Source organism: Heteronotia binoei, chromosome 12 (assembly GCF_032191835.1).
Source record: "Heteronotia binoei isolate CCM8104 ecotype False Entrance Well chromosome 12, APGP_CSIRO_Hbin_v1, whole genome shotgun sequence".
Classification (NCBI taxonomy): Eukaryota; Metazoa; Chordata; class Lepidosauria; order Squamata; family Gekkonidae; genus Heteronotia; species Heteronotia binoei.
Genome location: NC_083234.1, coordinates 63,732,910 through 63,877,088, shown reverse-complemented (window position 1 = coordinate 63,877,088; position 144,179 = coordinate 63,732,910). Strand labels below are relative to the sequence as shown.

Here is a 144,179-nt window from a genome sequence, read left to right as displayed (position 1 = left end):
ATTTTCAAAAGCTCTTGACTGCCAAAACTCAAAAATCCCACTCTGTGGCTGATGCCATGGCTTTACATTGGCGAGGGCTTCTAGTTCAATGCACAAGTGTGGTGTTCATTGTGCTTTCTGGAGCTGCAGTTAAATCCAGCTGAAGAATTAAGCCAAACCAGTTTATTGTAGTGGTTAAGTGTGCGGACTCTTATCTGGGAGAACTGGGTTTGATTCCCCACTCCTCCACTTGCTGATGCATAGAATGGCTTTGGGTCAGTCATAGCTCTTGCAGAGGTTGTCCTTGAAAGGGCAGTTTCTGGGAGAGGTCTCTCAGCCCCATCCACCTCACGGGGTGTCTGTTGTGGGGGAGGAAGACTCTGAGACTCTGAGATTTGGAGTGGAGGAGGGTAGGATATAAATCCAATATCATCATCATCATCTTCATCTTCTTCTTCTTCTAAATGATCCCATACTGGAGTGAAGTTCAAAACAAGTGAGAGAGGAGTGCTTCTGCTGGGCCGTGGAATCAACCATGAGGAGTGTGCCAATGCAGGTCTGCAGACGGGAGTGCCTTTTTAATGCTGTCTTGTTAAAATGCAGAAAACTAGGGTAACAGGTCTAATAGCTCAGGTCTCATCCTGACCTAGATGGCCCAGGCTAGTCCAATCTCATCATATCATAAAAGCTAAGCAGGGTCAGCCCTGGTTACTGCTTGAATGGGGGACCACCAAGGAAGTCCAGGGTTGCTATGCAGAGACAGGCCATGGCAAACCACCTGTGTCCATCTCTTGCCTTGAAAACCCTATGGAGTTGCACATAAATCAGCTGTGACTTGGCATCACTCTACACACAGAGAGAACCTAATCTTATCAGCTCTTGGAAGTTTGGCAGAGTTGACCATGGTCAGTACTTGGAGAGGAGACCAGCAAGAAGACTGGGGTTGCTCTGCAGAGGGAAGCAATGGCAAACCACCCCTGCTTATCTCTTGCCTTGAAAACCCCATGAGATGGAACTTCATGGGGTTGCCAGGAATTGGCTGCGACTTGACAATACCCTTTACCAGGTTAATTTTTGTAGGAAAAGCCTGGCAGGAGCTCATTTGCATATTTGGCCACACCCCTTGACACCAAGTCAGCTAGGACTGTGTTCCTGTACATTCCTACTAAAAAAAGCCCTGCTCTTTATCATTCCTTTTCGAGGAACGTTCTTGTTTCAGGAAGTTATTTCAAACATGGATCCTTGACCTACAGTCTACAGCTGCCATCCCTGAAGATTTTATGCACAAAACCTGAACTTGCCATCCTTCCAAGGCCCATTTTATTTTGAGTTAAGCATGCCGCATGCTCATATTGCACATTTTAAGTCAATTTGCAGCTCTTTAATAGTGACCCATAATTGCTCTTGGTGCATGTTCAGATCAATCTGGGCTGATGGGAATGGGAGTTTCCTCCGTTCAGAAGACTGTGAAAACTACCACTCCCATCAACCCTGGCAGGAAGTCATGCTGGGACAAACTAGGAGAAAAATCTGTAGGAAAGGGAAGCCAGTCAGCTGCAGAGTCTTGTGAGCAAAAATTCTACTTTGTGAGCTACTGGTATTAAAGTTTGAGTGACTGGCATTAAAGTTGTGAGCTCCTGCAAAAATTATTGTGCTCTGGGGTCATTCTTCCGGAGCTAAGACAAAAATATGTGAGCTGGAGGCTAAAAATCTGTGAGCTAGCTCACGCTAACTCTGCTTAGAGGGAACACTGGTCATAACCTGCCCTCTCTTTAAATGGTCATCCTCTGGAGTAGGTTATCCTCTGATCATTAAAAAGGTTTGTGATTTGAGAAGAGGGACAGGAAGCCAGGTAAGGCACACTCCTGGATTCTCAGTGAATTTTCATAAACTAATTCTAGCACTGGGTCATGCATAGTTTACCAGGGCTTCCAGTCCATTTGTTTAATTTGGCCCCTATACATTATCAATGTACACTGAAAAAAACATTTTTAAATGATCGTGATGTAACTGCACTTACAATTGCATGAGGGTTTTTCTGTGTGTAATGTTTTATTGAAGGCACACATGCACTTTTCTGCACACTGATAAATATCATACACACACACATGCACACAAACCTGGATAAAACAGTACACACAATGCTTTCAAAACCACTTCTCCCCATGGTTTCTTATAATTCATTAGTATGTATGTGCTCATAGGTAATGTCAGTACCAAAAGTTGTAACAAACTGCAAATGAATAGTGCGTGGATATTTAGACTTTTGAAAGATTCACTGGCTTAGGAGAATACTGGTAGTTCTGTGAGAATAGAACCTAGCACTTGGGGAGTCTAATGCTGTAAGTTTCCTTCCTGCACCTCTGTTATACAGCTATTTGGCCTGCTGCACCAAACATACAGGCCCTAGGCCTCTCCTCTTTCCCCTCTGGCAGAGGGCATGGGGAAACACTTAAAAGCCTGATCAGAATCATGCCTCTGCCATTACCTGATTTTTTGGGGTGGAGAATACTCCTGGGATCTCCATTTGTGGATCGTAAATCTGAGCCTTCACTGAAGAGTCAGTGCAGTGCAGTGAGGAGAGTATTGCACTAGGATCCAGCTGACGCAGGTTCAGATCTACACTCTGCCATGAAAGTTTGCTGAGGCAACTTTGGGCCAGTCTCAGTCTAATTTACAGGATTATTGTGAAGATAAAATGGTGGAGGGAAGAACCAGGTGTGTTGCTCTCCCCTCCCTTAAGGAAGCACAGAACAAAACACACAGAGAGAATTAAACCAGAGCGATGGATGGCTTCAAATTTAAAGAACATAAGAACATAAGAGAAGCCATGTTGGATCAGGCCAATGGCCCATCCAGTCCAACACTCTGTGTCACACAGTGGCAAAAAAAATTATAAAAATACACACACACACACACACACACACTGTGGCTAATAGCCACTGATGGACCTCTGCTCCATATTTTTATCTAAACCCCTCTTGAAGGTGGCCATGCTTGTGGCCGCCACCACCTCCTGTGGCAGTGAATTCCACATGTTAATCACCCTTTGGGTGAAGAAGTACTTCCTTTTATCCGTTTTAACCTGTCTGCTCAGCAATTTCATCGAATGCCCACGAGTTCTTGTATTGTGAGAAAGGGAGAAAAGTACCTCTTTCTCTACTTTCTCCATCCCATGCATTATCTTATAAACCTCTATCATGTCACCCCGCAGTCGACGTTTCTCCAAGCTAAAGAGTCCCAAGCGTTTCAACCTTTCTTCATAGGGAAAGTGTTCCAGCCCTTTAATCATTCTAGTTGCCCTTTTCTGGACTTTCTCCAATGCTATAATATCCCCTTTTAGGTGCGGTGACCAGAACTGCACACAGTACTCCAAATGAGACCGCACCATCGATTTGTTTTCAATTCCCTTCCTAATAATTCCCAGCATGGCGTTGGCCTTTTTTATTGCAAACGCATACTGTCTTGACATTTTCAGTAAGTTATCTACCACGACCCCAAGATCTTTCTCTTGGCCCCAATGTGCATTACTTTGCTCTTGGCCACACTGAACTGCATCTGCCACGTTGACACCCACTCACCCAGCCTCAACAGGTCCCTTTGGAGTTCCTCACAATCCTCTCTGGTTCTCACCACCCTGAACAATTTAGTGTCATCCGCAAACTTGGCCACTTCACTGCTCACTCCCAAATTTACCTCAGAAGGTTCTTGAGATGATAAAATGGAGAGCGGAGTAGCATGTATACTGCCCTGAGCTTAATGGAGGAAGGGGTGCGAAGGAGAGATAGGAATGAAGAAACAATAAGAGAATTGGTGGCTAAACATCAGCTTCTCCAGAAGATTAGCTATGGTGGTGTGTTTTTGAAAGGAAATGCTGCCAATCCTGGAAACGAAACAGCAGCCTTATGTTTCAGGTTCACATTAGTTGCTCTGATTGATTCAGAGGGAGGGGGACAGAAGGAGAATTACAAGGCCTGTATGTATAAACGGAGCCTCTAAAGGACTTGGCATAATTCATTGTGAAAAAAATGAGCTCCCGACCAAGTGTAACTTGGCAAAAGACCTTTCCAAAAACAAGTTTAGAAAGCTGTAGATTTTTGCCAGCTGGGCATATTCTGGCCTAAAGGAGAGAAAGGAAAAAAGAAGTGGTGGGAAAGGGAGAGTTCACACAGACTTGACGTATGAAAAGAGCTTCTCTGAAGCTGTAAGGTGGAAAGCAGGTGGTTCGATGCAGAGGTCATTGGCACTTTCCATTGGCTTGCTGCGTCTTGCTTTTTTTAGGGGGGGGCATGGACACTCATGAGACTGCCTTACACAGAGCAGACCATGGGTCCATGATTGCCTGCTCAGACCGGCAGTGGCTCTCCAGGGTCTTTCACATCATCTACTGCCTGTTCCTTTTCATCTGAGATGCCAGGGACTGAACCTGAAACTTTCCGCATACAAAACAGAGACCGATTCCCCACTAGCCTTATGTCGCTCTCACTCTCCTCTTCTCCGCAGGGCTTGTCAGATTTCACACTATCTGCCCCAGGGCTGCAACTCACTCTGCCTTTTTTGCGCAGCAAACAAGATCCTCTAAAAAACAGTTTCTGCTTGCCGCATGAAAAAGGCAAAGCTAGTTGCAGCCCCGGGGCAGATAGGGTGAAATCCAATGGAAGCCCTGCAGAGAAGAGGAGCGTGAGAGCGGCATAAGGCTAGTGGGAAATCTGTCAGAGGTTCTTACCCTGAGCAACAGCTGTTCCCATTTCTCTTTTGGTAGGGTCAGAGTGTGCTTGTTTTTGTTCTTCCTGTTCACTTACTACAAGGATTGGGCTTCCTTTCTTTCGAAATAGACTTAGGCAAGGAAGCCTGTCATGCACTTCTCACTTGTCAAGAGCACTGATTATGATAGCGTCAAAACAGGAACTGGGAACTAGGATGAACCATCCTTCCAGGGTGATCTTACCATCCTTGTAAACCAGGGGGCTTCATGGTCCCCCAGAACTTGCTAGCCCTCTGTTTTTCTTCATAATTGTTCATCAGATACCTTCCTCTACTTCTGAAAAAAGCCCTTCTTGCTGCTCTCAACCCCGATCCCTTTTCTTGCTACTTCCCACTTGTGTTTCCCCCCGGACCTAGGGTTGCCAATCCCCAGGTGGGGGCAGGGAATCCCCTGGTTTGGAGGCCCTCCCCCCGCTTCAGGGTCGTCAGAAAGCGGGGGGGGGGGGAGGGAAATGTCTGCTGGGAACTCTGTTATTCCCTATGGAGATTTATTCCCATAGAAAATCATGGAGAATTGATCTGCGGATATCCGGGACTCTGGGGGGGGCTGTTTTTTGGGGTAGAGGCACCAAATTTTCAGTATAGCATCTAGTGCCTCTCCCCAAAATACCCCCCAAGTTTCAAAAAGATTGGACCAGGGGGTCCAATTCTATGAGCCCCAAAAGAAGGTGCCCCTATCCTTCATTATTTCCTATGGAAGGAAGGAATTGAAAAGGTGTGCCGTCCCTTTAAATGTGATGGCTAGAACTCCCTTTGGAGTTCAGTTATGCTTGTCACAGCCTTGATCTTGGCTCCACCCTAATGTCTCCTGGCTCCACCCCCAAAGTCCCCAGATATTTCTTGAATTGGACTTGGCAACCCTACCCTGACCCCTTTTTTGGAGTGTAGCCTACAATCCTCTCCTCAGTATCTCTTATCTTGGCTTACCTGGCCAGGGAGCAATAATGTCAGCAATGCTTTGGCTTTTATTGGGAGAAAGTCACACAGAGGTGGGGTGGTGTGTGCTAGTGTGAAGAGCTGGTTATCAAAGAGCTCCCTAGGACAGGTTCGGCAGCATCCCAATCTATGAAACCTAGGAAATGGGTCCTGTGAAAATCTGTTTTTTCCAAGAATCCTGGACACTGCTGTTTTATGATCCCAGATGCCAGAGAGGAAAAGATTAATCTTGAGCTGTTACCCTGGAGGGCTACTGGGGGTAGCAGTAACCAGAGTGAAGTGGTCTCTACAATGTTGGTAGAGCTGCAGCATCCATAAGGCTTGAACCCAGAACTCAGTGACAATGGCAACAGGTTGTCACTGACACCTGGATCCTAGCCTGGCCAGTAGCCCAGCCATCATTGCAGGGACTACTGGGCTCAACTTTCTCCAGTCTCCTTTTGAAGTGAAAACAGCTTGGGTGATCGTCTGAGCCAAAGAAGGTCTTCCGGGAGGAATGGTGCTCAATCTGCTGTGTTCACACACCCTAAATAATGCACTTTCAATGCACTTTCAAACTGGATTTTACTGTGTGAACTGGCAAAATCCAATTGGAAAGTGCATTGAAAGTGGATTGAAGGTGTACTATTTAGGGTATGTGACCACAGCCAAAGGGGGCAAATTCATTTTCCAAACCAGGTGAGGGAGAATTCCAGTGACTTCACTAGAACAGCTCCAGCCTGGCTTCTTTGTTATGGACCCATCTCTCTGTTCAAGAAGCATTTTATCCTTGGGTCTCGAAAGCTGCGATCGCACACACTAAATAGTGCACTTTCAATGCACTTTCAACGCACTTTCCGGCTGGATTTTACTGAGTGAACTGACAAAACCCAGTTGGAAAGTGCATTGAAAGTGGATTGAAAGTGCACTATTTAGTATGTGTTATTGTAGCCCTACTCTCTCTCTCTCTGTCTTTTTAAACGGCCCAGACAGCAGTGGCTTGATCTCCCAGTAGCCCTGATCCTGGACCTTCCAGAACATGACATCACCGCTCGGAGGAGTGCTAGACGTTATAATGAAGTGCAAACAATACTTTGGATTTTATTGGGGGAAAGTCACACAGAGGAGGGGCAGGGTGTGCCAATGTGAAGAGCTGGTTCTCAAAGAGCTCCTCAATCCTCCCTGGGCCTGCAGAACTCTGAAAGTTTCCAATGCGACTGGAAAGAAAAGCCAACAATTGGTGGGGGGGGGGGGAGAGAAAAGAAAAGCAGCGGTTCTCTTTTTTGCTTTCCAGGGACTCATTTCGCATGGCCTATTTCCACAGCACAGTTTCCATTTTTAGAACAGAGCTGGATTTTCCGCCTTCAGCCTGATTGTTGCTGCTCACTGTGACCCGCTGTTTCCAATCTATCGCTTCTGTCTGAACTGGATCTGCCCAAGGTCTTTTTTGGTCAGGCCCTGGAAATGACAGTAAAACGGAAGGCCTGTGTTGTCCACCTGGGGGAAAAGCACCCCAGCAAGAGACGCAGCCGACCTGCTTCCATCTTTTGATTGGATTTCCGCTTGCAAACCATGCAAGACACTCCGTTTGGCCAATCGCTTTGCATGCTGCTGGGTTGTTGAATGCAAAACTGAGAGCACCCTGCAGACCCTGTTGGCTTTGTGTATTCATTTTCTCATAGGCAAATTGCCATAGATTTGATGGCAGGCATTGGATGAAGCCTCGGATTTCTAGCCTGGGGTGAATTTTCCAGGGTTGGTTTTTTTGTGTTTTTTTTTTGAGATCCAATTAGTTATGCTGACTTGATTCTGCTAAACGGAGTACATCTCTAGATCTGAGGTGCTTCTGGCTTCATTTCCAGTGGAACTTCTCCCCAGAATATGACATCCAAGTTGTCCATATCACAGATAGAAGTCACATTCATATTTATTTTAATAATATATTTTTCATTATTTTTTTTTTTTAGCAATCAGCTATGATGATAATTAAATGGAACAGGACTGAACCAAAATGTTTGCCTCAATGGCAAGGCCTGTCCTCTGTTGTGGTGATCTTTGGGGATCATATAAGCAGAGGGGGAAATGCTCTCCTTCAGAACTGCAGGTGCCAGATTAAAGAAGTTATCTATGGCATGGACATTGCATGAACCATTCTCCTCTGGGGCCTTGGGTCAGCCATAGCTTTCACAAGAGTTGTCCTTGAAAGGGCAACTGCTGTAAGAGCTCTCTTAGCCCCACCTACCTCACAGGGTGTCTGTTGTGGGGGGAGGGGAGGTAAAGGAGATTGTGACCGCTCTCTGAGATTCAGAGTATAGCTTCTTCTTCTTCCTCTTCCTCTACTTCCTCTTCCTCCTCCTCTTCTTCTTCTCAACAGTGTTTCCAAGAGAGGGGAAGGCTCACGCAGCACAACATGACTACCTCCTTCTGCTTCAAATGAAGCAAACTGTGGGGGAATGCATATTTTGCCAAGGAGAGGGGAAGAGGTTATGATGTCACCGTGAAAAGTCAGGCTCCTTCCCCCAGGTGTTTCTGAAATTCTCCTCTGAATATCTACCTGGGTTTTGAAGTTAAGAACAACCTAGGGTTGCCAGGTCCTACCTGGCTTCCAGTGGGGGATCCTTCTTGTGCATTCTTTGTGCACCCTAGTATGACCATTCCACTTTGGGGAAAATATCAGATTGTTCTAGGGTTCTTACCTTCTGCTGTGGGTGGGGGTTCCCCTGATTTTGGGGGCTCCAGTCTGCCACCACAGAACTGGCTGGTGGGGGGAGCCCTGTCCCCAAAGAGTGCTGGTGTGCTGCAACGTGCCTGGTGCAAATGACATCACCCAGAAGTGATATTATGGAGGCCCAGGTGGCAGCCATTGCCAGATCTGCATTCTATCATTTTAGGCAGATAAGACAGTTGGCTCCATACCTGGAATGCAGCGACTTGGCTACAGTAATCCCTGCAATGGTCACCTCGAGAATAGACTACTGTAACGCCCTCTACATGGGGCTGCCCTTGACTCAGACCCGGAAGCTGCAACTGGTGCAGAACATTGCGGCCAGGTTGGTATTGGAGCTGCCTTTACAGGTGCACATCCAACCTGCACTGGAGACGCTGCACTGGTTGCCTGTAGTGTTCCGAGCCCGGTTCAAAGTGCTGGTTATGACCTTTAAAGCCCTATATGGCTTGGGACCTGTCTACCTTCGGGATCGCCTTTCCCCACATGAGCCCCAGAGAGCACTATGATCAAGCTCATTAAATCTGTTAACGATCCCCAGGCTAAAGGATGCCCGTTTGACCACTACAAGGGCAAGAGCCTTCTCCATGGCTACGCCTGCCTTCTGGAATGCCCTCCCTGAGGAGACTAGGGCCCTGCGGGACTTGTCACAGTTCCGCAGGGCAGGTAAGACATATCTGTTCAGGCAGGCTTTTAATAACTAAATGGAGGTACTTTTAACATCTATGGGGTGTGTGTACTGTCTACCCCACAATATCATCGCAAATTAATTCAAAACAGACGACGCCATCTGAACTGTATTTAAACTGTTTTAATATTTTAATGTTTTAGTAATGTTTTATTGTTATAATGTGAATCTGTCATCGAATTGTGACTCTTGTTAGCCGCCCTGAGCCTGTTTGGGGAGGGCGGGATACAAGTGCAATAAATAAATTAAATTAATTAAATAAATAAATAAATAAATAAATAAATAAATAAATAAATAAATAAATAAATAAATAAAATTATTGTGCCAGTCACATTGCTGGGGGGACACTCTATCACTAGGGAAAAACCTCTATGGAGGAGGAGGAGGTGGTTGGATTTATACCCCACCCTTCACTCAGAGTCTCACAGTGGTTTACAATCTCTTTGCCTTCCTCTCCCCACAACAGACACCTGATAAGGTAGGTGGGGTGAGAGAGCTGATCTTGAGAGAAGAGCTCTCCATGAACTGTGGCTTGCCTAAGGTCACCAAGGAGTGAAGAGCTAGAAAACACCTCCATGGTTCCTCCACTCTCTGTTTCTGTTCCCTTATTAGTCTTATTTATCCACTTTAAATAGTTTTATGCCACCTTTCCACCCTATCAGGCTTCACCAAACAGCCAACGTAAAAACATTTAAATTAAAGTATAGTTAAAATGTAACATTCAATTGAAAACACATAAACAACTCTAGAAGGAAGGCCAATTACTGTTATTGGGGGTCTGCCAGATGAAAAAAAAGTTTTCACCTGCTGGGAAGGAGACAGATGATCTCTGGGGATGGAGTTCCAGAGGTTTAGTACCATGATGGAGAAGGTTCATTCTCAAGTTGCCACCTGCCTAGCCTCAGACGGCTGGGCAATTGACACAGGGCCCCTGCGGATGGCTGGAGTAAGCAGGTGGGTTCAAATGGGAAAAGGAAGTCCTTAAGATATGTTGGTCCCAGGTTGCATAGGCTCCAAAGATTGTTATCAGTGCCTTGAATTGATACCAGAAGCAAACTGGAAGCCAGTTTTCAGGGTGGCCTCAGTGATGTGCAAGGACTCCCTCCTCACCCAAGGCTGCTCCAGCAGCTCCTACAAATTCCTGCAGCTTCCTTTCTAGTCTCATAAGGTCTTCGGGCCTGCAAAGGCCTCCTGCCCTGGCACTGCCTCTGTTGCCTTGGTGACTAGCCAAGTGTCCATGATGATGGTGATGAGACTGATTATGGGGGCCGTAAAGGCATCTAGAATGTCCTGAGGCAGCCTTTCAAGAGCTGGCTAATTGTCCCTGTTGTTCCTGCCATCCTTCAGTGCATCTCGCCATGCTTCTGGTGGGTGTGGTACCGCTATCTGTGGGAGGAGCTTTCCCACCTGACAGTCTCCACACCTAGGAATCCTCCATTTTTATTTCCAGATTTTGTAAAGTTCTGTGCAGGTGCCGTTTGCTGAAGTATTCAGCTTCTTTGCATCCTTTTAGCACATTGGTCAATCATGGGGAAACCTTGATGTTATTCTATCTATGATTATATCAAGATTGTGTGTGTGTGTTCTTCCAAGGCTCAGCAATGCATGTACCTAATGGTGTAACATCACACAAAAAAGAATCTTCATGCAATTTGTGTGTATGGTCTCATCAAGATGCGGTGGGTTTTTTTTTGCAGTGTTTGATCTGTGCACTGATCGTGTAGGTATGCAAATAAACTGTAGGATCTAAAAACTGCAGCAAATTGCATGATATTATACCATAAATTCTTCTGGTTTGAATTAAAGGGGGAAAGGACACAGTGCAAAGAAAGAGAAATTTTGGGGAGGGGGGTGGGTCAGGGAAATGTACCTTAAACACTATTTTCTATTGGGAGGTGGTAGAAATGAATGACAAGAATTCGGCAAAGCTTAGGGTTGCCAGGTCTGTGTTGGAAAATACCTGGAGACTGGGGGGGTGGATCTGGCAGAAGGCAGGGTTTGGGGAGGGAGGGGCTTCAGTATGGTCCAATGCCATAGAGTCCACCGTTCAGAGCAGCCATTTTCTCCAGGAGAGCTGATCTCTGCCAGCTGGAAATCAATTGTAAAAGCAGGAGATATCCAGGGGCCCACCTGGAGGCTGGCAACCATAGTGCATCTCTAAAATAAAGTTCTAGCAGAACTTCATAAAGGGGACTTGACTAAAATGACTTCTCAGCAGCAGAATGATGAACTGTGTTTTTTCCCCTCAACGTGTTTGACTCCAACCCAGTTTGGCCAACCTCCCAAGAAGTTACGTGGGGTCTTTGACAGCTGAAGGCCATCAGCCATGTCCATGAATCTTTCTACTGGTCTGGGTTATGTCAGATAAACTTTGAATCCTTTATAAACACACAGTTGCTTTGAGCCGAATGTTTAGGTAAGTAGCACCAAGCACTGCATTAAGTAATGGTTATATTTAGCCGGCCACATTTTTGGAAAAGCCATGTTTCTAAACATAAGAATCAACATGCTCCTAATAACTCACTGCTGGAAATGAGACAATCAGTTTAGCTTCGTATGAATAAGCAGCTAGCTTCTATAATTCAGAGTTAGTCATTCCGTGCTCATGTCTCAATGCTTAATCTCATGTAATTCCTGTTAATTATGTATAATTAGAGCCAGATCCATGATCTCTCTCTGCTGGAGATACCCCCATTAGCAGGAGATGGCAGATGTGGTGAGTTCTACGTTCGCCTTAGGTTGCTTTTCAGGAATAGAAGAGGCTTTCACAAAGAAGCCATTCAGCTTCTTCAAGCAAAGAGAGAGACTGACTTTCTGCCCTGTACCACTTAAAGATGATTTTGAATTTCTTTTCCCTGCTATTCCGACCACAAAACCCCCATTTCAATTTTGCTCCTTTCTTGTGTAAACTGAGCTTGTGTTTCTTTACTTTCACACCATTCCCTTTTTCCTCACACTGATTTTTTCCCCTGCAAAATGTACACAACAGGATTTGTGCATGAATAAATCCTTATATATTTGATCAAGAGCCATCAATGTGATGCACAGGGGTGCTATGACATCCACCAATGTCTTTCCGGCCCCCCACTTGCCATTTTCCCATAGCATCTCTTCCCTAAAGCAATGAGTGAATCAGAGTGGTTTTATTTTATCTGATCCTCCCTCATACTCTTGGTGAACTATGGCCAGACTATATGAGACACTGAGAGATCTGTGAACCGATCTTCCTAGCTTTATCTTTCTAATTCTGCCTGTTTTATTTATTTTTTTAAAAAACCAAAAGACTCTTTTTGGAAGGGCTGCCTTTCTTGCTATCTCTCCTGTCTTCTGCAGACTAGCTAATTTCTAATGGACAGTAGGAGTTAGGCCAACCAAGCCAATAGAGAAGACTCTCTCTTTGTCTCTGCCTCTCTTTCTCTCCTTTCACTTTGCAAGTTGATTTCCACCAGTGTTCATAGCCAGAGTTAAAAGGAAAATGGATGAGCCAAGAGAGAGTGACGGTTTTCTTCCTCTTTTAGGGTTAAGCATGGCTTTTTTTGTAGGAAAAGTCCAGCAGAAGCTCATTTGAATATTAGGCCACACCCCTGACACCACCATCATTCCACACAGGGCTTTTGTGTACAAAAAGCCCAGCAGAAACTTATTTGCATATTAGGCCACACCCCCTGGCATCAAGCCAGCCGGAATTACATTCCTGCTTTAAAAAAAGTTCTGAGGCTAAGGAGAGTGTGTGGGGTGGCATTGGTTTCAGTCAGCAAAACTGCATAAAACAAAATAAGCCAGGGGGTCTCCCTTTTGAATATTATCCCATTATTGCTTTTCAAAGATTTTTGCCTTTTGGCCCATGTTGGAAATGGTTTAAGGAAGATTAAGTGAGGGGTGGGGGGAAGCAAATGAACAAGCAGTGTGCCACAGCACAAAATCAAGGCAGGACAATCCCTCAAAATTATTTTTCCAGCTGAACACCAGAAAATAATTTCTTGAGGAAAAGACCAGGAGGAAATGGAGCTGCCTTAGGAATGAACTATGTTCCCCAGACAGCATTGAGATCGGGATCTCAAAATCTTTTGGTTGTCCCCGGGCCAAAGGAAGCCCGCTTGAAGATCACAAGGGACCGGGCCTTCTCTGTAATGGCTCCATTTTGGTGGAACCAGCTGCCGGAGGAGGTAAGGGCCCTGCGGGATCTCACCCAATTCCGCAGGGCCTGTAAGACAGTCCTCTTCCGGCTGGCCCACAACTAACGGCCCTGTATACCGACTACTGAATACTGTATACTGTATACTGAACTTGTATCTGAAGCTGAATAGAGTGTAGCTCCACAACCGCTGTCTGTTTTAATGATGTATAGTTATAACAAATGTTGATTTTAATTATATATTATGAAATGTTAATTTTAAAGTGTAATTTTATATTTTTATGTTAGTTTTATATATGTTGTAAGCTGCCCTGAGCCACTCGATGGGAAGGGCGGGATATAAATCCCAGATAAATAAATAAAAATAAATAAAATAAACTAGATGAGAACATACATGAACACACAAACATGGAACTGCCTTATACTGAATCAGACTATCAAGGTCAGTATTGGTTATTCAGATGGGCAGCATCTCAGGCAGAGGTCTTTTACCTACAACCTTGTCCTTTGAACTGGAGATGCCAGGGATTGAACCTGGGACCTGCTGTGTGCTAAACAGAGGCTCTACCATTGAGCTACAGCCCCTCCCCAAGTTGGAGGTCTGTGCCTGGAGCACCCATTTTGATAAATTAAAGAAGAGCTATGGGAAGGGGGGGGGGTTTGGATTGGGACTGTGGTGCTGGGATTTATCTCTTTCTCCCTGCACCCTTCGTCCTGTGTTAAAGCACCAGCAAAGCATGGCCCCAGGGCCGGCCCTAGAATGTCTGGCAGCCTAGGCAAGGTTAACTTCTGGCACTCCCCTGTACTGATAATGTCACTGAGTCACATGGGTGGATGCCCAATTCAGTGCTCCCAGAAGGCTGGTGTCTTAGGCAGTTGCCTAGTTTGCCTAGTGGCAAGGCCGACCCGGAATGTCCAAATCGTGTATCCTTCAGGGATAGGTAGAGGATATTTCCTATTTTTCTTATTCCAAATCAAAGTTCCTTCTTTTCCAGCTTGTTCAGGGACACTGGGTAGAGTCAGCCCTCCCCCCCCAACCCTTTGTGCTGGTTTCATGCAGAGAATGCCTTTTGAAATCTGATCCAAGGCTGTCCATCATTATGCCTTGTAAACAGGGCATTTCATTTACATTCATCACCAAAACAGATCCTGGTGGGGAGCTGTGTTAGTCTGAAACAATAGAACAAAGTTGGAGACTATTAGCACCTTTAAGACTAACAAAGTTTTATTCAGAATGTGAGCTTTCATGTGTGTGCACACTTCATCAGACAAGGAAATGGGGTACAGTGAGCAGAGTGACATATAGCTGGTGGGCAGTGGTTGAGCATGCAAAGTAGTACTATTTCTGAATAAAACTTTGTTGGTCTTAAAGGTGCTACTGGACTTCAACTTTGTTCATGGGAAAATCAGAAGCTGATATTAGTCCAAGCGGTTTAATCAAACACACACCCCCCCCAAAGGCATGTAGAATAGGCAAAGTTGTCAGGTGGCTCACACTTTTTAGCTTTCATGTTGCAGGATCTGTATTCTTGCTGCACTGCTCCACTTTGCCTTTGAATTACCTCCCTGTTAGCTGCAATTAAGGGGTGCTTCTCTTTTGCACCATGGCTCACCAGTTGTAATCTCTGGGTTGCAAACTAGTCCCTTAAACCTGAGTTCGATCCCTGGCGGAAGCTGCATTTTCAGGTAGCTGGCTCGAGGTTGACTCAGCCTTCCATCCTTGGTAAAATGAGTTCCCAGCTTGCTGGGGGGAAAGTATAGATGACTGGGGAAGGCAATGGCAAACCACCCTGTAAAAAGTTCGCCTTGAAAACGTTGTGAAAGCAACGTCAGCCCAGAGTTGGAAACGACTGGTGCTTGCACAGGGGACCTTTCCTTTCCTGTATGGTTTCGAGGCAAGAGACCAACAGAGGTGGTTTGCCACTGCCTCCCTCTGTGTAGCAACCCTGGACTTCCCTGGTGGCCTCCCATCCAACCACTAACCAAGGCCAACCCTGTTTAGCTTCACAGATCTGATGAGATTGTACTAGCCTTGGCCATTGCTGGCAGAGTTTTTAAAAGGAAGTGCTAGAGGCCTCTTCAGCACACAAGAATGGTGCAATCTTGTCTCAGTTGCCACTCTGGCAGATAATTTTAAAAAGGCAAAGGTAGTCCCCTGTGCAAGCACCAGGCATTTCTGACTCTGGAGTGATGTCGCATCGTGACGTTTTCATGGCAGACTTTTTACTGGGTGGTTTGCCATTGGGTGTTTTCGCACTTACCTTTTACTGGCGCGACGACCCTCCTCACGCCGGCGGATCTGCAGTGATTTCGCACTAGAAGCGCCGGCGCAGCCCATTGCGCCGGCTACTTCCGTCGCTAAGCCAGCGCAAACGGAAACCGCCAAGAAGCAGGAAAACGTTTGCGCTGGCTTAGCGACGGAAGTAGCCGGCGCAATGGGCTGCGCCGGCGCTTCTAGTGCGAAATCACTGCAGATCCGGCGGCGTGAGGAGGGTCGTCGCGCCAGTAAAACGTAAGTGCGAAAACACCCATTGCCTTCCCCAGTCATCTACCCTTTCTCCCCAGCAAGCTGGGTACTCATTTTACCGACCTCAGAAGGATGGAAGACTGAGTCGACCTTGAGCCAGCTACCAGAACCTAGCTTCTGCTGGGATCGAACTCAGGTCATGAGCAGAGGGCTCTGACTGCAGTACTGCAGCTTTACCACTCTGTGCTACTGGGCTGCTTTATTGATGATTTATTAGAGCACAAATAGCACTGAAAAACACATGCATGAGAAACGCTGGATGCAAGGAAACAGGCAATGGCATGACAAAGATTTGCAGGTTCAGTTTGCACAGAAGAGCCATGAAATCAAAAAGGGTTTTGGGGAGGGGGATAGAAACTGCAGGAAAAGGGCAACTGGAAATCATCCCCCACAAAAAGGAGGTGGAAGAGGAGATTGGATTTATACCCTGCCCTTCACTTGAAGTCTCAGAGCATCTTACCAGCTCCTTTCTCTTCCCCTCCCCACAACAGACACCCTGTGAGGTAGGTAGGGCTGAGAGAGCTCGAACAGAAACTGTACTTGAGAGAACAGCTCTGACAGAGTTGTGACTGACCCAATGTCACTCCCGCAGTTGCAGATAAGATTCTGCACACTTCACCACCACACCAAACTGGGTCTAAATTCTAGCTGAGCAAGTGTGGCAGGAACTTATAGGAAAAGATGGAATCAGCTCCCACTCTTGCTGTGTCAGAAGTCACTGTCCAGTCCTCTCAGCCTCGAAGACTCTCACACCATTCCAAGATACTTGGCTTTTTCTAAGCGCCAAAGGATGGCTCAGAGCCCACAGGCTTTTGGCAGCAAGCAGCAGTTCTCGCAGAGCCTCTTTGAGCTGGGGTGAGCCATTTCAAGCTGTTCTTCATTTTAAAAAATCCACTCTGGCCGCCACTGTTCATTTGATTAATCTGCCCTAATGAAGTCCCTTGCATCTCATGATCTGAAAAAGCGCAAGTTAGCTGACCTCACCAGTTCCTCTGGGTTCCCAGACTGTGCTGAAATTTCTCCGCCATTTTAAGCACATCAGAGAAAAGAGCATGATGGAAGCAAGAACTTGTCCAATGAATGTCCTGGCTGGTCCAGGGCCTTGGATTCAACTCTATGCCTGATGTCAAGAAATCCACAAGTTAAATGATGCTATGTGTACAGAACAGTACTTGCAGACTGCATAACTGACGTGTAAAACATGCATAACAGAAACAGTAATCTGTCCAGATCTCATGAAAAAACCATTCACATAACTTATCTTCAGATCCTTTTTGAACTGGAGATGCCAGAGACTGAAACTGTGACTGATTCCCCACTCGCCTTGTTCTGGTCTCCTTGCTTCTTTTCCTGCCGGCACTTCTGCTGGATTTTGCACAAGCTGCCCCGGGGCAGTGAGTTGCCCCACCTCTTTTCAAGTTCTCTCTGGCAGGCAGGATCCTCTGAAAACTGGTTTCTGCCTACCGCAGGGGGAAAGAGGCAGGGCAACTTTCTGCTCCAGGGCAGCTTATGCAAAATCCAGTAGAAGCGCCGCGAGAAAAGGAGCAATGAGACCAGAACAAGGTGAGTGGGGAATCAATCTGTGACTTCCACAAGCAAGATCTGTGCTCTCCCATTGAGCCCCAGCTTCACCCTTTCTATTAAGCACATGTGAGCACTTTTAATGATGGGAACACTCCCATGAACACATGGAAGATTGAGAACAACTGTTGAAGGACTTGGTGTTGCATTACTAGATAATCCTGACGGGCAGGGGTGGAATTCTAGCAGAAGTCCTTTGCATAAGGCCACACACCCTGGATATAGCCAATCCTCCAAGAACTTACAAGGCTCTTTTTTGGAAGCTCTTGGAGGATTGGCTTCATCAGGGGTAGGCTTCCCAATCCCCAGGTCCCAGCGGGGGATCCCCTGGTTTTACAGGCTTCCCCCCTCCCCCAGCCAGCTGGCCGGCGGGGGAAGCTCCACCCCCACAGCCATTATGCACCTCCATGAACGAGTCCCATAGGGAATGATGAGGAATTGATCTGTGAGTATCAGGGGCTCTGGGGGGGGGCTGTTTTTTGAGCTATAGGTTCCAAATTTTCAGTATAGTATCTAGTGCCTCTCCCCAAAATACCTTCTAAGTTTCAAAAGAATTGGACCAGGGGGTCCAATTCTATGAGCCCCAAAAGAAGGTGCCCCTATCCTTCATGATTTCCTATGGAAGGAAGGCATTTTAAAAAGGTGTGCTGTCCCTTTAAATGTGATGGCCAGAACTCCCTTGGAGTTCAATTATGCTTGTCACATCCTGGCTCCTGGGTCCGCCCCAATGTCTCCTGGGTCCGCCCCAATGTCTCCTGGCTCCACCCCCAAAGTCTCCTGGCTCCACCCCCAAAGTCCCCAGATATTTCTTGAATTGGACTTGGCAACCCTAATCAGGGGTGTGTGGCCTGATATGCAAAGGAGCTCCTGCTAGAATTCCTCCCCAGCTGACTGGTAATGCCATTACCAATGACACACCATGAGGGTTATTTTAAAAAAAGCAAACGACTGAATAGGTGGGGCCTAGAGGAGATTTCTGTGCAAGAATTTCCTCCCCTCTGCTGTTTCTCAATCCTAGTCTGAATGAGAGTGAAGCATCAAGAAACAAGGAAGGGGCCTCCATAGCAGCTGATCGCTTATCTCTCCCTGGGCGGTCTCCATAGTGTGCTGAATGGCTGGGGATACATTCTGGAGGGAAGAGAATGTGGGTGGAATGATGCCTTTCTTCCAAAGTCACGATCTGGCTAATTTATAATGCATTGTGTGATTCTGGGACTTCAACAAGGAATCTCTGGTACACAGCCAAATGAATGAACTGAGAAAGTCTCTACTTAAGCATCAGTGCTTTTTTTCAGGCACAGAACAGGGGTGTGCAACATCAACCCTCCTAGGTTTCACCTTTCCCTATTTATAAAATAAATAATTGTCCTTTTGTGTCCCTAATTTTAGAGGGAGGGCTGTAAGAAATTGTTCAAGTTGCTTCAATTTTCATTCTTCATGGTTTAGCTGTCTCTCCTCCCAACTCATAGTAGATTCTCAGACAGCAGAATGGATCCGTCTTGTCTCTGCTGTGCAGGCGCATAAATACCTACATGTGAATGCTAAGGCCCAAATCCCAGCTGAGGTTGGCACGGTGTCATCTGTTGGAGATTCTTTCCTTCCAGGAGTTATGCTTGTCCTTCATTAGTATTGCAACTTTTCTCTGTTGTTGCTAGGGTTCTCAATTCCCAGTTGGGGGCAGGGATCCCCTGGTTTGGAGGTCCTCCCCCTGCATCAGGGTTATCAGAAAAAGGGTGGGGAATGTCTACTGAGCATTTCATTATACCTTAGGGAGATTGGTCCCCATAGAGTATGGTCCTCATAAAGTATAATTGAAAATTGATCTGTGCATATCTGGGGCTCCGGGAAAGCTGTTTTTTGAACTAGAGGCACCAAATTTTCAGCTTAGCATCTGGTGCCTCTCCTCAGAAACCTCCCAACATTGCAAAAAGATTGGAAGGTGCTCCCATTTTCCAATATTTCCAATAAAGGGAAGGCATTTAAAAGGAGCATGGTCCCTCTAAATATGATGGCCAGAACTCCCTTTGTAGTTCAGTTGTGCTTGTCACACCCTTGCTCCTGGCTCCACCCCCAAAGTCTCCTGGCTCCGCCCCCAAAGTCCCCAGATATTTCTTGAGTCAGACCTGGCAACTCTAGTTGTTGCATTCGCTTGGTGAAATGGCTTTGCAGAGCAAATTCACAGAGACCTTTCTATGGCAAGGTGCAGGAAGCGTTATAAGATTCCTGCACATCTTTAAAATTGAAATTGACTGACTGTATTCTGGACCGGGTGTAGGAGGAGTTGTAAGATGACATTGTTCTTGCACATTTTTGAAAACTGAGTGATTGTATTTAGTATTCATCTGGGTATTCAGCACAAACAGTCTCTCTGTGAACCTGATGATCCCGTTCAGATAGCATGGCTACTATCCAGTGATAGACCTTGATCTTTATACATTTGTCCACCCTCTTTCAAATACACCCAGGGCTTTTTTTTTGACCAGGAACCCACAGGAATGCAGTTCCGGCTGGTTTGGTGTCAGTGGGTGTGGCCTATATGCAAATGAGCTCTTGCTGGGCTTTTCCCACAAAAAGCCCTGTGTGAACCAATGGTGATGTCAGGGGTTGTGGCCTAATATGCAAATGAGTTCCTGCTGGACTTTTTCTACCAAAAAAAGCCCTGCGTACACCTACACTAACTGAAAGGGGGTTGGAAGCATTGTAAAATGCCATCATTCCTGCCTGTCACTGAAAACCAAGACTGAATGATTCTGGACTGGGTATTCTGCAAAGGGAGAGGCATTCTCCCTGTGAAGCCGAAGATCCCATTCAGATCCTATGCCTACTATCCAGTGAGAGGCCTTGCTCTTTATACGTGTTCATCTCTCTTTTAAGTCCATCTTTGCTAACTGCCAGCACCACATTTGGTATCAGTAAATTCCACAGATCAAGCTACTCAATGTGTGAAGACTCCCCAGCCCTCTTAAATCTATGGCCCACCAATTTCATAGATGACCCCAGATTCTAGGACAATGATGTTTTTCAATTAGATCCAAAAGAACCACCCCTTGTAAAGTAAACCACAGCATGTGGTAACCAAGCATCTTTAACAGTGGAAGGGGAGGGTCCTTGCAGATACTCTACTATCGTAGCAAACAATGTATATGCAAATACTTCACACAGATTTCACTTAGAGTAGCCATCTACAGAAGACCAAAGAAGGTGACGAGCCCTCAAGTAAGAGGGCAAAAAATCTGAGAGGGGCAAACTTTGCATATCTTTGTTTGTTTATTTTATTACGTTAAATTTCTATCCCACCCTCTCCGCAAGTGGGCTCAGGGCCGGGCGGCTAACAATCAGTTCTATAATACAATTTAAAATCAATAAAATACAATTTAAAACATTTTGTGGTGCTATAAAACTTTAATATTTATGTTCATAAACACAAATTTCGTACAGTTATCCTAGTTTAAACAGGAATACTATTCACCATAGCACCAGCTCTGTCTACTATCCAGATGCTAAGTGTTGGTAGGGAGCATTTCTAAGCCCTTGCTTTCCCTTTTTTTTATAGCTCACCTCCCTTTAATTCACTTCAAACAGCCCAGTTAGCTTTAGCAGCTTTTTGGCAAGCTGTAGGTAGCTCCAGGAACTCAACGGCTGGTCAGGAATCAAGCCTTTTCAATCTCTTTCACTGATTTTCTTGGATAGAAACAGAAGCGAGACGTTACAGAGGGCAGGTCTCAAAAATGGGACATGGAGGATTAAACTTTAAAGAAAAGAGGACAGGCCAAAAAAAAGTCTGTCCTCTAAAAAAGTGGACATCTGGTCAGTGGCCATCTTAATTGGAGTCCACTGAGGCTGTGTGAAGTGGTCACACAGTAACTTTTTGCTTCTAGGTGGGGCTTGGAGTTCTCCTGGATTTATAACTGGTCTCCAGACTACAGAGAGGTCAGTTTTAGGGCTGCATAGCTCCTGGGCAGGGTGGAGGTTCTCCTGCTTTGGAAGTCCCCAACCCACGGGCCCACAGTGGATCCCCTCCTGACATCACTGGTGCGATGACATCACTCGCAAGTGACATTGCACCAGCAACATCATGCACTGGCCACTCCAGGAGCTTCTGAGAAAACTCTATTGTTTTCCCGGATGCTCCAGCAATTTGGTACCAAAGAGTTTTCCTCCCAAATTGATAGAGTGTCTGGGAAAACCATAGAGTTTTCCCGGAAGCTCCTATAGTGGTCAGAATGTGATGTCACCGGCACAATGATGTCACTTGTGAGTGACGTTATTGCACTGTGTGTGCATAGTGTGCACAAAAAAAGTCCCCCACTGGAGGCTGCAGGGAACTTGGGCAACCCTAGTCAGTTCCCTTGGAGGCAGTATTGCCAATGCTGGGTTGGGAAATTCCTGCAGATTTGGGAGTGGAGTGTAGGGAGGGCAGAGTTTGGGGACTGGAAAGACTTCAGCAGGGTGTAATGCCATAAAGTTCATTCTCCAAAGCATCCATTTTGTCTGGGGAGCTGATCTCTGTAGTGTGGATATGAGGTGTAATTCTGGGAGATCTCCAGGCCCCATTTGGAAGTTGTCTAAGCAAACTAAGGGATGATGGAGTATAGGTATAGAGTAGTGAAAACCCAGCCAAAGCAATATATACAAGACAGCTACTACACCCATGGCGGACTGGAAATGTTGTTGTCTACAGGATAAATTTACAAGGCAGTGCTTCCAGAAGAAAAGGAAGTTCTGCAACTGAGAGTGACTTTGAAGATTACGAAAAAGTACTACATTCCGGAGAGTGCATCATCACTGGGTCCTTATGGGTGACATCTTGTCTGTGAATTTTGAACAAGAATTTTGAGACTTGTTTCTCAAGGCAGTGAGAGTTGACTTCTTTGTCTATGGAACTGTAAATGAACTGAATGTACCCTTAAAGTTTAATGTCACTGTGTTGTTGAACCTTGTGATATTATGCTGTTGTTGTGTATAGGTATGGAATGAGATGAAATTGTCATTAATTTATTGAAGCTGAACATAATGTAAAAATTATGCAGGAATAGATATTGTTACATTATCGTGCTGCTGAATAAGAGAGATTTGAAAATTTTACACGGAGGTGCATATTGTGATTTTCACCCATTTGGAAGTTGGCAGTCTTACCAAAAGAAAATGGCTACTTTGGGTGAAATCCTTCCCTACTCTCCCCCCTCCATAGTAGCCTTCCCAAGCCTCCCGCCCTGGCGGGAGAATACTGGATTTTCAGCCTCTTTTCCCGCTTTCCATAACTCTGGAAGCGGGGGGAGGAGGGGGGGAATGGCGCCAAGGAGCATTTGCGTCGTCCGGGGAGGAGGTGCTGAGCCTGGCAAGGGAAATCTTGAGAAGGGAGGCTGGCTCGCCAGCGAGCGGGTGGAGGTGGCTGCCGAACGCAGGCGGGTCTTGACGGACTCCAATGCCCGATGCTTCTCCTCCTCCCTTCCCTTCCCACCCAGCCCCGTTGCAGCAGCCGTTCTTCCTTTTCGCAAGCTGCTTCCCGCGCCCAGTCAGCTGGCTGGGGGGGGGGGGGAGGAGAGAAGCCCCGCCTGCAAAGGACCATGTGCCTTTGCACCTCCGGAGGCTTGATTTCAAGGCTCCACTTTGGGATGGTGTGACTGCTGCTGTAAAGAAGCTGGCAGCAACTCGTGAGTAGAAAGGCCAGTCCCTCGCTTCAGTTGCCAGAAAGGGGGGGGGGGGAGGGAGGAGGAGAGGGAAACGTCTTCATTATTCCCTATGTGGAGATCAATTCTCATAGGGTATAATGGGGAATTAATCTGGAGGTTTTGGGGGCTCTGGGGGAGCTGTTTTTTGAGGTAGAGGCACCAAATTTTCAATATAGTATCTAGTGCCTCTCCCCAAAGTACCCTCCAAGTTTCAAAACGATTGGACCAGGGGGTCCAATTCTATGAGCCCCAAAAGAAGGTGCCCCTATTCTTTGTTATTTCCTATAGAAGGAAGACATTTTAAAAAGTGTGCTGTCCCTTTAAATGTGATGGCCAGAACTCTCTTGGAGTTCAATTATGCTTGTCACACCCTTGTTCTTGGCTCCGCCCCAATGTCTCCTGGCTCCACCCCCAAAGTCTCCTGGCTCCTCCCCCAAAGTCCCCAGATATTTCTTGAATTGGACTTGGCAACCCTACTCCATAGGCCTAGCTCCCAAATTTCTAGGAATTTCCACAGCCAGCTTGGGAAGTTCTTTACCAGCATCAGGCTTACATTAGGCCACCCTGAGCCATATTCATGATACATTCTGGAACTGGTTGGAGCTCTAACCTGCTTTTAAAAGGCTGAATGCATTGCAGCTAAAAAAGAAAATCTAAAATTTGCTATATTCATGTGGGCAGCCGTGTTGGTCTGAAGCAACAGAACGAAGTTTGAGTCCAGCAGCATCATTGAGACCAACGAAGCGCACAAAAGCTTATACCCAGAATTAAACTTTGTTGGTCTTAAAGGTACCACTGGACTCAAAATCTGTTCTAAAATCTGTGATGCTTTTGGAGACTCCATACGAGAGCCATGATTACACAGAACATTATGTACCCTTGCACTGTTTGCGTTCTCACACCAAACCATCTGCTGTCTGCGTGCAGTTCTCAACTTCTCGCACTAACATCTGTATTTGTGCAGTATTTTAACCCTTTCATGCCAAACCGCATGTATTTGTGGGAGCAAAACACACCCATATGGAAGTCCCAGCTGTTGACAAGCTTAGTTTTGGTTGAAGCTTTTTAGGTTGACTGCAGCTGCAATCCTAAACACTCTTACTATAGACAGGGCCGGCCCTGCCACTAGACAAATGAGGCCATTGCTCAGGGTGCTGGGACTTCTGGGGGTGCTAAATTGAGCACCCCCTTACATGACTTGGTGACATTATCATTGCGGGGGGGGGGGGGGGTTAGCCTTGCCTAGGGTGCCAGACAGTAGGGCCGGCCCTGACTAGAAGAAGAAGAAGAAAACCGCAGATTTATAACCCGCCCTTCTCTCTGAATCAGAGTCTCAGAGTGTCTTACAATCTCCTTCTCCCACAACAGACACCCTGTGAGGTGGGTGGGGCTGAGAGTTCTCCCAGAAGCTGCCCTTTCAAGGACAATGCATAAAAGAGTTATGGCTGACCCAAGGCCATTCCAGCAGCTGCAAGTGGAGGAGTGGAGAATCAAACCCGGTTCTCCCAGATAAGAGTCGGTTCACTTAACCACTACTCCGAACTGCCTCTCAAACTTACACCAAACTTACTCTGATTGTGCTCAGTGAGACTGGCTGCTCAGTAAACCTGCCACTCCTCTCTTGTCTTTCTTTTAAAGAAAGGATTTCAAAAATGCTCAAAGAAACATATGTGCAGGACGATCATTTCCCAGATGTCAAGCACACCTCCCATTCCTGACCATTTGGTTTTGATTTAATTCACAATAAATATTAAAATTCAGTGTCATCTGGTGCTGGTGGGGGAAAAAAATAGCCTGGGGTAGAAGAGGCCGGACTTTTATTGTCTTCCCATTGTGGAAAGCTGCTGGAACTGCAGGGAAATAAATTGCTGCGTTTGATCTCATAGAGGAGAAACAGAGAGAGAGAGAATTTGCTAATACCTTTTCATCCAGCTGCATTAGGAGAACATGGCTGATGAACAGTGTTTTGGATAAAAGTCTTTGCCATGTTTTTTTTTCAGCTCCTTTTGCCTTGTTGTTGTTTAAGAGCTTCCTCTTGTCTGTATGCCAGAATGCCATTTTTAAAGGCTGCTTTCTAAACAGGACTCTGCTTTGAAACGGAATGGTGTTTCCCTCCAGGATCAGCAGTGCTGATGGTATGAAAGCAGACGGTGCTGTCTGGAGCCTAGGTCTTTCCCATGAGATGGACAAGACAGTTTATGAGGTCAATGTAAGCATATCAGGTCAACGCAACCATTGGTTCATCTAGTGGTGGTGGTGGTGGAAGTGCTGCTGACTCATGGTGACCCCATAGAGTTTTGAAGGCAGGAGACATTCAGAACTTGTTTGTCTCTGCCTCACAACCCTGGACTTCCTTAGAGGTGTCCCATCCAAATACTAACTAGGGCTGAGCTTGCTTAGCTTGACTAGCCTGGGCTATCCAGGTTATCTAGTCCACTCAGTCTATCTAGCTCATGGTCAGGTGCAAAAAAGTCCTTCCTGCCACCTGCTGCTTGATATCCTTTAACTAGAGGAGCCAGGGGTTGAATCCTGAACCTTCTGCATGCAAAGCCATAGTTCTGACCCTCAAGATGGTGCAGCCACATTGGTTGTTCATGCGTTTGACTATTCAAGTGTGCAAAGGTGAAGCCCTGTACAGCCATGTCTTATTCTGTGTAAATTAAGGGACAGGACGGATGCATAATCCAAAGGCAAAGTTAAGCAAAATTCCAAGAAGGATACTAAGGGCAAAGAAGAAGCAGGGAAGAGATCTATCAAAATGTAGGATATGGCAAGTTGGGAGCAGTTTTAAACAATCTCTCTGTATAAAATGTGCATAATGTATGAAATATGAAGAATGTTGTATGTATGCATAGTACCTCCTTAAAACACATGTGTGATCCCAGTTTACAGAATCAGCTGGTAACCTGTCTTATCTATGCCCTATATTTAGCCTATCTAGCTTGTCTTTTCTCTAATATCCACCTTGTCTAACTTATCTGTTCTATATATCTAGCCACCCTACCTTTAGCAATTCCTTTGATAGCTCCTCAGTCTTGTCTGGAGTGTAGACAAGATAGAACATCTACCAAAAGCTGAGTTGTCTTTGACAATGTAACAGGAATTTCCGGATTCTGCTTAGCTTTGAGCAAATTTGAAGCACAAAATAGATTTGCTCCATTCTCATGACTACATCTAAGCAGACATACAGCATACCATTTGTTGGGACAGGAGTTCAAAAAGAACAGCTGTTTTTGTTCATTCTGAGGTTGTGTTAAAGGGAAAGCCTTTGTACAGCTGGTGAAAGATTAGGCCTTGAGAAACAGTGGGTCTGTTCACACACACCCAAAATAATGTGTTTTGCAACTGGATTTTTACTGTGTAAGAATAGCAAAATCCACTTGCAAACAGTCGCCATGTGAAAGCACCCAGTGATCTTCCAAAAATTCCACATCAGACACATTTGCACCTGTATAAATGTAAAACCTTCCCCTCTTTGCCCTTGAAGGAACTGGGCATATCACTAGCTCACCTGTTTAACAGCTCAGGTCTCTATCAACAAGCTCAAGTAATTATGGTGACTCCTGTCGCCTCTCATTCCATTGGTATTAACCCACTATCACTTGGAATTCCATGGTTTATAAAGTAAAGTCCTCTAGAGCTAGTAAGAAGTAGCACTTAGGATACCAAATTAGATAATCCCCACCACCACCGCCAATCTCTGTTTTAAGAGGTTGTTTTCTTCCCTTGCTAAAGCAAATAGCTGTTTCCTAGCTAGCATTGCCACATTCCTGGAGCCTTGAGGGTAGAGCCTAGAGAAGATGGGGAGAGGAGGGACCTCAGCAGACTACATGCTTAGAGTTCTTCTTCCAGAGGGACCACTTTCTCCAGGGGAGCTGATCTCTGCAGTGTGAGGATCAGTTGTAATCAGTGTTCCCTCTAAGCTGAGTTAGCAGGCGCTAGTTCACAAATTTTTAGCCTCTAGCTCACACATTTTTGTCTTAGCTCAGGAAGGAAGACCTCAGAGCACAATTTATGTAGCAGCTCACAACTTTAATGCCAGTAACTCACAACTTTAATACCAGTAGCTCACAAAGTAGAATTTTTGCTCACAAGACTCTGCAGCTTAGAGGGAACATTGGTTGTAATCAGGGCTCTTTTTGCAGCAGGAACTCCTTTGCATATTAGGCTACACCCCCCCCCCCCCCGATGTAGCCAATCCTCCAAGAGCTTACAGGGCTCTTTTAACATCAGGAGGATGTAGCCTCATATGAAAAGGAGTTCCTGCTACAAATAAAGCCCTGGTTGTGTTTCTGGGAGATCTCTAATTGCCACCTGGAAGCTGGCAAACCAGTGGGCTCACTTGTGCATAACGATGCTTCAGAGATCTGAATTCTCTAACCTTGTTTCCAAAATCAAGTCAATGCATTTTTCCATCATTTATTTCCAGATTCTGTATACAACATAATGTGGCCAACTGCCCAGAGAACACAAAGCCCCTGCCCCTTTAACAGGGCTTTGATGAAATGTATGTTGTTTACCTCCATGCCATGAACTGAATGAAAAGTTGGCGAGATCGAATCCTATGTTTACTCAAGCCCTTTCACATCTTATTATCCAGCTGCAAACTGATCACCTTCTGATTGCACCGCTGCCCTCTTTCCAGAGGTCACAATATTAGTTTCACAGAGAAGTAACTCAGCCTGTTTCATTTTAACTGTTGCAGGGACAACACGCTAGTCGAGAAGCAGAACGAGGCAACCTGACCATTTCTTCCAAGCTGGCTCTTTTCGTTTTCCCTTGAAAGGAACCACATTGAATCTGCAAGAACGTCCTAAAAGAACTGAAACTCAACATGGGCCTTGCCACGTGGGTTTTGGCCTTGGTGGTCCTCTCTTTGTTCCATCAACACACCAGTGGTGGACTCATCAAGAGAATTATTCGACAGAAGAGAGAGACAGGGATCAATGTCACTTTGCCCGAGGACAACCAGCCTGTGGTTTTTAACCACGTCTATAACATTAAAATCCCTGTTGGGTCTCTTTGTTCTGTGGACTTGGAGTCAGCCAGTGGGGACTCAGAGCTCAAACCTCACATCGAGCCCAGCCAACATTACGAGGAGCACACACTGAACGAGGAAAACCAGATCGTCTTCACGCACAAAATCAACATCCCACGGCGAGCCTGTGGCTGTGCAGCGGGCCCCGATATCAAGGACCTCTTAAACAGACTTGAGGAACTGGAGGGGCTGGTCTCCTCTCTAAGAGATCAGTGTGCCAGTGGTGTTGGCTGCTGCCCCAGTGGGCAACCTGTTGAAGGTAAGGTAACCTTGAGCAAGTCACTCTCTCAGCTAAGGGTGCCCACTAGGGCTGCCAAGCTCTCACTGGGGGTAGGAGATTCCCCTCGTTTTGGGGGGTCCCAACCCACAGGCTCAGAACAGGCCACTGGGAGGATCCCTGCCCCCAAAGAGCTCCATTGTCTCACAATGTGCCCTGCGCAATGATGTCACCTGGAAGTGACATCATCGTGCTGGGCACATCAAGCCAGGGATGTTCTCAGATTCATGGCAAAACTCTATGGTACCAGGCCTGTGAGTACCATAGAGTTTTAACCACAAATCCTAGAGCCTCCCCAGTGGACCGTGCCCTATGCAATGACATCACTTCCAGGTGACATCATTGCGCCATGCACATGAAACACATGAGAGAGGAGTCCCCCACAGCAGCGGCGGAGGGACTTGGCAACCCTAGTGCTCACAGGTCTGGAGGAAAATGTCTTGTCCCTTGAAAAGAAGATTAATTTGTGGAAATGGACAGATGAAGCTTTGCATATAGGGGTGACAGTTTCCTCCTGGCAGCTGGTGGGAGATGGGGTGGAGGGGCTTTACCTGGAGAAAGAGAAAGATCCAGGCCTCATCACTAGCACTGCACAGGAAGTGACATCATCACATCATCGACATTCAGACAATGCTCTAGTATTTGGGGAAAAACTCTAATAAAATTGGCTTCTACCATAGTGTTTTTTGTCCAGTTATCAGAACATCAGCTGGATGCACTGGTATGATGATTTCACTTCCTGTGTGATGCCAGAGCAAGGCTTGGGCCTTTGTCTTTCTCCAGGTAATTCCACCCCCATACCAGCTTACTGATCAGTGACTGGGGGCATGGCCTGGTGAATCTGGCATCTTTAGTTCCACGGCCTGCAGGTAAATAACATCCCTCAGTACCTCTGTTGTAGCCAATCCTCCAAGAGCTTACAGGGCTCTTAGTACAGGGCCTTCTATAAGCTTCAAGAGGATTGGCTACATCAGGCCTAATATGCAAAGGAGTTCCTGCTACAAAAAAGCCCTGAGTACAACCCATCTCATTAAACATTTTTTTGAGACAAGGCATTTTCCCCCAGGCCTGTTGGCTCCCTGCTCTCAGCCTAAACTACCTTGGGGGGTTCATGTAAGCATAAAACTGAGGAAGGGGGAATTAACCTATACCACACTGAGCTCACTGGAGGAAAGTCAGGTAAAAAAAAATGTGATAGGTACATAACTACAGTAGATAGTCAACAAAAGCACGAGGGCATGATGTGGCAAAACTAATGGATACAGAGGAAGAGGCATTTTGTTTACCTTGTTTAATAATATATACCCCAGATTCTGAAATCATGTTCAAAGGAGCCAACAACCCATTCTGAATGCTAAAGACATAAAACATTAAACATTTTAGAAATCAAGGCAGCGTCCCCTGCCCTTCTAAATCATATTAATGGTCGCTGAAGTTCCTGGGCAACTAGAATTTTTCTAGGCTGAAAATAGAGGTTGGCCTTTCAGGGCGGCTTCTAGGGTTGCCAACTCCAGACTGAGCAATTCTTGAAGATTTGGGAATGGAGTCTAGTGAAGCCAGTGTTTGTGCTGGGAGTTCACTTGAGGTACGGTGCCATAGAATCCATCATCCAAAGCAGTCATTATCTCCAGGGAAACTAGCCTGTACTTGGAAACACTCATATGTGGCGAATAGTCCTTCTCTTAGGTCACATGACTGAGACAGTCCCAGACACCGTATGGCAGGGGTGGGCAACGGTAGCTCTCCGGATGTTTTTGCCATGCTGGCTGGGGCTGATGGTAGTTGTAGGCAAAAACATCTGGAGAGCTACCGTTGCCCACCCCTGCCTTATTAGATCATTCCTGGAGGTGCAGACGAACTGCCAGTAGCATAGCTACTCAATGTGATATCATCAGCCCCTTGGTGTCTCAGGGTTTGGGATGCTAGAAATCTTAATCCTATGGCACAATTACAGGGCTGCCAGCCTCCAGGTAGGACCTGGAGATCTCCTGCTTTTACAGCTAATCTCCAGCTGGCAGAGATCAGCTCCCCTGGAGAAAATGGCTGCTTTGAAGGGTGGACCCTATGGCATTGTACCCTGCTGAGGCTCCTTCCTTTCCCAAACCCTGCCCTCTCCTGCTTCCACCCCAAAGCCTCCAGGTATTTTCCAACACACACCTGGCAACCCTATAGTGTATGTTCTTCATCAGTCTGTAGACTGTGGGGTTGAAGCAGAACCCTGGTAAGAGGACAGGGGTCTCACATTCTTGGCCAGTGTTCTCCAGGTATTTCTATTTACCAGGAACAGGCCCTGCTTTTTGTTCTTGGAAAACCACTCTCCCAGTTTAGGCCTTTGGGGAAATTCCTTGGTCAAGTATGTAGCATTCATGTTGCTGTTCTTCAGGATTCAGCTTAGGGTTGCCAGCCCCCAGGTGCTGGTGGGTTTTTCAATCTGCCACCAGCCAGCTGGCTGGTGGGGGAAACCCCATCCTCAAACAGGGATGTAACTGCATGATGACCCCAATGCTATGATGTTGCTTCCAGGTGACATCATAGTGCTGCGAACATTGCACAGTGATGCTCTGGGGCAAACTCTATGGTTTGGAAGCCAATACCATAGAGTTTTGCTCCAAAACCAGAGAATTGCATGTGGTGTCGCCAATGTGATGATGTCAGTTCTAGGTGATGCCATCATGTTGGGGATGTCGTATGTGACATCCCACTCACCCCCAGAATGCCCCTCAGCCTCCCCCCCGCACTGTGACCTGGCAACCCAAATTCAGCTTGCTCCCTGGGATGGAGAGAAGTTAGATTTCTCAGTGTGAGGTTGGGTGCATTTTGATTCCAGTGTGTGTGCACGTAAAAGCTTGTGCACAAACACTAAGGCACCAGTGCCCAGTCTGCCATTTCACATGCTACAGCCACTGAGACATGTAGGGTTGCCAATGCCAGCCCTTGACTGGCAACTCCTGGGAGATATTATTATTATTATTATTATTAGTTTATTATTATTTATTACATTTGATGAATCGCCCTGTCCCGGCTAGTGCCAGGTACAACAATAAAAAATACATATATATATAAAATCAGCTCCATTAAAAAATTACAAACCTTGATGGCATATTTAAAGTGCTCTTCTTCAGTCATTACATCACATCAGGGGTGGGGGGATCCCCCCGAAGAGGGGGTGCAGAGGAAAAAGGTGCCAACAGGGCTAGGTACCACATGATTCTGCAATTGTCACTATGTCACTTCCAGTCTCATAACTGAAAATGACATCACACGTCACTGCAATGTTCTAGCAGCGTACCAAATCTCTATGTGAGACTGCTAGAACATCACAGCGATGCATGATGTCACTTCCAGTTACTTGACTGGAAGTGACATTACAGAATTGCCGTGATGGCATCCTCCCCATTTTCTCCCACTGCACACTGGGCAGCAGTCCGAAGTCGAAGTTCAGGGCCAAGATTCTCCCACCAGGGCTGTTGCTAGGCTTTCTGGCGCCCTAGGCAAATCACCCACTAGTCCCCCCCCCCCAAAATTAAAAATATAGGAAAAATGAAGAGCGCCAAACTTGAAACTTTTCACATTTTTAATTTACTGATATTTAATTTTAAGTTCTTTTTTAAAAAATGTGATATGTTATTAAAAAAAAAATTGTGAGAATAAGTGCTTGCTTGCCACACCAGGAAAGAGGGTGGCAGGATAGGATGAGGTGAGAGACCAAGTTGCACATTGGGGAGTGGCTTGGCTTTGTTGAGGGCAGCTTGGTGATGGGAGAAGACAAAGTGACAGTGATCAAGAGCCAGAGTAATGCGTCTGCGAGGGGGCACCCAGTGGTGCCCCTAGGCCAGGTGGCACCCTAGGTAACTGCCTACTTTGCCTACTCCCACACACCGGCCCTGTCTCCCACTCTAATAAAGAGGTATAGTTTACACTGTTGATAATATATTGTAGAGTAATGATGTCCTTCTACCGTATCTTTAACTACTTTTTTAGCTTTTACAGCAGGAAAGCACAGATGACTGCAGAATAAAAGAAAGCAGCATATGGTAGACAGAGCAATATACAATGACGGGGGATCAATGATTGGTATGAGAATAAGGATCTTAGCCAGCATGTCCGTTTTCCTTAAAAAAAAAAAAAATCAAGCTATGAATGGGCTGCTTTTGTGGCTTTTAATAGCATTAGACACTCTGCAGGCACTAGCAGCTAGTGGTGCTTGGAAAGCTCGTTTCTTCAAATCCACCTTCTGTTAAAAGCAGAGAAACAGAACGTGGGCTTGTTTGCCTTTGGATCAGTTGGTGTCTCTAACACAATTCTGCAACATCATGCCAACCGACCCTCTTTGAAAGAGTGTGAGCACCCTATGACAGCATAGCATTCATGCATTTTAAATTCTCACATGGCCATGATGCTTAGGCTGGCCACCTCAAAGGACTGCTAGCCTTGCCTCTCTTGTCCGGCCCTGATCTTCTGCTTACTATCACAGCTGGCTTGATAGACCTATGATAGGGCATCTATCCTTCTCCATGTATTTGTCTAATCCTCTACCAAAGCCTGTTGTCAACATGACATTTATTATGGCAAATTCCATCGTTCATTAAGGTTTATTGGATTTGTAGCCTGCCCTCCCCACCGAAGCAGGCTCAGGGTGGCTCACAACAGTAAAAACCAACAATACATTCATATTACTTGCATCATAAATTAAAATTAGACAATTAAAACAGTCTGGTGCTTAATATCATTTGGTATTATCTCATTTCAGATGACGTTCAGTATATATTAGATGTATTACAGGTGGCATGAATAAATACATTCTTTTGTTTGTATTAAGACTCTTACCTTAAGCCAGTTTGGTGTAGTGGTGAAGTGTGCGGACTCTTATCTGGGAGAACCGGGTTTGATTCCCCACTCCTCCACTTGCACCTGCTAGCATGGCCTTGGGTCAGCCATAGCCCTGGCAGAGGTTGTCCTTGAAAGGGCGCTGCTGTGAGAGCCCTCTCCAGCCCCACCCACCTCACAGGGTGTCTGTTGTGGGGGAGGAAGGTAAAGGAGATTGTGAGCCACTCTGAGACTCTTCGGAGTGGAGGGCGGGATATAAATCCAATATCTTCTATCTATGAATTTCATCGGCTGAAACTGAATTTTAGTGATTGGGGGCAGGATCTCTTTATCTACTTCTTCTACACCACGCGCAAATGTTATAAACCTCAACTAAATAAATGTTCTTTGGCGCTTTCTTACCGCCAATCTTGCTTTGGAGATAACATGACTCCTCGTTTTTCTGGCCTAGGTCGCATCGATGCCACGCCCTACTGCAGCGGACGAGGGAATTACAGCAATGACATCTGTGGTTGCATTTGTGAACCTGGCTGGAAAGGACCCAACTGCTCTGAACCAGAATGCCCCCAGAATTGCAACAACAGGGGACGGTGTGTTAATGGCAAGTGTATTTGTGATGAAGGCTTCACTGGGGCAGACTGTGGGCAGCTGGCATGTCCCGGGGACTGTAACGACCAGGGCAAATGTGTGGATGGCCAGTGCGTGTGCTTTGAGGGCTATGCCGGTGAGGACTGTAGTCTTGAAGTGTGCTTGGTGCCATGCAGCGAACACGGGAAGTGTATCAATGGACAATGCATCTGCAAGGAAGGCTTCAGTGGGGTAGACTGCAGCGAGCCGCTGTGCCCAAACAACTGCAATAACCGAGGTCGCTGTGTGGAAGAGGAATGTGTGTGTGATGAAGGTTACACAGGTGACGACTGTAGTGAGCTCATCTGCCCTAATGACTGTTACGACCGGGGCCGTTGTATCAATGGCACTTGCTACTGTGATGTAGGCTTCACTGGGGAGGATTGTGGGGACCTGGCTTGTCCCAACAACTGCCACAATCAGGGCCGCTGTGACAATGGGGTGTGTGTCTGCTATGAAGGGTTCACAGGGGATGACTGTGGCGATCGGAGGTGTCCCAAAGACTGCAACGAACGTGGCCGTTGTATTAATGGGCAGTGCGTATGCAACGAGGGCTTCTTGGGCTTTGACTGTGGGGAGGTGAGATGCCCCAATGACTGCAACAACCAGGGGCACTGCGTTGATGGACAATGTGTGTGTGAAGAAAGGTTCATGGGAGAGGATTGCAGCAAGCTGAGGTGCCCCAACGACTGTAACAACAGGGGACGTTGTGTCAATGGGCAATGTGAGTGTGACGAGGGATTCATGGGAGAGGACTGCAGAGAACTGAAGTGCCCAAATGACTGTCACCATCGTGGGCGATGCCTCAATGGCCTGTGCCTCTGTGATGAGGGATACACAGGGGAAGACTGTGCTGAACGGAGGTGCCCCAACGACTGCAACAATCGGGGACGCTGCGTCAATGGCCTGTGTGTGTGTGACGAGGCCTTCATCGGCGTGGACTGTGGTGAACTAAGGTGCCCCAATGACTGCAACAATCATGGCCGCTGTATCAATGGGCAGTGTGTGTGTGATGAGGAGTACACAGGCGAGGACTGCTCAGAACGGAGGTGCCCCAATGACTGCCGTAATCGTGGGCGCTGCGTCAATGGGGTATGCGTGTGCAACAAAGGCTTTGTCGGCGATGACTGCGGAGAATTGGCTTGTGTGAACAACTGTAATGACCGAGGCCTCTGTGTCAATGGGCAGTGTGTGTGTGATGAGGGCTTCACTGGGATGGACTGCAGTCAGCGGCGGTGCCCCAAGGACTGCAACAACCGGGGGCGATGCGTCAACGGACAGTGTGTGTGCGATGAGGGATTCCAAGGGATCGACTGCAGCGAACGATCCTGCCCAAACAACTGCAATGATCTTGGTCGCTGCATAGATGGACAGTGCATCTGTGATGAAGGCTACATAGGGGACGACTGTTCTGATGGTAAGTTCCATTGAAGATTCTCCCAGGATGATTATCATTCTTGGATAGTGCCCCGTGGTGCAGAGTATTAAAGCTGCAGTACTGCAGTCCTAAGCTCTGCTCACGACATGAGTTCGATCCCCGGCGGAAGCTGGGTTTTCAGGTAGCCGGCTCGAGGTTGACTCAGCCTTCCATCCTTCCAAGGTCAGTAAAATGAGAACCCAGCTTGCTTGCTGGGGGGAAAGTGTAGATGACTGGGGGAGGCGATGGCAATCCACCCTGTAAAAAGTCTGCTGTGAAAACGTTGTGAAAGTAACGTCACCCCAGAGTTGGAAATGGCTGGTGCTTCCACAGGGGACCTTTCCTTTTCCATTTTCAACCTCACAGTTTACTATCTCCAGGGCATTTTTTGTAGCAGGAACTCCTTTGCATATTAGACTAAAGCCCCTGATGTAGTCAATCCTCCGAGAGCTTACAGGGCTCAATACCGGGCCCACTGTAAGCTCTTGGAGGATTTGCTACATCAGGAGTGTGTGGCCTAATATGCAAAGGAGTTCCTGCCACAATAAAAGCCCTGACTATTGCCATCTGTTTAAATTCTCATACTTCCCATGCTTTACAAATGCCCACAATTATTGGGGGCGGGGGGGGGGGGGGACGGATATTGGTGAATTTCCTGCATTGTGCAGGGAGTTGGACTAGGTGACCCTGGAGGTCCCTTCCGACTCTATGATTCTAAACTGTAAGAATCTTTCCGGAGCTAAAACTTAAGTGCCAGAAAAAAAAAAAAAAGATCTTAAACTCCTGTGCTCAACCCTGTAACTAAAGCTTTTTATTGTTATCTGGCTGGATAAATATGTGACTCTGAACTGAGCTATGGGGTTAGCAAAATCAGAGTCTTTCCCAGAGTATTGTATTAGATTGCTATAGGGAAATCAAAATGTCACATTCTTTTCTGTGTGAAATGTACTCCTTAGATGCAGAAACTTGCCATTTATTGTATAAAGGTTCCAGCTATGCCAATAAAGGTACTGTTTGTCTATATAAAGGTTCCAGCGTAACCCCTATATTTTTATTTACCTGGAATATATTATGAACGTGGGCAAACCAGGGAAACCATCAGTAGGTGGCACCTATCAAGGCTCATTACTCATTGAAAGTCACTGAAACGTCTCCTAGTGGTACTTCTGCTGGTGGTAGGAGTACTCAGCAGTGAAGGAAACAGCAAGATGCCCCTGCTATTGGGTAGTTCCCCCTTTGGTGAAGCTACAGTAAATTGAGAAGATGAATGAAGTTATGAAATAGGGAGAAGTCAAGGAAGCCCCAAAATGGAGAGGGGAGAACAAGAGGGCCATGAAACTGTATGGGGAGAATTCCAAAACAGAATTCCCTGTGTACAGTCTGAAATGGTACAGCCCAGGAAGGAATCTATTGTATGATGTTGTTCAGCATTCAGATTAGCCAATAGAAAGGCACAGCATCACCCAGTTTGGTGTAGTGGTTAAGTGTGCAGACTCTTAGCTGGGAGAACCGGGTTTGATTCCCCACGCCTCCATTTACAGCTGCTGGAATGACCTTGGGTCAGCCATAGCTATCTCAGGAGTTGTCCTTGAAATGGCAGCCACTGTGAGAGCCCTCTCAGCCCCACCCACTGTCTGTTGTGGGGGGAGAAGATATAGGAGATTGTAAACTGCTCAGAGTCTCTGATTCAGAGAGAAGGGTGGGGTTTCAATCTGCAGTCTTCTTCTTTTCAAAGAACATGTCTTGTTTCTCAGACATTTGACAATGACTTTGTCCTTTTTTTTTTTTGTCCTAAACCCTCTTGGCAGTATCTCCTCCAAAAGAACTGATGGTGACAGATGTGACAGACAAAACTGTCAACCTTGAATGGAAGAATGAAAATATAGTCACCGAATACCTCATCACCTACATTCCAACTGGCACTGGTGGCTTAGAACTGCAGTTCCGAGTCCCTGGAAACCACACGTCTGCCACCATTCGGGAACTGGAACCCGGTGTAGAATATTTTATTCGTGTCTTTGCCATCCTAAAGAACAAGAAAAGCATCCCAGTTAGTGCCCGGGTGGCCACGTGTGAGTATATTAAATTTTGCAGAGACTAAGATCAGATAAATCTGGAATTAAAGAACTTCAGAATATGAATTCTTCACTTTAGGAAGCCTTGCTCCATTAAAAACTAGGCTCAGGCGTGTCTAAATTTTGGTATGTCTTATCATGGGGGCTGCCCCTGCAGCTAATTAGTCCTTTCTGCTAGTCTTCCTCTTTTCCAGGTCAACCTCTCCCAAAAAACTTACTGTTGTGTAGGGTAAGCAGTGGTAGTAAGGGCTTGGTAGAGACAAGAGAGGGCTGGCGAGAACTCTCTTTATTTGGAAATGATTCAGAAGCATTATCCCCAAATTTGGTGCAATTGGCTACATGGTGGTGTCATGAGGGCAAATCAGAAGCAGTTTAAAGCTCCCTGGCCTCACTGGTCTTGTGTTGTGCTGCCAGTGGAAAACAAAACGGTGCCAAACAGAAGCAGCAAGATGGAAAACTGGCAAATATTTCAGTCCTCTTAACAACCGCATCCTGAATAATCACTGAAACTGCTGCAGGAAAGCTCCTCGCCGTCTGCAGATAGAGTGGCAAAGTTGAGGGGGACAGTTTTATCTCCACACTAGGGTGTGGATGAGAGGTGGGGGATTATACAGATAAATATTGTTTCCCTCAGGTCAGATTTCTTGTTTGTCTCCACATTCTTTTTTACTTGGCTTGCAAGTAATATTTCTGTTCATAATGATGGTTTTTATTTCTTTCCACTTCTCTTCCATGTTGTTTGAATGTGGAGTGTATACATTTCTTTTTGTCACAATGTCACAGGAATGCCTGGAATGGAAACATAATTAATTCAGGTCTTTGTAGAAGTCTGTGCCTCATCTTCCTTCTTTTTGCTTTCCAGATCTGCCTGCCCCAGATGGCTTAAAGTTCAAGTCAGTTAAAGAAACTTCTGTGGAGGTGGAGTGGGACCCCCTGGATATCCCATTCAGTGGATGGGAAATCGTCTTTAACAGCTTGGTAAGGAAGAAATTAAGATTCTCATGTGGGGTTGCCAGACTCCAGGTGGGGCAAACCAACAGGATTACACAGTGAGGTTGGTAGCCTGGAGAAAACCATGTGAGGAGTAACTATAACACTCAGTTACTAATGTGATTTCCAATTATATACTTCAATTCCATATTATAATTGAATTTGGTAACAATTTTACAATTGATTTCACAATTAATAAAGGTCCAATGAAGAACAAACTGATATATGCACTGCAATTCACAGAATAATTTACAAAAACCAGTTGCTTATACTTTGGAGCAACTGGTTTTTGTAAATTATTTTGTGAATTGTAATGTATAGATCAGTTTGTTCTTCATTGGACATGTTTTAATTGTGGAATCAATTGTAAAATTGTTACCAAATTCAATTATAATATGGAATTGAAGTATATAATTGGAAATCGCATTAGTAACTGAGTGTTATAGTTATTCCTCACATGGTTTTCTCCAGGCTATCAGCCTCCAGGTGGGGCCTGGAGATCTCCCACTTTTACAACTGATCTACAGCTGGAGAAAATGGCTGCTTTGAAGGGCGGACCCTATGGCATGGTACCATGCTGAGGCCCCTCCTCACCCCAAACCCCGCCCTCTCCCAGATCCACCCCCAAAGTCTCCAGGTATTTTCAAACACAGACCTGGCAATCCTATTTGCATGACTTCCCTTTGACTTCAAGAATTCCTGTCCCCCCCACTTTGTTTTATCAAATCCCAACTGTTTGACCCTTGTGTTTCAGAAAGAGGAAGACAACGGAGGAATAAGAAGCAGCCTGGAGAGACCGCAAACATCATACTTGCAGCCAGGCCTGGCCCCAGGACACCAATATAATGTGTCCCTTTATGTTGTGAAGAATCAGACCAGAGGACCTGGCCTCTCTAGGGTGATAACCACAAGTAAGTGGCCATCTGGCTCTATTAATAGAGAACCAAGAAAAAGAGAGCTGGTGTTTATAGGAGCCATAAATAAAACCCCTATGTGATGAGAAGCATATGGGTGACTGTAGCAGCTATCTGTTCTGGCAGTCACATGGGCAAAGCTTAACTGGCAGTCTTCTTTCAGTGCCACTACCCGCTCACAACAAGAAGCCTCAGGAGGCATCCAGCTTTATCTAGCAGCAGCAGGGAGGGTCAAGGGAATTGAACCTCCCCCCACAAAAAAAGCAGCAATTTCCTTCTTCCCCTCTGCTGCAGCAAGAAAAAGACAGCCACAGGTGGAAGTAGGGTTGCCAGGTCCCACTCAAGAACTATCTGGGGATTTTGGGGGGTGGAGTCAGGAGCAAGGTTGTGACAAGCACATGAAAGGAATGGTCCCCTGTGCAAGCACCAGTCGTTTCCGACTCTGGGGTGACGTTGCTTTCACAATGTTTTCACGGCAGACTTTTTACGGAGTGGTTTGCCATTGCCTTCCCCAGTCATCTACACTTTCCCCCCAGCAAGCTGGGTACTTATTTAACCAACCTTGGAAGGATGGAAGGCTGAGTCAACCTCAAACCGGCTACCTGAAAACCCAGCTTCCGCTGGGGATCGAACTCAGGTCGTGAGCAGAGCTTAGGACTGCATTACTGCAGCTTTAACACTCTGTACCAACTGAACTCTAAAGGGAGTTCTGGGCATCACATTTAAAGGGACCACCCTCCTTTTAAACACCTTCCTTTCATTGGAAATAATGGAGAATGGGGGCATCTTATTTTGGGGCTCATAGAATTGGACCCCTTGGTCCAATCCTTTTGAAACTTGGAAGGTTTTTTGAGGAGGGGCATCAGATTCTATGCTGAAAATTTAGCGCCTCTACCTCAAAAAATAGCCACCCCAGAAAGTCCCAGAGTTAAAGCCAACACTTCCTGTCATTTTCCTGAGCTGAAATGTCTGTTATCCTCTGGAGAATGCTTGGATATTGTCCAGTGGGGCAAATAACTGGTTCTTCGTAATAAATACATCTATTTTAACACCCTTGCAAACAGCTGTTGATGATGAGGAGCCCTGTCACTCATCTCTCTTTTTTTTAAATGCCTGCTTTGTATCTTCCTTCCTTCCCCCAGGACTTGATGCCCCTAGCCAAATCGAGGTGAAGGACGTTACAGACACCACAGCACTGATCACCTGGTTTAAACCCTTTGCCGAAATCGATGGCATTGAGCTCACTTATGGGCCCAAGGAGGTCCCTGGGGACCGAACATCTGTCGACCTCTCTGAGGATGAAAGCCAATACTCCATTGGCAATCTGAAACCACACACTGAATATGAGGTGACACTCGTGTCCCGACGCGGTGATATGGAGAGCGACCCTGTGACAGAGAGCTTCACCACAGGTAAAACAGCTTCTTTCTACCTTTGGGGAAAATGCAGGAAGCTGCCTTCCACTGCTTCAGATCATTGGTCCATCTAGCTCAGTCGACAGCAGTTCTCCAAGTACTCGAGTGGGGGAAGTCATCTCCAATGTTCGCTTCCTGAAATCCTTTAACTGAAGTGGCCAGGGCTGGAATCTGAGACCTTTGGCAAGTAAAGCAAGCACTGTACCTCCAAATCTTTCCTCCTGTATGATGTGAAACCTTCCCTCATCAGATTTTATTATTTATTTCAGTGGATTTTCCATCAAGGTACCTCAATATACTCGCCCCAGCAATTCAGTGTATCCCAGAGAATTCTGGGACATGTTCTTTGGTGCATGCTAAATTCACAGACTACTTCTATTGGCCACCACCATTGCTTTGCATGAATTAATAATGCATCACAATGTGTACCCAACAAGCCTCCATGGTGTGCAAATGCAGGAGAATGTCAGCGGTGATGGCAAGAAGTATTTCACATGTTTCATTAAGGAAACCCAGATGTATTTCTGTGGGGTATGAAGGTTCTGTATTGACTACAGCCTGAAAAAAAAAACCACTTCCTTTTGTATGAAATGAATTTATGTTGATGGTGACTAGAACTCTAAAAGTTATTTCCAGTTCAGTCCTTCACAGAGTTGCACCCATCTAAGTCTATTGAATGGGCTTAGAAGGTTGTAAATCTGTTTAGAATTGCACTGACAACCAAATCTCATTCCTGCCTGCCTTGTTTGTGTGTGTTAAGTGTGGTCAAATCAGTGTGTGTGTGTGTGTGTGTGTGTGTGTGTGTGTGGTAAGTACAGTCAAATCACTTCCAACTCATGGCAGCCCTGGCCTCCAAAAGGTCTTATCATGAACAGCCTTGCTGAGGTCTTGCAAACAGAGGGTTGTGGCTTCTTTGACCGAGTCCATCCATCCCATGAGGGGTCTTCCTCTTTTCCTCCTGCCTTCAACTTTTCCTAGCATTCTTGTCTTTTCCGGTGACTCTTGTCTTCTCATACTGTGACCAAAACACAATAGCTGCTAGGTAGAGTTCAGGCTTCTAAACCCCACTTATTTGTCTTTTTGGCAGTCTGCAGTATCCATAAAATTCTCCTCCGACACCACATTTCAAATGCCCATATGAGGGATTAAAGCTCAGTAGTACTGGTTGCTTAGCCGATACGCTATAGCAAGTTTTGGCCTCCTCCCCTTCTCCCGTCTGTCCCCCCCCCCTTTCTTCCCTTCTTCAGACATTTTTTATTCTCCATATGAGTTTTACACCATCTTAAAGTGTATAGTAACTGTTTTACTGATGTTATTGTATTTATTAGTTCTGTTTAACTTATGTTGTATTGTAGAAGGTTTTATATTGTATATTTATGAATTGTTGTCACCCGCTCCAAGCCGGTTTTGGGGCGAGTGGGTTATAAATCAAATGAAATAAACAAATAACTGGGTAGTAAAGTACATGCTTGGCATGCAGAATGTCCAAGGCTCTGTCCTTGGCATCTCTAGCTGTGGGGTCACAAGGAGAAGGTGTGGGAAAAGCCTTTCTCCAGAAAACTGCCGCTAGGCCGATTAGACAACGGGTGTTTTTACATTCAGTTTGATCCAGAGTTTTAGAGTCTTCAAATCGCCTGCCACTGTTCCGCTTTAATTATTTCCCTTTTACATTTAAGCGTTTCAGTTTGGGTGTGTGTCTCTGATCAGAGGGCAGCAGAAATACCAGTGTTTAGTTAAATGTATACGATTGCTTGGAAATCATATCAACACTGCAAAAACAATACAAATTTAAATTACTAGATGAGGCAAGCAATGAGATGTAAAAATTTCAAGTGCTGTTGGTTCTCATGCAAATTACTGCACCTTGTGGCTTTTGGAGGAGTCTTAAAACGCATGAAAACTTCTACAATACAAGTTTGAAACGCCTGTAGAGAAAAGACCAGATCAAAACTAGTGTCAAGAAAAACATTGCAACAGCAGCTCCGAAACTCATCTCACCAAAACAAATGTAGATACTTCGGGCAGCAGTGATGGAAAACAGTTGTGAGAACGTTAGGTAATGTAAAAGGTGAGTTTCCAATGTGGTGATAGAGAGTCACAAACTGTCAATGTAAAAACACACAACAGTGAGCAAGGAAAAAAGCCCAGTGTCTGGCTCAATTATGAAGCTGTTTCCTAGCTCTTCAGATCTTGGCTTTCAGGAACAGAAATCATCTTCTCCATCTCTGCAGATCTGGATGCTCCAAAAAATCTGAAGCGCCTCTCTCAGACAGACAGCACCATCACCCTGGAGTGGAAGAACAGCCAAGCGACCCCTGAAGTTTACCGGATCAAGTACGCACCCATTTCTGGTGGTGATCATGCCGAAGTCACAGTGCCCAGAAGCAGCCAAGCCACAACCAAAGCGACCCTCACTGGTAGGACTTCTGAAAGTTCTGGGAAGTTAATGTTGAAGTCACACATTGCTTGATTTATGTAAGAATCGAAGTGAGGCTGCCTGAGTTCTTTCTAGAGAGGCACATTCAATGAGAAATTCATTGTTCCTAGTAAGGAGAGGCAAGGGTGTGATCACACTCGGAATTTGCCACAGCTGTCTCCTGGCTTTGAAAAAGCTGGTGCTCTTTGATGTGTGCCACGGCAACCACACAGTCCCTGCTCTGCTGCTGGGAGAGGCACAGGCCACACACATGCAAGAGAAGCATTCAGACTGCTCCTGCGCATTCAGGGTGCATGTATCGCATGCCCCGGCCATTCAGACAGTTGGGAAATGTACCATGCATGCACTTCAGAGATTTGCTACTGGGAAGTTCCCAGTGGCTGTTTAATCCGGTCTCGTTTTGGAAGTAAGCAGGGGTCGTTTTGCAGAACAATAGGTGGCGGAGCTCATTAGTGTAACTCATTAGAATATGCTTCCCCCCCCTCTCAGCCAAAAGCAACCTGATGCAAGAAAGGAGAGCCCTGGGTGAGGCCTGCTTGGGCTGCTTAGATCTCTAGCCAGCCCAAGCAGGTCTCGCTCACCCAGGGCTCTCCTGGGCCGCCTCCCTCCCAGTCAAAAGGCCAGAAAGCCACCCGCCACCCAAAATCACATAAGAAGTGGAGAAAGGGTGGTGTGGGCTTTTCCAGGGGTTAATGAGGGCTGCTGGGGGTGTGGCAAAGCCCCTGGTGTCTGGTTGGCTGCCCACTCTCCTAATCCAGGGATTGTTATGCAGCTGCACTTACTATTCAATGGACCAGGTAGGTGGGGAGGAAGAGGGGGAACCCTCAGAAAGGTTCAGGAGCTGTGCTCCTGTGAGCTCCTGCTGAATCTGAGGCCTGGAGATAAGTATGGGCAGGACATGGGAGACAGATGTATGCATGTGATCACACCTGTTTAATCTGGAGGGGAGGCATGGCTAGGCTGGGCCAAATCTCTTGTGTGATCACACCCAAGGTGGGATTCCTGCTTGTAATTCCATGCACATTGTAAGTGTTGTTTTCTTTTTATTTAGGATTGCGGCCCGGAACAGAATACGGCATTGGCGTGACTGCAGTGAAGCAGGACCGAGAGAGTGCTCCTGCCACAATTAATGCTGCAACTGGTAAGGGAGAATACAAACCAACCCTTTTCTTCATTAGAACAGGGGAAAGATTAACCACAACCACTGGCATGTGCATAGCAGGAACTCCTGCAAAGTCACAACTGCTACCGCAAGAAGAAAGAACTGAGCATGTCACCCAGGGCATAGGAGACTGATAAGAACAGTGGGGAATAAAACAGAGGGAGATGGGAGAAATTAGAAGAGAGTTCCAAAGCAATCACCTCTCCCTGCACACCTCCTGGCAATTCTTCATATGTCCCAGGTTCATGTAATTTCTAATTGTAAAGTGTGCAAGTCATGCCACGCAGCAAAACCAGGTTCCCCCAAAGAAAAGGTAGGGATTTTGACATCCTCCTGTGACTTCTCTAGTAGGCAGAAATTAGTATTTAATTTGTAAATAACTAAAACAGTTTGATGAGTAGGGTTGCCAGGTCTGGGCTGGGAAATTCCTGGAGATTTACGGGTGGAATAGGGTGGTCAACCTCCATGTGGTGGTTGGAGATCTCCCACAGTTTTCCAAAAAGAGCCAGTTTGGTGCAGTGGTTAAGTGCACAGACTCTTATCTGGGAGAAATGGGTTTGATTCCTCACTCCTCCACATGCACCTGCTGATGTGACCTTGGGTCAGTCACAAGTCCTCTCAAAGCTGTTCTGCTCAAGAGCAGTTTTCTCAGAGCTCTCTCAGCCCCACCTACCTCACAGAGTGTCTGTTGTGAGGAGGGGAAGGGAAAGGAGATTGTAAAGCTGCTCTGAGACTTCTTTGGGTAGTGAGTATAAATCCAATCTCCTCCTCCCCCTCCTCCTCCTTCAAAAGAAGCCAAATGGTGCAAGCTTTTATTTAGTAATAGAACGTCTGGGGTTAGTGAAGAGAATTTTATACTGTGTTCTGCTTCAGGGTGATAAATAATTTTGCCCTGCTTCATTTCTTCTTTTGTGTTGTATATAGATCTGGATAGTCCCAAGGATTTGGAAGTCAGCGATCCTACTGAAACCACTCTCCTATTGCGCTGGAAAAGACCCCTGGCCAAATTTGATCGCTATCGCCTTACTTACGTAACCCCCACAGGGAGGAAGAATGAAATAGAGATCCCAGCAGACAGCACATCTCACATCTTAAGGTCACTAGATGCTGGTGTCGAGTATGCCATCAGCCTTGTGGCAGAGAAGGGAAGACACAAGAGCAAACCTTCCACTGTGACAGGTTCCACTGGTATGTGCAACGCTTTGACTTGAATCATGGTAGCTTGTTCCTCCCTTGAACAGCCTCATCAATTTTTTTTCTCCTAGGAGATGATGCTTTCATACTAAGACCTTTGGTCCGTTTAGCCAATTGCAAAGAGGTAGCTGTGTTGGTGTGTTAAGTCCAGTAGCCCCTTAAAGGACAACAACATCTGTTTCATCATGAGCTTTCATGAGTTACTAGTCACTTCTTTAGGTAGCCCAGTCTTTAAAGCTGGACACATGGACCGATTCCTCACTAGCCTTTGTCCCAGTCTTGAGCTCCTTTTTCACATGGCTCTTCTGCTTGATTTGCAGAGGGAACTTGGGAAAGAGGCGGGGCAAATCACAGCCCCACAGCAGTGTGTGCAAAATCAGATGGAAGAGCTGTGAGGAAAAGGAGCATGGCATCAGGACAAAGGCTAGTGAGGAATCGGGGATGGTAGGGGAAAGAGCTACCACCAGTGAGAAGAGGGAGAGGATTAGCTTACCCTTCCCAGGAATGAACAGCATCTACCTTGTAGATGATGGAGGGAATGAGGAGCCCAGAACTGGGGAACCCAGTAGAAGGAATTTTTGAGGTCTTCCAAAACTTAGACCCAGGTCTAATTTGAGCTCTTAGCAGAAATACTGAAGAAGGGGGAGAGGAAAATGTGGCTCATTCTTGAAGTTGTTTTGCTTTACAACAAAGAAACTTCGAGACTAGCAAATATACTGTGACACAAGTTTTATGAGTCAGATTTTGCTACATCTGATGCAAGCGGTGAACTCTAGGTGATGGGTAGACTACAGAGTGGTGTTGGCTGAGTGTTCAATTGCAGATGCCTGTTGAGAATGGGAGTGGCCATAGCTCAGTGGTAGAACACCAGCTTTTCATGCAGAAGGTTCTGGGTTCAGTCCCTGGTATCTCAGCTTAGATTAATTCATGTAGCCGGTGCTGGGACAGGTTTTTCTTCACAGGGAGAGCCCCTTCCCATCAAACAATATTGAGCTAGATTGACCAAACGTCTAATTCTATATAAGGTGGATTATTATAACATACATCTCTTCTTTGCCTTTTTGCTGCTGTCAGGAATGGGATTTTCTTTCATTTCGGATACTAAAATATCAGTTTCTTTCAGCACACCTTTGCTCAAGTCAACAGAATTTATACAGTTAAATTTAGCAAGCAAATATGAATGAGAAGTTGCTTGAATAGCCCGCATTCATCTCAGCTCCTTTCAGATGTTTCTATCTAACAACTCATTTTGTCTTTCTCCTACAGTGCCAGTGCAACCATTTATGACTATCATGGAGCAAACTAGGGCTTAACTTTGAACTCTCTCTCTTACTCTTCTGGTCAACCTGTATTGCAGCCTTGCTTGTGGCCTCCTAAGGAGCCAATGTTAGACAAGGAGCATTTTGCTGTCACTGCTGACATTGACCATAATGGTGGTTTTTCAAAGGGTCATAGTAGACATGAAGGGAGAGTCAAATTTGTTCATATTTATGCCCTTTCCACATGTGAGGAGGGCAATTATCTTCAGAGTTAATGTGGTATTCACGCATCACAAAGAAGCAGATTTGGTCCAGGGTCCCATACCATGTCCCGTGTGATAGCTGCATGAATGATAGTTGCATGTGGAGGGAGCTATGGATCAAAATGTGCATGCTCAGCAACTGGTGGGGAATTGATCACTTGGGCCAGGGAAAGCAGAAACCCAGGGGTGGAGAAACTACTATTGATGAATCAACCCAGAGATGAAAAATTCAAATTTCTCCAGGTTGGCATATATTGCACAACTCTCCTATTTGTCAGGCATTGAGAAACCACAAAAAAGGGAAGGAACTTAGGAAAGTTCTAGAGTGCCAACACATTTGATACAACCTGAAGCCTCAAGGCAAGCAGCTTCTCTTAATTAAATTATTGTGTCAGAACCCAAAATCCATAAATCCAAGGAGGCTCTCCATAGGAAAGAAATGTTCAGGCATGGGAGAGAGAGAACATAGGTGCCATTAGAACTGTGTGTGGGCTCGGAAGGATTGTGGAAAGCTGCCAACTTCCTCAGTTTTATCTCCCCTCCTTTTAAAAAGATGGTCCAAAGCTGCCTAAGAAAAATGCAAAAGGAGTGTTAAACAAAACTATCCTCGAAGATCCTGTTGTGGGTTCTTAGCAGCTGGGTGTTTTTTGGCATCAAAGCCTCAATCCCCCATGGCTTCTCTTTCTTTTTGTTGTTTCCTTCTCAGCGCCTGGCCATCCAGAGTTATTTTTTTTCAAGGTCTCTCCTTAGAAGTACACAAAAACATGGGGATCCTTGCAACCATATCCAGAGGCCTCCCTTCCTCCCAGAGAAAGTTCTTATCCCAATATGTGACCATCAGAGCTATTTAAACACAGGTCTAGAAATATTCTGGGATGTGACTCAAAGAGTTGGTTCTCCCCTTGTGTCTCCTCTGCGGCTTCCTTCAGAAAGGAGAGAACCTTCTATCCTGAGCCAAATCATACAAGAATTCTGATGTCAGCCTCTGACTTTCCATGGCATCAGGTTCTTTCTAGTCCTTGGGGGAGGCCCATGGCCTGAACTCCAGGCAGCAAAGAGACAATGAGTGACCCAAACAGGACCTGTCTTTGATTCTGAGGAGAACTCTTCCCACACAGGCATCACAAAGAAAGCACAAAATGGGAGGAAATTGAAAAGCAAACTTTCAAAGAGAAATATGGTCCTGGAAAAAAATCAGGGGTTCATATGAGTAAGTTACACTTCTGGGTTCTAATTCAAAGGAGGTCAGGGATGTATGAAAATGCCCCTTTTCATTTTTTCCCCCTTACATTGTTGTGAGCTCATTTTAGTCACAGTTATTCTCAATTCACTCGTTTCTTTTATTTTCATAAAGTCAATGCAAAAATAATCATTCTAGTGGTTTATATGTAACAGGAAACGTTTAGTGGGAAGAAAAAGGAAATGGTGCAGCATTAAGAACTCATGGGTTTTATACATGAAAGGGAGATGGGAAAAAAAAAGAAAGAAAGAAATCGGGATGCAAAATTCCATTGTGATCATGCTTAAGTCCCTCTGAAATTATTGTATTTTTACTGAATTGAAATCACTTGTCCCACAGATATCAATAAGACTTAATAAAGCACAATGAAATAAATCCAAAAAAGTTTGCACCATTTCCAAATTGAGAACAGACCCCCTTTGAAGCTAGACCTGACTCTAAATGGCACACAAATTGCTATTTTGCAAGTGATCGAAGGGACTACCAGTTCTGGGTTGGGAAAAAACCTGGTGATTTTTTTGGAGCCTGAGGAGGGGGGATTTGTGGAAGGAGCGGGGGGGGGGCTTCCGCAGAGTATAATGACATACAGTCCATTCTTGAAAGCAACCATTTTTTCCTAAGGGAACTGATCTCTGTAGTCTGAAGAGCAGTTGTTATTCTGGGAGACTGTGAGGCTACACCTGGAGGTTCACAACCCTAGCATGAATGTATATAAACACACACACAGAGGTGTCTCATCTGCCTCCAGTTTTTCAATTCTCTTACCCTAACAGTACCCAAAGCCACAAACCTTACTTTTTTTGTAAAGGAGGTGGCAGCCAGCCAGCCAGCCAGTGTGTATGTGTGTGTGTGTGTGTTTAATAGCTCATGATTAGGAGCTATTTTTCCTGAAAATCACTCTTCCCTAAGTACCCCAGAATCACTTGTGCTGGGTAAAAAGTACTGGGTTCGATGCATGAGACAGTGAACTCAGCTCTTTATTTCATGATTACAGCGTAGCAAGATAGAAACTGAACTGGCTCGCAGGGCCAAGGATCCTGCTTATATACATGCAAATAACCCCACCCCCAAACCCAACACACATAACTATAGGTGCACAGGCTTGCCCAATGACTCCTGATAGGCCTCTTCCCAGAGTCCAGGTGGCTATTGTTATGGAGCCTCAAGCTCAGCAGTCTCTGATAGACCTTTAAGGCAAGTTCCAGTTCCAATACATAACACTAGGATTGATGGGAACTGTAGTCTTTCAGGTCGCTCAACCAGGATCAGAAACCTGAGAAAACGTCATTCTCATCAGCCTCGGCATAGAGTCAGGCTATACAAGTGCAGCTTTGGGAAAGGCAAAGCCATCAATATAACCAGGCCTCAGATTCAGCGGGAGCTCACAGGAGCGCAGCTCCTGAGCCTTTCTGACAGTTCCACCTCCTCTTTCCCACCTTGACCACTGAATAGTAGGTGCAGCTGCATAACAATCCCTGGATGAGCTCCACCACCTTCCCCTCCCCTACAAAACGACCCCTGAATATAACTATTTAGTTAAAGCAGTGCCTCTTCTTCTCCAAAAGAAGAAGAAGAAGCACCTACCTTTCTAGAGGGAAGAGAGGTTGCTGCTGGAAATTCCCTCCAGAGCCCGCACACCTCAGGAAAAATAACAGCTAGGAATTGTAATGGAATTCTCTGGGGCATTCCAAGTTCTCAATATGGATGACATATGCTATATACAGAGCCAGCAGAAGCTGAGGGGGTTTACTTAGACTAGAAGATAATAAATATAGGAATTTCTCCTTTGGAAGGAATGTTTATGGCCCTGTATCTGTAGTTCATCCAAGTAACTTTTAACTTGGGCTTACATTATTAATCTACCTGCTGTTTCTGGCCATCATCCCCTCCTCTAGACCTGGGCATTCCTCATATTTATTGTATTTGTATCTGTTTAGAAAGCTGGGAGAAACTCACATGTGGCTCCCATCCAGATGCCCCAACAAGCCACTGAACCATTCTCTGTCCTATTTCCCTGCATTTTCTTTCCCAAATCTTAACTGGAAGGAGGGAAGGCAGCTCTCTGGAAGCCTCTGCCTTGCTTCCTTTTTTCTCTTTTCAGGAACTAATATTATAAGAGCCATGTTCCATGTGTAAGAAATCCATGGAAGTGTAATTCTCCAACTTGCCTGGTTCCACACAGGCTCTGTGTGCCTGGGATTCTACTATTTCAGCATTAGTCGTGGGGCTTTTTTTGTAGAAAAAGCCCAGCAGGAACTTATTTGCATATTAGGCCATGCCCTCTGATGGGCATCATTGTTTCACGTAGGAATTTATTTGTACATTAGGCCACAACCCCAATACCAAGCCAGCTGGAACTGAGCTCCTGTGTGTTTCTGCTCAAAAAAATCCCTGATTAGTTAAGAGAAGAAGAGAAAGAGAAAGGGACTCACAGGTCTCTAGAAAGAAGACCCCACTGTCACTACACTGTATGCAAGTAAGGTTAAGGTTGCCACGATGGGATATGTGTGGCATGGACTGTGATCCAAGCTAGAGGACAATTCTTAGGCTGTAATGCTAGCTGCAGAATGGAGACAAGCATTATGAGCCACCCAAATTCATATTCTGAACTTCAGTGGTATCTAAGTAGGACCCAGAGATCTCCCAGAATGACAACTGATCTCCAGAGACAGAGATCAGTTCCTCTGGAGAAAATGGCAGCTTTGTAGAGTAGACACCATGGCATTATAACCCAAACCTACCCAAACCTCACCCTTCACAGGCTCCACTCCCAAATTTCCAGAAATTTCCCAAACCAGAACTGGCAGCCCTAGTGGTATCAGAACCAGGGCTTTTTTGTAGCAGGAACTCCTTTGCATATTAGGCCACACACCCCTGATGTAACCAATCTTCCTGGAGCTTACAGAAGGCTTTGTTCTAAGAGCCCTGTGAGCTCTTGGAGGATTGGTTACATCAGGGGTGTGTGGCCTAATATGCAAAGGAGTTCCTTCTACAAAAAAAAAGCTCTGAAAACTATGAGCATTTTGACCTTTCCACATACTCAGGGGTAATGCCTATGTTCTCACTGACCATTTTTTCCTTCCTATACTATTAGTTTAGCTGTTCTTCCAGAGTGAATTTCCACAACTTTGTTGGCATGACGTGTGTGATGGTTGAATGGATCTGTTCCATGCATGCTAAATGGATCCATTCAATGGATCCACCCAACTTGCAATTCAGCCTGCATGCACAACATCATTCCCTTTCTTCTGGCATGGGGAATGTTTCAGTGAAGACATTTGTTTATGACTCCCAAAGGAAAATGATGACATTTGTTTTCTTCCATAAAAACTCTTTTTGGTATATTTGCATCCCTTGAATACCTGCAGCTTCGTGTTAATGATTAACAGATATGCATAGTGCCTAATTAAGCATCGACATTTGGCTTGAGGCTATCATGCATGCTTGAGATGCCACCGTTCTGCTGTGTTGGCAAGAACTTTGGTGTCATCTCTTGCCACAATGTCATCCTGCATACAGACTCACAGGGGATTAGTAACAGTCAAATTAAGCATGAGGTTTGGCTTATTTTCTCCTGTGAATTTTAGCATGGATAATAATTCTAACAGAGTGGAATGAGGACCAACAGCCAGTTTGATTCCTTTTCCCATCATGCCAGTAGTCACTAAAGGATGACCATACCTTTCTTCACCTTGCCCTCTGTGGAAAGGAGCTATAGGCACAAGATGAGAAGGCTCCATCTATGATCAGCAAGCTGAGATAGAGATGATTATGGAGTAGGACATAGAAGTGGACAACTAATTAAAGTAGGATAAAAAAAGCAGGTGGGTTGGAGATGAAGATTGCTCCTCTGGGGTTCCTCATAGATTGGCACCTGTAAGGCAATCTCCTGGTGATGGTAGAACCTGGTGATGGAAGCAGTGGAAGAAACAGACTGCAAGAGATCCATGCTCTTGTTGTACCTCCCAGTTGCCTCCCCCATGGTGAAATGGGTGATGGTCTGAGTCACAATGTGCAGAAGGGAATGACTGTGCAGATAAGATCTGAGGCAACTGCTGAGGACACTTCAGGGCTAGCAGCTTCTAAATCCAGCCTGGTGGGTTCTAACAACTGCATTGAAGTAGCAAAAAATATTTTCCTGAGGTTGGTAAACAGGGAAGTTTCATCCAAGAAAAGATGGGAAATAATAACATGGGTCCATAGGGTGGATCTTTGTGTGCTTGCCACCAGTTCAGTAGAAGCAACGTACAGACTGGCTCCCGTCTCTTCTTCCAAGGGCTTTCCTGACATGGTCAATATTAAATCAAGTTGCTCTGTCTTGAATTTCAGTCTGCCAGTAGGACTCTGACTTCTTTGCTCCAGTTTACACAATCCTCTCTTGTGCCCTTCCAATCCTTCCAGGCCTGGTCCTAGCTGCAGGTCTCTCTGAGACCCCTTTCTTTCATCTTTTCCATCTCTTTTTCTCTCCTCAGATAAAAAGCAAATATTTCTTAGGTTAGAGTCAGAATCCAAGACTGCTGGGAGACTTGGATTACAGAGGAATGAGGGCTACAAAACAGGAGTTAGAGAAAAGCAATAGAGGTGTAAACATGGGGTAGAGAAGACAAAGAGATCTATGACTGGAGGCACACACACAAAAAGCTATTAATAGAACTTACTGTCCAAAACTTCTCTTCTATTGGATCTGCAGCACAAAGGCTGAAATGAGGTAGGGTCTTACCTTACTGACTGTTGCATGGAGGCCAAAGTATCCCTCTGTTGTTGACAACTGATATTCAGAGGTATGCTGTGGCTGAATAAGAAGCTGGTTACTAATCACTGATGGATCTTTCCTGCATGACTAGTGTTGCCAGTTCCAGATTCGGAAATACCTGGAGATTTGGGGGTGGGGGTGAAGCCTGAGGAGGGTGGGCAATGGGGTATAATGCCATAGAATTCACCTTCCAAAGTGACCATTTCCTCCTGGTGAACTGATCTCTGTCATCTTGAGATCAGCTGTCATCTCAGGGGATCTCCAGCCACCAACTGGAGGTTGGCAACCCTATGCATGACTTTGGTTCTTCATATAAGCCAGGGGAGTGGCATTGTAACAGTTTGTAGAAGAGAAGTCCATACCCTAATTATGGATGTGTCTTCTTGTGTCTACTGCCCATCAATTCCATTGGGTGCCCCTGAATGCTAGGCATTAGCGGGACACAGAGGGGCACTTACAGCTGGCCTGGTCAGTAGTCTTATTATTTTAAGATAGAAGCCGTCACATTTTTTTAATAAAAAAACCCCCTCTCCATTGTGACTGTACATTACAGGGAGAGATCAGAAGAGGAGGGTTTGTAGAAAACCAGTTATTATATGTACTCATTACTGATCTGCTCCGTGAAGAAACCTTGAAAAGCTTTTAAGGTTCTCGGGAACATAATTGGTTATTTATTGTATTCCTGTCCCACCTTTCTTCCTTCATGGAACTCAAAGGCACTTTATGTTCAATTTCCTGGAGGCCTGCATGCCAGGCATTGGCCCATGCTGGACTTCCTTAGCACCAGTCAGGTTCCTGCATCATGAATCCCTGTGAATGTTGCCCAAGATCACTTGGAAACTTTGCCACTTGTCTCCTGTTTTCATTGTTTTGGTCTTTCTCTCCAACTGTACTGGGTTATTCCTCAAAGCTTTTACATGAGAGTTGACCTACCTGAAGCCATTTTGACTAGAATGAGCCTTTTGGAGTTGTGATGATGCATGGATTTCTACACATCTGCATGCTCTGAAGACTTGGCATTGATCCTCTCTTTGCCACAGTGCATGGAGAGACAATGTGACTGCTATTTAGAACATGCATGCAAATAGCAGATTCTGCACCCCCAGGAAAACCATGGATATTTATACCACTTGCATGGAAGCAATGTTTTCTGAAAAAAGAAGAGTACCAGGGACTGTTTCAGATTTCCCGTTCTTGTTGGTTCAACTCCGAAATTCCTATTTCGCCTGAGTTTCTCTCTTGTGCAAGTAATACCCACAAGTCTTTATTTTCACTCCATTTCCTGTTTCCTTGCTCCCTGCCCCCCTGGAGAAAGTATGATTTTTTTTTTTCAGAATCACTAAAAGCAGCATTATATGTTATGCATTGATTATACCCATGCATTGATTATACCCGTACACATGGGTGGAATTCTAGCAGGAGCTCCTTTGCATATTAGGCCACACACCCCTGATGTAGCCAGTGCTCCAAGAGCTTACAAAAAAGAGCCTTGGAAGCTCTTGAAGGATTGGCTACATCAGGGGGTTGTGGCCTAATATGCAAAGGAGCTCCTGCTAGAATTCCACCCCTGCCCATGCATGTAAATTCTGTGTACACCATTCATCCACAGTACATATCTTTGCAAAAAGCAAAGAACTGCAACTGTTGACAAAAATATAGGGAAATGTAAAACAAAACAAAACAGGGAGCATTTATTTATCTATAAAAATTAGTAGGCTTGACCTTGATGCCCCAGGTTAGCCTGATCAAACAGGATCTCAGAAGCTAAACAGGGTCAGCCTTGGTTAGACCTTGGATGGGAGAACACTGAAGAAGTCCAGATGTTTGCAAACCCCCTCCATCCATCTCTTGCCTTGAAAACCCTACGGGGTCACCATACAGTTGCAAATTGACAGCACTTTTCCACACATGACTGTGAAAGCCAAGGGGAGGGTGGAGAAGAAGGTTGGGAAAATATTTCCAAGTGGCTGAGGATGGATTTAGCACTCCCTCTAGGGTTACCAGCTTCATGATAGTTCCTGAAGTTCTCTCAGAATTACAGCTGATCTGCAGGCTAGAGGACTCAGTTCCCCAGAGAAAATGGCAGTTTTGGAGGGCAGGCTCTATGGCATCACATCTTCACTTGAACTCTTTCCCTTCCCCATATTTAATCCTCCCTAAACACCTCCTCTGAATCTTCAGGAATATCCCAAGCCAGAGTTGACAACCCTCCCTCTCTCCTATCTGCAACATTTCCAAAGTATCGCCATCCTCTTTTTAAATTTATATTCAAGCAGATTTTTGTTTTACACAAAAAAAGGCAAACCCATCAAAATAGTATAGGAAATGTCAGGTACAAGTTTGCAGCTGAGTGTTCTGTATTTGCCTGTTAACTTCTGCCATGCACTGGTGATTCTTTGTCTTTCTCTGTCTTTGGGAGAGAGGTAGAGACAAAACAAGTCAAGAGACTGCTGATTGCTGCATTAGTGTAAAAGCATTGGAGGAGCATATATTGCATTTTTAATGGACATCAGAAAGTGGTGGTAACAATCCTTCCAAGATCCCAGGAAGCATAATTGGAGGCTTGGAAAACAATTTTGGTGGAAGTTTGTCCCTATGTTGCTTTCTAGGCCCTTGTCACAACTTACTGCTTAGTCTACGGCCAGCATTATTTATATCTGCTTTCTCAACAGCATCACCAAGCTTTGGAAACATTAGATGAGGGTTCTGTGTGTGTTAAGTGAAAAAGAGCTGGGTTTATAAATATGCAATGGACCACCTTTACAGAAAAGCAAAACATGAAAGCCCTGATTGGAGGGCTCCTTGTCTCTCCTCCAGCCTGAGCACTGATTAACCAATTGGCTCTCTGTCCTTATCCAGAGGAGGAACCTGAGCTGGGGAATTTGTCAGTCTCAGACGTTCACTGGGATGGATTCCAGGTCAGCTGGACAACAGCAGAAGGGGCCTATGAGAACTTTATCATACAGGTGCAGGAGTCGAACCACTCTGAAGTCATGCAGAACCTTACAGTTCTGGGAAGTATACGGTCTGTGGACATCACTGGCCTCCAGCCTAACGTTTTGTACATTGTCACCCTCTATGGTGTAACTCAGGGCTACAGGACAAAACCCATCAGGGTTCAGTCCATCACAGGTATCCTTTTGTATTCATTCATCGAAATCCTTTCTTTTTTGTTGTTGTTGTTCTCCCCCCATTCTTTCCTTTACAGAAAAGCAAAACATCGACTTCATTTATCGACTTCATTTCTCATCTTTTTCTAATGATCAGCAAACAATATAACTTGAACATCTTACCTCATTAAAATTTATCTTTAGAAATGTATTCTGGAAAGACTCTCAGGGAAACCAGTTAGCATGTTATTTTCCCTCCCCTTCTTAGGTTTCTTTCCCTTATTAGGTCTTGTTCAGTGTCCAGTTTCTAAAATAAAAGTAACTGAGATTTGACACTATGGAAGTCACCTTTTGCAGCCCAGATTCCATAATTTGAAATCTTTGGGGTGGCTGGAGTTGAGAAAAAGGCAATCTGCCCATGCTTAGAAACATTTCTTCTCTGATTGCTACTCTGCATGTCCCTGAGCCGGGCACTGGCTGGGGTTAACTCTCAAGATAGTTCCAGCCCAAATAAAATCTCAATTTCCAGTTTGTAAAGACTGCTTTGATTTTCATTAGTACATCTGATAATATTTCATTTCCTACAGTCCTCTTTATTGTTTGCTTCTCAAGTGAAAATCCTGCTGCATCTTTAATGCATCGCAAATACTTTCAGTTGAATAAAACATCAAGATTTATGCTAGCTGCAAAGCATGGATCAAGGAATACTCTTCCCTGCATGTGGACATCTCATCTGAAACGCCTGCTGTTAACATGCCATTACCATTTCTATTAAATACCCCTACTTGAGACTTGGAGGAAGGGGAGGGGAAGGATTTCATCTCTGATAAGAATTTTATAACCTTGGCTTTGTACTCTCGCTCTCTCTTACTCCATTTGCTTATCCTAACTTGCTGTGACAAAACTCCATCCAGTTTTGATTACTGCCCGGTGGCATTTCTCCCCAAACTTGCTCTATCCTGAGGCTTAAAGGTCCAGGCCTGGTTAGCACACTCATTAACTTGAAGTCATATAGTCTGGAGATGGCAGAATGGGTCCTTCCAACTGAAGTAATGCAAGCCACTCTCCCCTTTCTGTATGGTACTATTTTCTTCTTGATGTGTGCATCCATCAGCCCACAGAAAAGGGAAGCTCTCATTCTAATGGAATTCTAGTGACTGTGTAGAGTAGTTAGCATGCCACATGGGGCTAAACTAGCCTTGAGCTGTATCTTGCCATAAGTATCTGCTCCTTTGCTAACAGATAGAAATAATCACATAAAAGGCCCTCATATTTGCATTTGTGGAGAATAGCTTAGGGTGTGGTATAATAGTTAAAGTGTTAGGCAGGGATCTTGGAGATCCCATTTTGAATCTTCACTCTGCTAGGGAAACTTATATGAATGTATGACGCTGCCTTATACTGAATCAAACCCTTGGTCCATCAAAGTCAGTATTGTTTACTCAGACTGGCAGCAGCTCTCCAGGGTCTCAAACTGAGGTTTTTCACGCCTACTTGCCTGGACCCTTTTTAGTTGGAGTTGCTGAGAATTGAACCTGGGACCTTCTGCTTACCAAGCAGATGCTCTACCACTGAGCCACCATCCCTCCCTTGGATGACCTTAGTCCAGTCAGGTTTTAGTGGATAGCCATGTTGGTATGAAGCAAAAGAACAAAGTCTGAGTCCAGGAGCACCTCTAAGACCAACAAAGTTTAATTCTGGGCATCAGCTTTCATGTACATGCACATTTCTTTAATACATATACATTGTTAATACACAGAAAAAGTGTGCACGCACATGAAAGCTGATGCCAAGCAGGGCTTTTTTTTGTAGCAGGAATTCCTTTGTATATTAGGCCACACCGCTCTTATGTAGCCAATCCTCCAAGAGCATACAGGGCTCTTCTTACAGGGCCTACTGTAAGCTCTTGGAGGATTGGTTACATCAGGGGTGTGCGGCCTAATATGCAAAGGAGTTCCTGCTACAAAAAAGAAAGCCCTGATGCCCAGAATTAAACTTTGTTGGTCTTAAAGGTGCCACTGGACTCACACTTTGTTCTTAGTCTACTCAGGCACTCTCTGCCTGACCTGCCTCACAGGGTGGCTAAGAGGACAAAATGGAGGAGAGGAGAACAATGCTTGGGACCCCACTAGGGAGAAAGGCAAGGTATGACAATAAAAGGACTGATTTGTGTCCACTGCTGCGCAAGTATTGCTAGTGGGGCATGGCTAATATAAAATAAGCCATGCTGGATCACACCAATGATCCCTCTAGTTCAGCACTTTCTTTTCCACAGCAAAATGCCCCAGAAGGGCCACAGCAGTGACACTGAAGCACAAGTTTTGCCCTTTTGCTCCTTCACTCAATCACTAGTATTCAGAGATAAATTGCTTCTGAACATAGCCATCGTGACTAATAGCTATGGGTGAACCATGAATTTTCAATCCCAAGGGTTTTATGAATGTCACCAAGGAATCTATTAGAAGACAGGCAGTTCATAAGAACATAAGAACTTAAGAGAAGCCATGTTGGATCAAGCCAATGACCCATCCAGTCCAACACTCTGTGTCACACAGTGGCCAAAAAAACTCAAGTGCTATCAAGAGGTCCACCAGTGGGAAGAAGTCCTTCCACTGTGCCCCCCCCAAGCACCAGAATACAGAGCATCACTGCCCCAGACAAAATTCCAACAATACAGATAGAGGTAGTCCCCTGTGTTTTCACAGCAGACTTTTTACGGGGTGGTTCGCCATTGCCTTCCCAGTTATCTACACTTCCCCCCCAGCAAGCTGGGTACTCATTTTACCGACCTCGGAAGGATGGAAGGCTGAGTCAACCTGGAGCCGGTTACCTGAACCAACTTCTGCTGGGATCAAACTCAGGTTGTGAGCAGAGGGCTCCGACTGCAGTACAATAAGCTGTGTCTAATAGGCACTGATGGACCTCTGCTCCACATGCTTATCCATTTCCCTCTTGAAGCTGTTCCAAACCCATCATGCATTGATTTGATTTTCATAATGAGATAATGAATTTCATGTTTGTCAGTACAAAAGGATCACGTGGAGGCACAGGAGACCAACAAAACTATAGCTATTCCTCTTTGAAGAAGCAGAGGGTTGTTTCCTTTGTTAATACACTGAAGGAACGATCACCATGCACAGCTCTTTGGGAGGGTGTGCATGTGGTGCATTAGGGTTCTTGGTTCAATCCCTAGGCAGTGTCATGTGTCTACAAGCCTGAATCAAGTCAGCCTAGCATATCCATCTATGGTATTGAAAACAAAATGTTGAGGCGTATGTTTTCATGAGCTACAGACCACTTCATCATGAAAACGTATGCCTTTAGTCTTTGAGGTGCCACGGCTCTTTGTTATTTTTGTTGCGGCAGTCTAATTCCACTGCTCCTCTGGAATTTATCAAAGAACAATGAGGCCTTCATAAACTTGGAAACTAGTCCAGTCCAAGTCACCAATCTAAGAAGAGATCGTATATCTAAAAAGCCTCCAACAGAAGCTGATCCAAGCTCTCCTATAAAAATCTGTAGCAGAAGGAGATTTTGTCTTGCTGGGCTGCTTACCTTCATTCTCTTTTCATGCATGGTGGCCATATGGATGGTATTTTCATTGGGTGCCGTAGATGTACTCTGGCTGGTTTTTCTTCCCTATATCTGCTTGAGCCAGTCTCTCTATTCCATCCCCTTGCTTGACAAACCAGTGACATGAAGATTGACAGAAAGACAACAGGCCTTGAACTCTCTCCTCACTTTAAAAATAAAATGTTGTTTTCCCTCCTTAGCAACAATACCGGAAGTCAGTGGTCTAATTGTTTCTGGCCTTACCTCTGAGAGCTTCAACCTTTCCTGGACAGCCGCCGAAGGAGCCTTTGAGACGTTTACCATTGAACTGATTGATTCTAACAGGTTGCTGGAACCGATGGAATACAACATCTCAGGCCATTTAAGGACTGTTCACATCTCAGGGCTATCCCCCAGCACTGATTTCATTGTCTACCTCTATGGTTTCACACGGGGCTACCGTACTCAGGCAATAAGCATTTCAGCAACGACAGGTATATCATCCTATCTTGGTCACTAACAGTTCTTCTTTTCAGGGTTCTACTTACCTTCTATTCCCTTGTCCACTGTATTGCTTTCTGATGAAGAGCAACTCTAGTGGAGCATAACATACTTGTTGAAAGAACAGACAGGTGTTTTAATCTGTTGGAATATTTTTGTTCTTAGTTATGTTTGCATGAGTATTGGAAGTTCTGGAAAAAAGTAATTTTCCTCAGATAGAAAGCTTGTACCTGGGCTGTATGCTTTGGACTGTGGGTGAGGGTGAAACTTCTGGAATATTCCTACATAGAAAAGTTTGTTTGAACATGTCAAGGCAGAGGACTCAGCTAGAGCTTCCTTTCTGATGTGTTTCTTTGCTGTGTGCAGGGAATATTTTTCACAGTGGAAGAAGATTCTCTCCACTGGAGGAAGATTCTTTGCTTAGTGAAAGAGCATCATTCAGTCCTGTATAAGATTTCCATAGTATTTTTCAACAGATGTTTCCAAAGCAGTTCATAAAACAAAACATCATCATCATCATCAATAATAATAATAATAATAATAATTTATGGCCCACCCATTCCCCCATGGGGGCTCAGAATGGCGTACATCAAAATAAGCAATAAGAAAACAAACAAGAACAGCTAAAATCACAATAAAATCAGTTATAGCATTGCAGTCAATCAAAACCAATGAAATCCTATCAAAAAACCTATTCAGAACTGGAGGTTTCATATCGGGGAAGGTGCTATACTGGATGGGGACAACTGAATATGGTGGAGGAAAAGACCTTGTGCAGGAGATGTTCACGGTTGGGTGGATCCTTTTAAGGAAGGTCCTAAAGGCTATAACTAGATTTGTTAAAAAGGACCTTAAGAAGGAGACATACCTTGATGGATGGGTCATTGAAGGGACATCCTACAAGTGCAATTGACTAATGTATGAAGTCATTAGAGCACTGCCTGATGATTCCTGCCATTTTGATGGACACATAGAAAGCATCTGTACATTTCTAGGCAATTTTCAGTTGGGCAGCAATGTTGCTTTGCAGTAGATGACTAGACCAACAACAGTTGTAGGGTATAAGCTTTCAAGATTCAATGTTCCCTTCATCAGAAATAGAGATCTTTGAGCCCTTATATCCCAGTCAGAGGGGTGGAAATGATGTTGCAAAGAAAGGAGTCAAAGATTTCCAGGGTATAATATGTTTCCATTTGTTTTTCTCCTTCTCATAGTAGCTGCGCCTCTCCTTAGCAAACTCATAGTGTCAAATACTACATCTGACAGCGTGTCCCTCACATGGGAAGCACAGGACATGGCCTTTGACCATTTTCTCTTAGATGTTAGCAGCATCCAACACCAGCCACTGGAATCTCAGCTGCACACAATACCAGGGGACAGACAAAGCTTTGTCCTTACCAATCTAAGACCGAATTCTAGTTATACCCTTCGGCTTCATGGCCTGGTTGATGAGCAAAGTAGCCAGACCTTGACAACTCTGGCTACCACAGGTACATCATCTCCAATGCTTGCCTTTTGTATTCTGTGATGCCTTTCGTTCTAAGCAAAATCCCAAAGAAAATGTCTTCCTGTCTCCTTTTGGAATGTTGAGAGATCATTTCTTGAAATTTTAGTGAGCTTTTGAGGGAGGACAATTGTTGCCATGAACATGTCCCCAAATTAAGGGAGCTGACTGACCAGAACCCTGATTGGTTCTTTTATATATATGCACATCCTCTCATCTCCATCACATTCTTTCTATTCTTGGTGCGTATATATAGATATGTGTTTGGGTACATGCATATATGTGTGTATATGTGTATGTACTTTGGCTGACATCTTTCTGAAACATCACTTGCATCTGATCTTCAGTGTCGATCATTCTACCCCTCTTCAACTTCCATTGCCTGATTTTTCTCATTGTGAGGTCAGGTGACTCCATGGCTTGACTTTTTGGGAAATAGATCTTGCATGCTATCTTGCTTTATCTTTTGTGACAAAGATCAAAACATTTGCAATACAGAGTTAATCCTTCAATACCTTTTGTTTTAGTATGTGTGCTATATCAACCAGAGGACATGTTGCATGGATGGCTATTTTCAATTGTGTCAAAAGCCTTCTCTTCTTGGCCTCGCTGCATATATTATGATGCCAAGTTAGTAGCTGGAACAAAAAACCAAAACCCATCTCTTTCTTGAGGTTTTTTCACTTCTGCCATTGCTGCTGATATTTTCTAAGACTGTGGCATACATTCTGTTGGAGGCCAGACCATTTTTGTCAGCACTTGGCATCTCCAAGAAACTGAGATCCAACTAGTCTTGGCATGGCTCGGTGCTCTCAATTTGCATTGCATGCAGAAGCCTTTGCGGTCCAAGGGCAATGCCTGATTAGAATGCAAAAGCATGCTTTGAAAATGGTCAATGAAGCACAGGCATGGGGGAAACTATCCTTTCATCTCATGCGGTGTTCTAGTGACACCATATCTGTTCCTTTTTTGAGAATTCCATTATCTTCTGAGGCTTTTGAGTACTCGCTCAATTTCACAGGGTCTTCAGCATTTTGGAACCATGCCAATACTGCCTGTCACTTGCTGACAGCATGCAGGCAGTTCCAGCATGGATTCTTAATTGGGGGTCACTCAGGGCTGCTTCACATGGCCATGCTTCTTAAATAAGAACTGCATCCATCCTCCAAGCACTTTGGCTCTTTCCTGCTAGAAGGTGGTGCATGGGTTTATGCATAAGAGCACGCTCATGATGGGTCTTCAAGATAAGGATGAATTGATTTGTTCACTTTAAATGATGGTCATCATAGGATAGGCAATAGCAGGCCAACATGTGACCGGCAGGGTTACTTTTGTGTGTGTGTGTTTAAGAGATATCCCTAATTCTCTTACCCACAGTACTTTGCAAGTAACACTTCTCTTTCCACTTGTGTTCCCTTTCCTTCAGAGGTCGAGCTACAGCTGAGCATGCTCACACTCACAAATGCTAACTCCAACAGCTTCAACCTCTCCTGGACCACGAGAGATGAATCTTTTGTCAAGTTGGCTGTAAATGATAGAGATTCGTATTCAGACCATGAACCGCAGAAGCTTACGGTATCAGGGGAGGCTTACAGCACTGCCATCTCAGGCCTGGTAGATTATCCTGAATATGACATGAATGTTCAGGGCACAACCACAGGAGGGGGTGCCCCTGAGCCCCTCATTTCTTTGGTGATGACAGGTACCCGTTTAAAAGTCACTGGGGCTTTTAAATCACATTTCTGGCCTCTTATTTAAATGACCGTGTCTAATGGTCCCTGAAATTTGCCCACAAGACGACTGTCCAAATCTGGGAAAGCTGAAAGCTTTTATAATAAAGAGTTGTTACTCATATAACTTCTTAAAAACAGTTCAACATGAATGGGGCAATGGGCATTCTGTAATCATGACATCCAAGAAATGCTCATTATGATCCCACATGAGAATCATGGCATTACCATTACATTTGCGATATCTGTCAGATCACCATGAAGTTACCTCATTCTAAGCAAGCCTTGTTAGCACTAACTCCCACCCATTTCATCAAGACTTCTGGGGAAAAGGCTGCTGGATTCTGCTAAAAACAAATTTCAGAAGGGCATAATTTTAGATCCACTAAAATTGTTATCTGGAATTTACAAAGACCCCTGTTCGGTGGGTTTCCAGCTAGTCAGCCATAGTGACAGTCTAATACAAGGCCATGAAATCATACTTTGCTTACAGTAGCAATGCATCTTGCACACCATAGTAAGCAATAGATGCATTAAAAAGTTTCATAAACAAGAGCAGCACATCATGCTCTGTACATGACTTATTTACTGAAGTCAGCTATATAAGCAAGTTATCAACTCATTTTTCTGACGGTTGCATTGTGTCATACACATCTTACAATCTCTGCAGACTACAATAACCATGATGCAGTACTGTTGCGTGTATGTGTGAAAGCATCAAGAACTTTACAATGTTAGTGTTATTCAAATAATTGTTTGCACAGCTGCTGTTAACTATATCACATGGTGCAGATGTGTGTGATATAAGCAGTTCACACATTTTGTAAGCCATAGAGATTTCCAGTGATATACCTCTATGAACATGCAAAGCTGTCTTCTAGTAAATCAGCTCTAGTCCTCCTTGCTCAGTGTTATCTGTTCTGAGTAGCAGCAGTTTTCCAGGGTCTCCAATAAATTTTTCAAGGATAGAACACAAAACCAATTGCATGCAAAACAGGCTCTGAGCTAAAACTCCTCCCAGCATATATAAATCAGCCCCATTTTGCATGATATATGAAAGGCCCTTTGATACGCTTAGGCATACCCTTGCCCAAAGTCCTATGATTTATACTGGGTTGAGAATGCAGCTGTGTCTAATTCAGAATCTTGTGTTTCTTGACCATTTCCCTTGTTTTAGAGGTCCTTCCGCCACTGGAAAACCTCACTGTCTCAGGAATTAATCCGTATGGGTTTACAGTGTCCTGGATGGCCTCAGAGAATGCCTTTGACAGCTTTCTAGTAATCGTGGTGGATTCTGGCAAACTGCTGGACCCCCAGGAATTCTTCCTTTCAGGAACTCAACGCCAACTGACCCTTAGAGGCCTTATTACCGGCATTGGCTATGAGGTTGTCCTTTATGGCTTTGCCTTCGGTCGCCAAACCCGACCCTTAAGTGTTGTTGCTCTAACAGGTATTAATGCAACCAGGAGGTCCTTTTCTCCTTCTACTCTTCTCTCTTCTGGAAGAACTTTAATGCCATCTCTTTGCCAAACAACCATGGCTTCCCTCATCACTGGCTGCTGATGCATCCACTAACTTGACTCCATCCTACCTTTTCCTTGATGTTTATTTTCTGTCTCTCAGAGGACCAAACAAGAGAGAAGTGGCAGGTCATGGTTGATTCAGGTACTGTTGTCGTTTTGTCCCAAGGACAATATATAGCATTGTTCTGTTAATCCTCTTTTATATCATCTAGGAATACTTCCAAAATTCTCCTCAACTGAAAACAAGCTATTGTTTCATTTAAAAAACAATTTTAAATGTTATGGAGGTTACAGGACATGAATGGGGAGCAGGGCCAGCCCTAGGGTGCATAGTGCTTCAGGCAGTCTTGCTGCCCCCTGCCCCCCTCTGCAGCAACCCCCCCCCCGGTGCCACACTGCATCTGCCCCCCTGCCCCCTTTCACAGCACCGCCTCCTCCTTCCTCTTTTCCTTTCAATTTTAATGCCCAGGAACTGGCAATAAAGCGCCAAATTTCTGGGGCTCTTTAAAGGCCTTCCCCCCGCTGATCAGCGGGTAAAACCGCACCAGGGGCTGGCGGCTCCTATGCCACCCCTCCAGCGTGCTCATGATCGGCGTGCGGGCCGCAGCAGTGGTGGGAAGGACTAGCTAGTATGATGATATGAGCATAGCTATCCACGTTGATTGTATTTAGTCCTCTTGGGGACCATATTATTGTTGGTAGAGCAATTAACACAGCAAACTTGCACAGCCTGATTAAAGCGTAGATAACAGAAGAGACAGTGTTCTGATTACATCACTAGCTGAAAGAGAAAAATAGACCGAGAGGATCTTCTGAAGAGAAGAAGGATATTACCCTATGAGTAGCAATCTGGAGACAGACAAGGAATTACATTTAAAAGGAGAGACGGTGTTGGCTTCACTCTCCTATCTAATGATCTTCTTGCTGTCCCCTGTAGGGTCTTCTTCTCTGTACACCAGGCATTGCCTGTTTCCACAGTTATCTGGTTCAATTTTTTGTGTATGTTCTTCAGTCTGTTGCTGTATCATTATTAGTCCATCCACACACAGCTGTAGTGTTTACTTTCCTCTGTGTGTGCAAGTCTTGGTGAGAAAATGCAACAGTTTCACTGGGTAGGATGAAAGACTATCTAATGAAGCCTTCATGCTGAAGTACTGATGCAAGACTAACGAGGTCCTTCTATCTGTTAGAACACAAGAATGCTGGAACCAAGCTAGGGATGAATTTGAGCATCTTCTCCCTGTGTTTCCACATGCAAATCCTTGTTTCAGTTTTGCTTCTGCACAAACCATATAGGCGATGCTTTACTTTCATGCAATTTCTTCATCCTCATACCAAAATTTCCTTGCAAAGTATATACAGTTTCTCAGTCTTGGGCATCAGTGCCCGAACCTCCATGCTGTCTGGCACAGAAGAATGGCTTGAGGAGCAGTATCTCTCATGCAACTTTTGATATATGGACAAGGATAAGCATGGAGAAGGTTGGCTACCGCTTTATGCTTTGAAACAGAATGGACAGCAAAGATCGTGGGAGACAAAAATAACTCACAATGAATATAGTTTTAGAAGTAAATGCAAAATATCAGAAAGTAGTACAATTACACAAGTGGTATTGTAAGACACAGTATAGCAAAATTATTTAAACTGCCCCAAAAGTCAAAACATCTTCCAAGGTGTCCAATCCAACCATCAAAGGTAAAGTCTTCATAAGTCAAGTCCTAGGTACTGGTAACAATGTTTCTTTTCAGGTACCCCAAGACTTCAATAGACCAGGAAATATGCATCCAAAAAAGCCAAAGTAAAGGACCACAAGCCCGAGGATCGTTTCAGAATATTTCTTTTTCAAGAGCTCTGGTCCAGCATATATAGACTCCCTAGTAGAAGGATTCACAGCAGAACAATAAAGCCTTCTCACAATACACACACATCAACTGCTTATTTCCAGTGGGCTCCATGTTCTTCTGTGTTTGGAAATGAGCAGCTGCTGTGCATGTATTGTGAGAAGGCTTTATTGTTCCAATCTGAATCTACTAGGGAGGCTATATATGCCAGACCAGAGCTCTTGAAAAAGAAATAATCTGAAATGATTCTCAGGCTTGTGGTCCTTTACTCTGGCTCTTTTAGATGCATGCTTCCTGTCTGTTGAAGCCTTGGGGTACCCAGAAAGAAACATAGTCACATGATTGTTATCAGTACCTACTAGGACTTTATATATGAAGACTACCTTTGATGGTTGGACTGGACACCTTGGAAGATTTTTTTTTTTTTTACGTTTTGGACTGTTTAATTTTTATTTATTTATTTATTTTCGCTATACGGTGTCTTACAATACCATTTGCGTGCTTTTTGAACTTTCTGATATTTTGCATTTACTTCTGGAATTATATGCATTGTGAGTTATTTTTGTCTCCCACAGTTGTCGCTGTCTTGCCTGTGGTCCCCCACTGTTGCTTATGTCTTGAAACACAGTGGGACTGCCAATACGCTGGCAAACCCATTGAATAGCTTCTTAAGGTGCCCACACTAATGTGGATGCTAGAGATTTTGCCATTTGCAAGACAAGTATTAAAAAGTATGCCTGGATGTATGGTGGGGGAGAAAGTGCCCACAGTTTGCAGTGATTTTTTTTTAGTGTTAGGGAAAGCCAACAACATGAACATGTGGATGGCGTGCTGTGGCTTTTTAATGTGTTTTTTTTTCTGAAAGGACTGGCAAAAGGATAGGTGGCTCCAATGGAAGGCAGAGAACCAATGAACATCAGGGTTACTACCAGCATGTTTCATATTGCATGGCGGGGTACAGATGGTGTGTGATTCATCAGCACTATTTGGGGTCCTTCAAGAACAATCACACCCACATCTTCGGTCAGGAATGCATCTTTCTCTTAATCTCTGAATGCATTTCCCCCCCTTTTGGATTGCAGGCCGACTGTTTCCACTTCTCTGAACTTGTGGCTGGAACACTCACGCCATACTCACATCTGATTTGTGGCAGACCCCTGGGAGTTTTGTTTCTTCAATTTAAAAAAGGAAAATTAAAAGCTTTCCTCTTTTTTTCCTTCCTGCTTTTTTGTTTCCAATTTCAGAAGCAGAACCCGAAGTTGACAACCTTCTGGTTTCGGATGCTACCCCAGATGGTTTCCGTCTCTCTTGGACAGCTGATGAAGGAGCATTTGACAGTTTTGTTCTTAAAATCAGGGATGCCAATAGGCTTGTAAACCCTCTGGAACTAATTATACCAGGTCATGAACGCACCCAAGATATAACAGGGCTGAAGGAAGGCACCGAATATTACATAGATCTCTATGGAGTTACCAGTGGACGGCGTTCCCAGCCTGTAAATGCAATTGCGACAACAGGTACTCTTTTGAAAAGGAAAAGAAAAGCATGAGTCACCCACATGTATGCAAGCATCTGTGTGTGCACCTGCTGTTATTCACATTTCTGTCCACATTGCTGTCCGCTTACACATTCAGAGCTCCACCCACCAAGAGAAGTTGTCCTGCAGTAGCTATATGTATATGCGTGTGAATGTCTTTCATATTTCTATTCACTGAAAGATCTGGAACACTCTGCATGGGTAGGATTTCTCCTGCACACGCTGCATTGAAAGGAATGGATTTTTGTGCACAATTGCATGCATATATTTGCATGTGTCTTTCTCATGTCTCTTTACATAAGAATCTGGAGCACAATCCACTGGGAAATGTTCTCCTGTGCAAGCCCTACAAAAGGAACAAATGCTTGCGCACAGCTCCCTATGAGATTTACATAGCAGGACACCCCAGTGGGTGGTGCTCTGCTTGCTAACAATTCATGTACAGCCCTCTACTTCCCCTTCCTAAAGTTTCTTGATTGGTTTTCAAGCATTTATAAGGATGGAACGTGCTTATGTTCCTGCCCTTGAATTTCTTATCCTTCACCCCAGACAGACCATTGGTTGTTTGGATTCCTCTAGTATACTTCATAGACCTCATACGCATGGAGTGTTTGAATGGTGGTCAATAGCATGGCATGTCTGATAGCCTAGCTGGAAGGTAGAGCAATGGAGCTATCGCTCCACTCAATGACATGAAACATGGCTTACTGCCTCAATTTATGGTCCTGATGAGCAATGCTGTTACTCTTTGGGTACCACTAAGATGGCACCCAAAGAATGCTGAACAATGGGCAACATGTACAGAAGGATGACATTTTTCTTCTCCAACCTGTTCTTTGCTGATGTAGTGAACGTGCCAGACTGTAAGTCATCATCAACCAAAAATTAGCCAGAAGGGAACAGTAGCCTTTTGCATAGTTACAAGGTCTATGTCTACCTGAGCCAAACATTCCTTCAAAACGTAGATCAGGCTTTTTTTTTTTTAAAGGATATCCATTGGAGGTTGGAATCCAGCTAAAGGATCCAGGAGCAAATTTGGCTCCCAGTTGGCTTTCCATATTGAAACACCTTCAAACTGCTTACCTGGTTAGACACTTCTCCATTTTATTGTACAGAGATCCATTTGGTAGCATCATAGACAATCTGACGTAGTATAACCTAGATACCAGTGTGGACAAGGCTGGACCTGCCACTGTGCAATTTCCTAGGGTGCTGGCCTTCTGAGGGCACCAAATGGGTCACCCCACGTGACTCAGTGATGTTATCAGTGCAAGGGGGGGGGGGCAACAGAAGTTAGCCTTGCCTAGGGTGCCAGACAGTCTAGGACTGGTCTTGAGTGTGGATCCAGTCTTCCTCTAAGGAACTAGACTCCAGCCTAAGGAACTGTCCAATGTAAGCAATGCTTCCATTGGAAGAAAAGCCTCTTAAATTAGAGGTCATGCCCTTAGCCTAGAAGAAGTCTTCAAACTTTGCTCAGTGGAGTTGGTAGGACAAGGGTAGGATCCACTCCGCTGGTTAGCAAGTGTGGCAAGTGTGATTAGGCCTCTGTGTCCTAAAGCTCTTGAAGTTAAAGCCACAGACAGTGGGCTACAACTTGGCAAACCAAATCTGGAACAGCCATGCCCTGTTGCTGGTTGCTATGCTTTAGACCAGCTCTGGATTATATGTTTACAACTGGCTGTCTAGCAGTGTCTCCTCTTTTCCACTGACTCATTGTAAATGTATGGAAAGCCACTGATGGTGGTTATAATTTCTTCCCTACATGCACATACACCATCCCCCACCAATGACAAGTTCTTAGACTTTTTTCAGGGAGATTTAAGAGTCCATGAGTAAGTTGCTGATAGAACAAAGACTATTAAAATTCCCAGGGAAATACCTCAAAGAGCATTGCTCCACGGAGCAGGGGCCCTCGACAATCTCTCAGCAAAATGGAATTAGCTTTTTGATTTATTGCTCTTGAACCTCTTTAAGGCTCTTAATAGTCTTTTTCTCCTTTGATGGTAAGGAGATGTTTTTCAAAGCCAAAGAGGGAAGCTATGGAGGGGGGTTGTTTTGTTAAAGCTAGTGAAAAAGCTGCTCTCAAACACGAAAGGCAGAAGGAAATCTGTGGCTCAGGCTAGAAAATAGTTTATGTGGGGAACACATTTAGGGTCCAGGTCCCCTCTGGCCATTGGTGGGATCGGGGGGGGGGGAGGGGCAGGATTGCCAGATCCAGGTTGGGAAACTCCTGGAGATTTGGTGACAGAGCCTGTGGAGGACAAGGACCTCAGTGGGGTTCAATGTCATAGGGCCCACCTTCCAAAGCAGCCATTTTTTCCAGGAAAACTGACCTCTGGAATCTGGAGATGAGCTGTAATTCTGGTGGATCCCCAGGTCCCACTTGGAGGCTGGCATCCCCAGTTGGCTAAGTAGCAGAGCCCCTGCTTTGCACAAGAAAGTCCCAGATACCATTCTTAGTATCTCCAGTGAAAGGATCTCATACATTTCATAGAATCATAGAGTTGGAAGGGACCTCCAGGGTCATCTAGTCCAACCCCCTGAACAATGCAGGAAACTCACAAACACCTCCCCCTAAATTCACAGGATCCTCATTGCTGTCAGATGGCCATCTAGCCTTTGTTTTAAAACCTCCAAGGAAGGAGAGCCCACCACCTCTCGAGAAAGCCTGTTCCACTGAGGAATCGCTCTAACGGTCAGGAAGTTCTTCCTAATGTTGGGCCAGAAACTCTTTTGATTTAATTTCAACGCATTGGTTCTGGTCCTACCTTCCGGGGCCACAGAAAACAATTCCACAGCATCCTTTATATGACAGCCCTTCAAGTACTTGAAGATGGTGATCATATCACCTCTCAGCCACCTCCTCTCCAGGCAAATGGACCAATGGCCTGATTCAGTATAAGGCTGGAGTGTAAGACAACACAGCAAGACTCCAGTTGCCCAACTCTCTAGTTAGCCTGCAGGCAAGCCATCTTCCCACAGATGCTGCTTCCTCTTCTGCACCTATTAGGTTGACAAACTGAAGACCCAGATGAGCTACATTTAGTTCATGCTTCCAGTTGCCCATCCCAACTCTATGGAAATGTAGGTAGATTTTAAAAAAAAAACTTATCTAGATATTTGCGCAGCAGTTTCCTTCCCAGTGGTGACCCCCAATTCATTTTGTGTCTCCTCCATTCATTCTCAGAACAATCACCCCATGAGATAGGTTAGGCTGAAACAGAGCGATTTGCCCAAAGTCATCCACTGAGCTTCCATGGAAGAGTGGGAGTTTCAACCTGAGTCTTATTGATCATCCTTCTTCAGCACTCTAACCACTGTGCCATAGACAGACAGGGATGGCAGTCCCCAGGTCTGGGTGGGGGATCCCCTGGTTTTTGGGGCATCTCCCTGCTGCCAGCCAGCTGGATGGTGGGGGAAACCCCACCCTGAACAGCCATGTCTCCATGCAGTGTCCCCAATGAGATCACATCATGCAGAAGTGACATCACATGGTGACACTGCTTTGTGGGCAAAACTCTATGGTTTGAACCCAATTCTGCCCAAAATGTAGAGTGTTGTTGTGTGATGTCACCAATGCAATGATATCAAATCTGCATGATGTCGTCACATCAGGGACATCCCCTCCCCTCCCTGAATGCCCCCCCGACCCCCCCTTCAGCATCATGAGGGGACTTGGCAACCTAATAATATCAATCACCATCACCACCTGTCTATAAAATAGTAACGAGCCCAGTAGCCCCTTTAAGACTAACAAATTTTATTGTAGGATAAGCTGTCGAGAAACACAGCTCTCTTCATCAGATGCATGGAGGGTATGTAGAAACTGCCCAGAGATATATAGGTGGTAAGGGGAGTGGGGAGTGGATGCTGGAAGTGAGTGCCATCTGAATGCAAAGCAGTTGCAGAAATCATTAATAAGAAAAAGCAGGATGTGCAGTCCAGGCTGGGTATGACCACTTCCTTCTATTGATGGAACACCTGAAAGGGAAAGGCAGTTCCTTCTGGTAATGAGATAACCGCCTGAAGTCCCTATTCAATCCAAGACTAGGACTGAGTCAAATTTACATAGTCACATGATAATTTGACTCAGTCATTGATATATAAATATGTGCATTCTACCTTTTCTTATTAATGATTTTTGCAACTGCTTTGCATTTACACGGCACTCACTTCCTGCATCCACTCCCCCCCCCCTCCTTTTACCACCTATATATCTCTGGCCAGTTTCTACATAGCCTCCGTGCATCTGACGAAGAGAGCTGTGTTTCTCGAAAGCTTATGCTACAATAAAATTTATTACTCTTAAAGGTGCTACTGGGCTCCTTGCTATTTTATAGACAGATGGTGATTGATAGGAACAGCATTTCATAGAAATATTTGGTTCCAGCCTCAGGCAGGGACATAGTTTATCCATCCGTTAACTCTGCCAAATGCTCCATTCCCCATCTCTCTCATTTCCTAGTTTATTCTCATGAGCTGAGTTATTTTATTTACTCTCCTTTGGCACTGAGCTCCTTCTCCTCTCCAAGGCTCAAGGTAACAACATGCGGAGGCAACAAAAGAGATCCACCAGCTGTGAAAACTATACAAGGAAAGATAAAAAAAAGCCCCTAGGCACAAAAACCAGTGGTCAAAACAAAACAAGAGTATTTTATCCTGAGGATCTTTCAAGCACCAGTTCAAGGAGACAAATGTGCTTCCAAAATAGCTTTCCCATTGCTGCAGTGCTGACCTGAGGATCCGTGTTTCAGTTCTGCTAACTGAATCTGTGATGCTCTGTTTTGCACCTTTTAAAGCTTCCTTCCCCGACTTGTTTTCTTATAAAATGTTCACATTTTGCAGCATCGTTTGTACATCAGTAAGCCAGCATTATCCAAGCCCTGCACAAATGCACGACACACAGTAAGGGGCATTGTTTTACAAAGTACATACACAATAAAAATGAACTTGCAAAATCCACAGCAAAAAGTGGAGGATGGAAACGACTCATGAATTTGTAACGGGAAATAAAATGTGAGTTGCTTATCCATAGTTTAACACTTGGATAGACCGGGCTTACTGGATCTGTTCAGATCTCAGAAGCTAAGCAGGGTCAGCCCTGGCTAGCATTTGGATGGGTGACCTCCAAGGAATGCCAGGATTGTTGTGACACAGAGGCAGGCAATGCCAAACCACCTCTGAAAGTCTCCTGCTTTGAAAACCCCTCTGGGTACTATGTCAGCTGTGACTTGATGACACTTTCCACCATCACCACCAGTCAAACTTGTATTTCTAAATCACCATCCTGTGCCACTTTATGCAGAGCCGGATCTAGGGGGCACAGGGGTCTTGCCCCAGGGGCCCCCCCAGGGCAGGAGGGGGAAGAAAGATCAGCTACTTTTGCCACTTCTCTGCCTTGCAGCCCCATGGCTCCCCCCCCCCCTCTTTAAAGACTAGCTGACCAGCAGGCTGCTTAAATGTGTGGGGAGCCAGATTGCCTGCCTTTGCCACCTTGGAGAGGCAGCAAAAGCAGCTCCACGGCTCTGCCCCCCCCCCCCAATTTAAACACCCCGGGATGTTAAAATGGGAGAGGGGAGTCAGATCTACCTTTGCTGCCTCTCCACAAGGTGGAGAGTCAGCAAAGGCAGCCCCACAACTCCCCCCCCCCATTTAAACACCCTGTTAGGGTATTTAAATGGGGAGGGAGTCAGATTGCCTGCTGCTCCCCCCATTTTTGAGTGGGGGGCACCATTTTTTGGGTTTGCCCCTACTCAAAAAATATGTGGATCCAGCCCTGCTTTTATGTCCAAAATCAGCCTGTAATACCCAAGGGGAGTTATCCCATTTTTTTCTCCTCTGGCAGCAACGTGGGTGAATCAGGTGGATGAAACAAACAGTAAACAGAGGCCAAGGTCTTCACCTGATGTTGCAACCTGGCCCTGGGTTCCAGGGGTATACTGCCTCTGATTAGGGAGGTTCCCTTTATTTACCATAGCTAGCATCTATAGATGAACCTCGCCATAAATCTAACCCTCTTTTAAACTCACCTTTACAGCTTTCCCTTCCCTTAAGAAAGACTGGTGTTCAAAACTCTTTAAAAATTAAGCACCCCATTTAAACTTATACTGTCAGCATCACTGTTATTTGATTCCCCCCCTCCCCCCCCCCCCGTATTACCATGTAGAAGTAAAGATTGTAAACGGCTCCAGGCAGTGGTTGGAGATCTCCTGAGATTACAACTGGACCGATTCCCCACTAGGCTTGTTCCAGCGCTGGAGCTCTCCCCCTCTACCCACTTCCATCTGATTTCACACAAGGTGCAGAGGGGCTGCGACTTGCCCTGCCTCTTTCCCACAGCAGGAAACAAAGTGGCTACACAGTAAATAGATCAAAGCAAAACCACTGTGCAAACACAAAATGAATCTGCAGGGGTGGCCAATGGTAGCTCTCCGGATGTTTTTTGCCTACAACTCCCATCAGCCACAACCAGCATGGCCAATGGCTGGGGCTGATGGGAGTTGTAGGCAAAAAACATCTGGAGAGCTACCGTTGGCCACCCCTGGAATAAAGTGTCCAAATAATTTATAAAGATACTCCAAATATACAGGAAGTATGATCCAGTCTCCCACTGTGCCTTTTGGAAACTGAATATGTCTTAGTTTGACGTCATTGTTGTGAGTTTATAGGATGGCTCTTGAATGAAGCTTGTTTGCGAAACATGGTATATCAAGTCGACATACGTTAAGGAAGGAACTTTGTGCCTTTGGAGCCTTTATTTTGGGAGACTGGATCAACATCATCTTGTGAAAATGACTGTGATTTAATTTCCAGGGGAAGCCTTTTGAATGGACCTTTTGCATTCTCCATGGAATCTTCTTGAAAATTATTGTGGAATCCATCCCCTCATGAAACATACTTTCTGTGTATTTGGGGTATCTTTATAAATTATTTGGACACTTTATTCTATTATTGTTGATTCATTTTGTGTTTGCACAGTGGTTTTGCTTTGAGCTTTCCCATGGCAAGCAGAAACCAGTTTTCAGAGGATCTTGCTTGCCAGGGGAAAGAGGCGAGGCAAGTCGTAGCCCCAGAGCAGCTTGTGCGAAATCAGACAAAAGCGAAATCGGACAGGGGAAAAAGAGCTCCGATGCCAGAACAAGCCTAGTGGGGATTCGGTCCCAGTGTTCCCTCTAAGCTGAGTTAGTTTGAGCCAGCTCACAGTTTTTTACCCTCCGGCTCACACCTTTTTGTCTTAGCTCAGGAAAAATGGCCCCAGAGCAAACTAATTTATGCAATAGCTCACAGCTTTAATGCCAAATAGCACACAAAGTAGAATTTTTGCTCACAAGACTCCACAGTTTAGAAGGGGTATTGTTACGACTGATTTCCAGGCAATAGAGACCTGGGCCTTTGGACAAAATGGTTGCTTTTGAAGCTGGACTCTGTGGCATTAAACATCAGCCTTTCCACTCCCCCAACCTTGTCCTCCCCAAGTTCCACCTTCAAAACATCCAGAAATTTCCCAACCCAGAGAAAAGTCTTGTTTAAGATCAACTAAAACGGCGCAACGCTGTGGTGAACTTTTAAGAGGCTCAGAATTCTTCCCCAGGTGATGAAAAGGGACTCAGAAGCTTCTTTCTTCGTGATTTGGGGACAGTATGGTTCGGCCTAGTGAAAAAGTACTTCTTGACTTCTATTTTGTTTTGTTTTTGGATTTAAAAACAAGTTAGCAGATTGCTTAGATTTTTTAAAAAATAGCCCATTAAAATGGAGTCAGTTTTTTTTAAACCAATCTTTATTATATACAACTTACATCATTTCAAATTAAATCGATCTAAATTTGAATTTTGCACGCCATCTGAAGCTCGCAGCTCCCACCGCTGCACGCCGTTTGCTTAAGTCGCAACTGGCCCGTCTCCATAGAAGCTTTTAATGTGGTTTGCTTCTGGTACTTTGCTAATGGACCTCCCACGTGAGGGCTGTTTATTTTTTAAAACATCTTAAAATCTGAGGTTGTTTTCATTGCAACTGGATAAAGAAACACCATTTAGAATTGAAAGGCTGAATAGAAAGGTCCAAGTGCCAGACTCATCTCCGAGTGTTTGGAAACCTCTTCTTCTTTCCTTCACCCTTCAGGTTGCCAAAAGAAGTTTCAGACAATGGCAAAAGGAGAGTTTAAAAGAAACCCAGGGCATGGGATGGCTTTGATTTGCCTGCGGTTTTCGTACTTCTGTCAAGTATGCAGGGAGCTATAAGCAAGAATATGAGGGAAATTTGTACTATTTAGAAAGAACTGATGGATTGTCATCAACACATGCATTTTCATTGAAAACGGATCATTGTTCTGCTACTTGGTACATGATCCTCCAAATAAATACATGACCAGAAACAACCAGAAAGGGAGGGGGGGGCGGGGAAGGAGAGAAAGAAGTATTTCAAATCACTTTCAACGTGTTCTCTGTCTGTGGCTCCTTCCACATGGGATTTTTTCCCTTGACAGAAAGCAGGAAGCCTCTGCGTTGAAGGGGGATGTCCACATGTTGCGCTCATCCCGAGCATGCTTCATGGTACTCTTGGGGCTTTCCCTATTGAACTGGATTAAAAACAAACATATTTAAATCTTGCACAAAGGAGTATCCTCAGAATGGCTGTGATGAAGGGTCCACATGGGCGCTGTTCAATTACAGGGGGGACCCCCACAAGATTGGCCTTGGTGGGGAAAATTCTGGAAATGGCTGAGTTGGATTATTTATCCCAGTTGATGGCTGGGAAATCTAAGGAAGAAGCAAGAGAATATTGGGTGAAACTATACGTTTGGCTAGACGCTCAAGACTCCTAAGACTCTTTGGTGTGAATTTCTATCTCCTTTCTCCTGTATTTGGTATTATAATATCATTTATATTGGAAATGTAAGCTTAAACAGACATTTTAATAAGAAGACTTACAATCACTAGAATATACTATTTAGATGCTGATGACTTAATGTAAAGAGATAACAATATGTGATAATATTTGTACCTTAAGAAAGCATTCTACACATATGCCAGAGGTTATTATAGTATTTGTAACTCTATTTTTCTATTTCCCTCTTACCCATTCCCTCTAACGTTTTGGGAAACCAATAAAATTTTTCAAATACAATTACAGGGGGCCACGCAGAGCTGTGCTCTGCTTAAAAATTGTGCAAGGTATCTCCCTTCCATATGGCCCTGCACCTTTTGCAGCCCTTTCAAGAGCTGTTTTACCTGTTCTTTTCTGAGCTGTGCTGTAGCTGCCACATGGCTTAGTATGGAAAGAGAAAATGAGGGGGAAATGGGGAGTTCTAGACCATGGAAAATCAGTGTTGTGTCTGCCCTTTGTGCAGGCATGATGGGGGGAAAGGGGTAGAAAGTGGCAGGGTAGTGTTGGGGCCAGCAGCAGCAGCAAGCGACACAAGAATGGGGGCATGTGGTCATTATTCCCACCCATTCATGAGATGCTTGCTGCTGTTGACATTGCAGGGGGGGAATTTCTGCATCCCTAGGTCTAAGTTCCATTTCCTCGCGAATCTGCAAGTCTTTTTTTTTTTTTAATGGAAAGTCCATGAAATTCTATATTTTACCAGACCCGCTTGAGTTAGCATAAATACATGGTTTCAAATGCTTCAGCAGTGTTCTGCACTACTCCAAAAAGAGCCCTACAGATTGCAACACTCGCAGGATTGTAGATTGATTTATTTAGGAGATCTTGATGCCACCTCTCCAGTGCCCTTCAGGTCACTTAGTTGCTTGACCCTGCATGGGTAGCAGAGTAGGAGACTCATACACCTTTAACCATAGAGTTTGTCTGAATGCCAGTGTCCCCAGTGCTATGGTGACAGGACATCTTGTAACCCAGGAAGTGAAATCATCACTTCCTTGATTATGCCAATGCCCGCATTTCCCTATCCGCCCCATTTTTCTCCACCACCCAGCTGAGCAGCAGAAGAAAGGGGGGACGGGGGGGGGGAGAGAATCTCCTGCAGGTGGGATACCTGACAAGCATGGGCACACTTAGGGCATTTTTTTTTGTAGCAGGGACTCCTTTGCATATTAAGCCATACCCCTCTGATGTAGCCAATCTCCAAAAGCTTACAGGGCTCTTAGTACATAGCCTACTGTAAGGATTGGCTACATCAGGGGTGTGTGGCCTAATATGCAAAGGAGTTTCTTTTCAAGGAGTTCCTTTCCATCTATACCCTGTGGCTAATAGTCACTGATGAACCTCTGCTCCATATGTTTGTCCATTCCCCTCTTGAAGCTGTCCATGCTTGTAGTAGCTGCCACCACCTCCTGTGGCAGTGAATTCCATGTGTTAATCTGTTCTAACCCAACTGCTCAGCAATTTCATTGGGTGCCCATGAATTCTTGTATTGTGAGAAAGGTAGAAAAGTATTTCTTTCTCTCCCTTCTCTATCCCATGCATAATCTTGCAAACCTCTACCATGTCACCCGTCAGTCAATATTTGCATGGAAACAGAACTTCTTTGCATATTAGGCCACACAGCAAAGGAGTTTCCTTTTCCAAAACACAGCAGAGCATAAACCAATATGGTGGCATGTTAAGCCCCGGACAGTGCTCTGAGTGCACCTTGGTCATACATCTCATATAAACTGTCACATTTCATAGAAAAGAACTGCTGTGGAAATTCAGAAGAATCATCTAGGGTTGCCCAGTAGTATGTCATAAACATACAGAGGCTGATCCAGGGAGGGGTTCCAGAATTCCAGTGAATGGAAGGAGCTCCTCCACATAGAACTGCTTTCCCATTCATTTCAGTGGAAGATGCTACTCCATATGTGCATTCCTTTGCATGTGAAAAATGGTGCCCTTTTCAGAAACAGACAAGAGCTTTTAATTGGCATGAGTGCATCTGTGTATGTGTGAATCTCTGAAATGAGGACACATCATCTAGCATAAAATTTGCATGCCATGTTTCGGCATTTACAGTGTTTCTGCTCTGGTGGGAGAGGGCAATTTAGGATTCAAGCAATACAGTTCTCTTGAGCTGCTCTGTTTGTGTCTGGGGTTGGATGCAATGTGAGTTGCAACTGCAAGATTATTGACAAAATTTAATCCTCAGCCATTAACGGAATTGTTCTGAGCTTGCCACAAAAACCTTTGCAGTATCAAACTTCCCATTCCAGTTGTAACATTGGACTAAATATTTATTGTAGTTTCAGCTCATGGACTGGAAATCTGAGACCGTTCTCTCTTTTTTCCTCCCTCCAACCAAGAGCGGATGATGAAATGGGTGGCATGTTAACTCCTTCTCCTTGTCTGTGTCCGTGTGCTTCTCTTTTGGCTAGCTATGGGAGCTCCCAAGGGACTCAGTTTCTCAGATATCACCGAAAACTCTGCCATCGTCAGCTGGACTGCCCCAAGAGCACGAGTGGACAACTTCCGGATTTCCTACGTTCCAGTTACAGGAGGTAAGGGGGGGGGGGTGGCACAAAAGAGGATAGGTAGGTATGAGGATATCCCTGAGGAAGTATGCAAGACATTGTTGGTTTGGAAAATTCCTATGCCACCACTCCAGGGAACCTGTCTAAGCGACGGACGAAACAAAACACAATAAAAACATAAAATATTTTCAAAGTTATTAAAACCCACCATTCAAAACACAGCAGAGTATAAACCAACACAAAACATGAAGCATTAAAATAGGTCTTAGAACATAAGAACATAAGAGAAGCCATGTTAGATCAGGCCAATGGCCCATCCAGTCCAACATTCTGTGTCACACAGCGGCCAAATATATATATATATATATATATACACACACACACACACACACTGTGGCTAATAGCCACTGATGGACCTCTGCTCCATATTTTTATCTAACCCCTTCTTGAAGGTGGCTATGCTTGTGGACGCCACCACCTCCTGTGGCAGTGAATTCCACATGTTAATCACCCTTTGGGTGAAGAAGTACTTCCTTTTATCCGTTTTAACCTGTCTGCTCAGCAATTTCATCGAATGCCCACGAGTTCTTGTATTGAATATTTCTTAAATATTTCTTGGGTGAAAGACAAACTATAGCATGCTGTTGAAAAGGATTGGGCCTTTAGTTAAAAGCCTGGGTGAACATTTTGCCCTGATGCCTGAAAGAAAGCAGCACAGGTGCCAGGCAAACCTGAAGGGGAAGGGCATTCTACAGGCCAGGTGCCACCACTAGAAAAGCCCTGTTTCTGGTTGCCACCCACCTCATCTCCACAGGTGGGGGGCACACACAACTGTGTTCCTGAGGAAGCTCTTAAGTGGTGGCCCAGAGAATAGGGAAGGAGATGGTCTTTCTAGAACCCTGACCTCTAGTCATTTAGGGTTTTAAAGGTTAAAAAAACAACACTTTGATTTGTGCTCAGAAAAAAATGGGCAGCAATCACAGATTTTTCAACACTGGAGTGATATGATCCCTGTATCCACCCCTAACAATAGCTTGCCTGCCACTTTTCAGATGAGCTAAAGTTTACAATTATGATACTTTTGTTTTCTACTTCGTTTCTTATTTCCAAAGTTAGTATATCTGATGCTCTAAGTCAGGCTGCTTTCACACAAAGATTGTGCACCCAAACTGGTGTAGGGGTATTTTTTTTTTGGGGGGGAGAGTATTCACACAGTCATCTTCCAGTTACTCACTTTCTGGGTGCTTCCACACTTTGCTCTGATCCTCCCCAAATCCAGTTAGTATGAACTTTTTGAGAAAGGTTGCAGGCAAAGCGCCTCTACACACTGTGTGTGGGGGAAAAGTGCATGCTCATAAAAGACCTGCCCTGATCAGCTCCATTGATCAACAACCGTGGGAGGGACAGTAGCTCAGTGGTAGAGCATCTGCTTGGGAAGCAGAAGATCCCAGGTTCAATCCCCGGCATCTCCAAAAAAGGGTCCAGGCAAATAGGTGTGAAAAAGCCTCAGCTTGAGACCCTGGAGAGTCGCTGCCAGTCTGAGAAGACAATACTGACTTTGATGGACCAAGGGTCTGATTCAGTATAAGGCAGCTACATATGTTCATATGTTCATTTTCCTTTCTTAGCCTCACTCACCCATAACTGCCGTTCCTTCCCTTTGCCAGTAGAGGGCTCACTCAGATTTCCTAGCATGCTAATGCTGTGGTGCTATAACTTCGTAACAACCAATCGCCATGATCTACTTAGTTCCTCCGAATTCCAGAATTTCCTTTCCTTTTGTTTGGGTGAAGAAGTACTTCCTTTTATCCATCCTAACCTGACTCCTTGGAAATTTCATTGTCTGCAAGTTTTAGTATTGTGAGAAAGGGAGAAAAGTACTTCTTTCTCCATCTTCTCTATCTCATGCATAATCTTGTAAACCTCTTATCATGTCAGTCATCATTTCTCCAAGCTAAAGAGCCCCAAGCTCCTTAACCTTTCTTCATAGTAAAAGCTGCACTATATGGCACTCAGTTAACTGATACATGTGGTTAACCAGCATGCTGGTCACCAATGTCTGCTGTCATAGGAGAGCAGCCAGTGGAGGAACTGGCCCTGAGTCCCAGCTATGTATGTCACCAGCTTGCAGGCAGAACACATGGGCAGGATCCTGCTGCCACAATCCCTTGCTCTCTGGCCCCCAGTTCAGCACTGGCAGGGTGGTGGGCAGGGACCGAGAGAGCTAGGACTCACCACACTCCATTAAATCACTGCTCTGCTGCCGAAATGATAAGTCAGCATGATGGAACCACACATTGGCTGTGATCCCATGCATTAAATAGTGCACTTGCAGTCCATTTTCAATGCACTTTCCAACTGGATTTTGCCACTTTACACAATAAAATCCAGCTGGAAAGTGCACTGAAATTGGATTGAAAGTGCCTTATTTAGTGTTTGTGATTGCAGCCATTCTGATCACGGGCACCATGGGCAATGTTGTCTAGCTAGTGGTGCCCATACCCAGTTACCCACCAGGAGCAATGCCTGCTGTTCCTTTACCTGGTTTCAGGCTGTAGATTACCAGGCAATGGGTCTGCACTTGGTTAGCCATGAAGTTTGGTTAATCCCGGTTCCCCCAAAGATGCCAGTTAACATGGCTTTCACTGTAGGACGAGCCCCTTCTTTGCAAACTTTGTTATTGGTAAATGTTTGTGTTATACATCTATTATCTAGAAATGTCAGCCAAGAAAGTTCCTCTTAGGAGTCCATTAATTTTGAACGTTCTCTGCAGTGAAAATTTATTTTGGGGGGAGAGAGGAGCATTTGCAAAACTCATCGAAATCATTATTGATTCCAGGTACCCCCAGTATTGTAACAGTTGATGGAAACAAGAGTAGAACCAAGCTGGTAAAACTGATTCCAGGTGTAGAGTACACTGTCAGTATCGTCTCTGTCAAAGGATTTGAAGAAAGTGAACCTGTTTCTGGATCTCTAACCACAGGTATGTATAAATCCAGATCCTGAAGGGAGGTAATTAACCAAAAGAAAACATGAATTAAGAACCAAAAGGTTAAAGAGATGGAAATCGGACCAAATATAAATTATTCTGGAGATGAAATAAAATGACACAAGGGTGTGTTACTTATGAACAATATCCATAAACCAAGGCAGAGATACGATTCAGCAGCTTCAGTTTAGAATAACCTTCTGCCCTGATTAGGTGCACGTATCTTAAACGGTAGACCAATTGTGTACTTGCAAAAAAATCAACACAGTCCTAATGAGCACAGTTTACCAATTTTTTTTTCCAGGAAGAACTCATGTAATATAGAATAATTAAAAATCCAAGTAGACATAGCCATAAAAATTACCTTCCTCTCTTGGTGCAAGGGAAAAGCCAACAGAACGTCGCAGTGCCTGGTGCAAACAGTCGTACCCCTCATATGCCAGTCAAAGGGATGATGCAATCAGAATAGTGGAATAAAGGGGGATAATGCAATCAGAATGGGATGGGGGAGAAGTGTAATACATGTACCAATCCAAGGCCACAGGAGGAATAGGAGGAGGGAGAGGATTCATTAAAATATTTTTGAACACAACCTTATGACATTTTTATTATAATAGATGAATTTAAATAATAATTTTTAAACATTCCCTTCCTTTCCTCTCCCTTCCAAATGTATATTTGGTCTAATTTTCAGAAACGATCATGTTACAACTGCAAAGTCAGGAGCCAAGCTGTAATAAATTATGATTGGCCATTGAAGAAAACCATTGGGTCAAATGGGCAGGGGTGGAATTCTAGCAGGAGCTCCTTTGCATATTAGGCCACACCCTCCTGATGTAGCCAATCCTCCAAGAGCTTACAAGGTTCTTTTTTGTAAGCTCTTGGACGATTGGCTACATCAGGAGGGTGTGGCCTAATAAGCAAAGGACCTCCTGTTAGAATTCCACCCCTGTGAATGGGTATGGTTAGGGTTGCATAAAGTGTATGTTTGATTATTTTATTCTTATTTGATGCTATTATTTGGGCCTATAACCATTTTTAACCTTATTATAATAAATATGGGGGGGGGTTATATTTGTTTATATTTACATTCTTTGTAGAGATATCCAATTATTGGGCCCCTTAGTTATTGGGCAACTTGTAAAACAAATATAACCAGTCTGTGTTCATTTTAGCACAGGACAGGACAGACTATTGGAAATATGCCAGAACCAGATCAAAATTCCAGCAATTCCCACTAATTGCTGGTATCTCATATTAGCCCCCAAGAGAGTCATCAACTTCACAACCAACAATAAATCCAAAATCTTTTGTAAGCATTGTTGTTTGTCTGAGTCGAGTTGTACTTTCCGCAATTTGGCAAAAACAAAAAGCTTGTTTGTCTTCTTCCCTGGCTTCTTTGCCGAAATTTATTCCACTAGACCTTTGGAAACAAATGGTTTCATTATTTATTTCAAGGTTAATGTTCCTATTTTTATGAATTTTACAGCTGTTAGCATTGGGTTAGATCCAAAGTTCCACAAGAGAAGCAAAGATCATGGAAGGGGATTTCCTGCTTCCTCAGTCTCAATTGCCGAGAGTCCCTTCAGCTACCCACAGTTCTGCTCCTGTGGGGGTCCAGGGAGTTGGGAGCCCTCACAAGCTGCACAAGGGTGAAGCAGAGATCTGCAGTGAGAAAAGAGATTGGCAAAAATATCCCCCACTCTTTCCTCTGCCAACAGAACCCCCATTCCACTTGCAGAAATGCTTCATTGGCTCAAACCTCGTATTTGAATTGGCTGTTGTGCTTGTCTGTGATTACTCCACACACCATGCTTTATAGTTATCAGTAGATTTCTCTTATGCCATTTTTTTTTTTATCGTTCAGAAGGTTCACTGTGTTTTGTTTCCCGCTTCTTCTGAGTTCTGGTTTGACTAGATCAAGATGGGTAGACATGTTAATCTGTTTGTAGCAGTAGGAAAAAAGTGAAGAGTCCAGGAGCACCTTAAAGACTAACAAAAATTGTTGTAGGGTAGGAGCTTTCATGAGTCAGATGTCATCTGGCAAAGTGAGCAGTGACTCAAGAAAGCTCCTACCCTACAACAATTTTTGTTAGTCTTTAAAGTGCTACTGGACTCTTTTCTTCTGGTTTAACAAGGATTTCTAAAATGAATTCTGGAATCGGAGCATGCCCAATTTATGGTAGAGTTTGGTTCTCTTTCTTTGAAAGAGCCCAGTAGCACAGAGTGGTAAAGCTGCAGTACTGCAGTCGGAGCCCTCTGCTCACAACCTGAGTGCAATCCCAGCGGAAGCTGGGTTCAGGTAGCTGGCTCGAGGTTGACTCAGCCTTCCATCCTTCCGAGGTCGGTAAAATGAGTACCCAGCTTGCTGGGGGGAAAGTGTAGATGACTGGGGAAGGCAATGGCAAACCACCCCGTAAAAAAGTCTGCCATGAAAACGTTGTGAAAGCAACGTCACCCCAGAGTTGAAAATGATTGGTGCTTGCACAGGGGACTACCTTTACCTTTTTTACCTTGGTTCTTTTGTTTCATTGGCATCCCTAGGTTATGTCATTAATGCACACATGTGCATTGATAAAACACTGCAAAATCAATCATGATCCATATATGCATAGACACAACAGCATCAAAAGTCTTTCTTTGTGTGTGGTGTATACATGTGGCCCTGTGCATTGATAAAAGAATTTTTGATACAACCATATGTAGAATCACATCAAGCTTGCTAAGCTCATTTTGCAAGGAAGGAACAGTAGACCACGATACTATGACATAATGGGACCAGGGGTGTGTGTTTAGCCTTAGCCACCATACTGTGATAATTAGGGCTGAAAGTCTCAAGGTGGTGGCTGGAATCACAGAGAGCAGTTTCCCAGGAGGAAATGGCTGCTTTAGAAGGTCAACACAATGGGATTATACCCCACTGAGGTCTCTGCCTACCCAAACCCTGCCCTCCCCACGCTTCACCCCCAAAATCTCCAGGTATCTCCTATCCCAAAGCTGGCAACCCTAAAACGAAAAGCAAAATGGAAGCTGGAAGGATTTTTCTGAAATAGAAGCATCAGATCATAACAGTGCCATGCAAAATTAAGAACTCCCTCACAAGAAGGAACAGAACATAGCCACCCATGTGATAAACTGTGAGCAGTGGCCTCTAGAGCAGGGCCAGTGCATGGGGTTCTGCCGCCCACGGCAGAATCCCAACGTGCGCCATTTCCCCCCCTCCTGTAATTTCTTTGTGTGCGTGCAAAGTGTTCGCTCACCTGGGGCATGATGACGTCACACCTCATCATGTGCCGTTGTTTCTGGGAGCAGGGGCTGGAAGAACTCTCCCAGCCCCTGCATGCTCAGAAACAACACGGCACCTTTCAGTCCTGGGGAGGGAGAAGGGGCTGCCCTGTCCTCCTCCCCTCCCCTCTTCCAACTGACAACCGGGCAGAGGGATCCTACTTTCCCCACCACTGCACCACTTCACTTACTGAGCCTCCATGCCCTTGGCCCCGCAGCCTTCCCCATCCCATGCCTCGCCCAAAGGAGGAAGCCCGTCTGCTTGCTTTCCATTCTCTGTTGTCCGGCAGTTGCTGTGGCTTTTGCGGCAGCGTGAGTAAATCCCGCGGGGTTTCAGCTGTGCTTCCAAGTAGGCGGGTAAAGGGGAAAGCAGCCCACCCCCACCTCCGGCAAGATCCCAGGCATGTTTCCCGGGAAGTAAGTCCAAAGCCCAGAACTGAAAGACACTGTGTTGTTTCTGGGCGCACAGGGTGTGCCCAGAAACAACGCATCCCTCCAAGAGCCAGCACCCGAGGCAACTGCCAAATCTTGCCTTACGGACCCACCGGCTCTGCTCTAGAGAGCCACAGGCTGACAGAAGATCATCCCTGACTTTTTTTTTTTTTTTGCCTTCTGTTCTATGATTTCCCAGACTTGACTCTGGGTTTTTCCACAAGAAGCTTCTGGAACAGAGAAGGAGAGAAATATGTCAGCTAAGAAAGAGGGATGATACCAAGGCTAGAACTTGCAGCCAATGTGCCTTCACCACAATCCATTTTGCTTTGTCTCAACATTTTTGAAAGTCCTCATTCATAATGGCTTCCCTTTCCCATGGGGATAATAATTTGTTCATGTGTCTGCACTACAATGAGGTTGCCCCTTATATGTCTCTTCTTTACTTCAGCACTTTTAAGAAAGCCAGAAGGGAGAAATGAGAGCTTGTGATAGCTCTGTTTATTTTCTTCACATGGAACTAGGATGCAGGTCGGCTGAGAGTCAGATATTTGTCAGCTTACTGTGAAATACCCTATATACTCGAGTATAAGCCTAGTTTTTCTGCCCAAATTTTGGGCAGAAAAAAACCCTCCTCGGCTTATACTCGAGTCACTATTCCGCCCGCATCCCCGGAATTCCAAGGACAGCTAAAGCTGCCCCCTGCTCTCCTCTCCTCAGTGAAGGGGGAGGGGTCGTGCTGGGACTGGTGTTTTCAGTCTGACCAGAAATGACTTCTGCCTTGGTATTGTTGATTTGTGTTCTGCACCACCATTCTCCTCATCTTTCATTGCAAGCAGCATTGTGGCCTTACCTGCCACAGGAATAGTAACTGCTGCGTTTCCCACCCTCGGCTTATACTCGAGTCAATAAGTTTTCCCAGATTTTTGGGGTAAAATTAGAAGCCTCGGCTTATATTCGGGTCGACTTATACTCGAGTATATACGGTACTTGACCATGGTCAAACAGGATCATGTATTCCGTCAAGCCAAAAAAACACCCTTGGTGAAAAAAAATACTGTGTTTAATATTTGACTTTTTTCTCAGTGTTGGATGCCCCATCAGGACTGGTGGCTGTCAACATCACAGACTCTGAGGCGCTGGCTGTCTGGCAGCCAGCAATAGCTGCAGTGGACAGTTACGTTATTTCCTACACTGCCGAGGGTGGTAAGTCAAGAACTCTCTTTGTGTTACAAAGCTTTGCAGCCACCCTGTAGAAAAGCTTCAGAAACTTATTTCTGTCTTTGCAAGGGCTTCCCAGTGGGAACTCATTTACATATTAGGCCACACCCCTGACATCACCTTTGTTTCCCACAGAGCTTTTCTTGTAGAAAAAGCCCAACAGGAACTCAGTTGCATATTAGGCCACACCCCTGATGCCAAGCCAGTCAGAACTGCATTCCTATGAGTTCCTGCTCAAAAAAACAGCCCTGTTATTTGTTCCCTGCCTTTCTTCCCTATGGGGATCCAAAGTGGGTGACATTATTCTGCTCTCTCCCCATTCTTTTCCTCACAAGAACCCTGGGAGATAAACCCTGAGAGTGTTTCAGTTTTATTATTACAGTCAGTGACCAGATCCAACTGACAAAAGCATTATTAGGTATACAAGTATTCAAGTTAAGCTCCCGTTAAAATAAAAATAGAAAATTTAACCAAGAAATTACATAGTAGAAAGAGAATAAAGTTTACACAAAGTAACATATGGAGCAGAGGCTATTAGCCACAGTGTATTGTTGGAACTCTTAGTCTGGGGATTGATGCTCTGTATTCTTGGTGCTTGGGGAGGGGGCACAGTGGGAAGGCTTCTACCCCCACTGGTGAACCTCCTGATAGCACTTGGGGGGTTTGGGGCCACTGTGTGACACAGAGTGTTGGACTGGATGGGCCATTGGCCTGATCCAACATGGCTTCTCTTATGTTCCTGTCTTTTCCTTTGTCTACAAAGAAAAGAATTGCCTTATTTTGAATTTACTCTGAGAATGTGTGATTGGCCTAAGGTCACCCAGCAAGCTTCCATGATGCAAAGGGGATTCCAACCTGGGTCCTCCAGATCCTAGCCTAGCCTCTTAGGGATGCCAGCCTCCAGAAGGGACCAAGAATTACAACTCACCTCCAGACTGCAGAGATTAGGTCTCCTGGAGAAAAAAGATGCACTGGAGAGTGGTCAGGCTGGGATCTAGGGGGCCCAGGTTGGAATCCCCTTTGCACCTGGAGTATGGCATCCTTAACCTAGGATATTTCTTTTGACAGTTTTCTGTTTCCAGACACGACCCCCCCCCCCATTTTAATTCATAGACATCAATAAATTGCCATCTATATTTATAAACATTCACAGATAATCACCGCTTATAAAAATGTTACAACATGTGTGGTCAATACAACTGAATCTACAAAATGAGCAGCAAGGGGCAACCAATTATAATCCAGAAATTCATCTGGCACCTTGCAAGGCTCTCCTCTCTAGATTCATCGATATAAGCCAACTGGTTAGGAGCAAACAGGCTTTGCAAATGGAACAACCTTTACACAGGTCAGTTAACAATTCACCTGGCAACTCTACTAATTCCCTGTTCTTCTTTTCCTGTTTAGAGCCAGAAGTGACTAAGAGTGTCTCGGGCAACACAGTAGAATATGATCTTACTAACCTTCGTCCCGCTGCTGAATATACTCTCAGGATGTATGCTGTTAAAGGACCGCAGAGAAGCACTACTGTCTCCACCAAATTCACTACAGGTACCCTGGAACATTTTGTCTGTCATAGGTTCCAAATGAAGCTACGGCAGGAATTCTACCCAGAATCAGGATCCCCAGAGCCGGGCATAGGTCTGTGCAAGATGAGAGAGAACAGTTTGCATTTTCTAAAAAGATTGCAGAGTTCTACATGCAACCTGTTCTGCATGCAGGTAGAACACTGGGTAACAAATCCCAAAGCTGGCGGGGGTCATGTTTGAGAAGGCCCTGCTTAATGTACACAAAACTATCCTATCTCACAAAAGACGAGAACTTTTGTGAGAGCCTCCTTTCTGCTCTTGTGGGTGGGGTTTATATTTCGAGAGATTCTTGTGTTTCAATTATAACATGTAGGCAGACAAGAAATAAAATAGTTGTGGGGTGGAGACATTTCATCAGAGATGTGCCTTATGGGAAAGCATCTGTTTTGCATGCAAAAGTTTCCAGGCTCAGCGCTTGACATCTCCAGATAAAGGATTTCAGGTAACAGAAAGGGGGAAGGATGCTCTGCCTGAGACCATGGAGAGCTATTCAGATCAGAGTAGACAATATTGAGCTTGAATGACCAGCAATCTGACTTGATATAAAGCTTTTGCCCATTATTCCATTGGAGAAGTGCTCTTGTACAGCACATGCTTCCGTGGCTTTTTTTGTAGCAGGAACTCCTTTGCATATTAGGCCACACACCCCTGATGTAGCCAATCCTCCAAGAGCTCACAGGGTTCTTAGTACAGGGCCTTCTGTAAGCTCTTGGAGGATTGGCTACATCAGGGGTATGTGGCCTAATATGCAAAGGAGTTCCTGCTACAAAAAAAGCCCTATGCTTTGCATATAGGAAGCCCCAAGTTCAATTTCCAGTTAAAGGGATCTCAAGTAGCAGGTGTTCGGAAAGACTTCAGAGAGCTGTTGTCAGTCTTGATACGTTCTACTGAGCTACAGAAACCAATGGTCTGATTCAAGGCTTTTTCTGCATCCTCATTTTCCTTGCTTGAAAATTCCTGTTTCTTTGGAGGGTTTTTTTTCCTGCTCCTCCAACATTTTGCTCCCTGAAATGGTTGATTTGATATTACACCCGTTTATTTCCAACATATCTCCCTACAGATTTAAACTGCAGGTTTTTATGCTGGAAATAAAACATTGTAATAGAAGATCAACCACTAGAGGGAGCAAAACACATGTGGAACAGAACCTGCCCCCCCCCTTCCGAAACAGGACTTGAACCGCAAGGAAAAATGAGAATGCAGAAAAGCGCTCAGTCTAAGAGATCTTCCTATCTTCTTCTGACTATTCTAAAGTGAAAATCAGCTTTTTTTAAACTCAATTTTTTTTTATTTTTTATTAACAAAAACAAAACTTCCATATAAGAAATACAATGTTGCAATATTTTAAACATTGAAAAGTAATCCAAAATCAGCTAGGCATGTAAAGACAACCACAGATTTTATTTTAAACGTATGGCACATTGTACTCAGTTGGCTACATCCCCTCTGGTTGATGCATCTGCTGGGTTTTTTTTGCTAGGCCTTGATGCTCCAAGGGATCTGACTGCCACTGAGGTCCAGTTTGAAACAGCATTACTGACCTGGAGGCCTCCGCGCGCTTCTGTTACTGGTTACCTCCTCATCTATGAGTCCATTGATGGCAAAGTCAAGGTAAGCAGTCTTGGCCATATAGTGCTATGCAACATCTGTTGAGGGGATCGTGACTTTAGGGATGCTTCCGAATTTCATAGTCCTATTTGTTCAGCTCAAGATCCCTACTACTTTTTTTGCTTTTTTGCATTTCTTTTCTTCCTTTTTTCCCCTATTAAACGTCTCCAAATTGAACTATATTTTTGTTTGCAAAGGGTGTTTGCAAATTGAACATTATTTTTGTGCCAGTTGCATATAATTGGCAAGTAACATATAAGTGATGTGAAGACAGTGTAAAAATGCCATAAAATAAACACATTAAGAATGCTAGCAGCAAAAAACTGGGTGAAACCAAAAGGCTCACAAGAACAGCACATGAAAACAAAAAGGACACATTTGTACACCCTCAAAACTGAAAGCGTGAACTGTCTACACACATTAGATTTGGCCCTCTTATACCCTACAACTTGTCACTACTGTTGATTTTTTAAAAAATCTGTTTAATGAATTATAAAATGCCTTGGGAATTGTGGTCTGGTTGAAAGTGCAGGGTATAGTTGTTTTAATCAAATGAATAACATGTTTTGCCATTATGTCTGAACCAAACAATGTTTCTTTTGTTGTTTCTTTTTTCTCTGTTCACTCTGTCCTCCTCCCTGCTTCCCTCTCATCTTTCTTTCTTTCTTTCTTTCTTTCTTTCTTTCTTTCTTTCTTTCTTTCTTTCTTTCTTTCTTTCTTTCTTTCTTTCTTTCTTTCTTTCTTTCTCTCTCTCTCTCTCTCTCTCTCTCTCTCTCTCTCTCTTCCTCCCCCCTCTCATACTTCCAATCCCAGTATTTAAGGTAGTTAACTGCAAACCTATTAAATGTTAATGCAGACTTTAAAACCTGAACATTTTAAAAAAAAAAAGATTACCATTTTGCAGACAAACCATCAAGCCAAATGGGAAGGGCTTGACTGCTATTTTGGATAGACTTCTTAGAAGTGAAATGATTTCTTTTTGAAACAGTCTGGCTCTCCATACTCCAGCCATACTCTTAAGGATGCCGCAATGGTGGAAGAAAATACCATGCTTAATATTTGATGTGCTTCAGGCATGCAGCTGCATTTAGCGCATGTATGGGCCATATTAACTCCTGCCTGGCCTACCTCTTAAGTGGCACCCCTTGAACATTATCACATGAAACATTCATTGCCAGAGGTCCCTTCTCATATTTCTGATGAGAGCTAGTGTAGGAAGGATCCAGCGGGAACAGCAATGACCTCATCAATCATTGAAACTGTTTGCTTAGAGCTGCATGAATGATTCATCAAAGGGCATCGGAATGTGTTAAAAAATGTAAGAGTTTTTTTCCTCTATGTGTAGTTCTTTGACAAAAAGCAGTCCTCCATTATTGATTCTTCCCTCCCTTCAGGAAGTCATACTGGGACCTGAATCAACTTCCTACAGCTTGTCGGATCTCAGTCCATCCACCCAGTACACGGTGAAATTGCAAGCGCTCAACCGGAACCTGAAGAGCAAGATAATCCAGGCAGTTTTCACCACAAGTATGATATACAAGTGGAGGGCCCTCAGGGAATCATGGGAGGGGGAAAGACCATTTGGAAATCTCACCCCATTCCTCAATAGTCTATCTCTCCGCTATTCTCTCACCTCACCGGCTTGGGTAGACCAATTCCCCCCTTTCCCTTTTGAGTTGGTGCTCAGCTGCACTCATATGGTTACCATCAAGGGTGGAATTCTAGGAGGAGCATCTTTGCACATTAGGCCACACCCCTTGATTTAGCCAATCCTTCAAGAGTTTACAAGGTTCTTTTTTGTAATCTCTTGGAGGATTGGCTACATCAGGGGTGTGTGGCCTTATATGCAAAGGAGCTCCTGCTAGAATTCCACCCCGGTTATCATCCTCCAGGTGGAACGTAGTGTTTTTCCAAACTAACTGTTCTGCAGGCTACAGAGATCAATTCCCTTGGAGGACATGGCAGCTTCATTGGGTGGAATCTGTTATAGCACATCCTTGCAGAGCTCCCTCCCCTTCCTAAACTCCGCCCTCCTCCAGCATTGCCTCCAAATTTCCAGGAATTTTCTAAGCCAGAGTTGGCAACCTTGTCCAGCACTTAGTAGCACACTCCAGAGCGTGCTCAGTCCTCATTTAAGTTGTTTATCCTCACAACAACCCTATGAGGTCGATTAGGCTGAGAGCAAGTGACTGGCCCAGTGCCACCTTGAAAATTCACAGAGGAATGGGAATTTGAACACGGGACTCCTTGGAGGTAGCCCAAACTCTCTAGCCATTTACACTGCTTGCACTCTCAATACACTTTTGCTGGTTCTGTTCCTCTGTTGTTCCGGAATTGTGCAGCATTCCATTCCAACCTTCTCAATTCCGGTTTATAACTAGGAATAGTTGTAAAATGAATTCTGAAAGTAGAACATGCAGTTTGCTGCAGCTTTCAATTAGCGTGGTGCAGGCCTCAGATTTAGTGGGAGCTCACAGGAGTGCACTCCTGAATCTTTCTGAGAGTTCCACCTCCTTGTTCATTGAATAGTAGGTGCAGCTGCATAACAATCCCTGGATGAGCTCCACCACCTATTTTTCTACAAAACAACCCCTGGCGTGGTGTATTTGTACTCCAAAGCTGCATTTTCTCCAGGGCAACTGATCTGTATTGTCTGGAGATCAGTTGTAATAGTGGAAGAATTCCAGGCCCCACCTGGAGAATGTGCAACCCACAAAGAGCAGTGCGGATATCGGAGCAAGGAAAACAGTTAAAAAAACCTCTGCGAAGACCAGCATCCTATCATATACAAAATTACAAATTTCACTACAAATTGATAATGTTACAATTTCTTACAAAGATAAACCTCAATATGGTACAAAAATAAGGAACGTCAATGGCCCCACCCACAGTCCCTCAAAAAACAAATCAATGTCCAAAGTTCTTTATCAGTTGGGTGCAGGTCATGATTCCAACGATGACGTTTCCCATAGAGACCGATGCTCCTATGTTCCATTGTACAGCTAGGCACACAAGGTGGTACGTGACGCCGTAGTACTTTCTCCCACATTTCGCTATCAGCTTCTATGAGCTGTACAAGCTGATAGCGAAGCTGATATGCATGGCAACCCAACAGTACATGGAACCTCTTCAAGATTGCCTCTCTTTTGGCAATACTCCAGCAACACTCAGGTTCCCTTAAGTATAGGAGGGTGGAAGACAAGGAAGAATTTGAGGGTGTGCTAAATGGCATCCCATAGTTTACAGATTGTTTTTTTTTAAATACATTCATGAAGGTTTCATAAGAGACAAATTCCACTTTAAAATTCCTGCATTTGGGGAACAATTTGGTAGAGGGGAATTTTCAAAGCATCCTGGTTTCTCAGGGTCTGATTCTCTGCTCCCCTCCCCTCTTCGTTGCAGCTGGACTTCTTTACCCTTACCCCCGAGACTGCTCTCAGGCTCTTCTGAATGGAGAAACTGCATCTGGCCTCTACACCATATATGTGAATGGGGACCAGTCCCAGCCTCTTGAGGTGTATTGTGACATGTCTTCTGATGGAGGTGGATGGATTGTGAGTATGAACTGACAAAGGGAAGCAGAACATCCCTATAGAGCATCAACAATCGAGGCAAACCAGGATAGGACCCCTGATTAGTAGTGACTCTAGGGCTGCCAATCCCCAGTTTGGAGGCTCTCCCCCCACTTCAGGGTCATCAGAAAGAGAGGGGGGGAGGGCATCATATTTTCAGCATAGCTTCTGGTGCCTCTCCTTAAAACACCCCCCACCCACTTTCAAAAAGATTGGACCAGGGGGTCCAATTCTGTGAGCCCCGAAAGAAGGTGCCCACCAATGTTTCCTCTAGTCAAGTCAAGTTAACCTTTATTGGCATAAATATATATATATATTAGAGCAAATTGGTTAAAAAATAAAGATAAAATGGAACGATTGCATACATATACATCAGGAAAAGCATAAACAAACTATTTCTATGAGATCCTCTGGCATGCCTTTAAAACAGAATAAAGAAACTTAGCCACTTTCTCAGTGACACTAGATGAAGCGTCGTTTAAAAGACTATAGACCTTAAGTGCATCAGAACCATCAACCATGCTAACTAAAAGAGGATGTAAATACTTGTGACGAAGATCTGAATACAAATTACAATCAAGAAGAATATGAGTAACTGACTCCACACATTTTTGCTTACAGAGACAGTATCTGACTGAGTAGGCTGTCTTGTTAAATCTGCCATAAAGAACGGCAGAGGGCATGGCGTTGCATCTGGCAAGGGAAAAAGCTCTACGCTGCTGTGGCACCTGCAAGACGGATAGATATGAGGCCATTTTCCCAGTACTAAGAAATATCTCAAAACTCAGTGGGGAACAAGTTTTCTTAGCCAGACTGTATAGGTCTTGGCGCTCAATATCTAACAACCTGTTTTTAATTTGTTGGACTGCAGTGGTGAAGGACAGCATGGACAATAGTTCTAGGGATAAACCCATTGCTTTTATTTTTCTCTCAATATGTGCTGACCAATTTGACAAATTAAATTCAGAGAGCATTTGAGAGATATAGCTCCCCGGTTCAGAGTTGTAGTGCAAGCATAGTCAGAATTTTAAGGTCATGAGCCATGCACTAGTAATCATTAAAGACATGCCAGTTTCTAAGCAGATAACTGCATATGGGACACATTTTGGCATGCCCAGAATTTTACGCAAGAATTTGGATTGGATACGTTCGATAGCACATTCATAAGATCCAATCCATATTGGGATGCCATACAGAAGTTGTGAAATCACTTTGGCTTTGAATATTTTTATGGCAGCTGGTACAAATTGGTGACCTCTGCCATAAAAAAAGTGAGCTATGGCAGATGCACTGATGTTAGCTATCTTCACTGCATACTTGCGATGGGAAGACCACGTCACATTATATTGAAAATAAGCACCTAAGTATTTAAAATTCTTGACTTGCTCTATCTCTTTACCATCAGTAACCCATTTGTAAAGTCTCAATTTTTTTTGAGAAAAACTAAGAGTTTTTTTGAGAAAACTAAGATTTTGGACTTCTCATAATTGAGCTGGAGCTTATTACTAGTAAAATACAGAACACAACGGGACAACAGACATCTTAAGCCACTCTAGAGCAGGACAACAGCACCTCATCGTCAGCATAAAGTAACAAGGGTCCATGCAATGCACCGAGTTTTGGACCAGGGTCTCTAAGCTGCAGAGTCTTGTGAGCAAAAATTCTACTTCGTGAGCTACTGGCCTTAAAGTTGTGAGCTACTGCATAAATTATGGGGTCTGCATTAAAGTTGTGAGCTACTGCATAAATTATGGGGTCTCGTGCTCTGGGGTCATCCTTCCTGAGCTAAGACAAAAATGTGTGAGCGGGAGGCTAAAAATCTGTGAGCTAGCTCACGCTAACTCCGCTTAGAGGAAATACTGGTGCCCACATGCTTCATTATTTTCAAATGGAGGGAAGGCATTGAAAAGGCTCATGGCCCCTTCAAATGTGACGGCCATAATTCCCTTTATAACCTGAATGTAAAAAAAAAAGGTTTGTTTGTCACACCCTTTCTCCTGGCTCCACTCCTAAAGTCCCCAGATATTTCTTTTTTAAAAATTTTTTTTACAAGTTTATTGAAAAAATGCAAAACCATACATGGTACAGTATCGTGAGCAGGTTACAGGAGTCAATGAGAACAATAACCAAAATTTTAACCGTCGCATGTAATGGCAAATGTGATTTACAGACAGGAACTAAAACAGTGCCTCAGTAGGTTGCAGATTGAGTTAATACCGTCATGAAGAGGTGGCAGTAAAATGAGGATTAAGCAGTTAAATAAACATCAGAAAGATAATAATAAGTCATATCAGCGGTAATAAGGAAGCAGTGACAACGTTTATATTGTAAGCTAACCGCATGTAAAATAACCATTAAAAAAAAAGCAAAGGATAACAAAAGTAAACAGGAGGAAGGAAGTAGAGGATAGAGAAGGAAGAGTAAGATTATAAAACTAGAATATCTATAGGGGAGAAAAGTTGAATAGAGAGGGGTTGTGAGAAATGTGTTCAACCCAGATATTTCTTGAGTCAGACCTGGAAACCCTAAGTGGCTCTCCAGCACAGTGGTCTTTCACATCACTTTGCTCCTTTAAAGGGGAGTTTCTCAGGATTCAACCTGGGACTAAATGCTCTACCACTGAACTATGGTCCCACCTACACTTGCCAATACTTCATGGCACAGGCCTGTGTTTTCAACATATTGTTAAGCAGCTTCAAGTTTGGATAAGAAGCTGCCCTGGGCCAGATGTATCCAATGGACCATAATTTTGCTTTCCTCTGTTCTAATGTAACATTGTCTATTTGGAATATCAGGTCTTTTTAAGAAGGCAGGATGGAGAACAGGATTTCTACCAGAACTGGAGGACTTATGAAAATGGCTTTGGAGATCCCAAGAAGGAATTCTGGATAGGTAGGTGACCAGCAATTTGTTTTTCTCACACCACAAAGAGACATCTGCTTAGGGGCAAACACCTACTCTGATCTCTGCAGTGATAACAGCGTCTTCGGGGTGAAATTGGTTCCAGGGCTTGGACCAAGAGCATCTCTAGTAAATTAGTTTAGGGGAGTAAGAGGGTTGCAGAGACCATTATTAGAACAGAAAGGATTGTGTTCTATCCATCCTTTATAGAACGGAAGTACTCTGGGGACTCTTTCCTTTAAAAAAACCCAAAACTTCCAAGTTGGAGATTTGTTCCCATCAAATGGCAAGGGATGTTATCATTGTGCATTTCCCCCCACCCTCTCAGTCATTAGCACTGCAACAACACAAATGGTATAAATGCAAGCAGCGGTCATTTTGTAGAAAAATAGGTGTTGGAGCTCATCTAGGGATTGTTATGCAACTGCAATACTATTCAATGAACAAGGAGGTGAAACTCTCAGGAGGAGGAGGTGGAACTCTCAGAAAGGTTCAGGAGCTGTGCTCCTGTGAGCTCCCACTGAATCTGAGACCTGAGTGCAAGCAATTTAAGCCTGGCTCCTCTCCATCTGTCAATGTGAGTCTTCCTCCACCGGGACTAGCGCCGTGATCATGCCAAATAAGGATGGGAAACATCACATGTTTATTTTTTTTTATTCCACATAGGTCTGGACAAGCTTCACAAGATCACTTCTCAGGGCCAGTATGAACTGCGAGTGGATTTGCGTGACCACGGAGAGACCGCTTATGCCCTTTACGATAAATTTACCGTGGGAGATTCCAGGTCACGCTACCGACTGAAAGTGGATGGATACAGCGGCACAGCAGGTACGTTTTCAGCCAACAAGGAGAAGGATCTGCAGCTAATTCTCTCTCTTGTTTGATCCAGGTGGGTAGTCATGTTGGCTTGAAGCAGTAGAACAAAGTTGGAGTCCAGTGGCACCTTTCAGACCAACAATTAATTCAAGGTATGAGCTTTCATGTGCACACACACTTTTTCAGATAACAATGAAATGGGAATAGAAATAACAGTCATAGGCTGCAATCACACACACTAAATAATGCACTTTCAATCCACTTCCAATGCACTTTCCAATTGGAAGTGGATTGAAAGTGCATTATGGAAAGTGGATTGAAAGTGCATTTTTTAGTGTGCATGACTGCAGCCATACATCCTCTATATGTATGACTGTTATTTCTATTTCCATTTCATTGTATCTTAAGGAATATGTGTGCACATGTAAGCTCATACCTTGAACAAAGCTTCTATCTTGTTGTGCTATTGAAGAGCTTGGTCACGAAGTGCATTTGATAACAACGATCTACATATGTAGCACTTCTCCTGTGTTCAGAGTGCTTGACGGCCGTTGCCACAATGATTCTTGCTATTTCCCTTTAAGGCAGGCCGCTTTTGTGATTATACTCGCACTGTAGGCAGAAGATGGAGGCTGAGGAAACAAGGGCTTACCAGATGCCACTTTGGGGGTTGGTGGCAGGAGCAAGAATTGAATCCAGGGCTACCTGTCCGCTCATATTCACCCCCGTTAACCAGTCAACAAAGTAAAAGCAATAGCATTCATAAGTGTTTATTGAAAGCACAGCAGTATAGTGTCTCAGTTATCCAATGCAACTACCCAGCAAGGTTGGCTAGCAGTGTTATTAGAGATGAGGCAGACTCATGCCTTGATGGGTAACTTAATGCCTCAGCTATTAGAATGTGCCAGCTGCTCACATAATAGAATAAAACACTGACCATCTGCATGTTTTGGATATTTAACACATGTAGAGCTGAACTGAAGACTTCAGCCTTGTCTACCTCACAGGGTGGTCAGGAGGATAAAACAGGGTGGGAGAAACACGGAGACTTCCATGAGCTCCTTGGAAAGGAAGGGGGATTATGCAGTTGCCCCCCCTCCCCCTTACAACAATCCTGGGAGGAAGATTAGATTAAAAGAAAGTGACCAGCTGAAAGTCATCCCAGGAGTTTTCTAGCTCAGTGCGGATATGAACATATGAAGCTGCCTTATACTGAATCAGACCCTCAGTCCATCAAAGTCAGTATTGTCTACTCAGACTGGCAGCAGCTCCCCAGGGTCTCAAGCTGAGGTTTTTATTTATCATTTATTTATCTATCAAATTTATATCCCGCCCTCCCCGATGGGCTTTCCACGCCTATTTGCCTGGACCCTTTTTAGTTGGAGATGCCAGGGATTGAACCTGGGACCTTCTGCTTACTAAGTGGCTCTACCACTGAGCCACCATCCCTCCCTTATTGGAATTTGGGTCACTCTAATCCATTCCTCTGGCCCCTACATTGGTTTTCTATAGCAGGGGTGGCCAAATTTGCTTAATGTAAGAGTCAGACAAAAAAACCCTCAGACTATTGAGAGCCAGATGTTTGAGACAAGGAAGGAAGGAAGGAAGGAAGGAAGGAAGGAAGGAAGGAAGGAAGGAAGGAAGGAAGGAAGGAAGGAAGGAAGGAAGGAAGGAAGGAAGGAAGGAAGGAAGGAAGGAAGGAAGGAAGGAAGGAAGGAAAATTGATGGGGACAGAGAGGTGGAAAGAAAGCAGCTTTAACTTTAAATGCATTTTATAAGCCACTGGCTGGCTTGGCTTGGAGAAGTGATTAAAAGAGAGAAATGCCTTCTCCAAGCTGGCAGAAGGGATGGTGGGGGCTTTGAGAGCCACACAATATTTATTTATTTATTCTATGACTTATATCCCGCCCTTCCCATAAAATGGCTCAGGGCGGCTCACAACAAACAATATGTGTGAAGGAGTCCCATGTGCCACCCCTGTTCTATATATTCATGCATGCGCCACCCCATGGCCAGTTTAGCCCTTCCACAACATGGCTCCAGGCCCTGTTCAACTCTTGCAATCTACGAACTGACGTGGCTGTCCGCCTGGTGGCTGTCCGCCCTTCTTCTGGCAAGCCCTCTCGCGTCACAACGCTTCAGTATGTAGTTTCCATTTCAAATCCTCCCCACGCCACTGAGCAAAATGCCACTTTTTATGGCAGGCGTCTCCTGGAACGTAAACACACCTGCTGAGCAGAGCCATGTCTCATGGGAAGCTCTAACTACCTGTCACCATGATCATTTACAAGAGCGGAGCTCCACAGCCCGGGATGCCAAGAATGTGCTTGGCTGCTTCTATTTGAACAAACGACATACTGTTCCACAAAGCCTGGAAAATGTTGTCAAAGACTGAGTCTGCTTTGTCACAAAGGCAGCAGGCTAAATCTTGCAAGCTCTCTTTTTCTTGCCACACACACACACCCAGACCCAGAATCTCTGCTGGGCAGCCTACATAGGGCTGATTTTGTCTTAGAAATTTGGGAGACCAGAGTCAGTCTATGCTCTGGCAAGATGCTCAGAATTCCTGGACTCAGAACATGGCACAGCCTTGCTAGGACTATCCCATTTCAGAATATAGGCAGTAGATCCCAAGATAAAAGAAAACTTGCACACTGAAGCCTAGCATTTAAAGGGGAAGAAAGTCAGGATGTGGCACAGTTCTGCTCCCACAAGCGTCTGAGCCAGAACCATTTCTGGGTTGTATGTGCAACCTGCCACTTCTCGGCAAATTCTAAGCCAGTTTGAGAAATGGTATGGTAAGTAGAGCTAGCACACCTTGGGATATCCCTTTTACATGTTGGGTATTCCTGACATGCCCAGTGGCTTCCAGCATGTTGTAGGTGTGTATCTTAAGTACATTAGAGGCCTTAGAGTATATGAGTTGGTCCAAAAACATTTCAGGGCTGAACTAGTAGGCCTTATCTTGAATGCTCCAAGAATGGGATGGAGAGGATACCACTGCTCAGGGCTGGAGTCAGTGGAGGGGTGCTGGGGCAGTGCCCCTATCAAATCTACAGAGTACAGCACCCCCACCCAATCTTCCCATGCAGATTCAATAGGGGGCGCATCCCCAGTGCCCTCCAGTGACTACAGCCATTTCAAATGTTGTCCTGGGCAAGGAAGTATGAGGATAAGTGAGTGGAGAGAGAAGAGGGGAGGCTGTGGCCACAAAGCAGGTTTGAAAGTAAGAGGGACAACTTGGTGCCAGAGTGAGCAGGAAGACAGCAGAGGGACTTAGGATGTGTCTTCATGAGCAGAGCTGCTGAGGACTTGAGTTGGAGGAGGAATCAAACTGTGAGGGCCCAGATCATCCTGAAGACCCATGAAGCCAGACAGCTCTTGTGATTTTCTGTCATGTGAAGCTGGGTTTGGTCTGAGGGGGAGCAGAAGGAATCTTTGTCCAGAGGTCTGCAGTGGCCCCCAGCAGGTCTGGCCACATGGTCAGAACAACAAGAGATGAATGAACATGGTAGCAAAGGGTGAGATTCAATAGGGGGTGCATCCCCAGTGCCCTCCAGCCTTGCTGTTGCTCATCAAGTTAGAGGACTAGAAGGCTGAGCTGTGCTAGAATTCTCTGTGCAAAGCAGGTTGCAAAATCCATTTCAAATGTTGAAATCACCTCTGGAGTTTTGCCACCAAAACTTTTTGGTAGCATAACCAATCAGATGCTTCAATCCATTGAAGGTTAGGTTTGTCAGTACAGGGGGTAGGCTTTGGGTACAAATGATCCTAGAAGGTTTTGAGATTAAACAAATCCACAGTAATAAGTTTGTCACTGCAATGGAACTTCCAGGTTCAGAGGCAGTATGTCTCGAAAAAGTAATAGCTGGAAGGCAAGCCATGGGAGAAAACCATGACCTTCAAGCTCTGCTCTTGGGCTATTCAGAAGTATTTGGCTAGTCTCCATTGCGAGCAGGATGGTTAGACTAATTTGATCTGACTGGATAGGATTTTGGTCTAATCTGTCGGTGTCATTCTGATGATTTCCTGAGAAAGACAGGCTAAAAGAATTTCCCCTAAGCAGAGGGTGTTCAAATATTTATGGATTATTCCCTTGCTTGCTTAGAAGATTTCTATCTCACACAAAGCCCTCAAAGATACTTGAGAGACAAATGCATGCATGTTTATCTAGTTCTCAACTTGGCCACAGCCTGCAATCGCACACGTTAAATGATGCACTTTCAACCCACCTTGAATGCACTTTCCGACTGGTTTCTACCAGTTCATACAGTAAAATCCAGTTGGAAAGTGCATTGAAAGTGGATTGAAAGAGTATTATTTTGTGTGCATGATCGCAGCTGCAGAGTGAGGATCCCAAAAACAGCACAGTGAGGCCAGATAACAGAAGAGGGGGAGTCCTGCATATCTGTGGAAACCCTCAGGTTTGCAGAAAAATTTAAAAAAATAAAAAGGGTTTTTTAAAAAAAAGAAAAGAAAAGAAAAGCCAGAGATTGGATGACAAATAGGGCATCAGAAATCAAACAACAAAATAGAGTAACATGACATTGTGAGGTCTCAGTGGCAATGTTTACCACTCCAAGCACAGATCCACAATCAGCTGGTTGGAGATGGCTGTAGAATGGAGACATGGAGCAACCAGCACACTTCCTGTTTCAAGCCCAGTCCCCCTGTACAACCAATCGCATATCCGACTGTGAGGCAAGCAAGATTTGGAGCAGAAAGTGCACACATTTCCCCTCCAAGCTTCCCTCCATCAACCACCACTGACCAGGTGATGGGGGAGATTGTACTTGGTGTGGGAAGCATGTCCAACACACTCAGTTGCAGACCTACCCACCATCTCCTAGCTGGCAGAAACCATGAAGACTAGCAGGGGAGGAAGGAGGTGGTAATGGTGATGATAAGATGGTTGGGGTGGTAACAGGAGGGGAGAGAAGATGAGGTGGCGGGGATATGGTGGGGCAAAGGAAGATGAGTCAGCAGTGCGGTAAAGAATAGAACAATGAGAAGATAGAAATTACCTTCCCTGATTAGTTTTTTTTTGCAGGGCTTCTGATTGTTTAAAGTATATTTATACAAGTGCACAAAACTAGACTGCAGCAGATTAAAAACATAATGAACAGCATGCAAAGCAGAGCAAAATTATTCGATGATGGAGGAAAGGAACCAGGGAAGTCCTCTGTCCTCCAAATGCATGCCTTGTGACTTTTTCTAACCACTAGGTATCGATGTTCCTGCTGTCCATCTTCTAGCTGGACTTCATTCATCTGGAAACTGAATATATGTCTCTCCCTCCCTCCCCCACAGGTGATTCCATGACCTACCATAATGGACGGTCCTTTTCCACTTTTGATAAAGACAATGACTCAGCCATCACTAACTGTGCTTTGTCATACAAGGGAGCCTTCTGGTACAAGAACTGCCACCGAGTCAACTTGATGGGTAGATATGGGGACAACAGCCACAGCCAGGTGAGCGTGTCTACTCAAGGCTCTTCTGAGTACAGGGAGGCATTTGGGAAAGTGAAGTAATCCAAAGGGCTGTCTTGCTTTTAAGGAGTCTGTTCCAGTTGCCACACACCATGTCGACTGAGAAGCTTCTCCTGAAATCAACAGAGAAGTGAACTGCCCAAACCCCAGTGATATTCTTAAAGATAGGCCCAACTGGTTCTCCTGTTCTCAAATGCATTTTCAAACTAAACTATCCTGCTTTTTAAAACATATTATTTGGCCTTTCCAGACATCAGTGTTGGCTTGTAATCAGGTCAATCAAGCTATGTGACAATAAATTGATATACCATTTGGGTTATCCCTACCCCCAGCTAAGAGCACTTGAAATCACATGTCATTGCTACTGCTATTAGTGAAGATGTCAAACCTTCTCATTCCGACCCTAACTTCTTATACTCACTGCTTTGCCAATCCTTTGGCAGTGGCAAGCAGCCATTGGGCCAGCTAGCAGGAAATATTTTTGTCCCTCCTTCTCTTCCTCCTCAATTCTGATCAGCACCCTGCCTCTTCTAAAATCGACTGGAGCACCTGGTGCATACTGGGAAGTGTAATTCCCAGGACATCTGACCATTTTAATAGTGCATGGGGCTAGCCTGAGCTTCAAGCCCATTACCCTGACAAATATTATTGATATCATTTCAGTTTTCCCCCAGTGCAGTTGGTCAAGAATGATGGAAAGTGCCATCAAATTGTAGCCAACAGTACAAAACCAAACACAGGTCTCTAATGGTGGTGATTTTCTCTCCCACCTTTTTCCTCTGATTTAAAACAGAACAATCTAATGACCAACTAGGGTCAAATATCTACTAAAGAGGATAAAATCAGGATTAAAATTAGAGCGGTCACCATTCCTGGTGGTGGAAGTGCCATCAGGATGCAGCCAACCTATGGCAACCCTGTAGGGTTTTCAAGGCAAGAGGTGTTTTGCCATTACCTACCTCTGCGTAGCAACCCCTGGACCCTACTTGGTAGTCTCCCATCCAAATACTAACCAGGTCTGGGTCCCCTTAGCTTCTGAGAGCTGACAAGATCAGCCTAACCAAGGCCATCCAGGTCGGAGGGGTTGCCATTAGTCAAGTCTTTTTTTGTAGCAGGAACTCCTTTGCATATTAGGCCACACTCCCTGATGTCACAATCTTCTAAGGGCTTACAGGGGTCTTCGTACAGGGCCTACTTTAAGCTGTTGAAAGATTGGCTACATCAGGGGTGTGTGGCCTAATATGCAAAGGAGTTCCTGCTACAAAAAAGCCCTGCTATTAACTAAGCCAAATGGCTGTCAAAACAGGATGGTTTTAACAACTTTTCAAAGTCTTTGTGGGGCGGGGCGGGGGGGGGGGGAGGAATGGGCAAGATGTGCCTCATCAGTAAATGAGAGTACTGAAATTTGCCCTCCCTCACAACAACATACACCTTCAGCCACCATCCCAGCTTGTAAGTAACTACTCCGTGCTTTTTCATCATGTAGCAGTTATCACAGGCCACCTTCTTTTTTCTCTCTTCCAGGGCGTCAACTGGTTCCACTGGAAGGGCCACGAATACTCCATCCAGTTTGCAGAGATGAAACTGAGACCCTACAGCTTCCGGAATCTAGAAGGGAGACGGAAGAGAGCCTAAACACGCCATGGGTGGGGGAGAGAAAGAGAGAGAGAATGGCCAGGAGAAGGGGTGGGGGTTTTCCCCAAAAAAAATTGGGGAAGCAAAATCAGCGATGAAGATGGGAACCTTACCAAAGTAGCAGCGTTGCTTGGCCTGGCATTGACTCCTTCAACAATTTCATCGGGAGGGCGGGGGTGGAAAAGCCTTACTCAAACATAGTGTGCTCAACCGAGCGGCCCTTTTTTGTGTCCGTAGCTGGCTTTCTTTGCACCAAAGACGACAATCTCCAGGGGTGTTGGGGAGGGGTCGAGGGTTTCTACACAGTCCTTTTCCTCAGTGGGTTCTCCTTGACTTTGGGGATCTCTCCAGAAGGCAGCAAGGGAACAGTCTCCTTGTCTACAAACCAGCCTTTTCATACAGTCATTTTCATGATGGTTCCAGGTCACCATAGAGGTTTTGTTGGTCACTGAGAAGCTTTCTTTATATGTGTGTGTGTATATGTGTGTGTGCGTGTGTATATATATGTATATATATATGGCACCACAGAGGAAAGAAGGCATGGAAACGAGCTGTCTGGTTTGAAAATTTTCAGCCTAAAATTAATATTATTAATATAATGGGAAAAGGTAAAATAATAATGATGAAAATAATAAGCTACGGTTGTTTTTGTCGTCTTTTTTATTTTAAAAGATATCCATGCTTTCCAAAACACAGCAGGACAGTGTCTGATTGTACATTTCCTTTTTTAAAAAAAATAAATAAAAGCACAATTTTACTTTTACAGAAATCTCCAGCTTTCTTTCTTTTTCTTTTTAAATTTTATTTTATTGAGATTTGTATTGTATACAGCAGTACTGCAGAATATGGTGAGTAAAACAGCAATTGTTTACATATGTAAGGAAATTAATATAACTATATTACATAAGCTAACATTCGGTAGCAGATGTTATTTTAGCAAAAATAGATTATAAAAGCAAAAAACTTAGAATAGGTCAGAGAACAATACATTGCTTTCTTCATGTATTGAGCAGTTTGGCACACAGTCCAAGGATAGGATTGGGGGGGGGTCCGTGTATCACGGAAGGCACATAATTCATCAGTAGACCGCCTGCTCTTTCCGTTCAGAAGGTTTCTGACTGAAGAACACAAATTCCCAGTCAAAGGATCTCCAGTAGCAGGTGCCCGGGAAGACCGTTCTCTTCCAGAGCTCTTGCAAGAGCTGTGGCCAGTTAGCATAGGCAGCGTCGCTAAACGGGTATAGGACAGATCAGGGCTTTTTTTTTTTTAGCAGGAACACACAGGAATGCAGTTCTGGCTGGCTTGGTGTCAGGGGGTGTGGCCAAATATGCAAATGAGCTCATGCTGGGCTTTTCCTACAAAAGAAGCCCGGTGCGAAACAATGGTGATATCCGGGGATGTGGCCTAGTATGCAAATGAGTTCCTGCTGGACTTTTCTACAAAAAAAGCCCTGGGGCAGTTTCATTTGTTGGTCTGGGGGGCCAATACTTGGTACTAATCTTTTGACTTTTTTTTCTGATCAATTCCAGTGAACAGTTTTGGTATTTGATTGCATGTAACTTGGCATATTGCAAAAGACCAGGGGTTTTTTGTTGTTGTTTGTTTGTTTGTTTTTGAGCAGGAATGCACAGGAAGACAGTTCCGGCTGGCTTGGCATCCGGGGGTGTGGCCTAATATGCAAATAAGTTCCTGCTGGGTTTTTCTACCAAAAAGCCATATGTGAAATAATGGTGATTTCAGGGGTGTGTGATCTAATATGCAAATGAGTTCCTGCTGGGCTTGTTCTACAAACAAAACCCTGGAAAAGACCATAATCACTGGGAAAGTTGAAAGGCAACAGGAAAAGAGGAAGACCCAACAGGAGGTGGACGGACTCAGTCAAGGAAGCCACAGCCCGCAGTTTGCAAGATGGCAGGGCCATTAACGATAGGACATTTGGAGGACATTAATTCATGGGGTCTCTATAAGTAGGAAGTGACTTGGCAGCACTCCACACACACAGCTTGGCATATTAGTTGGAGTGGGTGCCTTGTGATAGGTTTGTAAATGACGTTTTCCCCCTAGCTATTTGAGAGATGAATGGTAATCTACCAAGTGGAAACCTGCTGAGGGTGTTTTCAGACATGCCTTAGAAATTGTTCAGATCGCCACCCAGCTAATCCATGTGGTCACATACTCCTGGCATCATCGGAAGGTGTACTACATTCTATCGGCTCAGCATCTACCTTAAAACGCTTCTTGAATCATAATTGTCATAATCAGTGTTCCCTTTAAGCTGAGTTAGTGTGAGCTAGCTCACAGTTTCTTAGCCTCCAGCTCACACAAATTTTCTCTTAGCTCAGGAAAAGTAGCCTCAGAGCAAACTAATTTATGCAGGAGCTCACAGCTTTAATGCCAGTTACTCATAAAGTAGAATTTTTGCTCAAAAGACTCCACAGCTTAGAGGGAACACTGGTCATAATAAAACCTTATCCCCATCATACTCTTTAAATTACTTTCTCCTTTGTGGCCATGGTGGCATGATGAAGATTTCCATCTGTCTGCTTTATATGCTTTGGTTATTTCCCCATTTTTTTGTGTGTGTGGGGGAAATATTAGAATGTTTGTCAAATCTTAGAGTTCAGCAAAATTCTCACAGGGGGTTTGGAGCCCAAAAGCAATTATTTGGGGAGGGGGTAAGAAAGAAAGAGCACAATAATATTTAAAGGTTCCGGAGCTCTGCTCCTGTGAGCTCCTGCCCAAAAGAGGCCTGCTAGGGAGGAGGCCAAATTTCAAAAGCTCCCTGGTTCACTTTAGGAGAAAGGTGGAGTATAAATATAGTGAATGAATTGGAATGGATCAATTCTCCATTCTTTATCTCTTAACTGTGCTTTGGAAATTCCCAGCACAACATATTCCATAATTCTGGTATATGTGTACGCAGGGCTTTGCATATTACGCAGGTATGCAGGTACTTTGCATATTAGGCCACACCCCGCTGAGGTAGCCAATCCTCCAAGAGCTTACAGGACTCTTAGTACAGAGCCTACTGTACACTCCAGGAGAATTGGCTACATGGGAGGGGGGGGGGGTGAGGCCTAATATGCAAAGGAATTCCTACTATGAAAAAAGCCCTGTGTGTATGTATGTGTGTGTTCAGTACCAACAAGTTGCCTCCAACTTATGGTGACCTGATGAATTAAAGTCCTCCAAAATGTCCTGTTGTCAACAGCCTTGCTCAGGTCTTGCAAACCGAGGCCACCTTCAATTCTGGTGTAACAAGGGGGATTTCTGGGATTAATTCCAGAACTGTAGCCTCTTCAGATGATTTGCATTTCCCCTTCTATCATCCGCTTCCCCATATACAAGGAACCTCATTTACATATGGTTTGCTGACTGCACAAGAGCATGAACTCCAGCGAGCGCACGAACTCCAGCACTAGCGACCTGCTGCTCTGTGTCCTTCCTAGAAATCACCACCAAAAGGATCAGAGGAAGTGTCTTGTGACCTCAGAGCCATGCTAGGATTTGCACATGACTTCTTTTCAGTCATCAGCAACTATCCAGATAAGCATTTAATCACACAAATATTCTGAAAACCAGGGCACTTTTTTTTGTAGCAGGAACTCTGCATATTAGGCCACACACCCCTGATGTAGCCAATCCCCCTGGAGCTTACATTATCCCTGTACTAAGAGCCCTGGCTTGGCTACATCAGGGTTGTGTGACCTAATATGAAAAGGAGTTCCTGCTCCCAAAAAGCCCTGCAAACCAACTTGGAAGTGTGACTTAGGCTAGATGAAACATCTCTGAAATGAGAGCCTTATCCTGGTGAAAGGGAACAGAGAACTTGCCATCCAAAGCAGCTCAGTCTCGTGGGGGTGGGAGGGGGGCGGGTTGCCTTCTTTGGAGAAGGTATGACAACAAAACATGAGGCTGCTGCAAGCCAGACCACTGCATCTTTAAATTCACTGTGACTTTATTGATGGGTGGACATCTTAGCGGTTAGGAGATCCTGTCTGGGTCTATAACCCCTCATTTGTGTTCTGAATAATCATGCATCAACATCAGTTCTCACAAGCCTCGCCAAGTCTGCTTTTACCTGTTTGGAGGTAGCCTGTTTGATGGCTGGGAAGAGGGTATAAGAAGAGTGTCTTCCTGGAGAAGATTCCATCTGCACAGGACTGCCAGCTTTCAGTTGGGTCCTGCAATCCTCCAGGAATTCACTCATCTCAAGACTACAGACATAGTTGCGCTGGAGGAAATGGCAGCTTTGGAGGTGGTCTCTATGGCATCACCTTACTGTGAAACTCTCTGCCCTCCCCAGGCATGAAGGTTGCTCATCTACAGGTGTGGTTCTCCTGGAATTACAACCAGGGGTTTTTTTTGAGCAGGAATGCACAGGAACGCAGTTCCAACTGGCTTTGTGTCAGGGTTGTGGCTTAATATACAAATGAGTTCCTGCTGGGCTTTTTCTACCAAAAGGCTCTGTATGCAACAATGGTGACATCAGGGGTGTGTGGCTTAATATGCAAATGAGTTCCTGCAGGACTTCTTCTACCAAAAGGCTCTGTGTGCAACAATGGTAACATCAAGGGTGTGGCTTAATATGCAAATGAGTTTCTACTGGGCCTTTTCTACCAAGAAAGCCCTGATTACAACTGATTTCCAGAGTACAGAGGTCAGCTCCTCAAGAGGAAATGGCAACTTTGGAGGGGGGGCGGGCTCCGAGGCATGACATCCCTATGGAGCTCCCTGCCCTCCCCCAAACTTCATAATTTACAATTATTCTGTGGAACTGCCACTATGTTTCTGTGATGGTTTATGATTTCTAGCTTCCTTGTTGGAAGGAAGCCTTCAGTGAGTGTGTTAGTTTTAAAGACTCAGGGCTAAAAATTTAGCAGTGCCCTTTCCCGTGCATGAGCACACAGCGACTATAAGGAAGGTGATACAATATGGGGGTTTTATCTGCTGTGCAACTTTTAAAGGAGTGTAGCAAAACTATAGGATCTTAGCGTACAGCTGTGTAAATAAAAAACCACTAAGAGACACCATAAATTTTAAACAAGACAGTATAATGTAGAGATAATGGTGTTCTGACAAAGCTTGCACACAGAACTTCAAATAAACAAGAGCATGTAGTAAAAAGACATTCACAGAAGACAGTTCAGAAACAGTCTTTCCAATCACAAAGAAGTAACAATATTCCAGTATTTAGTATCAAAGAACTAAAGGAAGTCCTTCCAAAGACGGTTGTTCTAGCTATCAAGACATTTCATCCGTCATTCTTGTTGGTCTTCTATGAATGTATTGTAAAGACTGGGTTCCAGTGATAACTAAGCCTCCAAACTGAAGAAAGATGGATGAAACGTCTTGATAGCTAGAACAGACGTGCAACTTTTAAAGACATAAAAGCATTACGCAGAGTGGGGTAGGGAGAAGACAACCACCCCAGCAAGGAACTCCCAAGGGGAGCATGAAGGCAGCAGAGCTTTTCTCTCCCCCCCACCCCCCGCCCTCCACACTGCCTCTTGGAATTAAAGCTCATACTTGACATAATTATGGTCTTGGGTTTATAATCCTTGGCAACTTCAGTTTGAGGATCTAGGATAGCAAATAGGACAAAGTTTGAGTCCAATGGCACCTTTAAGACCAACAAAGTTTTATTCAAGGTGTGGATAAGAGCTTCAAGAGGGGTTTGGATAAATATATGGAGCATAGGTCCATCAGTGGCTATTAGGCACAGCGTATTGATAGAACTCTCTGTCTGGGGCAGTGATGCTCTGTATTCTTAATGCTTGGGGGGGGGGCAACAGTGGGAGGGCTTCTGGTGTCCTGGCCCCACTAGTGGACCTCCTGATGATGCCTGATTTATTGGCCACTGTGTGACACAGAATGTTGGCCTGGATGGGCCATTAGCCTGATCCAACAGGGCTTCTCTTATGTTCTTATGACTTTCGTGTGCATGCACACTTCCTCAGACAAAGTGAAATGAAACTTATCAGTCCATACATATATGGCAGAAGATAGAACAGTAAATTAGCATACAGTATATTGAAATGTTTTAACAGATGCAAGCAGCATGTTTTAGGAAAAGACTCTTCTCTGATCCAGACCCCGGGAGTAGACTGGGCTTGATGAACCAAAGATTGGTTTACTTATAAAGCTGCTTCATAGGATGAGAAGGTCACCGTTGGAGTAAGCAGAAGAAGCCAGGTTCAATGATAGGCATCTCCTGTTAAAGGAGGATATTGGACAACATGGCTGAGGAAATACCCTAATGGACATTTGCTGTTGTCAATCAAAGTCAATGAGGTTATTTTGATCAGTGACTTGACTTAATATGAAGCACTTTTGCCCCTATACAGAAGTGTGTTCAGACACTGGTATTCAGTTGTGTTCTAAAACTGGAGAGGTTCCATTTAGCCCTTGTGGCTAATAGCTACTGACAGATTTATTTTTCCTGAATTTTTAAATTGTAGCTGACTGAACCACAACTTGGATTCAATAAATTAATTCCCCCAAGGGGAAAAAAAAACATAGGACTGAAGGAACGCTTCATCAACCCTATTTCCCCCCATGAAATATCTCCTTGTATTTTGCCTTTCTACCAGCAGAGGACAGAATGGCTCCATCTTTGTAAGCCCCAAAAAGTTTTAACTTTTTTAAAAAAAATGTTGTACTCTGTCAGGAAAGTATCTGCATGACTTTACTTTTTAATTATCAGCTCTGTCTAACTCAATTAGGATCCCCTGGGGGTCATTTAGAAGTGATGTGCTAATCTGAGTTTCTGTGGACCAAAGATTCCCTCTGGCTTTGGCTGGCCACTCTAAATCACTCTGTGGAAGTTAATTCATTGCTTTGTCTGACTCCCGCCCCTCCATGGGTGATCAGGACCTCTAGAATTTTTGTTTCCTAAATCCCACACACATACACACTAGGAGCCCCATGGACAAGTCACTTGATCATTTCACTTTGTTTTGGGTTCTTAATACACAAATTCTTGGCTATTGAGTGAAATGGATCACAGTTATTTATTTTTTTTTAAATCCTGATTTTCAGGCAAATGGTCTCTCACTGCAATGAACATCAGAAGAGCCCTGCTGGATCATTCCATAGTTTATCTAGTCCAGCATCCTGTCTCACACAGTGGCCAGCCAGTTCCTCTGGAGTGCCACCAACAGGGCATAGAGGCTAAGGTGTTTCCTGGATATTGCCTCCTGGCTCCGGGATGCAGAACCTCTGAATGTGGAGGTTCCCTTCAGTCACCATGGCTAGTAGCCATTGACAGATTTATCCTCCATGAATCTAATCACCTTTTAAAGCTGTTTATTCCTTGTCCATCCCTACATCTTCTGGCAGTGAATTCAACATTTTAATCACTCTCTGTGTAAAGTAATATTTCCTTTTGTCCATATTGGACCTACTGTCCATCAGTTAAGCTGATGCAACTTCATTGGCTGCTCTCAAATTCTAGTATTTTGAGAGAAGGAGAAAAATTTATCTTTGTTAACACCCTCCAACCCATGCATAATTTTATAAATCTCAATCCTGTCTCCCCTTAGTCATCTTTTTTCTAAACTGAAAAGTCCCAAATTCTTCAGCCTTTTCTCATGGGGAAGATGTGCCAACACCCTCATCAACTTGGTTGCCCTCCTCTGTATTTTTTCTAGCTCTGCAATGTCCCTTTTGTGATATGAGGGCCAGAATTGTACACTATTCCAAAGGAGGTCACACCACAGATCAATACCGTGACATTACAATATTCACCATTTTATTTGCCATCTCTTTCTCAATAATGCCTATTGACAGAGTTTGCATTTTTCACCACTGCAGGACATTGGGCTGACAATCTCATTGAGCTATCCAGTATGACCCTGAGATCTTTTCCCCTCTCAGTCTCAGCAAGTTCACACCCCATTAGCTTATATCTGGATTTTTTTTGTCCCAGTGTGCATCACCTTAAACTTATCAACACTGAACTTAATAATAATAAATAATAATAAACTTTATTTTTATATCCCGCCCTCCCCCGCCAAGGCGGGCTCAGGGCGGCTAACAGACATGGGGATCCCATGATTCATCTAAAACAATATAAGCAATTTTAAATATATCAATTACATAGTGATTATTTAAAATAGATAAAATACATAAAATACATAGAATAGGTGCTAAAATACTGTAATCATAATATCCACGAGATGGCTAGATGTCCACACGTCGGATTAATCAGGTTCTATCTCGAAAGCCAGCTGGAAAAGAAATGTTTTGCAAGCCCTGCGGAATTGGTTCAGATCCCACAGGGCTCGCACCATCTCTGGAAGGTCGTTCCACCAACGAGGGGCTATCACTGAGAAGGCCTGCTCCCTAGTAGCCTTCAACCTAGCTTCTCTTGGCCCAGGGATTGTTAGTAAGTTCTGAGAGCTGGATCTCAGTGCTCTCTGGGGCACATATGGGGGGAGGCGGTCCTTTAGGTAGGCAGGTCCTCGGCCATATAGGGCTTTAAAGGTAATAACCAGCACTTTATAGCGAACATGGTACACAACCGGCAGCCAATGCAGATCCCGCAGCCCAGGCCGCGCAGGTTCCCACCGTGGTAGTCCCTCCAGCAGCCTGGCCGCCGCGTTCTGGACTACCTGAAGCCTCCGTGTTCGGTATAAGGGCAGCCCCATGTAGAGGGCATTGCAGTAGTCTAATCTCGAAGTGACCGTTGCGTGGATCACAGTTGCTAGGTCGGTGCGCTCCAAGAAGGGAGCCAGCTGCCTCGCCCTCTTGAGATGGAAGAAGGCGGATCTAGCAGTGGCGGCTATCTGGGCCTCCATCGATAGAGAGGATTCCAGTAGCACTCCCAGGCTCTTGACTTTGCGCACTGGTACCAGTGGCGCACCGTCAAAGGCCGGTAGGGTAATCTCCCCTCCCGGTCCGCCGCGGCCCACGCAAAGGACCTCAGTCTTCGCCGGATTCAACTTCAGCCCGCTCAGCCTGAGCCAGTCAGCCACGGCTTGTAATGCCCGGTCCAAATTCATAGGGACATCACCAGCCCGGCCGTCCATCAATAGATAGAGCTGGGTGTCATCTGCGTATTGATGACAACCCAGCCCATACCTCCGTGCAATCTGGGCAAGGGGGCGCATAAAGATGTTAAACAACATTGGGGAGAGAACTGCTCCCTGAGGCACTCCACAATGAAGTGGGTGCCTCTGAGACAGCTCCCCCCCAATTGCCACCTTTTGTCCCCGACCGTCAAGAAAGGAGGAGAGCCACTGTAAGGCTAGCCCCCGAATTCCTGCATCGGCGAGGCGGCGGGTCAGCAGCCGATGGTCGACCATATCGAACGCAGCCAATAGGCCTAGCAACAGCAGTACCGCCGAGCCGCCTCGATCCAGTTGTCGTCGGAGGTCATCCATGAGGGCGACCAGGACTGTTTCCGTCCCATGGCCCGGGCGGAAGCTGGACTGGCATGGGTCTAAGACGGAAGCGTCCTCCAGAAATTCCTGTAACTGCACCGCCACAGCCCTCTCGATAATTTTGCCCCAAAAGGGCAAATTTGAGACCGGCCGGTAGTGTGCCAATTCAATTGCTAAACTGTTACCCACACACCTAGTTTGTGGAGGTCTTCTTGGAGCCTTGGTTTTTACCATCCTGAATAATTTTGTGTCATCTGCAAACCTGACCACTCCACTATTCACCCCTAGTTCCATATCATTTATGAATAAATTAAATAATACCAACCTCAATACTGATCCTTGTGGGACTCCACTGCTTCCTTTGCTCCATTGGAAGAACTGTCCATTTGTTCCTACTCTTTCCTTCCTGTCATGTAACCAGTTTTAAATCCATAAGAGAACACAGCCTTTTATTCCATGGCTGCTACATGCTCCTTGAAGTTCTGCTCCTCCATTGCTTTGAAAATGGGTAAACCAGGACTTTTTTTGTAGCAGGAACTCCTTTGCATATTAGGCCACACTCCCCTGATGTAGCCAATCCTCCCGGAGCTTCCAGTAGGCTCTGTACTAAGAGCCCTGTAAGCTCTTGGAGGATTGGCTACATCAGGGGTGTGTGGCCTAATATGCAAAGGAGTTCCTGCTACAAAAAAAGCCCTGGGGGTAAACATTTAGGTTGAGTGGAGTGGAGATAGTCTGTCTGGAAATGTATCCCTTCATGAACAGGCAGAAGCCACCACAAACAGCTGGAAAGTTTGTGCCAGTTGACCTGCCATGAACTTCACTTTGCAAACCATGAAATGGTCAAAATCACAAACTAGTTTGTGAGCCAGTTTGTACCCATTCCTAGGTACAAGAGGATATCAACCCATCAACTAAAAAGGAGTCCCTTTTAAGGGATGACATTCCTCCTCCACAGACTGATGCCTCCAACCTTGGAACTCTCACTCCTTATAGCAGCAGAAAAGCTGTCAGCATAGAAGTGGGACTGTTCTGGTAAGCCACTCTGGTCTGATCCCCAGACTCTTGCCCTCTGGCTTGCGCCAAAGGCTCACACCCCTGCCTAGGAGAAGCCTTACAGTTCAGAGGTCCATAATGGCAAAGGGCTGGGCCTGTAATCAGCTCTAGGCAAACAGACCTTACTCAGTGAGCAACAGACCATACAAAAAACCCAACAGACCCAGACAAAAACATCATTCTCCAGCAGGCTACAAGCACCCACTCATCCTCAAACTCTGTCCTCTCACAAAACAACCTCAGTTAATGCTCCCCAGGAGTTTAGGGAAAGTGGGGAGGGGGGAACATTCACTTTTCTAGCCACTCTCTCCTGAGTTCTTTCTCCCAGCACAGCTGGCTCCAATTTAAAATTAAACTCACTGTGACTTTTCATTGAGCCTCACCCTCTGCTACCATGTTCATTCCTCTCTTGTTGTTCTGACCATGTGGCCAGACCTGCTGGGGGCCACTGCAGACCTCTGGACAAAGATTCCTTCTGCTCCCCCTCAGACCAAACCCAGCTTCACATGACAGAAAATCACAAGAGCTGTCTGGCTTCATGGGTCTTCAGGATGATCTGGGCCCTCACAGTTTGATTCCTCCTCCAACTCAAGTCCTCAGCAGCTCTGCACATGAAGACACATCCTAAGTCCCTCTGCTGTCTTCCTGCTCAGTCTGGCACCAAGTTGTCCCTCTTACTTTCAAACCTGCTTTGTGGCCACAGCCTCCCCTCTTCTCTCTCCACTCACTTTTCCTCATACTTCCTTGCACAGGACTTTCACTCCTCCAGGTCCACTCCCCTCAGCTATTCTAAGGTCTCTTGCTCCCTCAGTCAAGGCTACCTTTTCCCCTTCCTGCCTGTCTTTCATGCCTGAAACTCCTTCCCAGATCATGCAGATGCAGCAACAAAAAGACCCCAATGTGATCTTGGGATGTATCAACATTGGCATAACATCCAAACCACAAGATATCATAGTCCTGCTGTATGCTGCATTGGTCAAGCCACACCTTGAGTATTGTGTGCCATTCTGGAGGCTCCACTTCAAAAAGGATGTGGACAGAGTGGAGCAGGTGCAGAGGAGAGAAGAGAAGAGAAGAGGTGAGGGGCCTGAAGACCAAGCCCTATGAGGAAGGCTGAGGAGAATGTTCAGTCTGAAAAAGAGGAGGTTGAGGGGGGACATGACTGCTCTCTTTAAGTATTTGAAGAGCTGTCACTTAGAGGAGGGCAGGGAGCTGTTCCTGTTGGCAGCAGAGGAGAGGACTTGCAAGAATGGGTATAAATTAAGGGCGGGAAGATACCGGTTGGATAGTAGGAAAACCATTTTTACAGTAAGAGTTGTTCAGCAGTGGAATCAGCTACTGAGAGAGATAGATGGTGAGCTCCCCCTCACTGACAGTCTTTAAGTGGCAACTGGACAAGCCCTGATCCTGCATTGAACAGGGGATTGGACTAGATGGCCTGTCTGGCCCCTTCCAACTCTGTTCTGTGATTCTAACATCCGACAGATATCACTTCTCTCAGTTCCTGGAAATCTTTATTCAAAACCCAACTGTCTTCTAAGATCTTTACCAACACACCATTGCCCCCCTTCCCTAGTGGACATGTAATGGAAATCAACATATATTCTTCCTACAAGTTTCCCTCTCTCCATCTCTTTGGTGTCTCTGCCTCACATTTTTGACTGGAAGGTCTTTGAATCTTGGACTTTTCTTCTGCCATTCCGTACTCCAGTGCTTTGCTTTGGAACACCCACATGTGGTCATCTCCTGCCTGGCCATCTAGCAACCCCATGACCTGAACAGTAACTGCAGTGACATCACAAGAATGACGTCAAGGCAGAGGACAGGTCCCGAGGAGCACAGGGGGGGTTACAGTTAGCCAACGCTTTGTCTCATTGCTGCCTGCCTTCCTGACCACATCAAACCAACACTTGCTTTGGTTTCCAAGGCTGAAGCTGGTTGTGGCAAAGTCAGAATCTCTTGAGGGCTGCTGCTCTTTATCTAGGTTCTTTCCTCGGAAATTAGAAAAAAAATCACACTGTTTCCTGTGCCTTTACTGTAACTCCTGTGCGTTAGGTAGAAAAGAGGACAGACAGAAGCGATGCAGAGTTTTCGGTCCAACGGTTTGTCACCCAGCCTAGGTTCGGATTAATCACACTGCTCAGCCAGAACATCCCTTGAAATGTAATTATCCTCACCTTTTACCTGCAAGGAATTTCCCTGCAGTTTCTTGTTCTGGAGTTTCTGTTCGCCTTCCTGTCAAACAAGGGTGCAGTCAATAAGTTCCCAGCTTCTGAGAAATCTGGTGGGCGTGGCAAAAGAATAAGGTGGGCATGCAGACAGGCCCAGATCCACCCAAAGTCTCTTGGTTGGCAGATGCTAAGAAAGACCCTGGGGAGTTGCTGGCAGACAGAGGAGATACTGAGACAGGTGAACCAGTGGTCTTAGTTGGCCTGTGGTCCTTTGTACAGTTCTGGTAAGTTTGTATAAAGTGAATGTTTTTTACAATGCTTTTATAAAGCAGAATGTTCTGGGTTTTTTTTTTTTTAATAAAGAATATTTTTATAAAGCAGAATTAGGAGGCAGAGGGCATGTCTGCAATGGTCCCTCCCAGGCTGGACATACACAGCATCAATGCATATGCCAACAAAAAGGGCTATAATCAGAACTTTTCTCTTTTTTTGTAGCAGGAACTTCTTTCATATTAGGCCACACACCCCTGATGTAGCCAATCCTCCTGGAGCTTACAGTAGGCCCTGTACAAAGAGCCCTGTAAGCTCTTGGAGGATTGGCTATATAAGAGGGTGTGGCCTAATATGCAAAGAAGTTCCTTCTACAAAAAAAAGCCATGGTTATAATACCTTCCATATGCAGTGGGGGGCTTCCCCATTTTGTTTTCATTATCTCAGCTGATGCAAAGGCCTTCAAAGAGGGGCAGTACTTTTATACACGGTGATTCCCTATTTGTTCCCTTCTTCCTTGCCATCATTGCTTCTGCTGCTGCTGCTGTTGTTGTTTTTAAATTGGTAGTTCCCATGTTGCTGTATACAAACTATCAATTAACAAGCACAGCAGAAGCAACTGGGTGGGAGTGAACGGGAAGGGAACTTGAATATTGCTATGCCCTGACCTGAAAAGGCTCAGGCTAGCCCAGGGTGATTCTGCACTCACGTTGGTCTGGGTTGGGCTTCTGTTTTGGGGCAAAGCAAGCTGGTGATTTCACACCAGTTGCTCTGCACCGGCATTTTGCGCGGGGCAAACCCGCGATGTGCCTTGCCGCAGTGTAAACCTGTTTTTTCAGGTTTACACTGTGGCAGGGCAAATCGCTGGTTTGCCCCATGCAAAATGAAAGCGTGGAGCAACTGGTGCAAAATCGCCAGCTTGCTCCACCCCAAAACAGAAGCCCACCCCGGACCAACGTGAGTGCAGAATCACCCTCAGTCTCTTCAGATCACAGGATTTAAGCAAGCTTGGCCCCAGGCCAGTATTTGGATGGGAGACCACCATGGCAGCTGAGGATTGCTACACAGAGGCAGGTAGTGGCTAAACTACTTCTGTGTCTTTTGCCTTGAAAGCCCCATGGGGCTGCCATAAGTCAGTTGTGACACACAGACACACACAGACACACTGCTATAGTGTCTTAACACTATAAGGATAATTTTATTACTAATAAATTTAAAAAAAAAACCCAGCAAATTGCCAGCTGGTGGTTGTGGGTAAGAGAATGTCAGATGGGAGGGAAACAGGACCAGATGTGGTACCAGATGTGGAGGGGCTTAGAAGTCCACTTTCCTCGAACACTTTCTCCAACTTTGTTTGGGTACAACCATTTGGGAAAAGTCATAGTGGAACCAAAGTATGTGGGATGAGGATGGGGACAGGATGGGGACAAGATGAAAATGTCATCCAGAAAGAAGGATTCATTGATGGATGTCACTTCTATATCTATGGGGGGTGTGTGTGGATTTTTTTTTAAATCCTTGTTTCCATTAATCCATTCCAAGATATCTAAACAGAGGGAGAGAAACTGAAGCCTTTCTAGTCAGTGGACACTTAGATTGTGCAGAGATGTAGCCACACTAGGGCCCACCAGCTCACCTTAAACCTTTGGCTTGGATCCAGTAATGCACATGTGGAAACATACATAGGCTTAGCACAACACCTAGCACTTTCCATTATATATTATAGTGCCCAGAAACCGGCTGCACAGGATCTTGTGCAATTGACAATACAAGCAAGGATGCAATAAGGCTGCCTTTCCGCAAGTGGCTGACACCACAATCTTTTTCTTGAGTTTCCTCTTGTGCAAGGAGTCTTTAGCCAATGTCAGAAGCTGGCTGCCCAGACTAGGTACAAGGGGCTGCTGCTGAGCTGGCAGCCCAAGCCCCAGACAGGGTGGGCATGAGTGGCTGTTGCAGCAATTGGGCAGCCTCAGCTGGAATAGAAAAGGTGCAAGTGGAACTGGTGGTAGCCAGGTCTTTTTCCTTTTCCCCCATCAGTCAACCATCCCCCAGCATGAGGCCCAAAGAAGCTGCCCCTGTTGCCCATCAGTTAAGACTGCCCAGCCCTGAGTAGGGTTGCCAAGTCCAATTTAAAAAATATCTGGGGGCTTTGGGGGTGGAGCCAGGAAAGTTTGGGGGTGGAGCCAGGAGCAAGGGTGTGACACATATAATTAAACTCCAAAGGGAGTTCTGGCCATCACATTTCAAGGGACTGCACACCTTTTAAATGCCTTCCCTCCATTTGAAATCATGAAGGCCAGGGGCACCTTCTTTTAGGGTTCATAGAATTGGACCCCCTGGTCCAATCTTTTTAAAACTTGGGGGGGGGGTATTTTGGGGAGAGGAACTGGATATGATGTTGAAAATGTGGTGCATCTACCTCAAAAAACAGCCTCCCCAGAGCCCCAGTTACTCGCAGATCAATTCTCTATTATACCCTATTGGATTTGATCTTCATAGGGAATGATGGAGCACCCAGCAGACATTTCCCTCCCCCTCCCCCACTTTCTGATGACCCTGAAGTGGGGGGAGGGCCACCAAACCGGGGGATCCCCTGCCCCCATCTGGGGATTGACAACCCTAGCCTTGAGTGATGCTTACAACGTGCTGCAAGAGTGTTTTGCTCTGGTTGGGATCAGCGATTAAAGTTGCATGGAGTTGAGCATTTTTGTGAATGGAAAGCAGGCCCCAAAGCCCAACATGACTATGTTTCATTTCAAAAGAGGAAACATGAAAGAATAAGGATGACATTAGTCAACAGGAAACAGAGCAGGCCTATAAAGCAAATCAAACTACTTCAGAATGGTTGGAAATAATTTAAATCCACAATAATGGAAATTCAGAAGGTATACATCAGGTTAGGAAGTATGTAACTGATTCTAAGAGGTGGGCATTATGAACAAATCCAAGGAACTCGTAAAAGACAAGAACGTATCCTTTTTTAAAAAAAACTCTGGCCAGTACAAGTTGACACACAGCTTTGTGAAAAGAGAATATGAGCAGTGTAATGCAGTGTACTGCAGTCAGAGCCCTCTGCTCACGACCTGAGTTTGATCCCAGCGGAAGCTGATTCAGGTAGCTGGCTCGAGGTTGACTCAGCCTTCTATCCTTCTGAGGTCGGTAATATGAGTACCCAGCTTGCTGGGGGGAAAGTGTAGATGACTGGGGAAGGCAATGGCAAACCACCCCATAAAAAAGTCTGCTGTGAAAACGTTGTGAAAGCAACGTCACCCCAGAGTTGAAAATGATTGGTGCTTGCACAGGGGACTACCTTTACCTTTTTTACCTTGGTTCTTTTGTTTCATTAGCATCCCTACGGTTATGTCATTAATGCACACATGTGCATTGATAAAACACTGCAAAATCAATCATGATCCATATATGCATAGACACAACTGCATCAAAAGTCTTTCTTTGTGTGTGGTGTATACATGTGGCCCTGTGCATTGATAAAAGAATTTATTTTCTTCACGTGGAACTAGGATGCAGGTCAGCTGAGAGTCAGATATTTGTCTGCTGTGAAAACGTTGTGAAAGCAACGTCACCCTAGAGTCGGAAATGACTGGTGCTTGCATAGAGGACTACCTTTCCTTTTTTAAAAATATCTTTACATGCACCAGAAGCAGGAAACTATTTGGGAAGGTGGTGGGGCTCTTGAAAGATAAGAGATGGAAGAACCCTAAAAGGGAGATTCACAAAATCCAGAGAAATGTACTGCTTTGCAAGGAGATTAACCATAGCAGGTCTGCTGTTTCAGGAAGGATGTCAAAAGAACTGAGTCAAATAAAGGAGATGAGGAATGGTATTGTTAAGGCAAATGGGGAAATTAAAAGCTAGGAAGTCATCAAGTCCAGATGGCCTACAGTCACGGGTGCCTAAGGGAAGGGCAAAATACTTCACTCTCTCAAGAAGAAAGAGACACTTGTTGCTAAAAGCATTCAGACTTCCAAAGAACAGGATTGCAGGAAATGCCACTGAATTTAAAAAAAAAAAAAATTCAGAAGTGATACGGAAATTTACAGGGTGTCCAGCTTAATGTCTACTCTAAACTGACAGAAATAATTGTAAAACATAAAATTGTGAAGCATTTAAAGGAAAGAGCCCTACTGAGAAAGAATCAGCATGGCTTCTGGAAAGGGAACTCCTAGCTGAGCAGCTCCAATGTGATGCCTGTAATTGCCAAGGAACTCCTCGGCTGCTAACAGACTGGCACTTTGGGCCAACTCAGAGCCGCCTCTGAAATCGACCCCAAAAATCCCTCCACATGCAAACATCTGCTGCCCATCCTCTTTCCATACTCACCCCATCCTCCATCCTCCGCAGTGCGACTGAAAAAGCTACCACTTCTAAAATGGTAACACATTTTTGAACCGCACACCAGTCACCTCTGTGGGGTCTGGAAACAGAAGGGCGCAAATGAGGCACCTTGGCAGTGTGAAACAGCCAAGCCACCTCAAGTTGCATCTGTTTTTTTTAATTATTAAAACTGTTCAGTGTGCATGAGCACATGTGTGCATGTGCATATATGCACACACATGCACACTTATGCATGTGCGTGACTACTAAAAATGTATGGGGACATGGATGGGGCGCAATGGCCATTCGAACATGCCCATGTTGCCCCATGGATGGGATGGGGATGGCTTGCGGTGGAGCATGTGGAGGCTTCAGGACAACTCTTTCTGAGCCGTCCCGATTCGGGATGCCTCCCAACCACCTCAAAATACCCGTCTGTTATCAGTCCTCAATACCTTTCCCGGAAGGGTTTGTGATTGGCCCCTGAAGATCTGATTGGCTGTGCAGATTGAAGCGATGTTGCTTCAGTGGCAGCTGCCACCTCAGTTGGTTATATTCTCTCAGTCCTCTTTTCTGATGTATTTTTATAGTTACCCCTCTTCTCCCCTCCAGTTGAGCTTCTTCTGTGTGTGGCTTGGCCTCTTGTGGAAGCCATTTTATGGCTGACTTCAACTTCTGTGGCAGCCATTTGGCGGTTGTTCCTACCCTCTTGTGTTAGAATTCCAAAGGTTACCCACAGCCTAAAAATGTTACAGATCCCTGCTGTAAACTAAGGCTGCCAAGCACCCAGGCCGGGCGGGGGTTCTCCCACCCTGGAGGTTCCCAACCTGTGGGCCGGCGGGGGGAACCTCTTTCAATGTTCTCGGCGTGATGACATCACCTGGAAGTGACATCATCAAGCCGGCAACACCATGTGCCGGCTAGTCTAGCCATTTGGAAAGGAAAACTCTATGGTACAATAGAGACCACAGGGGACTTGGCAACCCTACTGTAAAGAGAGGTGATACGACAGAGATATATTCATGGGCTTAGAAAAAACTTTTGACAAAGTCGCTCCCAAAATACTCCAAAGTAAATTTAGCAGTCATGAAATAAGAGGCCGGATCCGATTCTAGATTAGAAACTTGATGAATGACAGGAAACAGAGTAGGAGTTAGCGCGCAAACCTCACAATGGAGGGAAGCAAGCGGAGCGAATCTGTGAAGATTGGGTCTGGGACTGCTGCTATTAATGTGTCACAAGAGATCTGGGTGAGTGGGCGGCAACATGGCAAATGAGGTTCAGTATGAGTAAGCGTAAAGTGTCCCTGACTTTAAATGTATACTGACAGACAGGACCCTGGCCATCAGAGTACAGGTTTTCATGGGCCCTGGCATCAGAGTACGATCGAGCCCCCTTTCCCTTTTGGCACTAAAAGTGAAAGGAGCTCCAGTTATACCCTTTCTCCTCCAACCATACCATCTCCTTTTCAATTTGCTTACCCTGGTAAAGAGAAACCATACAGATTTTTTTCTTGGTGGGTTACATGAAAGTATGACAGAAAATTATCACCCTATGGATAAGTGCTGGTTTTTGGTAGAAAAGAAGTTTTGTATATTACTGCTCTGCTGTTTCCTAACTCCAGTGTGTCCCACAGTTTATCAAGTATGTCTAAAATTCCACGGAAACAATCCACTCTAATTGGAGCCTTTTGTTCCTTCATCACTCCCATTCTGATTCATAACTCAGATTTCTATGACATTTACAACTGAGTGATAATTTCCAGCACTCTTTATGATAAAGTTGGCTATTACTTTTTATTGTAAACATGTTTCCCATTCTAACACCTGTGTCTTTGTACTTGTCGCAGATGCACCTTTTATACCCTGAGCTATGGACCAGCAGAAGATCCTCGAATCTCTATATGTGAAAGAAAAATCCTATTGGGACATCTTCTAGACAGAGGGAGGGGGCAGGCCTGTAGCCGGGGTTTTTCATTTTGTGGGGCAAATTTTTTTTATTGCGGGGCACCAATTGTACTTAGACTTTGACTTATAAATAAAGAATAAGAACAAGTCATTCTCCATTAGAGCATCAATCAGATATGTTTCCAGTTTATTTCAAAAATGCTAACCAATACAAATCTTTTGAGTCTTTTTATGGGTTGGTTTGTCATTGCCTTCCCCAGTCATCTACACTTTTCGCCCAGCAAGCTGGGTAGTCATTTTACAGACCTCGGAAGGATGGAAGGCTGAGTCAACCTTGAGCTGGCTACTTGAACCCAGCTTCCACTGGGATTGAACTCAGGTCATGAGCAGAGAGCTCAGACTGCAGCTTTACCACTCTGTGCCACAGGGCAATCTAAGATCCACTCAGTTATCCTCAGGAGAATCTGTAGAAGTATGTATGCACACAAAAGCTTATACCTTCAATAAAACTTTGTTAGTCTTGAAGGTGCCACTGGATTCAGTTTGGATAGCTTGGGGATCCATTTTCTGGATTTTTCATATTTTCTAAAGCAAAGAAGCCTTTCTAAGGCACAGACGCCTTAGAAGATCCTGCAAATAGAATCATAGAACTGGGACCTCCAGGGTCATCAAGTCCAACCCCCTGCACAATGCAGGAAATTCACAAATACCTCCCCCTCAATTCACAGGATCCGCATTGAGGAAATAGGAAATGCAATTAAACTTCTCTTATTTCTAACTAATAAGCCTCATCAGGCAAAAAGATGGGTTTCTGTCATCCTGTGAAGACGCATAGTAGGACTCACTCCGTAGTTTCTGTTTGTGCTTCTCTGAGTACACAGCTGAAGGAAGTGGCGGATCAAGCTACTCTGCCAGTGAGATGTCCCATCAAATGCTCTTAAAACAGGTCTTCATTAAAGTCCTCGAACTTTCAATTTCAGAAGCTGAAGCCCGGTTCTCTAAACCTAATGTGGAATATTTATCTGCTTTGGACTCACTGACTCCAAGCTCAAAAACATTTTTGGATGTGAAATCAATACAACCTCTCATAAAATTAATTAATGTTAATGAGGATGCCTTTGCACAAGTAGCATCTCTTCTGAAAATGGATAAGTTAGCACCAACAAATCCACTTTTGAAACAAGAGGACAGTATCCACAATGCTCTTTCAGTGCTGTTTCCACTAAGAGGTGGATACCGTAATGTCTACAAAGTTCTTGCTGCTGCTGTAACTTTTCAAGCTTCCACAGCTACATGCGAGGCGGCATTCTCTTGCCTCACTCGAGTTTTGAAACCGCAACGGCTGTCCATGTCCCATCAGTGTAAACACAATCTAGTACTGATAGGTTATGAGAAAGCACTCACAAACAACATTGATGTGGATGCTTTCATTAAAAATATTCCATTCCCGGTCACACAGACTTAAACTGTAATGGGCTGAACTCTATACGAGTTGTCAGGAACAAGTCCCTGACATGGCCCTCCAGAAACTGAATTGCTATCAGCAGTATTGACATTACTTATTGTTCCTTTATATACTTTGCACTTTATTTGTTTATATACTTTGCACTTATACTTTATATAACCTGCACTAACGCATATGTTATTGATTGGATGGTAACCAGAATTTGTTTTGAGTGACGAATGTAGAAGAAGAAGAAGAAGATATTGGATTTATATCCCGCCCTCTACTCCGAAGAGTCTCAGAGCGGTTCACAATCTCCTTTACCTTCCTCCCCCACAACAGACACCCTGTGAGGTGGGTGGGGCTGAAAAGGGCTCTCACAGCAGCTGCCCTTTCAAGGACAATTCCTGCGAGGGCTATGGCTGACCCAAGGCCATGATAGCAGGTGCAAGTGGAGGAGTGGGGAATCAAACCCGGTTCTCCCAGATAAGAGTCCGCACACTTAACCACTACACCAAACTGGCTCTAACAAGTATTGCAATGGTAGCATTTTTGTGATAAACCAAAAAGAAGAAAAATTGCATGTGACACGGCAAAAGATCTGTATTGGTTAGCATTTTTAAATAAACTGGAAACATATCCGATTGACACTCTAATGAAGAATGACTTGTCCTTATTCTTTATGTATTACCGTTTTCGCAAACAGCTTACCTCACAGTCACAATCCTATTCCCTCCGCAGCGTCTGTCAGATTTCCCACCATCTGCGCCAAAGTTACAGGAAGTGCTGCGGCTTTTGCGTAGCAAACATAAACTGGGTTTTAGCAATTTACGTTTGCTACGCAAAAGCCACGGCACTTCCTGTAACTTTGGCGCAGATGGTGGGAAATCCGACCAGACGCTGCGGAGGGAACAGGATTGTGACTGCGTGGTAAGCTGTGTGCAAAAACAGTCTATAAATCAAAGTCTAAGTATAATGGGTGTCCCACAATAAAAAAATTTGCCCCACAAAATGAAAAATCCTGGCTATGGGCCTGGTCGGAAGCGACTGGTGCTTGCACAGGGTACCTGAGGGGATCTTGCACAAGCCTGTGGGCAAAAGCACAATTGCAGAAATACCTACGTGTCACTCCAGTTAAAAGCATTCACTTTGCACAATCCTAGTTGTATTAATTTAAGGAAAATACCCAATTCAAGTTACTTTTAGTCCAAACCATGTTCTTCCTATCCAAACTTTTGCCTTTTAAAACAGAATCTGATTTTTGTGCACAGTCCCTGTTCCCAAATGCTGGGGTTTTTTTCAGACTGAAGAGGGAATTCCTGTACCTGGTCTCAAGCTGCAACAGTGGCACTAGGCCTCCAGAACCCCAGGGAGGAAGAGAGGGGAGGGAAAAAATAAGGAAGGAGGGGGAGAGAGAGAGTTTGTGCGGCTTCAGTCATTGTATTATTTATTTATTTTTGGCTTGGGATGGAACTGCCAAGGAGAAAGGAACTGAGCATTGGGGAATGGGGTGGGAAAAGAAAGAAAAGCCTTTGAAAAGCAGTGAGTGAAAGGAAAAGAGGAGTGTGCGTGGAGATGAAGAGGCAGGGTCAAGAGGGAGAGAGGGGAGGGGGAAAAGGAAGGACACCTCATGGGTCCATTCTGCTGCTGCTGCAGCCAGAACCCCAGGGAGGAAAAGAAGGGAAGGAACAACTCTGCGTTCGCCAGCACCACCATTGCCTGAGCCCCGGGGAGGGGGAAGGGAGGAAGGAAGGCACCAGGCTCCTTCATGCTGTTGCTGCCACCGCCTCCACTGCAGTTAGAACCCCAGAGAGAGAGAAAGGAGGGTCTATGCTGCTGCCAGAGCCCCAGGGAGGGAGGGGAGGAAAAAGGAAGATGGACACTGCACTCACTCTGCAAATGAGGGATGCTTGCAAGTGCAGCTGGCGGTAGAGAAAGGAGCCAGGGGGCAGGCAAGCAAACTGAGCACTTCAGGTTCCAGCAGCATGGCACAGCGCGCCTTAATGCAGCACAGGCGCAGGGGGAAGCCCAGCCAGGAGTGAATCAGGAGAGCAGCGGCAGCACTCACGCAGCCACACACAAACACACTAGGGTTGCCAATCCCCAGGTGGGGGCAGGGGATCCCCCAGTTTGGAGGCTTTCCCCCCACTTCAGGGTCATCAGAAAGCGGGGGGGAGGAGAGGGAAATGCCTGCTGGGAACTCTGTTATTCCCTAGGGAGATTTATTCCCATAGAAAATCATGAAGAATTGATCCGTGGGTATCTGGGGCTCTGGGGGGGCTATTTTTTGAGTTAGAGGCACCAAATGTTCAGTATAGCATCTAGTGCCTCTCCCCCAAAATACCCCCAAAGTTTCAAAAAGATTGGACCAGGGGGTCCAATTCTATGAGCCCCAAAAGATGGTGCCCCTATCCTTCATTATTTCCTATGGAAGGAAGGCATTGAAAAGGTGTGCCGTCCCTTTAAATGTGATGGCCAGAACTCCCTTTGGTGTTCAATTTTGCTTGTCACAGCCTTGATCTTGGCTCCACCCCTAATGTCTCCTGGCTCCACCCCCAAAGTCCCCAGATATTTCTTGAATTGGACTTGGCAACCCTAACACACACACACACACACAAACCATGGGGGTGGGAGACTCTGGCCGCTGCTGGCAGCACGAGGCAACACACCTTGAGATAGGGAGCCAGGCAGTGGCAAAAAAGTCAGGGGGGGCAAGTTGGGGAGCTGGGTAAGGCTTGTAAGTGGGGGGGCCTTGCAAATAGGTCAGGGGGCTGTGCCCTGTGAGGCCCCCTCATGGTGACGGGCCTGGAGGGGGAAGGAGTGAAAGCTTGGCAAGAATTGTTGCTTTGGAGATAGATCCAGGTGGGTGGCTGCGTTGTTCTGAAGCAGCAGAACAAAGTTTTGAGTCCAGTGGCACCTTTAAGACCAACAAAGTTTTAGTCAGAGTCTGAGTTTTCATGTGCACACCCACTTCCTCACACTGGAGTTTAATTGTTTTATAGCCACTTGCTTTTATGGTCTCTGATCTGCAGCAATCTGAAACTTGAATCTCTGTCCTTTACTTTTCACTATATTTTATTATATTCTTTTTTTTTAGTGACAAACTAGAATGATGTTTACATGTTAAAAAGTAAATTAGGTAGGTGGACAAGAACATCACTATCCACTGTATTTCTCTTTTAGCTGTATTGACATACTCAAATAAGGGATATTGGGTATTTATCTCATTACATATACTAAACCCATCTTCCAGTATATTTTAATGTATTTTTCTTCTAATGGCAAACTATATGTATGTTACATGTTAAAAAGTAAATTAGTTGGATGGGAAAAACTTCTGAGAAAGAAATGCCCTCATTTTGAGCCAGGCTTATACACGATACAGCGATTAGCAGACATTCTCACATTTTGAGGTGTTACTGTTTTATTGGTTTCTCGTGCTCATGCTACCCAGATCAAAGGTTTGCTCAATTTGTTAATTTTACTATTCTGTCATTGGATTTTAAATTTGTACCATTTTGCATTTGTACCACTGCCTACCGGCTATATGTAGCTCTGCTCACTGTACCTGATTCCTCGTCTGAAAAACTGTGCATGCACACATGAAAGCTTACATTTTAAATAAAACTTTGTTGGTCTTAAAGGTGAAACTTGACTCCTACTTTGTTATACAATGGCAAATGGTAGTCATAAGTCTTTAGGAAAGGAAAGGTCCCCTGTGCAAGCACCAGTCGTTTTCGACTCTGGGGTGACGTTGCTTTCACAACGTTTTCACGGCAGACTTTTTTACGGGGTGGTTTGCCATTGCCTTCCTCAGTCATCTACACTTTCCCCCCAGCAAGCTGGATACTCATATTACCGACCTCAGAAGGATGGAAGGCTGAGTCAACCTTGGACCAGCTACCTGAATCCAGCTTCCGCTGGAATCGAACTCAGGTCATGAGCAGAGAGTTCAGATCACAGTACTGCAGTACTGCTGCTTTACCACTCTGCGCCACGGGCTACCAGCATAAGTCTTTAAGGTGCTGCTAAATGTTTGCTTTATAAAAGAGACACAATTATTTCATAGCAGATGGGCCCCTGGGAAGCCCACAGTCTTCAACATTTACCCCATCTCACCTATCACTGACATGGGCTCTGCTGATAAGTGCTATGGGCCAGGCTGACCAGACTAAGTCCAGCATGGCTGAAGGCTCAAGAGTCAAGGAGCTACATGCAGCCAGCTAGGAATCAGCTGAAGTTAGTGAATTGGAGACAGAGGAGGAGAAGAAGAAGAAATTAGATTTATACCCCACCTATCACTTGGAGTCTCAGATTAGTGTAGTGTACACCAGACACCCTGTGAGCAATGTTCCCTCTAAATTGTGAAGTCATGTGAGCAAAAATTCTACTTCATGAGCTACTGGAATTAAAGTTGTGAGCGAGCAATTTGGTTACTGCATAAATTAGTGTGCTCTGGGGCCACTCTTTTTGAGCTAAGACAAAAATATGTTAGCCAGAGGCTAAAAATCTGTGAGTTAGCTCACACTAACTCAGCTTTGAGGGATAACTCAGCGATATCAAATTGCCTCCACTTCTTCCAGACATCCCCCAGCTGGTATAAGACAGATGACATAGCCTTAATGTAATAGATCAATTCAACAGAGGCAGCGGGAGGTAGCCTTCCCAAGCCTCCCGCCCTGGCGGGAGAATACTGGATTTTCAGCCTCTTTTCCCGCTTTCCATAACTCTGGAAGCGGGGGGAGGAGGGGGGAATGGCGCCAAGGAGCATTTGCGTCGTCCGGGGAGGAGGTGCTGAGCCTGGCAAGGGAAATCTTGAGAAGGGAGGCTGGCTCGCCAGCGAGCGGGTGGAGGTGGCTGCCGAACGCAGGCGGGTCTTGACGGACTCCAATGCCCGATGCTTCTCCTCCTCCCTTCCCTTCCCACCCAGCCCCGTTGCAGCAGCCGTTCTTCCTTTTCGCAAGCTGCTTCCCGCGCCCAGTCAGCTGGCTGGGGGGGGGGGAGGAGAGAAGCCCCGCCTGCAAAGGACCATGTGCCTTTGCACCTCCGGAGGCTTGATTGCAAGGCTCCACTTTGGGATGGTGTGACTGCTGCTGTAAAGAAGCTGGCAGCAACTCGTGAGTAGAAAGGCCAGTCCCTCGCTTCAGTTGCCAGAAAGGGGGGGGGGGGAGGGAGGAGGAGAGGGAAACGTCTTCATTATTCCCTATGTGGAGATCAATTCTCATAGGGTATAATGGGGAATTAATCTGGAGGTTTTGGGGGCTCTGGGGGAGCTGTTTTTTGAGGTAGAGGCACCAAATTTTCAATATAGTATCTAGTGCCTCTCCCCAAAGTACCCTCCAAGTTTCAAAACGATTGGACCAGGGGGTCCAATTCTATGAGCCCCAAAAGAAGGTGCCCCTATTCTTTGTTATTTCCTATAGAAGGAAGACATTTTAAAAAGTGTGCTGTCCCTTTAAATGTGATGGCCAGAACTCTCTTGGAGTTCAATTATGCTTGTCACACCCTTGTTCTTGGCTCCGCCCCAATGTCTCCTGGCTCCACCCCCAAAGTCTCCTGGCTCCTCCCCCAAAGTCCCCAGATATTTCTTGAATTGGACTTGGCAACCCTAGCGGGAGGCCCCAGATTGACAAATGTCCACCACCTTAGTTGAAAGACTGGCAGAACAGCTCTGCCTTACAGGCCCTGCAGAACTGCAACAGTCCCCGCAGGGCCCTAATTTCCAATGAGAGCTTGTTCCACCAGGTAGTAGCCAGGACAGAGCATGCCCTGGCCTGGGTTGAGGCTAAGTGGACTTCTTTTGGGCCAGGTAATTAAAAGTAGTGACAAAGAGAAACAACTTTTCCTGGGCTTTTAGCTCCCTATTTCCTCTTTTTAACTGATCCTCACCAAAGAAGAGCACTCATGCTGGCTAGATTTAATGCATTACCATCGGCCATCCTCTCCGGAAGATACCACAGAATCCTCTGCAATCTTAGACGATGCCCTTGTACCCAAGGAGTCATCGAAACGGTCCCTCATGTTCTTCGGGTCTGCCCTTTTTATAGCAGTCCATGAGCAAGATACCTAGATGCTCTGCTCTCTGACCATCAAGGCCTTTCTGACAATGCCAAGGTTTGCTTTTTACTCCACGGGAAACAAAACTTTGTTACTACTCAAGTTGTTGCTTTTTACAGGTTGTGATCCAAATCAGAGAGGCTTTTACTCATGCATAGCCCACAGCTATTTTATGTCATTTAACTTTTGCTGGTTTTTTTAAGGTTTTATTATATTCTATAGTGTTACTGTTGGTTTTAAAGTACACTGTATTCTTATATTAATGCCAATAAAGGTCTATGGTGTGGCTTATCGCCTCTATTAGCTGCATCAGAGAGTCCTTTGTTTAGCATTAGGAAGAATTCCAAGTCTAAGGAGTTGCTCTATTTTATCAGTAGATTTACAATGTTCAGCCTATTTATACAAGGCTTTAACAAGTGATGCAACCCTTTCCTCAGGTTTCTGTGCATTTGGTACAAGCAAGTCATCCATTAGGAGACCTCCTAGTTAGGGTTGCCAGGCCTAGCAACCAGGGCTGGGATTGTGATGTTAGCTACACCACTATGTCACTTCTGGAGAAACAACTTTCCTCTAGGGATACCAGCCTCCAGTCGGGACATGGGGAACCTTCAGAATTACAGCTCATCTCTAGACTACAGAGATCAGTTCTCCTTGATAAAGTAGATGTTTTGTAGGGCGGACTGCGCAGCATTGTTCCCCAGTGAGGTCCCTGTCCCCCCCCAAGCTCCATCCCCAAATCTCCTGGAGTTTCTCCGCTTGGATATGACAACCCTACCCTGCCATCCCTTGCTGGCAGTCAGGGGGGACTTGGAAACCCTTCTTTCCTTGCACTTTCTCCGGTGCAAATATTCACGGTCTGTTGTTGGTCTTCAATAGAAGTTATTTTATTCCTTGGTAGCTTCTCTTGATCACTCTTTGCTTTTCTTCCTCGTTGAGGTCTTGGGGCTGAGCACCTGCCAGAAGTTATAAGCAATCACAGACCGCTAGCTTTCTAAACTGAAGAAATGAAACAAACAAAAAAAATTTTTCCAGCATGACCTTTCCGTCTCAAAAGGAGCAAAGCTGATATCTGAAATGCTATCTGGAACAAAAAATAATCACAAAGCTAGGCCTGAACGGCAAGTAGGCTATGTTCCTTTTTTAAAATAGATTGTAAAAAATAATAATAATAACCCCAGATACAGTGACAGAGTCACCAACTGGCTGCTTGGTTTGCTGGCATTAGCTGAAGTCACCAAGTGCATGAAGTCGCTGGAAAGTCACGCTGGAAGTTCTCAGTTTGAGAAATTAACTAGAGTGCAACTCTCACATCTTGTTAATCATGGATTGGAGTCCACCACTCCTGACAAACAAGTCTTTTATCAATGGAGAAATCTTTTGAAGGATGAAGCCTTTCTCCTTATGAAGAAGTATGTCTTGATCAGAATATGGTATTCTGTGCTGGAGGAACTTTTTCTTCATTGAAATAAGTCTCCGCAGAAGGAGTTCATAGGATCCAGCTTGACATAAGGGGAAAGTACAGGTGGAGAACTGGCAAATGTTGCCCCTTCTGTAGCAGCCCAAATAGACAAGCTCAATAGAGCTGGAATGCTCAGCAGGGTTGGGCCTAGCCATGACCTGGATGGGAGATCATTGAGGAAGATCACTAGGGCTACTATGCAGAGAAAGGCAATGACAAACCACCCCTGTTTTGCCTGGAACACTTTGTGAATGAGGCCACTATGAGTTGGATGTGATTTGACAGCACCTTCTTTTTCTGTAAGGCAAAATCTGATGCTGGGTCCAACCAATAATTTTTTAAAAAAACCTTAAATGAAAGGCATCTGCTCCTAATTTCATTATGGCTTTAAATGCCAATTCAGAACGGAAGGCTTTACCGCTCTCCTAGAAAATATCCTTTGGTTTCAGTTGGAGTTTCACAGCTGCCAGCACCCTGAATGTCCCATGCAAGGCTTTTTGTTTGTTTGTTTTGGTAGAAAAGGCCCAGCAGGAACTCATTTGCATATAAGGTCACACCCCCTGATTGTTGAACATGGGACTTTTTTGTAGAAAAAGCCCAACAGGAACTCATTTGCATATTAGGTCACACACCCTGATGTCAGGCCAGCCGCAAGTGCGTTCTATAATATAGTGGGTTCTATGTATTGAAGAAGCGAGGTGATAGTGATAACAAGCTCTTTATTGAGTACAGCAGGGGTGGCCAATGATAGCTCTCCAGATGTTTTTTGCCTACAACTCCCATCAGCCCCAGCCATTGGCCATGCTGGCTGGGGCTGATGGGAGTTGTAGGCAAAAACATCTGGAGACCTACCATTGGCCACCCCTGGAGTACAGCATGGTAGGTGGCTGCACTAGCTCAACTGGCGAACAGGGCCCACTGGGCCAACTATATACAACACTGGGTTTCCACGCTAGCACGTTATTGGGTCATTCAAACCATCAGTGGGCCTGTGACTGAAACAGGGCAGTTGGAATTTGGATCCTACTGCCCATTGTTCCTGAGTCCCCAAGCTCAGTCCTTCAGGCTCCAATGAGCCAGGCAGGAACACCATTGGTAACACATAGATTCACATACATAACATGTTCCTGTGCATTCCTGCTTAAAATAAAAAAAATAATGGTCCTGTGCCTTTCTACTTCAAACTTAGTATACAAAAAAGGTCTCTTTTTACAAATCACATAAAAGGAAATAATTCCTCACACAAGGCACAAACTAACTGAGTTGGACCACAACACGGTCACTTTCTGAGACGGTTTTCAAAGGAAGTTAGATTATTCATTGGGATCTGTCCATTGGCCGCTGCAGTTAAATGGAATCTCTGTGAGTGAAATCAGCATGCCTCTGAATAGCAGTGGAGTATTTTTTTTTTTGAGGGGGGTGGGGAGCATACTAGCAACAACCTGTTGCTTCCATTGCCTTCTTTGGGTCTTTCAGATAAAACTTGCTGTCAAAAGTAGGAAGTAAGATACTGCACTAGATGGACTTTCGCTCTGATCCAGCAAGACACTTCTTACATTATAAAAGATGCTCTCAAGTCAATGGTACAAAAAACCCTCTGCCTTGTAATTAATGAATGATGGTGTGTTTGGGAATTAGTAGAGTTGTTATATATTTAACATTAATGATATGTTGTCTGGATGTATCCCTTTTTCTTAAAGCCATCTGGTGCTCACTGACCTTGAAATGTAGGAAGTGGCAGGAAGAACCCACCTATAAAACGCTGTTGGTGGTATGTCTCAGAAATAGTTTCAAAAATGACAGGTTATAAAGCAAGTTATAGCCTAATGGTGGTTTTATTAGGTTATCTTCTTCCTGCTCAGCCCAGAACGGCTAGGATTTATTGCTAGATTTCTACCTGTGGCAAAAGAATTATAAAAGGCAGGAACTTGAACAGCTCAACCCAAAGGTTAAAATCAGCTTCAGATGCTGAGCTGTGCAGCCCTTTTAAAGTATTCAAATGTATGCATTTAGGTCTCTCTCCTTAGGACTGGGAACCCTGGAAAAACCGAGTTGACACTGAGAGAGCCACACGTGTTATGTGCATGCATCCTAACAGGCAGATGTTATCACCAAAGTTCTGCAGATCTGCTGATCTTTTATATAAAAAATAGTTATGTAAAATATGGCTCATTCAACCCACAAGGAAGGTTTGGAAAAGGTTTATGTACCTTGCATTCAGAAGGAAGCTGCCTAGTTCCAAAGAGAAGTGCTTCTCTGTTGTGGCACCCAACTATACAATTCTTTCCTTGCAGAAATAAGTGACAAGAGGATGCTGCCTATTTTATTGGGGTTTTTTAAGTGGGTTTTTTTAGTCTAATGTTTCATCTCTGTACTTTTTGCTCTTGGTTCCTTATATTTCTTTGCATTGTCTAAGCATGGTGTTAATATGCATTGTGCACCATGTACACATATTGTACACAGGCCTTGAATTCAGCAGGAGCTCACAGGAGTGCAGCTCCTGAACCTTTCTGAGGGTTCCCCCTCCTCACCTACCTACCTTGTCCATTGAATAGTAGGTGCAGCTGCATAACGATCCCTGAATGAGCTCCACCACCTATTTTTTCTACAAAACAGCCCCTGATTGTACGTATTGTGTATAATGCTGGTTATTGAGGGAGAAATAACAATGATGAAAGGCATACATTTTATGGAGAAGAACTGGTGTGATGACATTCCAAAAGAAAAAAAATCTAAAGATTCACAGATTCAGTTTACACAGGGGAGGAAATTAAAAAGCAGAATTCAGGTTGCATCAGCAGCAAACTGAAATAATAGCTAATGAAAGTTCACTGGGGACTGAGCCTGTTCAGCTTTAGGTGCCAGGCCAAAAAAGTTTTTAATTTCCCTTTGCTTGTGTTGGTGTCATTTCTGGTTCTGTTATTTGCCCCCAACACACACACACAGTATCTTACCTGATCCCACCAGATCAGACCTGCGGTTTGTTGATGTTTTTATTGCTGGGGGAGGAGTTAGTGCTTTTTTGCACTCGTTACTGTTTTAATAATTATTGTTGGCACAAAAACCGTATGAAACAAACTTTCTTTAAAAGTTTTAAAGATGAGTCAGTCAATAACGTTTTTCTGGAGCAAAGAAGACCTAAAGACATTAAGATCAACAGTGCTAATAAGGGGAAGAGACTCCTTAATTACAAGCAATGGGCTCTCAGTTGGGTTGGTACCAAAGGGGACTTTAATGTATTAATCAGTGTGGTGCCAGTGTCATTGATGATTTTGAAGTATCAGCTAGCCTTGCATTGGAAATTAAAGTTGAAAGACTGGCAGAACATAGAGGTTTGGTTGAATAAATGTTGGGAGTACTTTATTTTAGATAAAATCACTTATAATTTGGATGGGGGGGAGGTCTTTAAAACAGAGGTCTAATATTTTAGTCTTGTGGTCCCCTTTTCTGGCTATTTTTTTACATGGAAATTTTGGTTCAAATGAGCAATGTATGCTGGTTTGGCTTTGGTTTGTGTTACTTGATTACTGTTTGTAATCTGGGTTTCTTTAGGTTTTATTTTTGTGACTGGGTGGGTTTGATCTTGTCTGTATAATTCTGTATATGATTCTGTGTATCTCTGTATTTTGAAATAAACTTGTTTGATTATTTTTTTTTTTAAAGTATCAACTAGTTTGCTCAATCTGATTCACTGGAGACAACAGAATATATGGGTGGTGATAATTTTTCTTTGTAGTTAATATTAAATACTCTACAATGCAGCCTTTTCCAATCTGCCATCCCTCTTCAGTTAAGTCAGATTCATAATAGACTTACACCAGTATGTGGGAACCAGGACTTTTTTATATATATATTAAAAAAAAAAAAACCTGTTTAAAGAGCTCTCCTAAAGGTTGTCAACTTTAGGCTAAAATTTCCACTTGTTCTTCCCTTGAGAGGAACTTAAGTGTAATAAGTAAACTGATGACAGTGTTAAAACAGTTATATACATCTTATGGTCTGACCAGGAATTTGTATGGCCAAGGTAGGCAAGCTAATTAGGACTATATTGAAAAGCAATGGAGATTTAAGAGACATTTGGTGGTTTTTGAAAGTATAACCTGAAATTGGGGGAAATGGGGGAGACAGGTGATTAGAAAGAATTTTTTGAATCAATATACAATAGCTCCTTTTATTAGCAGTTAGAAAATATAGTGATAATTACAACAAACAGTTATAATTGATGCGATATAATAGATTGATGAAAGATAAGTGTAATACTTAAAAAGAATTAAATAGCTATAACTGGTGTAATAATAGATGAAAGATAAGTGTAATACTAAGGGTGAACTAAAAGGTTAAGGTGATATGTTTTAGTATATTGAGATAAATAAGTTCAGGGTGTGCTAACAATGTCCTGAAGGAAAGCTAGAAGACTGAATTATAAATAGAAATATAGAGATGTTATTAGATTTTATGTAAATTTTATAGTGCAAGATTCTAAAACGGATGGTGCCTTAATTGTTTTTTCTCAATAGCTCGAAGCACCGATGGAGGTCAAAGAGGTGGGGGAAGTGAGAAAAAAAAGAAAATGTGTAATGTATTGATAAGGATTGAAATATTGCTTTTTTTCTCTTTTTTTCTTATTTGAAATACATTTCAGTATATTGCAAAAATTTAATAAATTTGGTTAACACAAATAATAGACTTAGACCAGTGTGTGAGAACCAGGACTTTAAAAAAAACTGTTTAAAGAGCTCTCCTAAAGGTTGTCAACTTCAGGCTAAAATTTCCACTTGTTCTTCCCTTGAGAGGAACTTAAGTGTAATAAGTGAACTGATGACACTGTTAAAACAGTTATATACATCTTATGGCCTGACCAGGAATTTGTATGGCCAAGGTAGGCAAGCTAATTGGTTTAATACTGAGTGTAGGAAGTTCAAAAGGGCAACTCCCTACATGCATCGTCAATTCAAACTATGCACAGATAGAAGCATACTCAAATGGATTTTCTTGTTGAAACACAGGGCTTTTTTTTTTTTTTTGTAGCAGGAACTTCTTTGCATCTTAGGCCACACACCCCTGATGTCGCCAATCCTCCAAGAGTTTACGGGGCTCTTAGTATAGGGCCTACTGTAAGCTCCAGGAGGACTGGCTTCATCAGGGGTGTGTGGCCTAGTATGCAAAGGAGTTCTTGCTAAAAAAAAAAAAAAGCCCTGTTGAAACATGAATTCAGAATGCTTATCAAAAGCAAAAAACAAAACAAAAAATGCAGCTCTAGTTACCTCTTGGGAAAGTTTACTTCCAAACAAAAAGATGTAATTATCTTTAGGGATATGATTGCAAATGAGCTAAACACTAGATCTCCACTCCTCTGTTCCATCTCTACTAATTGCTGGGAGGCACATTTCATGGTCTTATTTGTGACCCCATCTGCTAATAGCATCCCTGCCAAAATGGTTCTTACTGGTCTATGTGGGAAAATGAATTCTAGGGTGCTGCAGGGGAAAACAAACAAACTGACGAGCTTTGTGCAAAAAAGAAAAAAAGGGGGAAGGAAGACTGTTGTGGTTTTGGCCCAAGGAGATGGGATGTCTTGTGCAATAGGAAGTCTTCCTCAGATACTTCCCATAAAGCCCCACCTGCTTCTCGTTATAATATGTTTTTTTTTTAAATTTTAAAAATTTTATTAAGAAAGATTACACATTACAAAAGAAAGACATAAAACAAACACATAATATATATGCAAATACCATCATACAAACCACACCACACACAGACAAAATACAAACTACAAACTACACTTCACTATACATAGGACAAATACCCAGTCATACACTGGGAGGCGGAGAGGATTAGAAAAACAGAAAGAATCATAATTACTCCAAACCAAAACCTTTACTTTTAGCCCATTTATAAATAGGGTCCCATTCCTCCTGGCATTTTTGCAAGTTACCGTTTCTTAATCTTGTGGACAATAGGTCAGATTCTGCGGCATCCAGCAGCTTACTAATAAGTTCATCTAATAAGTTCATCTCTATTGGGGATTTTATCCATCTTCCAGTACTTAGCAAATAGGATTCTGGCGGTAGTAACTATGTACAATAACAGTTTCAGTTTGGTCATAGGCAGGCTTTGTCTACAGATATTTAAAAGATACAGCTCCGGCTTATGATTAATTTGTATTTTTAAAATCTTTTGGGCCCAAATGTTAACATGTGTCCAGTATTTTTTAGCCTCTTTACATTGCCACCATATATGAAACAAGGACCCTTTAGCTTCACAACACTTCCAACATTTGTTGGAATATGTAGGGTAGATTTTGGCCAGCCTATCAGGTGTAAGATACCATCTGTATACCATTTTGTATACGTTTTCTTTAAAATCTGCTGGTTTCATTAATTTTAAGTTCTGTTTCCATAGTTTTTCCCATTCTTCTAAATCTATGTTATAGCCAAAGTCCTTCAGCCAACGGATCCATGCTTCTTTTACAACTTCGTCTTGCATCTTGATTTGCAGTAACCAATCATACACTTTGGAGATTATCTTCTGTTTAGACTCTAAAATAAGATCTAGTTCAATTGGAGTTTTAGTAAAACCCTTTTCCTTGTCTTTTCGAAGTCTTGATTTAAGTTGACACTGGAGCCACCAACTCAATTTAGAAAGTTCTTCCTCAATCAGATCATTTTGTTCATTTAATAGGTAGGCGTAATCTTGTGGGTTGTCCCAATTATATAAATTTGGATGAGTCAAGGCTTCTATCGGGGATAACCACTTGGGGGTATAGGTATATTGTACTTTAATTTCATTCCATGTCTTGTACAACGATCTTCTTATTACATGTCTCCCCCACTCGCTCCTACTATATTTTTCTTTTCATTTTTGTACTTTCCCTGCTTTTCTTTTTCTGTTGTTGTTTTTGTTGGCGTGACTTTTCTACAGGTTTACATGGTTATTGTTGTTGAAAGGGCTTGGCTTCGTCTTTTTAAACTATGCACATCCGGGAGAATGGTGTTACAGCTTAAAGGGTAAAGGGTAAAGCAGCAGTTTTGAGCAGCCTTAGCTGCGGCTGCGCTTTATTGAAGATCTTGGGTCTGGTGTTTATAGTTATCAAGAACAGAGACATATACAGGAACATGAATACAGAAGCCTTTGGAGTATAAATATTTATCCTTTGAGTTCTTGGAGTGACTTCCTATTAAGACAATAACTTTTCCTGGTCTGAACTTTTCAGGTTTTTACAACTTTAGAACGCTGGGGATGTGGGAGCTAGAACTTTGACTTTCCAATATTGAATGACAGTGACTACTTTGCCTGACACCAACTATTAGGACACTAAGATTGGGAAGACTGGAAAGAAGAAGAAGATCAGCAAGGAAGGGAAGAGAGAAGAAAGAAAAAGGCCAGATAAGATAAGACAAGATTGAATTTATCTCCATTGGATATTTTCCTGATTTTGTAACTATACTTTTTGATTTATTATTATTTTTAATGAAGTAATTGTACTTTTCTCTTATTATTATCCTTTTTGATACAGTAAGCTTTTTTTGATAAATTTTCATAGATAGCTATAGGTCTAGTAAGTAACAATTAATTAACTCAACCATTGATTGAAGTTAGTGAGTTTGATGAATAGTTGATTAATCAATTTATTGTTTGGTTTTACTGTTTTTTTGATTTTGGGGAGTGTCTGAAATCTTGCTTTATTGATTGTTTTTATAGATTCAATGCATTGATTGCCGAACATTATTGATTGTTGAATATTAATTGCTTTATTGTCTTAATTGCTTGATTTCTGCATTGAGGTATTGCTAACTCTAAGTGGGGTCAACTTACCAGGTTTGTGGCAGTACTTCCATCATGACGGAAACAAAGATTAGAAAACATTTACAAGGTACCCCCCCGGCGGGGGGTAGTAAATCGACACCAGCTCCGGCTAATCAAGATTCCTTGGGAAAACTACAGAGTATTGTCACAGCTGGATTCAAGCAGAACCAAGAAGCTCTAGATGGATTGAAAACAGACTTGATGTACCAGGTTAAAAAAACTAATGAACAGTTGGCAAAATTCCAAAAGCAGTTGTTGGCCAACACACAGCAAGTCCATGGTTTAACTGCCAAAGTTGAGAGAATGGAAGATCGAAACAAACAAACTAGTAATATGGTTAGAGAAAACCAAGCAGAATTGATGGAGTTAGAAGATCGGGTGATGCGACTTGAAATGGAGAAAGCTGCCACTATTCTTCGTTTTCAAAATTTACCAGAAGAGAAAGAGGAAGATTTAATTAGTAAAATTACAGACATTCTAATAGTTGACGATGAGGAGTTGTTGGAAGAAGGTCCGAGGGATATCCTCTGGGCCAAAAGAGTGTCTTCGAACTACACAAGGAAATTCAAACTTCCTAGGGAGGTGCAAGTAAAATTCGCCCGCCAAGAAACTACGGAAAAGGTCTTACGTAAAGCAAGAGAATGTGAAATAGATTGGAAGGGAACCAAGATCAAAATATTGAAAGAGATACCTTGGAGTGTGCGGCAGCGAAGATTTAAATTCAAGAAATTGTCCTCCTGGTTAGTTAAGCATGAAATCCAGTTTAGATGGCTCTTTCCGCAAGGCCTCTTCTTTACATTTCAAGCGAAGAGATACAATATCACTACTGAGGCAAAGATGGAAGAATTCTGGGAAGAATGTGTGAAGCGCAAAGGATCTGAATCAGGTGATGAACAAGGGGGTGAAGATGCAAAGAAATCTACCGATGAGGAGTCTCCCAAAAAGAAACCTGAGAAAGTCAAAACTAGACTTCAGAGTAAGAAAGATTCAGCTAAGATACCTGATAGTATTGACTCAACAAAATGAATTCAAAATTGGGAACCAAAATACTTTCTCTGAATATCAATGGCTTAAATGAACCCGGGAAGAGGAAGAGAACCTTTCAACAATTGAAAAAATCTGGTGCGCAAATTATTTGTTTGCAAGAAACCCACATTAGGAAGGGAAACGAGAAGTATTTGGAGAACAAGAAATTGGGTACTTTATATTCATCGTGCGACCCTCTTAAAAAGAAGAAAGGGGTAGCTATATTCGTATCCCACCATATTAAGTCAAATCGTCTATATTCGGATGAACAAGGAAGAATTATTGTTGTTGAGCTGGAAATAAATGGTTTTAAAACAATTCTTGGGAACATCTATGCCCCCAATGAAAATCAAGAGAAATTTTATCAAGATCTGCATCTTAAACTTAGAGAATTTAACTCAGATAGGTACTGTATTGTTGGGGATTATAACGCAATATTTGATAACAAAATGGACAAAAAATATGATGACCCTCAAAAAAAGAAGAAAAATCAAAATATTTTACCCAACTCCTTTTTGAAAATTGCTGATGAATTAAATTTAGTGGACGCCTGGAGGACAAAAAATCCGACTACAACCGACTTTACCTTTTACTCACATGCACACAAATCCTGGTCAAGAATAGATATGTCATGGGTATCCTTGAGTATGATATTGTCTCTTAATCAAGTGGATATTCTCCCCCGGTCATACGCAGATCATAATCCAATTGTGCTGACATTGCAGGAACAGACAAGGAATCCTAGATGGTTTTTAAACTTACAAATTTTAAAAGAGACTCAATTTTTGGAAGCGGCCAAAAAAGAGATTCAAGAATTTTTTAATCTTAATCAGGAAAAAGATACGAAGATTCCAGTTATTTGGGATGCATTTAAGGCCTTCTTTAGGGGAGTCGCCATCAGATACTCAACAAAGAAGAAGCGAGAACAAAGGAAAGCATACAATGAACTTATAACAAAACTGAAACATCTTGAGAACCAACAGAAAACCGGGAACCCTAAGGAAGTGAAGGCCAGAATTATTTTTATTCAACACCAAATAAATAGTCTATTGGCAGAAGAAATTGAAAGAAAATTGAAGTGGGTAAGACAAAATTACTTTGAAAGTGCTAACAAAGTGAGTAGATGGTTGGCTTATAGGCTGAGGAAGGAAAAGGAGAAGAAGATCATTAAAATGTTGAAAACTGAAACTAAGGAGAAGATGTACCAAAATTCTCAAATGAAAGACATCATCCAAAATTTCTATCGGAATCTGTATAAAAAGCAGAAGATTGAACAGCTAAAACAAGAAGAATATATAAAGGGGGTAGAAGTGAAACAATTAACAAAGGAACAACAAGCAAGTTTGGAGGAGCCCATTTCAATACAAGAAATTGTTGATGTAATCAGAAACCAAAAAAGCAACAAGACCCCAGGTCCGGATGGACTTCCGATCGAATTCTTCAGAGCCTTCGAGGACCTATTATTGTTGCCTTTTAAGAGAGTCGTTGAGAATGTTCATAGTACAGGTGAAATTCCGGACTCTTGGAAAGAAGCTCTAATTACACTTATCCACAAAGAAGGCACTGATCCATCAGAAATCAAAAACTACAGACCAATCTCACTCTTGAATAACGACTATAAGATTTATGCAGCAATACTAGCAAATAGACTGAAGAAAGTAATTGCTAGTTTAATTCATGAAGATCAAACTGGTTTCGTTCCAGGACGACTAATGAACCAGAATGTGAGGCTACTTCTGAACATAATTGAATACTACAGGGATCATCCTGACAAAGAATTTGCCGCCATTCTGGTAGACGCTGAAAAAGCCTTCAACAACGTCAATTGGAACTTCATCAAGACGTCACTGACTGCGGCTGGCTGTGGTGAAAGGTATTGTAGAATGGTTGAAGCAGTCTATTCGAAGCAAATTGCAAAGGTGAGCTTCAATGGAGTAATGTCTGACTCAATAGAGATAGAACAAGGTACCAGACAGGGATGTCCGCTATCCCCTCTGCTCTTTATTTTGACGTTGGAACCGCTGATTAAAAAGATTAGAGAAGATACCCAAATTCAAGGGACTAGAATAAATAATATAGAATTCAAGACGTTGGCGTTCGCAGACGATTTAGTATTTATTTTGGAGCAACCTACTTCTTCGATAGCCC

The 144,179-nt window shown here is 44.4% G+C and overlaps 1 protein-coding gene and 1 non-coding gene across 9 annotated transcripts; one reads left to right on the top strand and one right to left on the bottom strand.

The window, feature by feature from the left end:
- Positions 1 to 13,719: 13,719 nt before the first annotated feature.
- Positions 13,720 to 13,791, bottom strand: TRNAA-AGC (transfer RNA alanine (anticodon AGC)). The gene has a single exon. It is a non-coding gene; the product is annotated as a tRNA-Ala (tRNA).
- Positions 13,792 to 27,737: 13,946 nt separating this feature from the next.
- TNC (tenascin C) lies at positions 27,738 to 105,133 on the top strand. 8 transcript variants are annotated; one of them, XM_060251788.1, is made up of 26 exons: positions 27,738 to 28,283; positions 33,580 to 35,172; positions 36,981 to 37,244; positions 38,110 to 38,225; positions 38,992 to 39,148; positions 40,294 to 40,563; positions 42,798 to 42,983; positions 44,055 to 44,144; positions 45,090 to 45,353; positions 55,734 to 56,006; positions 59,758 to 60,030; positions 61,252 to 61,527; positions 62,968 to 63,243; positions 64,449 to 64,721; positions 67,880 to 68,152; positions 79,482 to 79,604; positions 82,417 to 82,560; positions 87,370 to 87,489; positions 88,912 to 89,055; positions 90,574 to 90,704; positions 92,096 to 92,228; positions 94,104 to 94,255; positions 97,069 to 97,165; positions 97,841 to 98,002; positions 103,301 to 103,464; positions 105,007 to 105,133. In XM_060251788.1, the coding sequence occupies exons 1-26, from the start codon at positions 27,821 to 27,823 to the stop codon at positions 105,115 to 105,117; spliced, it is 6,528 nt and encodes a 2,175-aa protein (XP_060107771.1). In that variant the 5' UTR covers positions 27,738 to 27,820; the 3' UTR covers positions 105,118 to 105,133. The 8 variants fall into 8 exon arrangements, with proteins under 8 accessions (XP_060107771.1, XP_060107772.1, XP_060107773.1 ...); XM_060251789.1 differs by lacking the exon at positions 55,734 to 56,006; XM_060251790.1 differs by lacking the exon at positions 61,252 to 61,527.
- Positions 105,134 to 144,179: the final 39,046 nt, after the last annotated feature.

Bases quoted from the DNA above. Each gene is read 5' to 3' on its own strand.
- TNC (XM_060251788.1), top strand. From the start codon at position 27,821: ATGGGCCTTGCCACGTGGGTTTTGGCCTTGGTGGTCCTCTCTTTGTTC. The intron at 56,007-59,757 runs GTATCCTTTTGT...TTCCCTCCTTAG, and splicing joins CAGGGTTCAGTCCATCACAG to CAACAATACCGGAAGTCAGT. The intron at 89,056-90,573 runs GTACCCTGGAAC...TTTTTTTGCTAG, and splicing joins CTCCACCAAATTCACTACAG to GCCTTGATGCTCCAAGGGAT.